This window comes from Argentina anserina, chromosome 5 (genome assembly GCF_933775445.1).
Source record: "Argentina anserina chromosome 5, drPotAnse1.1, whole genome shotgun sequence".
NCBI lineage: Eukaryota > Viridiplantae > Streptophyta > Magnoliopsida > Rosales > Rosaceae > Argentina > Argentina anserina.
Window position 1 is genome coordinate 6,300,885 of NC_065876.1, and position 106,205 is coordinate 6,407,089.

Consider the following 106,205-nt stretch of genomic DNA (forward strand, 5'->3'; position numbering starts at 1 on the left):
GTAAAGTGTAATCCAAGGAAGATCTAAGGCAATGGGTTAAAAAACATAGGGAATATTTGTGAAGGTTCGGCTATTGACACTGCACTAACTCTTTTGTTCACCCTACAAATATTTCAATTACTGAAAGACTATATTACCTAAGTTCAAAATGACTATTAAGTATACTAATTTTTTTTAAATATATAATCAATTAATTATATGTATACACAAAAATATTTAATTTGTCATGAAATATTATTCTTTTCCACCCGATTTAAAAACATTTATCTCTTATTCATTGAAAATTCTCATCTTTTATATTCGATATTCATATGATATTTGTTATTCAAATCATAAATCATTATTGTTAACTTAATAACATATTTATAATACTTGGTGAACATCACAAATAAAAATTCTAACACCAAAATCAATCTTTTTTTTGATTGCTCAAAAGTTGATAATCTATGATTTGTTTTTCACAACTCAAAGTTGTTAATCTATGAATTTTTTGGCATTTATATTAGATAAACACTTATTTTTTTTAGAATAAATTAAAAATAAATATATAATTAAGAAAAAATATATGAATCAGATTATGATTCTATTTGGAAATTGTATCATTCATTTTATATTGTTTTCAATTAATTGAAATATTGTCTCTAAAAATTATCTTTTTCAATTCGATATGTCATCTAAGGAAAATTTTGGAAAAATAAGTGGGTGAAATAAATAAATTTAATGTTAAATTAAAAATATGGAGTAAAATGAGAGTAGATGGGGTGAACAAAGTAGATAATTGGATGACAATAGCCACACCCATTTGTGAAGTTGCTTGGAGACTCGGACATTCTATTTACAGCAAATAGTTGGTAAACTACTGTGCGAGTAAAACTTAATATAAGGAGGTTAGTGGTGGGTTTGTTGACTAAATATGAGATTAAGCCAATATTTATGAACTAACATCAATTAGTAACCTTGTACTCTTCTACACCTAATTAGCCAAACCAAGTAATGAGAAATTAACCACCCATATATAGGACCGCCTCATGTTAGCATATTTTCCGCATGTTCTACTATCACATATTAATGATTAATCAAAGAGTAAGAAAAGATTAAAGTTGTCAATTATGACGTAAAAATTGAGTAGCATCATAATCTTGTAATGACATAAAGGACATGCACACTTAAAAAGGGTGACATTGATTCATCGTTTTTTCAACCAAATTATTTAGCGAAATTAGTTGTAAATATTTTTTTCTCTTACAATGTACAAGTACACAAATAAGTTTATATCACTACACCAAATAGTACTAATCTTGTCCATTCAAATCAAAAGATTGGTATTTATTGATTTTAGTGACACAATATATTCTCCAGTGTATGTGGAGAGATCGTGAGTTTAATGGAAAATAGACTAATTATTATATCTAAGTTATTTTGTTTGAATAAAAAGAAGAAAAATAGCTTAGTGTCTCAGTTTAACTACTGGCATAAGTCTCAGGTTGTAATTGTGGTATTGATTTCAACTTATAACAGACTCGTCGTTATGACGTTAATTTAATTTGTAAAAAGAATATTAAAAAAAATCAAAATTAGGGGATTTACGTAAATACAACCGAAAATGAGGTCCACATATGGATAGAGAAAGAGCACAGGACTATAACGTAAGACTAGACCAGAGGGGTTGCAATCCAACTGGAGTATTCAGAGTTTCAGACTCTTGTTTCACATCTCGATCGATATCTTCTTCTCCTTTGACTTTGTACGCCCTTTTATAAACAAAATCTCACAGACACTCCACGAGCTTTCCTTCCTTTGTTGAACGAGCAATGAAACCACCAAGCAAATCCAAAAGAGATAAACAATACGATTTAACAGCAACAAACAAACTCTGATCCAAAGCCAAACGAATCCCCCCATATCCCAAAATTCTTTCCTTCCTTTCTCACCTTCTTTCCTTCTCTTTTTTTATTTTTTTTATGGTCAGTCTCGATACCATTAAAAACTCCACAAATCTCACCGGTTTCCAACCTAACTGGCTAACTCTCTTTCTCTGTTTCCTCCATATAAAAACAAATATCAAACGCAGTCCAAATTTACATGCGTTTCTTCTTGTTATCCGTTTTATCTCTCTAACCTGTTCATCCCCCTTCATCTTCTTCATCCAACTTTTAAAGGGTATGTTGGTTTTGCTTAGAATCTAAGGGAAATATTTACTCTTGGTTGTTCTAGGTTGTTGGCGTTCGTGTTTATGACACAGCTTTGGTTTTCTGTGTTTCTTCAATGTCTGAAAGTTTATGGTGTGCAGGAAATTTGCTCTTTGCTCATATCAATAACCAAGTTTGAAGCTTTGTTGATAGACCGATCAGAGTTCGTTTCAGGTTGAAAGTCTTTTTTTTTTCCTCTAATCACTTATTCATCAATACTTCTAGCTGTGTTCATATGAAAGGTAGTGTATTTGCCTCAAATGGTATGTTTATCATCTGTGTGGTGGTCAATAAAAACTGAGTCTTTTGAAAAAGATTACTGTCAACAAAACGTTTGAAATGACTCTGTTATTATAAAACAAGACTCTTGGAATTTTAGGAATAGTTGTTTTGACTAGTTATGGCTTTCTATTTTCAGTTAAATCTCTGTGTTTCTTGCGTGAGGATAATATTAACGATCAAAGATAAGGACGATTGCCTTGAGTAGCCAAATCAGGAGCTGTTTTGCATTAATTGGAAAATGACTTCTTGCAGCGATTAAGTTAAGATAGTGATGATTCATTTGCTTTTGATTTCTGGAGCCTCCCTGAAAATGTTTGCTTGGAAGTTAAATCTCCTTTTCTGCTTTAATTTGGATGAGGATATATTCTAAATGTAATGAAGATAAGTAGTTGCCAAAATAATGAGATAAGGAGGAATAAGGAATTAGCCAAATATAGTCAGATGATATTATATTCTTGTTGTGCAGATTTAGAGGACAGGTAAGGTAATTTAAATGGTTTTCAGTACACTTGTTCATCAGTATACCCTAATCCTGAAGTTCTCTTTAGATCTCGGCTTGAAAATTATATTAATTAGATTGGAGCTTTTGAAATGGATTACAACACAATAAATTAAAGAAACAGAACCTGTTTGTAGCTGAAACAAGGTGTGTGTGTATATATCTATGAACACTAATGTGTTGAACTAGTTTTATAATAGCAGTCGTAAATCAATTACTCTCCATGGGTCTATATCATTATATTTTCTATTGTTTATGTTTTGCTACCTTTGATCATGATAATCATGTCATATTCTTTTCAAGATGCCAGTTTACCTTTGTATAAGGTGAACCAGAAAGCCAGTTGATATCTTCTACCCAAATAAAACAAATAGAAATGGCAAGAAGCTTATATTTGTTCTTTTGATGATCAGTTGAAATTATTTAGGACTCAAAAACAAGTTCACTACTATACATTTGGTGGTAATCTGATAGATATACTGATTTTCACAATTACTTATAGATGTTTCTTTCCATTTCCGTAGGTTTTCTCACCTACAGTTTTCAAACGCCTCTGATAGCTAATTAAGCTGGCATAAGAACCTCTGGCTGGGATCATGTTCTCAAGATCTTGCATCAGTTTGTTAGAGTTGGCATCAGGGGACATGTTGAATTTCCCTCAGACCCCTAGAAATCTTCCAAAAGTTATGACTATTGAGGGAGTAGTTTCTGATGTCAAAAATAGTGATGGGAGTAATAATGAAGATATGAACGTTGTCCCGTCTGAATGCCGTGAGAGAAAAATCATAGTGGCAAATTTTCTTCCTTTACATGCTCAGAAGGATGCGAAATCTGGGAGATGGTGCTTCAGTTTTGATGAGGATTCAATTTTGTTGCAGCTGAAAGATGGTTTTTCATCTAATGATGTGGTTATGTACGTAGGGTCTCTGAAGGTTGACATAGATGCAAGTGAACAAGAAGAGGTTTCCCAGAAACTTATGGAGGACTTCAATTGTGTGGCAACGTTCCTTCCTCCAGAGCTTCATAAGAAGTATTATCATGGTTTTTGTAAGCAATATTTGTGGCCGCTTTTCCACTACATGCTTCCCATGTGCCTGGATCATAGTAATCGCTTTGACAGGCTACTGTGGCAGGCCTATGTTTCTGCTAACAAAATATATGCCGATAAAGTCATGGAGGTGATCAATCCTGAAAATGATTATATTTGGGTTCATGACTACCACCTTATGATTCTTCCCACTTTTTTGAGAAGGCGTTTCACGCGAGTTAAGCTTGGTTTTTTTCTGCATAGTCCCTTCCCCTCATCTGAAATCTACAGGACTTTGCCTGTCAGAGATGAAATACTGAGAGCCCTACTAAATGTAGATTTAATTGGTTTCCATACATTTGATTATGCTCGCCACTTCCTATCTTGCTGCAGTAGAATGCTCGGCCTTGATTATCAATCAAAGAGAGGTTACATTGGACTCGAATATTTTGGCCGCACAGTGTACATTAAGATTCTGCCAGTAGGTACACACATGGGTCAGCTTCAATCATCTATTAATCATCCCTCCTCTTCCATGAAGGCCAAAGAGATTCAAGAACAGTTCAAGGGGAAGAAGCTTATTCTTGGCGTGGATGACATGGACATATTCAAAGGGATCAGCCTTAAGTTATTGGCCATGGAACAACTTCTGCAGCAGCACCCAGAGTTGCGGGGCAAGGTAGTCCTGGTCCAAATTATAAATCCTGCAAGGAGCACTGGGAAAGATGTTCAAGAAGCAAAAAAGGAAACATACTCAACGACCAGAAGGATAAATGAAGTCTTCGGCTTTCCAGGCTATGAACCGGTTGTTTTGATTGATCGCAACATTCCCTTCCATGAGAAGACCGCCTATTATTTATTGGCAGAATGCTGCATTGTCAATGCTGTAAGGGATGGCATGAACCTAATCCCGTACCAGTATATTGTTTGCAGGCAGGGGACTCCAAATATGGATAAAGCTATTGGGAGTCCCTTGGATTCACCTCGTACAAGTACACTTGTTATTTCAGAGTTCATAGGTTGCTCACCATCTTTGAGCGGAGCAATCAGGGTGAACCCCTGGAACATTGAAGCTGTAGCTGATGCACTAAATGTGGCCATCACAATGCCTGAGTTAGAAAAGCAGTTGCGGCATGAGAAACATTACAGGTATGTGAGCTCTCATGATGTGGCTTATTGGTCGCGCAGTTTTCTACAGGATTTGGAGCGAGCTTGCAAGGATCACTACAGAAAACGGTGTTGGGGAATTGGTTTTGGTCTGCATTTTAGAATCTTGTCTCTTTCTCCAAGTTTCAGGAAGCTTTCCATTGATCATATACTCTCTACATATAAGAGGACAAGTCGAAGAGCAATCTTCTTGGATTATGATGGAACAATAATGCCTGAATCTTCCATTGTTAAAACTCCAAGTCCAGAAGTCATATCTGTTCTGAACAACCTTTGCAGTGATCCCAAGAACACTGTATTTATAGTTAGTGGTAGGGGTCAAGACTCTCTTACTGAATGGTTTGCTCAGTGTGATAATCTTGGCATAGCAGCGGAGCATGGATACTTCATAAGGTTAGTTTTCACACAACATGATAAGTTTACGTGACTCTCTGTGTTTGTCTGTAGCTGATTCCATGTTTACATTGGTTTTCCTTGTAGATGGAATAAGAAGTCCAAGTGGGAAACAAGTTCGTTAGCAGTAGATTTGGACTGGAAACGAATTGCAGAACCTGTAATGAGTTTATATACGGAGGCAACTGATGGCTCCTTCATAGAGAGCAAGGAGAGTGCCTTGGTATGGCACCATCTAGATGCTGATCCTGATTTCGGGTCCTGCCAGGCCAAGGAGATGTTGGATCATCTTGAAAATGTCCTTGCAAATGAGCCTGTTGTTGTTAAAAGGGGGCAACATATTGTTGAAGTGAAGCCACAGGTACAAATCTTGTGCTCCAATTTCATGATTTTACCTGCTGTCTTGTGTTTGTGTTCATCTTGTGACCTAAAGCATGTCATGCGGTTTAATGATATTGCAGGGAGTTACTAAAGGCTTGGTTGCAGAGAAAGTTCTCACCAAGATGATTCGTACAGGGAAAGTGCCGGATTTTGTTTTGTGCATTGGGGATGATAGATCAGATGAGGACATGTTTGAAAGCATATCAAGCACAGCCTATAGTTCATCTCAACATGTACCTCCTGAGATCTTTGCATGCACTGTTGGCCAAAAACCTAGTAAAGCTAGGTACTACCTCGACGATACAGTTGATGTCATGTCATTGCTTCATGGCCTCACCACAGATTCAAGTCTCAAGTCAAGAAGTAACGTGGAAATTGATCAAGTCTCGTTCGAGCATATCTACTGAGGCGAAATCTTGGACATGTGAAACATGATACGAAGTTTAAATCGGGACTGACTCTTGGCTTTTTGATACTAACTTATTCTTTGCATGGTGGAAAGCGGATATGATGCTGCTCTGGACTTTTTTCCGAGGAGAAAGATGATGAACACAAGGGATGAAGGTGGATTTGGAGGATATCAACAGCGACTTTTGTTTTTCTTATAGTTGGAAGGTCTAGCAGTTTATGTATATTTGAACTGGCTTTGCCCTTAAAAATGGTAGTCCATTCTTTCATGAAATGATAGACTTACAAATTATCAACGATTGAAACTTGTTTCATTTGTACATAAAAGGTTGCAGAATGTCACAAATCTTTTCATTCCTTATCCGCTAAATCAATCATAGAGTAGGAATAGGGGTGGCACTCTGGAGTAAAAACCGAGAACTGATCCGAAAAAACTGAGCCGAAACTGAAAAGAATTGAACCGAAGACACAATCGAACTTAAAAAAAAACCGAAAAATTAAAAACAATTCAGTTCACAGTTCGACCCTTAGGCCGAACCGAACCGAACCGAAATAACCAAACCCTAAAGTATCAAACGATGTCGTTTAGTTTTCCCCTAGTACCCAAAACGAAAACCCTCGAGACAACGTTGTTCTCAGTCCTCACTCCTCAGTTCCTATTCCGTCGTCTTGAATTTCTTGATTCACCAGAGATCTCCTCTTCACGACCTCACGTTGTTCTTCTTCCGACCCGACAATAAGGAGCTTGCTGGAGTTGTCGCTGTCAATCCCGCCACCTCGTCGGCATCAGAGTCTCTCTACTCTAGCTGCATCACATCCTCGCAGTCTCTTTACCTGACGTCAACATCGTACGGTTTGCACTTGCTTGCCGAAGCCATTTCGTTTCCCAGCGGCAAATCTGAAGGTTTCACTCACTCCCAGAGGCAGGTTTCTCCTCCAGGTAAAACCCTAATCCCATTTCGTATGCCTTGTCACTCTAATCTCTCTATGTTTCTCATGCTGGTCGGCTAGTCCTCAATGAATTTTGAAGTGAATTTGAAGTAGAGAAAGGGTATGAAATGAACCTCAATTTGGATGTAATTATAAGTTGACCATTCGGTCCATTCAAGAAGTGTGTTTGTTATACTATTATAGGTCTGGTTCTGTAACTTGTGTTGAAGTTTGAGATTGTTTGTACTTTGGACATGGTTGTAGACTTGTAGTTTCATACTACATGGTTAAAGTTTTGATCTTACTAGGAATTAATCGTATTGTTCTAAATAAGCTTGAACTGTGATTTGTGGCTTTTGTAGATTTGTAGTCTTATTTTGTTATGTGGCTTCTGAGGCTCTGAGCTTCTGATGCATAATTTGTTGTGGTTTTGTAGTGACTAAATGTAGTCTTATTTTGATATGTGGCTGCTGAGGCTCTGAGCTTAGTGTGTTGAGTCTTATCTATTGTACTCAAGTTGTTTAGCTATAAGTCTTATCTTTTTCGCTTACAAGATTTTAGGGTATAGATATATAACGTCTGAGTTTCAAATTGTCAGTTTCCTGTTCAAAGGTGCAAATTGGTTGTACCTGCATAATTTGTGATAGATAAATGTGACCAGAATGGTAGTACATTAGATTAGTAAGTGCATGATTTAACAGGTAATTGACCATTCTAAAAGCAGGATGATATTCGAATTTAGCCATTCTTAGAGGTGTGGATCATTGTTGTTTGTTGTAACTTAGCTAAATCTTCTGTCAAATTTGCATAATGCTATTATTATAACAATAGTATCTGCATGAATGGTTTCAGTCCCTTATGTATATTTGTTTCTTATGAATGATAGTTCTAGTAGTCTTTAGTTTCTTTATCCCTAAGTGTTGGAATTGATAAACCAATATCATGTTTGACAAGAAGAGTGGCGACTGTCGAGTTGCACTTAAAGCATTAAGGGCGGATAGTTTAAGTAAATTAAAAAAGGAGAACTTGAAGTTCTAGATAAAGAGGTATAATATTTTAGTTTTGCTTCCTTTTGTAACATTGTGATAATTTAATAGATTCCCACATATAAGATGGAGGTTATAGACAATCTGATTTTCCCTCTGTTTAATTGTATCATTTAAAGGTCATGAGGCCTTCAAACTTTGTGTAAAATCTTGTCTCTTGTGTAGGGATTTAAGCAATGATGCAATTTTGAAGTTTCTACCTACACCATATTATACGAGTATATTTAAACTTGATGATTACTATATACATCTATGAGCTGGGACAATTGCCTTTTTTTTTGATACTCTGTCTTTTGAATCTGCAATTTAATATGGTCCGTGACCATTTTTCTCAACACCCTGTCACATATAACATATATTATATTAAAAAAAGGAGAACTTGAAGTTCTAGAAAAGTATAGCATATGAGTTTTAACTTTTAAGCAATGACTAACATCACCAAAGCACACAGATAAAAATCACAAAATCACAATTGTTTTGTTAGGCAACACGCCAAGTCGCCAACATTGTTGTAAGATAAGCTTAATTTCTTATAATGAAGAGGAAAGCAACAACGCCCCTAACACCAAGAGTACCATTACAAAAAAGGTATATCGATCATAGTTATTTTTTTATTACTTGTTTATATGGTATGTTACAACATTTTTAACACTATTTTTCTTATTTATCTATCTTAGAATGTGGCAAATATGGGTGAATCAATAGCAGCAACTCCTACTCCCACTCATGACCCCGCTCCTTCTCCTACTCCTACTCCTACTCAAACTAGTAGTGTTGGCAACCCAGTGGTTGATTTACAAGAGGAAGAAGAAAGTGACGAAACATACTTGGCACGGTTGAAGGAAAAAGAAAGGGCTCCGGTGTGGGATCATTTTAAGAGGAAAAAAGTTAGCAATGACACTACGAAAAGAGTGAAGGGAGTTTGTAATTATTGTGGAAAAGAATATTTAGCCGATCCTAGTGGCAATGACACTACGAACTTGAACAATCACATAGACAAATGCCGCAAGTACCCTCCTAATATGGAGAAGATGAAGGCTTCAGGGCAAAATATTTTGTGTTGGAAACCAAAGAGTAATGAGTTGGCTATTGGGAAGTTTAGTCAAAAGGAGATGACCAATGCATGTGTCTATTATGTTGTGGTGGATGAGTTATCATTTAGGCATGTGGAAGGAGATGAGTTCAAGTATTTTGTGTCTAGGCTCAACCCCGATTGGGTGGCTCATTCTGTAAGACAATAGCAAAGTTGGTGTTCAAGAGGTACTTGGCGGAAAATGAGAACTTAAAGAAGATGTTGAGTAGATATCGAGTGTGTTTGAGGACGGATACATGGACTTCGGTTCAAAATATTTGCTATATGGTGATCATGGCACATTTCATTAGTGACAATTGGGTGTTGCACAAGAAGATCATCAACTTTAGTGCAACTCACAATCACAAGGGATATATTATTGTGGTGGTGTTGGAGAGTTGTTTGCAAGAGTAGGGTGTAGACAAACTCCTCACTATCATTGTGGATAATGCTAATGCAAATGATGTGGCAATTAGAGATCTTATTAGAAGAGTGAATTCTTGGAGAAATCCAAATGTCATTATGCATGGAGGCCGGAGTTTGCAAATGAGGTGTGTGCCTCATATTCTCAACTTGATTGTTAATGATGGGTTGGGTGTGATGAATGATTGTATCAAGCTTATTCGTTCGGCGGTGAGGTATGTTAGGTCTTCCCTACAAAGACTTGACAATTTCAATATGTGGAAAGAGATGATGAAAATTGATGGGAAATGGGGTGTGATTATGGATGTGCCGACTATGTGGAATTCGACTTACTTGATGTTGAGATCCTCCTATAAGTTCCACAAAGTCCTTGATATGATGTTTTATGATGATCCTAATGCTATATCATTTTTCGACGGCACCACTCCATCAATTCCAAGTAGTTTTGATTAGGAAGAAGCACAAGGCTATATGGAATTTTTGAAGCCGTTTTATGATGTCACCTTGAAGGTATGTTGTTCTCATTATCCTTAAATCCATGATACATTTGGTGATTTACTTCGAATTTAGTGTCTTTTAGAAGCACAAGTTAATCTAAATTTGATTGGGATTAGAGAACCTATGATAGAAAAGTATAATAAGTATTGGGGTGATTTAGATAAGTTCAATCAATATATCCTTATTGCTATTGTACTTGATCCTCGCTATAAGCTTTATGAGGAAGATGGATGAAAGGGTGGAGGTGAACTCAAAGATGGTGAAAGACCTCTGGTATGATATTTACAAGGTTTATGAGGAAGATGGATGATTTAGTGTTAGTGGTTCTCAAGTGTCTAATGAGGAGAATATAGGGAGTTAAACTTCAATTGAGAGTTTAACGGAGTTTGATAAGATGTTGAAGGAGAAAGAAGAAAGGAGAAGAGCAAGGAGAACTGAAGTCATTAACAATGATATTGATAGGTATCTTGGAGATGCTATGGAAATTGATCATGAGAAATTCCATTTGTTGGATCGGTGGAAGATAAATGGAATTCTCAAGTACCCTATATTGACACGTATTGTTAGGGATGTATTAGTTATTCTCGTGTCCACTATAGCTTCAGAGTCTTGCTTTAACACTAGTGAGAGAGTGATTGATCCATACCGTGCTTCATTAAGTCCTAAAATGGTGGAGGCGCTGATATGTGTTTAAAATTGGATTACGAATGATAATGTTGCCATAATTTATGAGCTCAATACGAAAAAGGTTGAAATATGTCATGAAGTTGTTGAAGGTAACATTTGATGTTTCTAATATTTGATGTTTTAAAGCTTATATACATCAGACTTTTCTAATATGTGATGTTTCTCTTGTTAATATTGGATGTAGAATTACGAAAGGAGTCATGTTCAAATGTGGTGGTGGGAAATGTTTGGAATGATATGTTGACACCAAACACCACTTCATGGACTTGAGAATTGATGAATGAGGGATTATGGTATTGATAAAGAGACTCATTTGTTATGAAAAATTTCATGTTTATTTGGACTTTGATGAACTCAATTTACCTTAAAGTTTAGATTTTGAATTTGTGTTTTATGGTGTATGAAATTATAAATTGTGTAATTTAATTAAAATTTTACTTTAAAACTTTAAAATTATGATGTTTTGATTGTTAAAAATAATTGTTTAATGGTAAAAAAAAACTCAACTTTTAATAGTTGTTGGTCTTTTAATAGTCGGTTTGGTTTCTCACAACCAAGAAGAATAAACCAAGAACAGTAAATATGGTTCCTCGTACTTTCACAGTGTTCACCATCTTCATCTTCGCAATCGTTCCTCAAATTCAGGTATTGCTTCTAATCCTTAAAGCCCCAGTTGTAACTTTAAGGAAAGCAGATGCTTCATCTCTCTAACCCCAAAACACTTCAACCCTAAATTGAGCGAACAATTCTCATCTCTATTTCTCTCTGTGATTTCCATGGTTCTTGGGCTTTGAATTGTGCATTGTTGATTCCACATGTGTTTTCCAGAAATTATTAGGCAAAAAGATAGAGAAACTTAGATTATGGAGTTCTCGATCATCAAATGCTTAAAGGCTTAGTTAGTGAACTGTGTTTAGCTGAATAATCATTGCATTCGCAACTGTGCATTATTGTAAGGAAATGAGAAACAGGGTAGATTGAAGACAATTTTCTCTGTTATTTATGTAATGGTGAAAGCCAGCTTCTTTCTAAGCTCAACACTTGAATGCTGGAGCTTTAACGGACTAATTGAGCTACTCATATAACTGATTTAACTACACTGACTCACAATTCTTGGATGATCTTGGATAGTATGCATATCCATTGCAAGTCGGCAGGGATAATAAGCCTGGTGGATTTATTTGTCTGCATCCGTTTATGTGTGGTATTGAATTAAATGTACTTGTGTGATATTGTGATTGTGTAACATTTATAAACTTACTCTATAATTTCCAAAAGATTGGATTGCTTCGGCGTGCAATGACCCACGCCTCATTCTCTGAAGAGAACAACAAGGCACTGAGCATTCTGGGTGCCAGTATCATAGACACATCTGCCTCTTTACGACTACTTGGGAAAAATATTGAGATTTCTGCAAAAGAAGTGAACCGTCGTATATCAGAGATCTCCAAGGTTGAATCTTCCTGTGCTGCTGATGGGCTGCGATTGGAGCTGCATAAGGTGGTTAGAGTCTCTTCCAAGACTAATAGTTCAGCTCCTGTGGTAGTTTGTGGGGCTTTCAGAGCAATCTTTGGTGCCATTGCATTAGATTTTGGGAAGTCGGATGATGCTGGAAGCATATTCTGGGTTGTTCATGGCGGTGATGTTGGAGGAGTCATGGCAGTTTGAATGTAGCCCTTTCTCTTTCTATCAGTTACTAGTTGGTGTTAATACCTGACCTCTAGTTTCCGCCTGTGTGATTTCGTCTAGTAGAAGAAATGGTATTTGATCGTGCTGTTTGTTTATATATGTATAGCAGTATCGTGTTTCAACTCTATGACAATGATGCTGTTTATGCTATGTTAGTTTCGTTTGTGTGGAGAAACTTCATTATTGTTCATATGTTTGCTTGATTCTCAGTCAGTTGGTCTGCCATTGATCTAATTGGAGCTGTTGAGTAGTCTTTTTTTTTCCTTCAAACATTGTCAGGAATTATACGACAGCCTCACAGTCGGAGAGGTTGGTGAAGCTTAGCTCTGGCCTCAACCAAGGCAAGTGAGACAACCACCACACCAACTATATGATTATGAACATTAATCTCGTAAATTATATTACTGTTGAATGTTAGTTTCTTCTTCAACAAGGGTTCCAACCGAACATAACGCAGGATATTAATTCACCCATTACAGAATGTGATTGATAAACTTTTGGTTGCTAAAGAGCCTTTTGTTTCGGTTATATATTGATCTTATGAATCAAACTTTCTATACATAAAGTTGTGTAAACAAGTAGAAGTGTAGAACTTATGTGCACAAAATACTTGACATTTACAGACATTTACATTCCCAGTGCGGTGTGAGATAAAAAAAATTTCATCCATTAGTTTTTTCTTTTGTTATTATCACCATGAGTCACCGGTCACTACTCTAAGAACATAATTACGCTTAACCTTTAAAAATAAACTCGTCGTTCCTAACTTCGAAGTTTATTCATCCCTACTCTAATGTGTGATAAAAAAAAGGAACCCTCATTTTATGTTCTGGAGTCTTGGGTATTCGACGTGTGAATACACGACATACTACAAAAAGTTCAGATTTCCGTGATTTCAAGTTTTCAACACAGAAGCATAATCGTTTCAATGCATAAATAGTAAAAATTATATCGTGAACTTAAACTAAACAAACGAAAAAAAAATAATAATTGTGTGCTGGTGTGGTTAATGGAATACCAGCGGCGTAATCGTTGATAATGATTTGGTGGGAAGGATATTCCCCTAATCGAAAGTTATTTTTTTAAGGAAAATATAAAAACCCCCTTCCTAATTGAATGATCCACCTAAGCACCAATATTCATTTGCCAAACGTCACGTCCAACGGACCCCAAATGCTGCCGTTAAGTACTACCGTGGGGTCCCCGCCTCTTCAGATAATCATCAATTCATCACCACACCCCAACCGGTAACCACCGCAAGCGACATGTCGTTCCAAAACACAAAAACAATAATCGTAGTCCGAGTATAACACTGTTATATAACGCCCAACGTCACCGGAATTCCCGGTCACTCCAAGTTTCCGTTACGCCCTTAATTTCCTAAAACCCGTTTATATAAACGCCTCTTCGCACTTCCACAGACAGATTCCTCTTTCTGTTTTCTCCGCCTCTCCTCTCTCTCTCTCTCTCTCTCTCTCTCTCGTTTCTTCTTCTTCAGAATTTTTCTCAGTCTAATCCACCATGGACGACTTGGAGTCAGTAGGCCATGGAAGAACCAGCTCCCGCTGCTGCTTCTGCATCCCTTCCTCGTCGCAGTGGTGGGACCGGGCTCGTAACGACGACGGATGGTGGTCCCGAGGCATGAGGGCCATTTACAAGGTCCGCGAGTGGTCCGAGATCGTCGCCGGACCCAAGTGGAAGACTTTCATCCGCCGTTTTAATCGGAGCAGGAGCGGCGGCGTCGGCGGCAGGCACGGCAAGTTCCAGTACGATCCTTTGAGTTACGCTTTGAACTTCGACGAGGGACCGGTGGCGGAGGAGGAGGATGAGTCCGGCGGGTTTAGAGATTTCTCTGCCCGGTTCGCTCCGGTGAAGAGCTCCGACGCGGCGTGAAAATCGCGCCGGATTTTTGGTATGATTGGATTTGCCCGGCTGGATTGGACACTCGTTGAGCTGGAAATGGCTGGTCGGTTTGACCGGGATTGTCTGACGTGGCGCCGTCACTTGGATTTTTTTAATATGTTTTAGCTTTCTCTCGGAAGCAAATTTGTACAAATCCAAATGTGAAATAGAAGATAATTATTATAATGAAGATGCGTGTGGGGGTTTATAGGGTAATCAATCAATTAATAAATATCTTTATTTTTGCCAAGATATATTGTTCTTGATACAGTTCTTTTCTACTGATTTACTTCCTTATATTTGGTTCTGGAAATCCGTAGATACTTTACTGTTAAATCTTATTATAGATAGATACCACTCAGGCACTCGTGTTCTTCAGACGCTAACATTGTCCATGAATCCATGATCAACACAGCCTACAAGAGAATGCTGGTTGCCAGAAGCCTTGCACTAATGGTTAATACAAGTGAACCTAATCTTATACAACACAAATCCTTATGATGCCCCTATGTCCTTGTAACGGGGCGGTTTCTTCGGCTGTTCAGAGACTTGATGTTGAGCAGGATGTCGCCCGCAATCCATGGAAAGCTCAGGCAGTTCATGTCTTCCTGGTAATAAGCTGAGTTGTAGGTTACATGGTACCAGGCTGAGGCCAATCGCTGCTGCTCGCTCACCTTGCAGCAGCTCTCGAACCATCCTTTTGCTTCCTTCTGCAGGGTCTTCAGTGACAGCAGTATGCGATCCTTTAAGTCGAAGTATCTTCTGTTATCCCGCTGTAGATAGGCTGCACGGTTTCGGAGGTTACCAGTAAGTATTTCATCCTCGGTTGCTGCTTCATAATAGTTCATGAGACTTCTCATCTTCTCAATGTACATGTCCCTGTGACTTTCTGCAAGGTCAAGGAAAGATTCGAAACCTTCCACTTCAAGCTCCCTGTCATAAGCTGCTTCAGCCATCTGCTGTGACCAGACAACAGGCTTTTGTTCTTGAAAAACCGAGCTACGAATTGCACGATATAACTTTCCCAATGCACCACTGGAGATGTACATCGGTTTCTCCACCCTTTCCATGAAATCGGGAAATTCTTTTGGTTTTAATATCCATGACATTTCAGCTGGTGCACCAGTTTTGGCAAAGTCAACAGCCATGGAGTGCAGGTCTGCCAACTCCAGGCATTTCTTACTCATGGCCTTTTCTGGTTCGTGGTCAGAATGAACTAGATGTGCAGTAGAGATGGCACCTAAATTATCATTTATCATGTAATCCACAAAGAACTTTTGAATTTCCTGCATATAATAGACATTTAGCATATAGGATAATTGTCTACACACAGTAGAAGTTCGTTTCAGTACCATAAGGCAATTCTTGACTCAAGTTTGTATATTACCTCTAAAGTCACGTCATGATCCATATTGCGAGGTCTACGTGCAGAATAGTCCATAGGAGGTACAGTAGAAGGAGGTACAAGACTTTTATCCCAACTTATGAAAAACAAGTCTCCATCCAGATCACCACCAGAGCATTCATTTGGATGAGGCCTGCGAAATTACCAGCCACAATCAATATACATTTACATGCAAATGCCTAGTATAATTTTTCTTTATCAGTACAGTGCATTGTTTTACTAAAAGTTGGGTTGAAATTAAGCTGATAACAAGGGAGTAAGACTACTCTTTCAGAAGGAACCAGATGCCTAGTGAGCAGCTTATACAGGAACTCCACTTCCACACTACTACTACATCTACATGTCTACATCCCCAAGAAATAAAGGGGAGGATAAAGCAATAATAAAAAGTAAACAGATTTGAGATATCCCATCAATTTTACCTTTCTCCTTTCTGGGGAAACACAAGACAGTCCACCATATTCTTCTCTTCTAGTCCCACATCGTACACAGCCTCAAGTACCCTGACGTCTCCTGGATGAAGACAAGGATTTTTGGTGACAACCACCTTCCCTGTTACCACACATGTTGCCTCATCCACCCTCTGGAAGAAATTCTGATTCCCCATTTCTTGCTCCGCTTTTGTCATGGTTATTCTTACATAAACTTGACCATAATTTAAACTACCAGTTTCATCCAAACACCCTACCAAGATTCTTCCTTTTGGGACATATATGCGGCACCTACTCTTTAAATCAGTCAGGTGGTGCTCGTAGTGTGCTTGAAGCATCATTGAGAGATACGGTTCCAGATTGGGCTCATAACCTTGGAGCAACATCTTTACAAGGATGTTATTGGAATCAGCACCACTTAGTTTCTCTAGGGCATTCAGTGCGACATTTCTTTCTGTCCTCATGCTTCCCAACAGATTCAATTGCTCCTGTTGCAATGCTTCAAATGCTTCATCCTCTACCCCTAAAGTAGACATGAGAGTTATTATTTCTCGATTCAGAAAGCAGGGCATGGAGGAACTCCATTTAGTGACATTAAGCATTCTGTTGTTTGAGTCAAATTTGAGCATACTACTACGTAGAGACAGTTTCTTGTAACTATTACGGTCAACAGCTATCACCCCTTTATATCCACCATATCGAATTTGGAATGCTGATGGCGTGTGATTCAATCCACATTTTCGAGCCACTTGTCTGGCAAAAGATGAAGAAATCTTTCCAATACCATCAGAGAAGCAGTAACTTACACCATCATAATTAGTCTCAATGTCAGGAATGAGCTCCACTTCTTGTTGAGGGACAACAAGAGTTTGCGTGGAAGAACTGAATAGTTGACCCATCCTAGCTGCACATTTAGATACACTGCGGATTTTGTTGAAGCAACCCATCCAGTCCCTGATATCTTCAGCTTTTACCTTGTCATTTGAAGCAAACATCCAGACAGAATTTGATCGAAGTTGACTTGCTGAGAAAGCCAGAAACTCAAATCTTTTATCTCCAATCACAATTCCATCTCGAAGAATAGACAATATCCGCTGATATATACTAGTCCTAAAAGGTTTTGCAAAGAAACCTTGTTCAACACTTGTGGAGAGAGCATTTACAGGAAGCTTGCCCCAATCCTCTTCAACAAATGTAACTCTCATAAAATCCGAAGCATACTGTGCAAAATTCTTCACAACATAGTTTGATTTTTCAAGCTCAGGACCCAAGCAGTATATCTTTGATGGGGTGATCAAGGCCCTGTGACAACTCATAACGTTATGCTCCATTAATCTCTCATGAGGAGAGAGACGTTTCTTAGAGCGTTTCTCCAGGAGTTGCAGTTGCAAAGTCACAAATTTCAGAGGGTCATAACAAGTCGTCTTGAGCTTCTGCAGCTTCTCAAGAAGCACATTAGCAGTGTCCATACTCAAACCACCAAAAAACTCAATCAAATCAGACTCTGCTGCAGCAAGGCTAATCTTCTGAGCATGAACAAGCGCATTGAGCTGGAAAAGAATCTCATAAGGCAACTTCCAATCCGGTTCACATTTCACAAGCGGAATCGTCTCAGACACGGAAACATATCCCTCACCATCCTCAAACATGAGATCCACCACCATATCTTTCCTAAAGCTCGGAAAATTCATGAATATCCCCACAGCTGCAACATCTTGCTGAATCTCCCAGCAAAACGAAGTCGAATGCCCAATCGACTTCATCTCTGAAAAATCCGTACTTCTCACCCACAGATAATCAAAGTCTTCCTTGCAAATGTGATACCGATCAGCACTGAACTTGGAAGCTACATTAGGCCCTGATACTTGCCGATAAATCTTCGGCCCAAACTTGAGCTGAGAACATCATAAGCCCTCAACATTTCAGCAAATGTATTCTCTAAAACAAGTAAGGTGACAATAAGCACGAAACTGAAATAGTAAATAATTGTACCTTGAAGAGTATAGCATTAACTTTATCACCACCCAAAGAGCACCCAACAGACTCCACAATATTCTCAAACGCAATCTCCATTTTGTAACAGACACCGTCCTTCCAGACCCAAAACTCGACCCGCTTCCGCTCGGGCATGACCCAGGCCCGGACGCCCTCCCAAGACTCCAGCACGCTCATGGTCTCCTCGTTGACGGAAAACCCGGCGTGCAAAACGGTGTCGTCGAGGCGGTGCGTGGGGTCGAGCGGGCGGGCGATGATGTCGTCGTGGTTGTCGAAGAGGCGGAGGTTGTGGGACTTGAAGACGAGGTCGGCGGAGGAGGAGAGGGACTTGGCTCGGGCTTTGTGGGCCAGGGAGGTGAACTGGATGCGGCCGTAGCCGCGGGATTTCCAGTTCTTGTGGTCGCTGGCGATTTCGACGGCGAAGATGGAGTCGGGGCCGACAGTGGACTCGAGGAAGGCGAGCAGCTCCTTGGCGGTGATGGTGCAGGGGATGTTGGTCACTCGGACGGTGGGCCTCTCCGGCACCGCCGCCGCGCCCATTTTTTTTTGTCGGGTTTAGGGTTTTTTTAACAGAGTTGAGATCAGAGTGAGAGAGAATGTCAGAGTGAGTAGGACTGAGGGAGTGAGGGGAGTAAAGCTCGAGGGGAAAAAGGGAGGAGGAATGGTTCCATATATCGGGTCCAACTACAAAACGACGCCGTCTTTACTTGGTTTAAACTTTAAAAAATCAGAAAAAACAATTTTCTATGGAATGTTCGCTCCGAACTCTCTTCAGATTATTTTTTTCTGAAGACTGAACTTTCTTAAGAAAATAATTTTATGCTGAAACTTTAAATTTTACAAGATATTTTTTTGAAGCTATAGTTTTGAAGTTTCAATAATCAGTCGGGGAGATACCTGATTTTTGTGTTAGATGTGTAGTAAATTCTTTACTAGGTTTGAATTTTCGGATAGATAGTTCATTGTCCATGCATAGACAAATATTAATGTGAATTATGGATCGTAATTAGAATATTACGAGAAAATTGGCATATATAACATCTTTTATTAATGGTGCAAACATAGATTATGAATGTGGAGGTTTATGTAAATGTTAAAGAATCAATTATGTTAAATGTGGGTTTATATATGATTTGTCCGTTGTCCGAGGAAGTATTTGGCACTTTAGATAGATATCGTGCTACTCTATGTGTAGATGATACAAGATAAAATTCAAACTATATCACAGTATTTATAAATGACATTGGTGTTGTATGGAACAATAAAATTCACATGTTCTATGTCATGCGATACTATATGGTTACTATGTATCAAAATTTAACCTAGAATAATATTATCATTAAGTTTCTTCCAATATTCCAAGTAGCCGATAAAAAAGTATAATAACTATAGAAGTTTGCTTGGGAATGTTCTACGTGTTTACATGTTGTCAACTAATGCAGCTTTTGAAATTGCAGATGCAGTGTCATATTCTGCGCCTTAACCTTTAACCTTTAACATCACTTATCATCAGATTCCCATTGCTAAACTTAAATCAACACAAAGAAAATACTTGTTTTTAAAACTCATGAGCATATTATGAGATGCTACTCATTTATATTAGCATAGAAACTCATGAGCATAATACTATGGAAGTTTTTCAGCTCACCGATGAGTAGCACTCTTGTTGAAAGAAGGGTTAAATTTGAAGTCATCGATTATGAAAATTTATTGTTGAAAGAAGGAAGCACTTGCCTTTTTTTTTTTTTATGGAGAATGAATTTACTTTATTTATCAAAGATCATTACACTCAGATGTTATAATTGCATTCACAGCCAGATGGAGTACATTAGAAAAAACTAAACTGGATTTTGAAAGCAAAGCTAATTTAGCTAAGGAATGAGCTACATGCCTAAATTCTGAGTGATCTAACGTATCTTTTCTGAATTGCATCCACCAAAACCTAACAGTCAAACTCAATCGTCAAAGGAGTAAAAGCATATTGTCTGGCTACCTTCAAACCTTCCATGACAGCAAGCAACTCAGCATGCAACGGTGACTGAGTACGATCCCAATAGGAAGTAAAAACTCCCAAACTATGTCTCGTATAATCATGGAAAACCCCTCCCAATCCAAAAGTACCATTGGCAAGTTGAAACGCTGCATCAACGTTCAACTTTATCATCCCAACCCGAGGGGGAGATCAAGGAGGGCAAACCCGAGCCCCATTATTCCTTGGTACGGCATGCATCTGTCCAAATTCATTCCACCAACCAATAATCGAAGGCATCAACACATAAGCAGCTTTAGCATCATCATCCCAAACTTGTGAGTACCTGTTACTCCATATAGCCCATAAACTCATCAACAAGAGAGGAAATCCATATGGGTTAGTAGCCTGACAATTCACTAACCAAACATACACACGTGCCTCTTGACATGGAGCCACAATACGCGCCTCTTGTGGAAAAGAAACAACATGACTACAATCTCTAAATGCATGAACCGGGGATTCAACCTTCTCCTCACATAAAGGGCAGTGGGTATCAATATCAATACTTCTTTCACTGAGCCTACTGGTGATGGGGAGAATATTAGAAGCCGCCTTCCACACACATATCTTCACCTTCTCTGGAAAAGGCCGTTGCAACACTCTTTCGAAAGGTTCATCGGTGATGATTTCCACTCATTCATCATACTCAAAGTCGGCATGGGGGGCTCGGAAAAAGAAAAAGAATAGGTGTCGTGGTGGTGCTACGAGATGGCGATTTATCGTATATAAAGATCGCAAAACAAACTTGGAACTAAAAGTAAAGACAATAGGGATAGAGAACAAGAGCCTTTCATATTTTGTTCCACAACACAGAAGTCGGATTGGGAGAGGAAAGTTCCTCCAGGACTTTACGCCGAGCCAAATGATAAGCAAATTTAACTATAAATTGACATTTCCTATCAGCACCCCAAGTCCAACGATCTGTATGAGACCGAACACTAATAGAAAGAGCAAGGATCTTGCTAACAATATCTGCCAAAAACAACTCTACCAATAAAGAAAATTCCACATACCAAGTTGGGAGAAAAATCAGAAACCCTCTGAACCCTAGGATTCCTATACGGCGCCAAATCCACTCCCTCAAACCAAGGATCATCCCATATACTAGTAGTTAAACCATCACCAATCTATCTATGTATTCATTGCCTAAAATATCTCTTCTAGTAATAATACTGCACCAAGCATAAGAATGAGCATTACCTAACTTAGCCTCCCAAAAGCTATAATCAAGAAAGTAGATAGCCTTTGGAAGACGACTCGGCAAAGCATCCAGTTTCGGGACAATCTTCCAACCCTGTTTAGCAAGCATAGCAAGGTTGAAAGCAAAAAGATATCGAAAACCCATACCACATTCAGCCTCAGGTTTACAAAGAGAGTCCCAAGCTCTCCAATGTATACCTATTTTCTCATCTGTACCTCCCCACCATAATTTAGCACATAACTGATAAAGCTCCTGGATTAAATGCTGAGGCAAAAGATAGTTATTCATGGTATATAAAGGCATAGATTGAGCAACTACTTTGATCAGTACCTCCCGACCTGTTGTACTAAGTAGCTTCGATCTCCACCATGTAAGCTTCTTAGCCAACTTGTCTTTGATATAAGCAAAAGCATCATTCTTTGAACGACCTACATGAGTAGGCACCCCCAAATACTTGTTATGTTTTTCAATAACCTACACCCCCAAACAAGCAGCATAGAACTCCCGGTCTACAGGAGACGCACTCCCAAAAAAAAAAACAACATTACTCTTCTGAAGATTAACCTGCTACCCTAAAGCTTCCTCATATAGTTTCAGAATATCTTTAATCAACGCACAATCAGGTAAAGTAGCTCTAGCATATAACATACTATCATCCGCAAATAATAAATAGCTCACTGTAGATGCTCCATCACATATGCTTAGACCATGACAATTCTGTGTCCTCATAGAGTCCGAAATTAGAGCTGAAAAGCCTTCTGCATGTAATAGAAATAGATATGGGGATAACGAATCCCCTTATCTCAAACCCCACTGTAGCGTCACAAAACCCTTAGTTTGACCATTATTAAAAAAAAAAAAAGAATACTTCAATGTAGACAAATAATGCATAATCAACTCAACCCAGGCTGGATCAAAACCAAGTTTCAACATAATTCTCTGTAAGAAATCTCATTCCAACATGTCATAAGCTTTGCTAATATCTAATCTCATGTCCACGACGCAAATTATGAATATAGTGAGCTAGTTCATAAGCAATTTATGGTGATTCTGATATAAATTTGTGCTCTATATGTAGGAGAAACAAGATCTTAAGTTTCCCTCGTAGCCCTTGAATCAAAAGCAAATCAATGGCTGAGATAATTCCGCCGAGCTCACTGGACCTCAGAGTAATGATTCGGTTATATCTCCATGTAGGAATAAGATATTGATTTGATTCCAAATCCTACATAAACTAGACTCACACATATTTCTATCCATATAAGGTACGCCTTCTAACTCGATCGGAGCTATCCAGGAGAGCACGTCGAAGTTGGACTACGAATCTTAACAGCATTTTGATTCTTGCATGGATTGAGCTTTTAAGTGTATCTTCTTCTCTTTCCTTGTGGAACTAGGATTTTTTCCTTTTCCAACATGAATTTGTATTCCCTAATAAGAATAAGTACGTTAGAAACAAAGAAATAGGAAATGAATCATACTCGAACAATGTAATAACCCTAATTTTCAAAACAATATTTGGTTTGATTTGAATTCTATAAAGTTGTGAAATTCAATTAAAACAAATGTGATTGTTTGCGATGTTACGAAACGAAAAACGGAAACGTTCTCGGAATGTTTAATTAGAAAAACGTTACGTTTCCGCGACGTATATATCGATTTTTATTCCGTCGCTCGGTTGCGAAAACTTTCTTCACGAAAGTTGTAGGGCTCGTCGATACGAGTTCGTGGATATGTGACGCGTTCTAATCGGACGATGTATATAAAAGTTATTAACGATAGAAGTTAGTTTCCGATTTAGAAATGGGTATAAAAGGGAAACTTATCAGTTTAGGGTTTCCATTTCAGGAAACCCCTTCTCTCTCCTCTTTCCGCCTCCCTCTCCATTCTCTCTCCCCGAAAACCCTCTCCCTCTCCTCAGAAAATCGCCTCCGTGCGATCTGCCACCCTGGGCCGCCGTGTCGTGCACCGCCGCTCTCTACGGCATCGCGAGGCCCTCCGCACCAAACCCCGAGCTCGCGCCGCTATGTCTCGCTGCCGAGAGTCTTCTCTCTCTCTCTCTCTCTCCCCGAGCCTTCCTCTGCATCACGTCGCAATCTCCGCCTCCAAGTCGTCGCGTTCCTCGTAGCCGGTCCCTGGAGCACCGTGTGACCTCCGCAGAAACCCTCAAGCTCGCCGCTGCTTGAATCGACGTCGTCGGTTTCTCACGCATCATCGACGAAAAATCGAGCTTCCGTCGTTCGAATTAGGTAAAAATTGATGTAATTGAATTGTTGTTTGTGTTTGTTGGATGTTTGGGATTGATTGGGAGATTTCTGGATCGATTGGAGAACGTTGGGGGAGAATCGGAGGTGTAGGTGTTGAGGGTTGAGCACCGCTGCCTTAGGCGGCGCGTGTGAGAGAGTGAGGTAGTGTAGGGGTGGTCTTGGCCGTGGGAAGGGCGGAGGAAGAAAGGAGGATGATTTTGGGGTGGCGGTGGCGTCATACGCTCCTTGGTGGGTGTCGGCGTGTGGGCCCCACGCGCTGCCACAGTGAGTGACGCGTGAGCGCCACGCGCGGCTTGCCGGAGGTGGCGCGTGTACCCCACGTGCCGCCACGTGAACAGTGTTTCCGGAAGGGTAATTTTATAATTTATTTACGTATGGTAAATGTAAATTTTATTTACATACGGTAATTGTAAATATAAATTACTTTTAGTAAAGGTAAAAAGTAAATTTAGAAGGGTAGATCAGTAATTATTATTTATTGAGACAGTACGTACATTTAAATAGTATTTATACGTACAGAAATACGTAAACAGTATGTACTCGTACATAGATACGTATTAGATGTGTATTTGTACATTAATACTTAAATAGTAACCGTGAATAGTAATAGTGAACAGTGAAATTGACAGTGAACAGTAAATTCGTAAAACCGATTATTACTGTTTCGACATTTAAAGGTTTACGAAACGTTTATAAATTCTTTTCTTATCTTTTCAAGGTCATCGATAAATCAAGGAAATGAATTATCTTCGAAAATTGTGGAATTACGCTCGAGTCGATAAGGTGAGTAAAATCTCACATATTTACGAATCTACCCTTGCGGTGATTCCAAGATTTTTGCAAGAGTTTTAATTATTGAGATACGACATGTATACAATATAGTGGATTATATATATATATTGTATAAATGGTAATAAGTACATATATATATAGTTTGCTATAATATATACTGTTATGAATTCATTTGAAATAGGTCATTTCGATGACGAGAATGTGATTTTAATATGGAGTTTGTTAAACGTTTTGTCTTCGGACTTGTTTATAAATTATGACATGTATATGATATAGTGGATTATATATATGTAATGTATAAATGGTAAATAAATACATATATATATATATAGTTTGCTATATAATATACTGTTATGATATTATTGTGATGATGTCATTTTGATGACAAGATTTTATCGAGCATGTGATTTTTGGTACAATATGATGTGTGATTATTGTACGTGATTTTAACATGGAGATTGTTAAATTGTGATTTGTCTTCGGACTTGATTCTTGGTACAATATGATGTGAGATTATTGTACGTGTTTGGCAAGTTGGAACCTAGCCTTTGGCCGGGCAAAAGTTACGATACAGTTAGAGCTCTAGTTTGTCTGCCGTAGTACTGCATGTGAGGTAACGGGTGGTTATCTGCTCATGGGTACTCAGATTGTTTTGAATGTTGGGTAGCGGGTGGCTATCCAATATCAGCTTTGTATTACGAGAGGGGTAACAGATGTGTACCAGCATTCTTGGTACCCGTATTATAAATGCATTTGGGTAATCAGAAGGGTTACTTAATTTCTCATGAGCGTTTCATTTCATATTTCTTTGGGACAACCAGATGGGCCGTCCATTGACTCATGAGTGCATTTATATTTGTTTGATTTCTGGATTTTCGTATATATTGATATGCGAGTTATATTTTCATTTTACTCATACGAGCTGTAAAGCTTACCGGGTTTGTGTTTACAATCCCGGTGCACCAATTCAATGGTGTAGGGTATACTTCCGCAGGTGTTGATTAGGGGTGATTGAGAGACGACTCCGGAGACTCGAAGTTGTTCGTTACCCTGCTTGTGGTGAGAATTCTAGAGTGGATTTGTGAGTGAGAATTTTGTGAGCATTTATTTTGTGAGTTTTGTGAGAGATTGTGAGGATTATTACATTTCCATTTTATGTATGGATTATAAATTTGGTTTGTAATAATTGGGTTGTCTGAGTTGTATTGAGAACTCAGTAATGATCCGCTGTGACATTTTAAATGATTTCAATTTCATTGAGATTGTTTGGTGTTTAACGACTTTAAATTTTTGAGTTTTTAAGCTCGAAATTTTGGGGTCGTTACAAACAAGGAATCATATCTCAACAAGGATTCTTGACACTTAGCACGATTTCATCATCAATTCACTCATCATCGATATAAACTCTACCTAGACACTTATTCATACAAAATAAATTAAAATATACTAAATAAGAGGTAACAAAGAGTAAGAATAAAACATAAACACATTAAGAACGTCACATTTTGTGCTCCTATCAGTCCATAAAGCAATATATCTTTAGGTGGTTTTCACTCCAATGGACTTGAATAGTTGCGGGTGTCTAAGAGGTAACTCTACTAACTCACGTATCTGAGCAATTTGCTTCCTAACACCGCCAACATCATCATAGCCCACCTCATTCAATCTTTCCTCATCCTCATAGGTTCTCCATCACAGAAAATCTCTGTATCAAGAGCAACAACACAATATTCACCAGGGACTGTCTCAATGACCTTGAACTCAACACTACGCATCCCACCCCTGACTAGGAAAAGGTCACCCATCCTCATAGGCCGGTAAGACTCCAAGAAGTATGCTGTGAAAACAATAGGAATTATATGTAAAAATTAGGGCTGGGTTTGGTACAATACCGGCCCCATTTTACCCATACCATCTACCGACCGACTATATGTTGGTAACAGATTTTTGATACCACAACCGAGCCAAAATATCCCTTTACCGACTTTGTCGGTTGCTGAAAGTCTCGGTTGGTTTGGTTCGGTAACCGTCGGCCGGAAGTTGCAAACTTTTAGTGAGTTTGGCATGCCTCTGATGAGAGATTGGTGATGGAATGGGAAGAACCGAAGACATAGGAGGAGGTGAAACAAAGCTCCCCTTGGAGAAAAAAGAGACCTTTGTGCAGATTTTGGTTGGATTTGAAAAACTTGTGTTGTCTGTGTCCTCCCTGTTCAGATCTATATTTGTTGCAGAGGTGAAGATATGGAGGAGAAGGAAGAAGCTAGATCAAAGAACAAGGAAATTAAAAGAGAAAATGAAGGAGGAAAGAAGAACTGAAAAATTAAAGAATGGGTTCAAAATATTCAATTGTCTTAGATAGAGTCAACTCAGTCAAGGGGAGGAATGAGATCTGGGATTCATGTTCTGGGTTTACGAAAGATGAGAATGAAGAAAGAAAGTTTATGAGGCAACGTTTATTGTACCTTCTTTTATTTTCAGCCTCAAAGATTGAATAAATTTAGTGTTTGCATAATAATAATTAAGTGAAGCATGTGGTGCACTTTGGAGATGGTTCGAATCTTGTCTCATGGAAAGCCTTGACATATTTTGCAATATTTATGCTAAAAATATGTATAATGACAAGAATTCGTTACGGTACGGTATTCATGTACCATACACTATCCTATACCACTATCGTACCGTATTTCTCTCTTGGTTCGGTAGTGCCGAACCGACAAGTTCGGTTACTGAACCTCCGGTTACCGACACATGTTGGTTCGGTTAGTGCACATGTTGGTTCGGTTAGTGCATGGTTGATTTGGTTCGGTCCATTTTTGCCACCCCTAGTGAAAATTCTAAGAAGCACACAAGTCAACTGTAATAAAAGGACTAGGGTACACCAAAAATAAACTTCCATAAGGAAACTCACGCTTCAAATACGCATCAAACAAGCTTCCAGTTACGCTTTCAATTGTATCATTGATTAGAAGGATGTGAACTCGCTTCCCATACTAGACATCAGGACAAGTATGAACAAATACAACAGCTCCAAGATGTACCCTGAGAATCTGAGATTAGCCCTTACAACAGTTGTTCATTCTGATTTTCGGTTCTTCACGTAGTTCATCAGCAAGAACAATGCAAACTATATCTTTCGTTTCTTCCCCTGTAGACCGTAAGAAAATATTACTAAATTCAAAGTATATTTGAGAAATGTGCTCTATCAGAATATAGTAGGGCAATATACCTTTATTAGCAGTGTCACATCGGAAAAACTGCAGTTTTTCCATTGTAGCAGGGTGCAAGGACATCACAGAATTATCATCATTGATAGCTTCATCAACCACAAGTCGATTAGGAGACTTATTCCGCTCCAAAATCGCAGTCGAATAATCCTTCTTAGCTTTCCTGTTTCAACCACATAATTTAATTACTCTCACCAAGCGGTGAAATAGTAATGCATTATCATCAGAGACCACGATCAAACACTATACCAAATATTCCTTCTACAATTCAATCGGTAGTACTCAAAAAAACTAGGTCCTCTTACCAGAGACTCCAAATTTCTCATGATAAACAATAATTGAATCCAATAAGAGAGTAGTGTCAAAAGATATAACAATACAATAAACACAAAATCCAAACTCACAGCGGTCGATCAATATGTACATATTTGAATTCGGTTACAGTGAATACAGACAAAAAAAATGTGAAACCTAGAAGCTCTACACAATCCCAACAGAACAATCAACACTATCATACAAACAAACCTAAAAACAAAGCAGGTTCTGGATTCTACTTTAGTTCAATAACATTCATAGCACAAAAACCACAATTACCATAAAATAAAAATCACATCTTTAACAAAAGTTCAAAGCTTTTCTACTTCCAAAACACCAAGAGGTTCTAAAGATAAACACATACGGGTCGGAAGAAGCCTGGGCCGGATTGGATGCGCTCGGATCCGCCATTGCTGTCTACCTCTGAGCTTTTCCGGCAGTCAATAGTTGTCCTACTCTCTGAACAAGACATTGTGCGAGAGAAGAGAGCAAATTCTGTCTATTTATAAAACACCAACGCTGCTTCTGATTTTCTAAGAACAAACCCAAAAGTGGAGAGTTCATGTTGGATAACGTGCAGTGGATGATCGGAGGGCTTGCAGAGATTGGGTCACACTTGATGGCGAGCTTGATCTTCAGTTCTTCGCTGCCCATTTGGTAAATCCAAAGTCCAGGTACTTCAATAGTTAAGTTTATTGTATTGAGCTGACTGGAAGTATGATTCTTCAGAAATTATTTAAAACTTTGAACTTTATGGTGATAAAGTATTGGGTTTCTAACTTTCAGTGTGATCTTTTACTTACTTATTTACTGAGTTCTGCTCATTGCCTTTTGAAGTGAGAAGTATACTGAGTTTTACGTAAGTAATTAATGAATGGATAAATGTGAAATTTAGTTTGCATTTTTCTTATGATGATGTGCTTATATGTTGGTTATAGGTTGCGGATTGCGGTACGAGAGAGTTTACAGATCAGAAGAGATTAGAGATGACTGTTGGAGAATTCGTTGAGCAATAGCATTGGGGATTCTGAGCAGGAGCATGGTATTGCTCCGAGTCAGGCAGCTCGGAGCAAGATGTTGATGTATTTGAAAGACTGGCATTTTGTAAGGGGGTATTTCACATTACTCTTAATTTTTAAAAGTTCTTTTAAAAAAAATTATCTAGTTTTTTCTTCATTATACACGAAATTATTATCATTCTCTTTAATTTAAATTACAATATGTCACTATTAAAAACGAATTAGTCAATTAACAAATTATGCTCTCATTTATTACCTTAATTATAGATTTTCATAGTCTCTTAATAATTGTAATTTTTTTTACTCATCATAAATTTAGAAACAATGGAACATTTCTTAATTACATATCTAGATTTCAGAAGCTTTTCAAATTTAATTCAATATCAAAATCACTTATGTGACACAAACTTTCCATTTCTTTGAATAATTTAAACAATCTATTTCATAGGTAGATTTCATATGAACAACAATGCAACTTACGTTTGAGGTATATATATAAGTTTTTTCCTCTATCTAGTAGGTTTTTTATTTTTAATTACAACCTAATGATTATGTATGTATCTATATGGATGTTTACATATTTTCTAGGAATCTTTATATCAACATGTTTGTTAGTTATCTATCATTCCAAAGATCTATTTCATAGGTTGAATCTGCAATTTATATTGATATGCATGCTTCTATCTATTAGGTATCAGTAGAGAGTGAAAAAAAAGTTGAAACATAGAAAAAAAGTTTATTGCCATACAAAGTTCATGTACAATGATACGAAAATTTTTTTTTTGAGAAAATATATATACATACATACTGCATGGATAACGACATACGTACTTTATTGACAGATTCAAAAAATTAAAATGAACAAATGATACAAATACACAACAAGCTAGCTTGTAATTCTCTCATAGGATCTATAAAAGTTGGACTAGTGTTTGTGTTCTGAAACTTTGATCTTAGTTATATAAAGAAGTTTTTCTCAAGGAAAATTTGAAATCAAATCTTTCAACAATTTAATGTAATGAAAAATTATTTGAGTGTTTAAATTAGACATGTAAAATGAAAATTTATAAATAAATGCTAAGATTAAGCAAACTAAAATGATCAAAAGGGCAAAATAGACTTGTACAAAAAAAATTTGGGTTTAGATTGAAAAAACATTTGGATGTGAGTTTAATTTCAAAAAGGGGCTCCAATATTGGGTTTATCTCTAATTTTCTCTCTTATAAAGATACCAGTTAGAATCCAGCTTTTGTTAATTGGGTTTTGGTAGTTCAGGAGCTAGTTATGTATTATGTCATATATAGTTGGGGAATAGATTACTTTCTTCATTGTTGCTACTGATTGCGTCAGGTGTTACTCTTTAAGGGTCTGTTACTAGTGGCGGATCATGGATGCTTGCTTAGGGGATGCTTGAAGTTTTAAATCGAAGAAGAATAAAATATTGATAATCTCAACAGTGCGAAATTTTTTTATTAATCGAAGCCAAAATAGATACACCTAGTCAGGGGGAGCGTAATGAGTCTAATCCCTCAAATGCATACAATAGAAAAACTTAAACTAACTAAATTCAACTCTACGAGTCGATAGCTCTTCAAACTCTTTTATAACCTTTTTATTCCCTATAGATTCAGCATACTCTTTCTCAATATAAAGAACCATACAATCGCCAAGAAACTCATCTCATATCTTATTTCTAAGTTTAGTTTTGATGATGTTCATAGCTGAAAATGTCATTTCAGTTGTTGATGTAGAAACAAAAATAACCAAAACTAAACAAATCAATCTATGAAGAATAGGATAAAACTCACTTTTACTTGTTTGAACCAAAGTGTGGCACAAATCAGCAATGGATTTCAATTTATGGAATTTTGGATCAGGTCGTGTGTGTGTGTGAAATTGAAGATGTTGGTGTGAGAGAAGATTGAGTGTGGGTGGGTGTATGTGTAGATGTGAATGATGAGATTGAGTGCGGGAGAAATTAAGGAGAGAATAGGGGATGCTCCAATTAAAAAACAAAAAAAATAATGCTAATGCTTGAGCATCCCCTCCATAGAGGATCCGCACTTACTTGCCCATAGTTGGGTTGATCTAGCTCAAATAAGTCACTTATTTTATATTCCTTCCGAACCTGATCTCCAGGAGTACCCAGAATATACAGCATACACAACTCCGATGTTCTTCTGTGATGATTGGCTCAATGCATATCTTGATAATTATCGTATGCATAACGACCCCAAAGGAAGCACTTGCCTTCTTCTATCATCTCAGCGTTTTACTTCTTGTGAAATTACAAGAAAGTGCTCTCTTAATGCTGCCGAGTGAAGCAAAGTTCCAATATTCTCATACATCATTTGTCCCTTTCTTTCTTTGTTTGACACTCTTGATCATTTTCTTCCGTGCATGATTCTTCACTCCGAGCATGAAGAACCAAACTCTAAAGAGTCCCAAGTTTCATAAAGAAATTCTCTATCTTAATTATGCTCGAGCCTTGGTTTAAGAACAAAAAATATACAAAATACATGCTTGCTCTCCAAACTAGGGGGCAGTAGTACATTGCATCGTTGATACACAACATCAAAAACTAAGCATCAGAACAAAATTTAAGCTCAGTGACAGTTCATGTAATTATGTTCTACCATTGACTGGAGAAGTTACAATAAAAGAAGGCATACCAGTATGAGTAGTCAAAGAGTCTGGGAATTTGTTCTCCTTAGACCAAAGCCAGATCTTGGACACAGAGAAGCTCTCACCTTTCCGGCACCCACTGATTTTCTTCCCCTCTAAATTCCCACTAACTTTAAGGTGTTTGTCATCAATGTGTAGCTTTGTATCAATGCCTGCACCAAAATCATGGGACAAGGCCACTTGAAGATTAGAATCACCAAGTACATACTGATATGTCCCCATTGAGTAGCATCTCCTAGCATCCAAATTACACCTACTTGTTTCTTCCATTCCTTCATTTGTTGAGCTCCTGAACTTGCCAAGTCTCACTGAAAACACCCTCTTTTCGCCACCAGCTTCCTCCGAAGCTGAACATCTCCGACCACTTAAACCCCCATTGTCTCCATCACCACTGAACCTAGTTGACATTGCTCCACAGTCATCAAAATTCAACACCGGGTTTTCCAATACCAGACCTGAGCCCAAAAGGGGGCCTCTACAAAGAGGACATGTTGAATTTGAGAGAAGCCAAGTGTCAATACAATCCATATGAAATGCATGACCACAATGAGGAAGCAACCTCAACTTGTCAGGCTCAGAAAACTCACAAAGACAGATAGCACAATCAAATTGCTCATCTGAACCAACAATGTCTTTGCAGCAGAACACAGGCAAAGAGTCTATGACAGCTTGGTCTAGGCCTGAATCGTGTAAGCGGAAGAGGTGTTGAAGCTGTCTTCGAAGATTTCTAGAGCTAGAGCTTTCTGCAGGGTGTCTACTAATGGATTGAAATATTGGTGAAGATGAGCTCATAATGAACAATCTCAAAACCAAATGAACAAGACCACCAATGAAGAAGATAACAGCTAGAACTACTACAACCACAAAAATTACTGGACTCATACTGGTGGTACTGTTCATATGATAGTGAAGCTGAGAATGAAGTTGGGGTTGGAGAGTTTCTCAATTAGATGGAATCGTGGAGATCATTATAAGGGATCACTAAATTCTTGAACAAGATGCGCAGCTAGAGAAGACTCTTGCTGTGAGAGTAGAACATAGAGTAAAGAAAGAAAGAGAAAACTAAGAGGTGGAATCAAGAATGTGAAGGAATTAAGTACTGAAAGAGACAAAGAGTAAAGATGGGTTCTTGAAGAGTCACATATAGCTAAGGGATAAACTTTGCAAAGACATATCTTTTGTTGAAACTGGACCCTTTGTGTTTTTGAACTCCTTTTGCGCAACAGAAGCAAAGGATAATTATTTCAGTTTGTATTGCCTAATGAGATGCATATAAACAATGTCGGTTAGGGGGTTAGGCAATGGCGCCTAAAAATGACTAGGAGAGAATGTGAACCAGGAAGAATGGAAAGGCCAAAATGCAGGTCTCCTTGTTTTGACTGTCCAAATTGGTCACTATAAGTCTGTAGCTTCTTCAACTTCAGGATTGATCAGAATGATTCTCCTTCAGTGATGGTCTCCTATATATGTAATTGCCTGCTTATATGGCAACTTTCATCAATGCAGCCATGCAGGTGTATCGGCCACTTTGATATTACTACAGTACGTACTCTTGAACTATAATCACATAGTAACACTATTTACAACATAAGTACATAATATGCGAGGACAGAGCCTTAAAGAAAGATATTTAAGAAGAATGATAGTAGATATTTACGGTGTTTCTAATACAAAACAACTTACTCAACAATGGAAGTGAGTAGTAATTTCTTCCCCTCCAAAAGTGAGTGAAAATCTCTGGCCTTTCTGTGTCAGGTTTTTTTTTTTTGGTTAAGGAATAAGCTTCATTAAAATGGGGAAAATCCCAAGCCAAAAAAGGCCAAATACAATACAACATAATCTAAGAAAAATTACAACTTGACACAATCCGTATAAAAAGTGTAATTAAGTGAAACCCTAAAAATAAATTTAACATTACAACATCATCAACATCACAAAATCAGCCGCCGCCATGACTTGAGCGATGATGCCCGAACTGCCAAACTAATCCCAAAACACAGAAGATATGGAAATCCACTACCAAGAGGAAGAGCTCCCTCAAAACAATACCACACAATCCACCATCGTAACCTAAGCAATGGTTGTGGCTAACAAGAGAGAACCGAAAACTGTAACCAATGACAGGAACCAGTACCGAAGAAAATGGGGGGGGGGGTGATGAACCCACTCGTGAGAACCCATAATCTAATTGTGAAAATATTAGAAGGAACAATATGGTTAGAAATAAACACACAAGGAATCACACAAAGACAATAGAACACAAGATTTGTTAACTACAGTGGAAACCTTCCTCAAGGTAAAAACCATTGTGAGACTTTTCACATAGTCCACACGAAACTAAATCCACTATAATAGTAATAAGGTTACAAATCCTATAAGTAGTGATATTCGACGGAATCACTTTACTAGTATTACAAGCCAACTTGTATCGAATATGACTAACTTATATTACACACTTGAACTCAATCTTCTCACTGAATGAAGGATCTGAACACGCCTTCTTGCTTTAAAATTTCACTAATCTCAACACTTATGCAAATGCAAGATGCAATAAATAATAAGTCAATGAATAGAGTTTTGTTAAAACAATTATGCAGACTATGCAACACTTAACAAATTCTCATGCAAAAACTCTATTGAAGCTTTTTGTTTTTTCATAAAAAACCATAAAGAGAGAAACACAAATCTCTTTTTCCTATCGTCCAATAGCCTAATTAAAGATCTTTTGTTATCAAACATATATAGGAGTGAAGACTCCTCTTTGTTCTGAGAATCCAAACCTTAATTGACATCGAATAAGGAAATATCTTTAACAAAAAGATTATCAATAAAGAAAAGATAATTCATGACACAATACCATTAAAAGCATAACCAAATGAGATAAATATCATTTTTTAAATCAATCAAGATAAATTTGTATTAATCAAGATCCACCATGATTAATACAAATCTTTCCTAAACATATGATTTCCTATTTTAGCTCAATCATGATAAAAGCAAATCAATCACCATCAATAGTATAAATCGCTTTCTAACATGTGACTTCATCTAATCTGATATTGACAACTCATTTAAATCAATCATCATAAAAATAATTTTTTTTCAAAAGAATGAGTTTCAAAAGAATATGAGTTATGGATGCAAATGATATGCAATTACCTGATATCTTTGGGATCACATAAAAGAAACTTGCATTCCAAACTTATCACTAGCACCCAAAAAAACTATCATTGTATAGGATGACAAAAAAGTACGTACAAGAAACTTGTACTTACAAATTGGTAAGTGCACAACTGCACTTTATGCGTGCAGACACAGGCTCACATGAAGGTTCACAATGATAGTTGTTGGGTTGTTTTGGTAATAGATGACCAAAACTCTGAAAATAATTGGGATAGATGGACATATTGATAAGGAAACGAGTCTTTTCGAATTAAACAAAGCTAGTACAATAATCCACAGAGGGAAAATACACCACATGGGTGAGATTGGCTCATGAACATGAGGCCAAGAATAACAAGAAATAAATAAAAGCATGAATAATAGCCTAACTACCTCCAAGAAGCCAATTGCCCTGGCCCAGGCCATCACCACATGAGGCATAGAAGGAACCCAGGCCCGTTGAGCCAATGAATTCACGTGCGATGTCGTCTCCGATTTACTATGTTGTCGCACTGGAATCAGTGTGCCACCGCCAATCAAGCAGCACACAAAACAACAATTTACGAGACATAGTGTATAGCCTGACGTCGGGATTGCCGCATCACCACCTTAGACCACGTTGTGTCGTCGGTGGAACCACCCACACCTGCAATCATTCCCAGACCCTTTCTCACGATCCAGATAGCAGGTCCGCCAGTACACAAAGCTGAACCACCGACATTGGTCCGGCAACCCAAACCATGAAGATCCAGAAACCACCGCCACCAGCCCAGTTAGCAAAACCCTCGCAAGCTTCTCCATCAATGCAACAATCCAACAAATAAGAGAGAGAGAACCATATGATTGATTGGATTCCTTCTCACGAGCAAGAGTAATAACCTCCCGTCCGACCGCACACCACGTACACCGGCTAGGCCATAGGCCGGCACCGATGTCGCTGGAGTGCAGTCGGACAAGATCTAGTGAAGAAATGGTTTTTTTTGTTGGGCGCGTGAGGCGCGTTCTAACCTATCGCTCTTTTCAACGGCGACCTTATAATTATTGAGCTCCTTTCTGTGTGAGATTAGCTATGAGGCTACACTGACCACACAACCCTACCAAGCTTTGGATCTTTACAGATTGAACACAGAACTTGGCCTCTTCAAATCAAATCATTTACACGCGTAGATATGATGACAAAATGTAATTTCCAAAGGGTAGACAAAATGAGATGGTGGGGTAACATTTGCTTTGCCTTTTCATGAATTACATGATTGTAGTGAAGAAGAGTAGCACTTTTGTTTTGTTTGCAGATCAGAGACCTGAAAGTGAATACTAATTTCTGACGCACTATGATATTGATTTCAAGTTTTCAACAAATGCAGAAGGGCAGATACAGCGTTAATTGAAACACACATCTGTCGAACGTACACTAAAGGCCTAAAGGGGTCTCTCAATTTTGGTTTGATGTGAAATGATGTCCAACAAGGGCACCAGAGATCGAGGTCTTTTGTGATGTTGATGTTTAACCCTAAATGTCCAAACCATCCATGACAAAATAATTCAACTTTGAAATTTCACTCCTCTGATTACCCATGCGGCCATGCCTAGAGAAGCCGATAAAGCTAAATAAGTGCACATTATGTGACAATAGAAACATTGTTGGCCACCCTGTAGAAATGGAAATCAGTCCATTTTGTTTTCTTTGAAAGCAAAGTGTTGCACATCATGTGGCACAATGTCTTTTTTTTGTTTCCAATATGACAAATGAGTGCTTCTGCTTGTTTTACCTTTTAAGAGAGTAGTCACCAGAACCAATAATGCTTGCTTGAACCTGAGAATTTGGTGAAAATGTGCAACAAATAATTTTCATGTATGAACTTAATACTCATGTGAATCAGAGAACAAGTTACAGGGCAAGTGATGAGTTCATCCTAGAACTGAAAGTACAAACCACATATATGGTGTATGCAGAAGGAAATTCTGTACAACCCGAATGATTTGAAATCAAATTAAATACAACAAGAGGCACAACTTCTGAGCTTTTCTTCATGGATCAAATGTTACAGAGCTCTCCTCATCCTCTTTTATCGACTTGATCATCAAGGAAACTTGATCCATAGCTGGCCTATCAGTTGGAGAAGAGTTTATGCATTTCAATGCTACCTGCAACAAGCTCACCATCCTTTCCTCGCTTGAACCTTCCAATATCAAAGCCCTGTCGAAAACCTCAACAGTCCATTCCTCTTTGATCATGGAGTTCACCCAGCTAGGCAAATCAAAACCGTTCTTCTGGACCATCTTCCCTGTTAGAAGCTCAAGAAGAATCACCCCAAAAGCATAAACATCACCATTGAATGTGCCATATGGATGGCCTTTTGTAGCATTGTCATTTCGGATTTCATTATTGGAAGAAAAGACCGACTGTTCTTGAGTTTCAGCCATCATTATTCCATATTCACTGATGCAAGGTTCCATGGCCATGTTGAACAAAATGTTCATGGACTTTAGGTTACCATGAGCAATACCATCTTCATTTAGCTCTCCGTGCATGAAGGCGAGTGCCTCAGCAATGCTATCTGCAACATTCAATCTGCTTCCCCAGTCAAAGATTTGGCCTTTTGGAGATCCTATGACAGAGAAAAAATGCACATAAAATATTTGTACTTGTTACTTGCATAATATGTGTATGTAGCAAAAGATAATTGAAATGAGCTTCTTACTATGAAGAAGATTAAACAGATTTCCATTTGGTTGATATTCATAGACCAAGAGCTTCTCTTGCCTTGAACAATAAAATGCAATTGTAGGTAACACATTGTGACACTTCACTCGGTCAATTTTCATCATCCTAGTCTTGAAGTCATCGCTCGACATCCCACAATTTCTGATTCTCTTCACAACCAAGTTAACCCCTCCATCAAGCAAGACTTTGTAGAGGCTCCCATTTTTTCCTTTCCCAAGCAGGTCAGCTGGAGCTCGGAGCAACTGCTCAAAAGTCAATCCCATCAACAATGGACTGGTGAAAACCACAAGCGGCGCAGCAATTCCAGATTCAACAGATGTCAAGGAAAACTCTGATGTCTGATTTCCCCCACCGGCCTTGTAGTTACTAGTAGTAGTAGTACTAGGTATACTGCTAGGAGTCTCAAGTGACTCGGCCTCCTTATTAGGGTTTTGTTTTTTTTCTTCACATGATTTTCCTCTATTGAAAAACTTATATACCAAAAACAACACCACAACTAGGCCAAGTATTACATAGCCTGAGAAGATAAGAACCTTTTGGGATGAAGACTTCTTTGACTTCATTGGAACTGGTGGGCAGGAAGTAGTGAGTGGTTCCCCACACAGGTTAGGATCACCTGCAAAGCTGCTTGCATTGAAATGGCCTTTGACATCAGGGATCGGACCACTGAACAAGTTGTTGGAGACATTGAACTCCTTAAGATTAGAGAAATCAAACTCCGGAATTGAACCCTCGAGTTGATTGTTTTGAACAAGAAAAGATAACAAGCCCGAAATCTTTTGCATATCAGGAAGCTCACCATTGAAGTTATTGTTGGATATATCAAATCTTTTCAGATTGCTCAACTGAGAGAGAGATTCAGGAAGGACCCCAGAGAAATGATTCCCACTCAAATACAAGTGAGTTAAATCTTTGCAAAGTGCAATGTCTTCTGAGAGCAGACCAGTAATATTGTTGTCTTTAAGACTCAAAACAACAAGAGTCTTTGTAACACGAAGAGAACTCGCATCAAGAACTCCGGTGAGGTTGGCCTTTTCGAGTTTTATCTTCCTCACAAGACCCTTTTTGTTGCATTCCACGCCAGTCCAGTTGCTTGTGCAAGGATCTGTGCTCATGTTCCAACCCCATTGGCCATCTCTTGTTGCATTTTCTGGTGACAGTTTCTGCATGAACTGCACTAGGGCTTGCTTCACCTCATTTTCTTCTGAATTTGCAACACGAAAGATGAGAAAAATCACAATAAAAAGTTCCCAAAATGGGATACGACTCATTTTTCGATGCACAAGTTGAGTATTGTGAACAATGGCTCTCTGGTTTGCATTCCTTTTCATGAGGGGGTTTGAAGAACTGTAACTTGGAACAGCAAAACAAAAGGAAAGCAACTATAGAATTACTCGTGCCAATCGGCTGACACGCACAAAGAGTTTGAATCATTCTCTGTGTATATACTTTATACTCGTAATGGACTAGCACAAATGATCAAATGAGCCTCCTATACACTGTAGCAGCTTTTAAAATTATGAGCCGGCAGTCTGAAACAGTCCAATTTCTTAGGCTATATGTCCTTCTCCATAGCCGTTTCTGCAACAATTTTAGCAATCCCAATATTAAAATATCATAGATCATCATTCATGATTGATAGCAACTCTGCCAACTCATACAGAAGTTCCAAAACCACAGTAAGTGTAATTTCTGTATTCATGGCTTCTACTATCCATCATATTGCAACATTTGCAATACAGGAAAAGCTTTTTGCCTCAGTATAAACTATTAAGTAACCACCATGAAGCTTTCTCTCTTTTTTTTTGGACAAATACCATGAAGCTTTCTCATAGTGCCAATTGCCAACGCTCGTTAATAAAGGTAACTTTGGTTAAACAACATAGCTTCTTTGTCTGTTTACCGTGGAGAGAGGTTACTTGATCGAAAAATAACATACCTTCATATAATCATATAGGTCTCCAGAGTATTGAATTAGATATTGCCTAAGCGCCAACGATTGCCAGTTGGTGAATCCAAGTGACTGACTAGGTAGCTTTGAAGGCAATGGTTGACGCCTAACACAGAATCGAGGTATCATTCTCTACCTAATTATCGTGCACATTCGACAAAGCACACAAGTACTAATCAATAATCAGAGGCTTGGTTAATAATAATAACAATCACTGTCTTGGTTGGTGTGAGTTGAACTCTCAGTCTTGAAGGTTGTCCAAATGTAATTGTCCAGAATCCATTATACTTTGATCAAAACGTAACTCCTTACGCCCTAACCTTTCCCAGATTAGAATGGAAGAATGAAAGCTCGGGCTTCAGATGCCCAGAACGATGCTCATAACAAAGAGATGAAAATTGCATGTCACAAATGTTCATGAAACACCATAGTATAGATGCGTATAATCGATCAATTCTTGTTTCTTCTAACATTGTACCATTATGTAACCAATAGCTGCATCCAAATTGAATTATTTGACATTTTTATGATACTTTTACAAGCAAAAGTAATCTAGTCATACAATACTGGTAGTTACTTGATAAGATGGTAAACATGTATTGGGGGTTTTCAATCATAAATAAAGTTCCCCCAGCAATTGACTGACTACGGGTCTGCATGTCCAGCGATGTCGTCGTCACTCGAATCACTTCCTTCATCATCACTAATATTCTCATCACCACTATCCTCTTCTGGTGTAGTATTAGTAATATGCTCCTTCTTTGCATACTTTTCACAATACTCTGACAGTGGAAATATACACAAACTGAAATCTTTGATAACAACAAATGTAGCTCTTCAAAAACAAAAACAAAAAAGAAACAAATAAAAGAAACAGCGAAGTATGACAATACCAAAATTTCAAACAAATAAAAAAGTAGAAAAGTATAATAATTCCAACATACACTTTTACTAATTATAGTGTGTGAGCAAGTTCATGAAACAAATTTATCTTTTGAGTTGAAGGGAACCTACTTACTATAGACATATATCCAAGTGTTGCAAATGTCTGATAATATCCAATAGAATGTCTAGGCCAGAACCTTGTATGCGGGCACTGGGCAGAAATCATTAAACTTGGCCGGCTTTAGCCAAGTTATGAGGTGATACTTCAATACCAACTCGAGAGACAGTCAAAGGGGCATGGAATGTTGGTAGTCCCTAATTGCCTGATTACAATTTTCTTATCAAGAGTTCTCTCTCACAAATTGCACTGTTTTAAAGGTCCACGCCCCGACTTATCAAAGAAGTTGATTTGAAGCAAAGTTGTTTATTTAGGCATGGCTTTCTGTAGTTTGAGGATATTTATTCAAAAAAAGTGTACAACATACAGAATCATTTTACCTTTCACTTTCTGATCATAGAGTTTTCGGTCCTTCATCATCAATGACGCTGCATCACCATTGAGTGGGTCTGATGGATTCGGATACAGCAACAATTGTGGAAGGAATACTTCGAAAACATTTAGAAGGTCTGCAAGAAGAACCATGGCTATATATGATAATCACACTAGCCAATCCGAATGGTAGAATAGAAAAAGAAATGTCATAACAAACAGCACAGAAAAGTTGTTAAATCCCACTGACTCGTCGAGAGAGTAAGACAATTCCAGCCTAATGTATTTCAGCAGTAATAATGAGAGTGATAAATTTTACTAAAAATGAAAAGATAAGTACCAAACATTGGACTCCATGATTGGTTAATAACATCTAAGCAGACAGAACCAGAACTGCAATCACTCAGGAAAACAGATCAAAACAGTCAGTTCATAGAAGATTTACAACATCAGTAAACCAGTATTTATATTTTAGCTGCTCATGAAAGACATAAGAAAGAAACTATGTTGGCAGTGGCACATATTTGAGAATTTCAATAAGCACTAATACCACCTTTTAAAGTATTAAGAAAACATGCTGCTATTGGATGTAATTAGTGGGCTGCAGAATGCTTACAGCTCATCAACGTTTGGATGAAATATCTTGTTCATGAAGGCAATAGAAGGAGACTTGTATGGATATGCATCTGGAAGCTCCACACGAATTTTCCATACTCCTCCTTCATAAATGCCTGAAACAACAATAATCGTATATTATTGACACTAGAAATTTTGAAGGATGTACATAAAGTATTTAGTCTCTGCAAATAGCAGATGAAATTGAAAATCTTAGTTCTATTCCAAATTTAGGGAATTCTAATTATGTCTACTGAGACAAAAAAAAGAAGAAGATGGAAACTTTCAAAAGGCCAAGTAATATTGGCAACACACAATGTTCTTTATAATGAGACACGCCCATGAAATGTAAAATTCATATAGAGAATGTTATGTAAGAAAAGTGTAAAGACAGTACTTTCTTTCGGACCATGGAATTCCACATTAAACTCATTAAGCCCATCATTTATTGTCTCCACATTATAGTCACTCATCATCCTGAAAAACAGTGAAAAGCCTTTAGAGAGATGCGGATCAAAATGACTAACCTTATATTTAGTTATTTACTATGGTAAATCAGTGGCACTAGAACAACAAAACAATTGTTCTCCAGCCTATGTCATGCACAAGAGGAAGACAACAAGATGATATAGATACTTGAACCAACATGACTACGTACAGATGTCCACTAGGTAAACAAAGAGAGAAATGAACTCTTAAAAAACAAGTCCATTGACTATTGTGATGTTAAAGATATTGTGGTGCTATAACTTACAACTTCATGACATCCATCTCTCTTCTCTTGCTTGGAGAAGACATTTTGAAGTTATCAATATCAGATTTCCTAGCCTGCAATCAATGAAGTTAACTTTTCAAAGATATGAATACTAAACCGAATAAAATCAAGTAAACTGTTAAATGGTTGAAATATAGTAATCTAACTGCACAAACCTCTGTAGAGATTTTTAAAAAAGGAAGTGTTGGAGCAGATGATAGAGTAAGGTTTAAAACAAGAATGAATTGGAACACATGTGTACATTCAAAAAAAAAAAAAAAGATCCCCGAAACAAGTTCAACAATCAAATTAAACATGGAATTGTATACGCAAACACATATCAAAGAACAGGTCATCTTGACAATCATTAGCCTAAGTATGCAACACTATATTTTTCAGGACATTTATACTACATGGATGATGGAAGACGAAAACAATTCTAAGTACTTCCTTTAGGTAATTCAGAATCAGTACCCAACAGGGGCATCAATATCGGCAGACCCCTTATTGCAATTTGAGGTCGCCAAACCATGTTTTAATTCAGGTAAAGCTTGAATTCATAGAAATTCATGCTTTTAAGCAAACAAACTTGAACGCATCCACACAGGTGTCGTCTCATCAATCTCTCCCTGTAGAGCCTAATAGCATTATAGAAACCAAAATGCATTTTAGATTGCCAACTGGAAACTCAAATGCCTCCCCCATTGTATACAAACTAAGACGTTCTCCTTCAAATCTGATGCACGTCACTTAAAATTGAACTATAGCCACATTTAAATCCTTAAAATGACAAATAAACTCCAATGGTTTGACAACAAATAATCTCCTAAGCCTCTAACAGACTTCTTATCCTTCATTACTCACCACAATCGCACAGCCACCTCACCATAACCCAAGATTACACAATGTCCAGCCTATAAATACTATCTGCAACCATACTTGCTAAGATTACCAGATCGCACTTATAACAACCTTAAGCTCCAGAACAGATACAAATGGCCTAATGGGTTCGTAGTCAAATAAAAAAAACCACAATGCCGCTAATCCAAAAACAAACTACTAACCACTATGTCCAATGCATTCAAAGTTCCAAAGTTTCTTCTTTCTTTCTTACCCCAATTATCTTCCATCCCCAGCTTCACGCCTTCACATTTGACCCCATAAAAAGAAAAAAGAAAAAAGAATTGCCAACGAAACCGAAACCGAAACCGAAACTATGAGTTGTTCAATCAATTCTAAAAGTTCAGACAAGTCTAACATTATGCAGATAAGTTCTTAAGCAATGATATTAAGATCTATGGCATCCCCAGAAAAAAAAAAAAGAAGAAAGAAAACCAAACAAAGATTGTGGTTTAGTTTTTCTGTTTTGTTGGATTGGTAAGAAGAACGAAGAAAGAGAAAAACTTGAAACTTACAAAAGTGGGTATTTGACGCTTGTCTTGGTTGATAAGAGAATCGCAAGAACCAAACAGAAAGAAAGATGGGAAATTTAATTGGAGAGAAAGAAGAAAAAGAAAGATGGAAACTGCGCGTAGAGGGAGAGTTGGGGGGTGAATGTCGACAAAAACAAGTGCACGTGTTCAGATGGTAGTCTTATTACGTGGAAAGCAAGCTTAAGAGTTGAGAGGTGCTCTAATTTAGGTCTGTGATTGATTATTACCAAATAATATCTTTTTCAATTAGAGATATTTTCGTAAATCATAACTGGTATTTATATCCCTATTTACTGTAACGTTTTCTATTCGCATTCGACTTCATCTATGTACATTGTGGATGATATGCCAGCTTCATCACAGTATGATGTATTTTCTTCGAATTGGATTTCATGTTGACTCTTGTCTCTCAATTATACTCTAAATGCCGGCCATTATGAGACGTGCACTGTCCTCCTATCACATTTTGATGAGAATCGTATCAAATGCCCTATTCGAGGACAATGCACATTATGTCGTTTTAACCATATTGACAAGTCCGAACCTGAGAAGCAAAAATTTTGAACCACAAAAACCCAAATTTGAGGATCATGAGGGTTGAGTTGCCTTAAACAATGGTCCTGAGCCAGGTTTTATTTAAAACGCAAAGACGTTATTTATATATTTAGCACCCGCTATGAGGATCCACTTTTCAGAATGTTACACAATTGATTCTAGACTTCTAGTACTACCAAATTTTGCTTCATAAAGAATGAAACAACATTGTATTTGGCAACTTGTAAGAGCCTGAAAGGAATTGAACTATAACAAAATTAAGAAATTGTCAGCTTAATTTTTCTTCCATGGATTCTCCCCATAGTAGTATGCAGTGCCAACCATAAGCGCTACTGTGGCACCTTGCACAACCACACGAGCTCTCATCAGCTTCTGGCCTAACTGCGAATTACCTTGCCTGAAACTGATTAAGCCAGCGGTGAGCACACCAGCAGTCAAAAAGGCCCCTGAAAAGTGCAAAGCCAAAACGTTACTGGAATGATCGCAATTTGCAATGAAGAGTAGTAAGTAAAATAGGGAAGCACAAGCATGTAGCACCAGATATATATTGATTAGCCAGGAAGTGGAGTTCTATCAGAAAAGTTCCTTTGCAGAAACTAGGGGGATGGATAAGCATGAACAACTTGCAGCTAATCGAAACAAAGGCAACAAATTCTGAGAAGTTATTCTTCTACAATGTTTGAGATGCCCAACAATAACGAACCAAATTCCAGATACTTCACCCAACTGTCTGGAGGTTTTAAGCTACTCCTAAACACAATACACCGCAACACCACAATGAAAAAGAGCATCTTTTACACGCCTCTCCTCGCAGATGGGCGAGAGAGAGCAAGGGAGTGAAGCAGGGGGCTCATTCATCCACAGTCCAGAAACCAAACCAATTGTAGAACATTGAATTCCTAATTTTCAAACTCTCATATTTAGACGTTCAGGGTTCATCTAACCATACACAAAGGAGAGCATTTTTGTCTTTAATAACTGCACTTGCCTTCCAAACTATAGTTATCCTTCTCCCCATCAGGAAGTTATAACACGCGAACGAAGCTTAATCCTATCACAAACCACAACATCCACTTCTACATCCATCTCTGATTATTGTAAACTAGTGTAAACTCTATCACAGTATCACCACATTTTCCAAAGAGACTTCAATCCAACAATGTAAAATACTAAGATCGCATCCATCTTTAACAACACAGACAGACCCTCTTTAATTTTTTCCTTAATTCTCACTTTGCAACACAACATAAGCCTAAACCTCATCAAACATATACATTCTCGTCAAATGAAGTCCTACTTCTCCCAATTCATCTACATAATATGATCACGAATGATCAGTCTTCCTGCTTTGAAACACAAGAAAATCAAAACGCAAGACTATTAATCCCAAACCCGCCAAGATCAAAACTTTGCTGTCAAACATAACAAGAAGAGCCGAACTGAACCACATCAAAGTTACCCAAATAAAATGTGCAGCAAATGAATTGAAACAGAAACTTACCAAACGGTACCAAAGGGTTCTTCTTCCTCTGCTTCTCCTCAAAGAACACCTCTAAACTGGGCTCAACCTCCTTCATCTTCTCCATACAAAACAATGTCACGAGCACACAAATTGAATCGTCAAATTTGGGGTCGACTGCCCTAAATTGAAATAGCAAGAATCAAATAAATGACGCGGCTTTGGTACCTAGAAGTTATAGCTCATTTTCGGGTCGGGTCGTGTATCTTGTTTCTAAAATTAGAAACACTGGCCCAACTGGCCCAGTTATATTTCTATATATACCACCGATGATTACAGCTTTGATTGCAAGGAGAAGCAGATGGAGAGGTACTTGCCATTTGCTGGGATGGTAATGGTGGAGTGTTTGGATGTGGGAATGACCACACTAAGCAAAGCAGCCATGTCCAGAGGAATGAGTCACTTTGTTTTTGTTGTCTACTCCAATGCTCTTGCCACTCTCATCCTCCTCCCTCCTTCTTTCATTATCCACAGGTCCTAGTACACTCCACTTGACTTGTAACTACTCTTCTCCTCATCTTTATGTTCTTCATTTGAATCTGTTTTCTTGTTCTGATCCGCAGAAATAAGAGACCACCATTGACCTTCTCCATTTTATGTAAATTCTTCCTTCTTAGCCTTGCTGGGTATGTGTATTTAATTGCTGTTCATTTGTAATTGTATCATCTGAAAAGCTTTTACTTTGGACCATTAGACATGTAGGATTTTAACATCTTGCTTTGTCGGCTGAACCCAATTGTTCAGGATCACTATTATGCAGAACTGTGTGTTTACTGGGGTAAGCTACAGCTCTCCCACTCTTGCTTCTGCAATGAGCAATTTGATCCCAGCTTTCACTTTCTTTCTTGCTGTCATCTTCAGGTGCGTCTCTTTTGGAATATTCAAGGGTTCTAGATTCATAATTGATGAGTACCTTTGAAATTTTGGGAGTTGAGATTTTGTGTTTTGCTTACAGAATGGAGAAGTTAGATTTGAGAAACTCAAGAAGCCGGATCAAAATCATTGGCACCCTGGTGTCTATCTCAGGAGCACTGGTTGTAACTCTCTACAAGGGTGCTCCTCTTTTATCCAAACCAGTTCCTGACACTTCACCCTCGAACACCTCTTCGTCGACATCCATGAATAATTGGATCATCGGAGGCCTTTTCCTTGCAGCAGCTTCTTCATGTGTTGCAATATGGAATACTGCTCAGGTAATTTCATATCATGTGCAGTTACTACTGCTTTTCGTTCGAAGATCGATTGTTGTGGGAATGGAGCTGATCTTTGTTCACATTATATCTGAAGGCTGCCATTCTAAAAGGTTACCCATCAGAGATGACCATAGTCTCCTTTTATTCATTATTTGGAACCATTCAATGTACAATACTTTCTTTGTTCTTTGAGAGGAATCCAAATGCCTGGACGCTGAGGCCTGACATTGAGCTTGCCTCTATCTTCTATTCAGTAAGCACGTCGAAATAGATTTCATTTATTTTCCTAATTTAGCTTTGAATCGAAGTAGCTTCTGATTCATATTATTGATGCCTTCATGCAGGCTATTTGTGGAGGTGTTGTAACATTCTCTGTGCAAACATGGTGCATTAAGAAGAAAGGACCAGTGTTTGTGGCTATGTTTAAGCCTTTAGGAATTGCCATTGCTGCTACGCTAGGTGCTATCTTTCTAGGGGAAGAACTCCATGTTGGAAGGTAACGTGCCAATTTCTTACTCTCAATTTCTCGATCTATTGCCATTTTCAGATCATGGCACCTACTTTACAGATTAGTGGGTGACTTGATCACCATTAGCGAGTTAGATAGACACGCCCCTAATACTATGTCTCATTAGTCAAGAACATATATGGCTTTATTTATCATCGTTCAAGATAACTCTATTAAGTCTTATGCAATGCTTAAAATGGTGTATTGCTAGTAAGATACATACTGTGATGGAACAAGAAATGCATAACTCGTGTTTCTGGTGTGGAAATGTTGAAGCGTATCCAGTCAAGTTTGTAGGATTGAATTCTTTTATTGGATTTCTTGCTCAAAAAGCTACAGATGACATGGGTTATGAAACTTCTTGACAATGAAACATAACTAGGAGTAGTTTTTTTATATGGGGAGGGTGGAAAACATGAAAATGACTACCACCTGCCAGTCAGACTCATTTCCAAAGTTGTTTTAAAACGTGCTATTCAGTCCTACACAGCTATTTATAATGAATTGCATGTTTCATCTACCATAAAGGACAGATAGGATCAAGATTATGTACCTTATTTTAGTAATGGTTAAACTATTAGAAGTCTAGAAAGCATGTGGCAAGTGTTATTACAAACTCTGATATCAGAGACAATAGACTTCATAGTGCTTATGTTCATGGCAATTGAATTATAACCCCATTTTAGTTTATGTTAATTGTTAACTATGTTCTTCAAATTCTCCGAGAACACCAAGTTCAGAAGCACAAGATTAGCTTTCCTCTGGGTAATAAAATAAACAGTTATTTTTCATCTGTATTTTCTGGCAGTCTTATTGGAGCAGTGGTCATTGTTGTGGGTTTTTATGGAGTAATCTGGGCACAATCCAAAGAGGAAAAAGGTTTGGATATAAGAACAAAGGAAGATGATGAATTCCAAGAAGATGATGAGGTTGATAGGCTGCAGCCATTATCTCAGAAGAAGCCTCTATTGGAGAGCGAAGCACACGTCTGAAACATGTTGTATGACTAGATGCAATAACATAAGCTACAGTATCACTATAGGAACCTCTATATTCCTAGCAACAAGAAAAACAAAATTCATGTACATAATGGGAGTCTATGGCATAACCAAATACATAAATGTAGTAATTTCATTTTGTTTCCTTATACTTTGAAATTGACATTTTCTGAGTTGAATGACTCAACTCTTACATCTCTAGACTAGTATCTGCTGCTAAAACATCAATACAGTGTTCATGTTTACATCAATCACTTAAAAAAATAAGCTAAATTTAACAATCATCAATGCAATATCACTATGATAGCATAGGACGTTGAGCAATATCACTTCCATGTATTGATGTATATGGTTGGTCGATAACTTCAGTGACATTGAGTTGAGCCAATAAGGCTCCTAATTTCAGATATAAGAACTTCCACAAAAGACTCCTCTTCATTTTACAGATTGATACTGAGTAGACGTATTGTACTCAAGAAGGTTCTGTTACAGTGTGACATCTTAAGAATTTGCAATGACTCAATTTGGCAAACAATTGGAAGAAAATCATATCTTCCTCGCGATCGGGAAATTTGGGTTATAGATGAATTGTTTTGGGGAGATCACTCCCTCTCATAGAAATGGTTTGGTTCGTAGGCGATATCACATAAAGTAGCGTTTAGACTCCTGGAGAGGTTGATGATAATGGTTAGTTAGTAGGAGGATAGTTTAGACAGCACCATATGAATGGGATGACAACCCCAAAAGAATAGAGAGAAAATAGAGCTGGTGTGCCAAACCTGACTACCTGTGGTCATTTCAGCTTGCACTTTCTACTTTCTAGTTTCTACTTTCTACTAATATATTCGTGTTTATGATGATCTAGATTACTGTCGAATGACTTTAGGACGTTCAAGAATGAAGTAGGTGTGCCAAACCTGTGGTACATATTCAACACGTTGTACTAGTGTGCAACACTGCAGCAACCAGTATTGATCATTCATTACTAAGAACTAAGAATCTGCAATTGTGTAAATCTCCAATAGAACAGAGTGAGAGCTATTCATTTTGTCCCACACTGAGGTATACCTGACCAACACGAGACCACCCACAACTCCACAAGTCCCTTGTCCTTGGCTCCTTGCTGTTCAAGCGAAACACATCATCGGATGGAAGCCATAACCAAACTACCAGAAACCGTCGTCGTCCTGTCCAAACCCATCAAACCATCCTCAAGTTTTGTGCAATTGAGAACCGAGAACCATCTACATTAGGACTCCTAGTTACGTTTTTAATAATCAGGTGGCTGATCCGGTTCAACACGCGTTGAAACCTAGCACCAATCTAGTCGCCGTCAACAAAACCACCATAAAAGCCTCGAGGCAAGAGGCTTAAGGCCAGAAGACCACCGCACCACCTTCATGTTCAAGTCCACGGCAGCACGTAGCATGAAAGAGAAACAGTGGAATCTAAAAAGTAGCAAAGATGTTCAGGCAATGTCACTCCAAAAAAACACAGAATTTTTTTTTTCTTTCTCTTTAACTCAGACCAGCAACAAACTTCCGGGATTTGATTTTACATACAAATGCCCTACATCCATGCCTGCAACTTGATCGATCACCGTCACAAGCCCTCCTATTCTGAAACATGTTCAATGACTAGACGCAATAACATAAGCTGCAATAACACTAGCAGAACCAAATACATGTATACGAACATAAAGCAGAACCAAATACATGCAATGTAGACGTTGCCTTTTGTTTTCTCATATTTTGAAGTTGACATTTTCTGATTTGAATGACTCAACTCTTAAAAATCTGGTCCCTGATGCTGAAACAGCAATATATGGTGTTTATGTTTACAACAGTGACATGAATCAGTAAATAATAACAACCCTCCATGCTCAACCTCACCGATAAGTTCACCGAATAACAAAAAAAACGTATATCCCCTATGGCTAGCCAGATAATGATATCACTGTGGAAGCATAGGAAGCATGCCCATTTTAAATAGTCCTACAATCTCTACTCTAGATGTAGCATAAAACAGAACCTCATTAGTAGGCACTACAAAAGAATAAGAAAATTAGAAAAGTGATGAGCCTGCGTACAGTGAAACCTCAAGTCTTCAGATCATCAGACATCGCTGATGGTATGCAATGTGTAGCCAGAATATCTAGAGTAGCTGCTTTTGCAGTATCTGTTCTGAGGACGGCCACCTGCACATACACCAGTTCCAGTTCTTAACATATGATGCAGACATAATGCAAGGCATACACCACATGCATCATAGATAGAGATAAACATTATAAAAAATGTTGAAAAGAACAGGAGAAAGAAAGAACCTGTTTGTATTCTAAATCAAATGTCAAAAACTCATCCTCACAGTTCTCTACCATGCTGGCCAAGCTTTTCAGATTCTTCACAGGCTTACCATTAAAAGCAAGAACCTGTTACATACATTGAGAGTATGTCATATAGGGATATTTCAAGTAGTTCCACTATTAATTTGCAAAAATTGATATATAAAAGTAAAAGGCCACTCTGTGGCAATGTGGCATCGCCTACCTGCGTGTTAACTATGTCTTCATACCCAATGTTGATATCAGCCACGAGCACCTGTAAATTTGTTGGGATTGAGGGGGAGGAAAGTCCACATATAAGTAATAAAATGACTGACTGTCCGGTGACTACTGCAATGAAAGTTGAGAGAAAGATAGGATACCTGAGAAACCACTACAAGCTGCTCATCCGGTGACTGCCGCAATGAATGCAGCATTTTGTCCAAAAGTTTGACAGGAGCTTCAAACTCATAATCTTTTCCGTACTGTAAATATAAGCAAAAACAGTTGGATGACAACCTAGTATAAATTTTTTTGATCTTAGTACAAATGAAACCTAAACACTAGCTGTAGAATTGTCAAAAAATTAAAGTTAAGCCGCTAAATTCCGAAATGCAAATTACACAATCCATGTTATGTTTTGTTTATATCATGTCGTAGGCTTGTGTTAAGTTTTAATACCCTAACTCTTGACCGTTTGAGGTTTATGTCAAGTTTTGCTTCACCCTAGCCCGACTCTAATTACTTCAGTGATGATTACACACACATACACACAATGATACTGTAGATAAAATACACATAGTAAGACACAATATGTATTAATAAATATTTCACCCCTAAACTTTCATTCAGCAACATGCTTTTAGTAAAATATACCAGAAAACAAGTCAAGCTGAGCAGATCAGAGAAACAGGTTTAAAATCACTATTCAAGCAAACAAGTAGAAATATCGAGTAGAGTGATATCAAATTAACTACCAACCTCAGATCGAAGATAGGGAACTGATACAGCTGTAAAAACAAATCCTGCAACAATATAATATGAAGGAGGTCTGCCCTTGATGTGTGATGGAATTAGCTTTTTGTGGGATCCAAGTTTTATATCAAAATTGAGAATCTCAGAACTGCGCAAAACTTTAACCTTTGAGTTATCTCCAGTATATTTTTGGGATATGAGGTAACTAAAACCTATGCGCTCTCCATGCCGAAAAGGAACTGCAAATCATCATGGGAAATGCCAAATCACATAGAGTACAAGCGAAAATTTATAAAGGGAAAAAGAGATATATGTAACAAATTCAAGAGCAATATATAAGTGACAAATACAATACTTATCAACATATTTATGACATTTTAGCAGAAAATTATAGAAGAAACATATAAATGCAAGAATAACCACAAACCATACAATGTATTGATAAAAACGAATTACAGATGTAATAAGTCTACACATCATACATATAAATGTGTAAATGGATCATGAAAATAACACATGCCTGTTCCATCGTTGGCAATATTAACTCCATCAAAGCAGAGAAGAATATCAGATGGTTTCAAGACCTGAAATTCCAAAGCAGTGGGGTCAATTCTTCTGATACGAACACCCTTTTGATCAGGTTCCATGCCCATTGATGCACGTAAATCAGGATTTTCCATTTTCTGCCACTCAATCCCAAGAATTGGAAAACCTGGCACATTATAGACAGTCATAAGATGCAAAGTACCACAATAACTGCTATGCGTAAACACAGAATATTCCAAACGCAGGTAAGAAAAGTTAATTCCTTTAAGCAGATCAACATGCATCAAACTTACCTGTATATGCTCCATTCTTCTCATAATCTTTGATGAAGTGCATTATTACTGGTGTGGGTATGACATAACCAATGTTCTCTGCGTCTTCATGTTTAAGGGACTGAAATGCAATACCCACACAAGTTCCTTTATCATTAAAAGCAGGCCCACCCGAGTTCCCAGAGTTGATGGCAGCATCTATCTGGAACATGCAAAGGAGAAGCTATTAGACAAAAGGTCCAACAGAGTAAAAACTAAAAAGGTATCTACCATAATGCTAAAATCACATTTTTCTTGTTTTGCTCAGATAATGGCATCTTAACAAACCTGCAAACCTAGCAGTTCAGTCGACCCATGAACATAAGACAGAATCTCTATCCGCGAAACAACACCACTCGTCACTGAAATCGTGTCTCCCCCAATCGGATACCCCACGACAGTAACAGCGTCTTGCAGCGCAGGCAGCTCCCCGAACTCCACTGGCGACACACCCTCCCAAAACTCGTCATCATCAACCGTAAGCATTGCTGCAAAACACCACACACAAAAACAATTCCACTTAAAACACAAACACAAATCCACAATTAACTCAAACAAGTAACAGCTTTCACACAATCCCCTAAACCAATCAACGAAACTCAATGCACACAACTAATGAGGCTTTTTCGACACAAGGACAATAATGAGAAGTAAAATGCGTCGAGTACCAATGTCACATTCAGTGCCAATAGCCAGAACAGTGGCCAAGTACTTGGTGTCGGAGCCGCGCTTCTTGAGCTTGACCTGAGTATAATGCTCCACAGAATGAGCATTGGTGAGAACTCTCCGGCCACCAATCACAAACCCACTACTGCTCGAGCTGTACTGCCTCTTCCTCTGCCACGGCAGCGAGAAATTCGGCTCCGTGTGCGTGCAGAACACCTTCACCACCGCGTCCATCGACGGCACCCCCCCTCACCCCGCCGCCCTCCCCGAGATCCGACTCCGTTGCGTCGGCCGCGCCGTTCTCGGATAGCTTCTGAAGCTTCTTGGGGCGACCGCGGCCGCGCCTCGGCGACTTCGGGTCGATTATCTCGACGTTGCTGACGGAGAAAACGCCGTCGTCATCGGCGGTTGCTGGCGGCGGCGAGGCGGCTGGTAGGGTTTCGGGGGAGGCGGTTTTGGGCTTACGGCCGCGTTTACGCTTGTTATCGCCCATTAATGTGATTCGGGCCTTCGATTCGGTTTCGGTGATTTCTGAGAGAATGTGGAGCGGGTCGGATTTCGATTCAGAGAAGAAGAAGAAGAAAATGCGGGAAAAAGGAGGCGCAGGGTAATATAATAGAACTGGAGGGAGGATGGTCAAACATAAACATTGACCGACCCGACCCGGCCCATATCCGGATGCTAAACCCCTTTACTCTAGGGTTTAGCAACAGCCACTGGAACAAAACAGTGGTCCAGAAAATCAGGCGGAGAATGAGCTCCAGTATCCTCGACCCGAACTCCCTCCGATTCATGGACCTCGCCGTCGCTTCTTCCCGGCTTCTCGGCTTCACTCCCCACCCGCTCAGATTGAGACACGTGGACCCATCAAGCTTCAGTCTTCAGCACCATTTTTGGAGTGGTTCTTGTTCCCAGCTTTGTCGCGGGCTCAGAGCCCCAGCCGCCGCGAAAAGCGCCGAGCTCCCCGGGGAAATGGAGCATTCCGAATTGACGGCGCTGTCTCCGTTGGACGGGCGTTACTGGGGTAAAGTGAAGGAGTTGGGCCCTTATTTGAGTGAGTATGGCCTCATGTACTACCGTGTTCTTGTTGAGGTAATGATGCTCTGCTCTGGTTAACTGTGAAAAAGATTGAAACTTTTAATGTTGTGTCTCATATTTCGGTTTCTTTCAAATTGGTACATTACTGTAAACATGCAAAGTAAAAACTTCAGTGCTGCAAGTAGATTCAGACACATTTTGCGAGTGGGATTGATGTGTGGACATGTTGTGTCAGATTAAATGGTTGCTGAAACTTTCTCAAATCCCTCAAGTTATAGAGGTGCCGAGTTTTAGTGAAGAAGCTCAGTCTTACTTGCAAGGGATCATTGATGGGTTTAACATCAAGGATGCGAGAGAGATAAAGAAGATTGAGATGACTACTAACCATGATGTGAAAGCAGTGGAGTATTTTCTGAAGCAGAGAAGCTGTTCAAATCCGGAAATAGCTAAGGTAGAATGAGCTTGTTTTGTTTCGATATGGTTCCTGATAATTTATGTTTTTTATTTTTTTTAGATTTGAGTGTGGATTCGTTTTCTGTAGGTGCTTGAGTTTTATCATTTTGCTTGCACCTCTGAAGACATCAACAATATTGCACACGCATTAATGTTGACAGAATCTGTTAGCAAAGTCATGCTTCCTGTTATGGATGATTTGATTCGAGCAATATGTGACATGGCTAAAGAGTATGCTTCCATTCCCATGCTTTCACGTACTCATGGACAGACGGCCTCACCCACGACTTTGGGGAAGGAAATGGCTGTTTTCGCTGTTAGGTTAAGCACACAGAGGCAGGAAGTTTCTCAAGTGGCAATAATGGGGAAGCTTGCTGGTGCTGTAGGAAATTACAATGCTCATATGGTTGCATATCCTAATATTGATTGGCCCTTAGTTGCTGAAGAGTTTGTCACATCTCTGGGGGTAACTTTTAATCCATATATTACGCAGATTGAGAGTCATGACTATATGGCACAACTCTTTCACGCTTTTACCAGATTCAATAATATCTTGGTCGACTTTGACTGTGATATATGGCGGTACATATCATTGGGCTACTTTAAGCAGACAACTAAAGCTGGTGAAATTGGGTCGTCAACAATGCCTCACAAAGTAAACCCCATTGATTTTGAGAATAGTGAAGGTAACCTTGGAATGGCTTCTGGAGTGTTTTCCTTTCTGAGTGAAAAGTTGTCTAAATCACGTTTGCAGCGTGACTTAACTGATTCCACTATCCTGAGGAACATGGGTGTTGGATTAGGCCATTCTCTTCTTGCCTACAAAGGCACGCTGCGGGGCATATCAAAGCTTCAGGTTAATGAAGCTCGCTTGAGTGAAGATTTGAATCGCTCGTGGGAGGTGCTGGCGGAACCAATACAAACTGTTATGCGAAGATATGATGTTCCAGAGCCATATGAGAAGCTGAAGGCACTTACAAGAGGGAGAACAGTTACTGCAGAAAGTATAAAAGAGTTTATAAGAGACTTGGAATTACCTGAAGAACCAAAAAGCATTCTCTCAAACCTGACACCACATAGCTATGTTGGGTCTGCTATTATATTGGCCAAGATGGTAGATATGGCCGTTGGAGCCACTATAAAAGACACCAATATTCCTGCTGAAAAGATGAAGATGATGTTCAATAGTTTTCCTTGTGAACTTGAGTTTTCAAATTTGCTGGCTTTGTCGCCATTGGATGGCCGGTATTGGGGTAAAGTGAGAGACTTGGCTCCTTATATGAGTGAATATGGTTTAATCTACTTCCGTGTTGTAGTTGAGATCAAATGGTTGCTATGGCTTTCACAAATTCCTGAAGTGATAGAGGTAACCAGCTTTGCTGAAAGTGCTCAGTCATTTTTGCAAGAAATAATCAATGGGTTTAGCATCAGTGACGCACTAAAGATAAAGGACATTGAGAAAGTGACAAACCATGATGTAAAAGCAGTGGAGTATTTTTTGAAGCAGAGATGCAAATCACACCCAGAGATAGCAAAGGTTAAAACTCACTTTAGTGGTTTCAGACGCCAAATTTGTTGTTTTGAATGTTGAATTAGCTTCTTAACCTGTTTCTTCTTATTGAAGGTGCTTGAGTTTTTTCATTTTGCATGCACATCCGAGGACATCAACAATCTCGCTCATGCATTGATGCTGAAAGGAGCTATGAACAATGTCATATTTCCTACCATTGGTAAATTGATTCAGGCACTATGTACCATGGCTAAGGAGTACTCTCATATCCCTATGCTGTCTCGCACCCATGGACAGGTAACAAGTGGTATTTTACATGCTCTGAGTTGTGTTGGTAGGTACTAGTTTGACAAATCTCTCACGCATATCTTCTAGCTTTTCAAAGATAATGAACAAATTCAGTTTTTGCAAACTCTGATACTGTTAGCTTCATGGGCTCGATCATGCTTCTTGTCATAAGTTGCTGACTTTCGTTTACTTGTACCTTGTACTTGAGGCTTATTATATGTTCCTTTCATATTGTAGCCTGCCTCACCTACAACCTTGGGGAAAGAAATGGCTATATTTGCCGTCAGATTGAGCAGAGAATGGAAGGAGATGTCTCGTGTGGATATAATGGGGAAACTGGCTGGTGCTGTTGGAAATTACAATGCTCATGAAGTTGCATATCCTGATGTTAATTGGCCCCAAGTTAATAAAGAGTTTGTGAGATCTCTTGGGTTGAGTTACAATTCATATGTCACTCAGATTGAACCTCATGACTATATGGCGGAGCTTTTTCACGCAATGTTCCGGTTTAACAACATATTGACCGACTTTGATAGAGATATATGGGACTACATATCCTTGGGTTATTTTAAGCAGACAACCAGGGCTGGTGAGATTGGGTCATCAACAATGCCTCACAAGGTCAACCCTATTGATTTTGAAAACAGTGAAGGCAATCTTGGTGTGGCTAATGGCAGTCTTCTTCAGCAGAGCATGAAGTTGCCAGTTTCACGTTGGCAGCGGGACTTGACCGACTCAACTGTTTTGAGAAACATGGGTTTGGGATTAGGGCATTCTCTTCTAGCTTACAAAAGTACACTTCAGGGGATATCAAAACTTCATGTCAATGAAGCTTGTATTTTCGAGGACTTGGATCAGTGTTGGGAAGTTCTTGCTGAACCTATTCAAACAGTAATGAGGAGATATGGTGTTCCTGAGCCCTACGAAAAGTTGAAGGAACTAACTAGAGGAAAAGCAGTTACCAAGGAGAGTATAAGAGAATTTACCAAAGGGTTGGAGTTACCTGATGAAGGAAAGAGCATTCTACTCAGGTTGACACCACATAGTTATGTTGGCGCAGCAATAGAATTGGCAAGGACGGTAGACGCAGCTGTCAATTCAGAGATTGGGAATCTGTTGTGAACAAACAGTTTAAATCGTTGCGCCAGACTTATATATTTCGACTGCAAATCAGGCAAAGGTATAAAGGACTTGTTCAAATTCTAGTTGAAAACAACCCAATATCACAGTTTTGTCATTGATTTCATTCATATTGTTGATGAAGTTGAAACCTGTATCTCTCTATATGCGGAATTGTAACATAATTCATTCATTCATGAGTATCAACTTTTTGTTTTCTTGAAGTTCTGGTCTTCATCAGTCATTTGTGTACTCTGTAGCAATTAGCAGGCTTAGATGTTTGCCAAGCTCTTTCTTAGTTTTCTCTTTTTTTTGGCAAGAAGCTCTTTCTTAGTTTAAAGTTCATCAAATAACCTTCTGTGGTATGGTACAAGATTCATGGGTGGGTCATCTATATTAATTGGTTCTTGCTTTTTTTTTTTCTTCTTTATTTAAACCAAAAGTCCCGGTCCTTTTGGTGTGAACATACTGCCTACCTGTGACAATCATGACAAGCTCATGAGTTTGGGAAATGCCAAAAATTTGTTGACTTTGAAATGCCAATTCATTAATGACGAAATTGTATATAGAGGTGAGAGGATGAGGCTAGTTTCTGAAGATTCACTTTGTTGTATAATGCAGACATTTCACAACAAAAATGTTTAAAACGTATGCCAAGAATCAAATCTTCTGTGTAAGCAGGACCATAGTTTTATACACATTCCCCCATTTACCTCATCGGTTTTTTTTTGTTAGAATTTACCTCACCCGTTGCGATATTTTGGAAACAACTAAGAAATTACGTGGGTCATGAGGTATAACATTGTAATCGACTCAAATTACGTCAGAAATGTACAAAATGCAAGCTATTTTTTAGTGTTTTATTTATTACTAGTTGGGCGGAAATAGTAAATACAATGACACGTGTTGGGTGAGTGTAGATTATATTCAAATTTATCATGTATAAACTTGAGTGCACGCACCTTGAAAGTGTATTGTTAATTCCTCATATTAAACTTAATTTTATGCCAAATTTTTTTTCCTTTTAACTCTGTGGTAAACAAGATAACAAAATGATGGTAAATTGTAACGGTAAAAATGGTACACGCGTCCAAATCCAGTGCGCAGCCATCTTCCACATGTAGAGACTTCACTGGCTGGTAACCATCATATAGCCAAGTCATCCCTCTAACGCGTCCAGTCCTCTCTCCCTCTTTTGTTCAAGTCTTAGCTCCTAAGCAAAATCCAAACACGCACACATTCAGGGAGTTACACAGAGTCCTACCTCCGGTGTGAACTCAACTCAACTCTTTCACCGAACCTCCTAGACCTTCTAGAACTCCATCACTCCCTTCCCCTCTCTGCCACCTCACAACCCTAAAACACGCGTCTTTGCCCTCGTCACTGTATTAACTTCATCGCCGACTCTTCATTCCCTCCCAAAAAAAAAAAAACACAGAGCACCGGGCCGGGACGTAGCTTTCTCTCTTGGACGAGTCGACACGCTATTCCCTCTTCTCCTTTGTCACTTTCCCAGCAATTTCCTCCATACCTAAAGCTCACTTATATACCCACCCTTTCCCCTTCTTTTTTATTTCATTCATCTACTCCCTCTCTTCATCTCTCTCTCTCTCTCTTTCTCCTATTCATAACTTCACTCCTCCCTGTTCAGATTTTCTGATCATCTGGTTCAGGATTCAGCACGCTTCCAATGGAGAACAACAACCAATCCTTCTGGCAGTTCAGCGACCAGCTGAGGGTGCAGACGTCCAATCTGGCCAATCTCTCGGTCAACGATTCCATCTGGAGCAACTCATACGGCAGCAAGAGGCCTGATGCGAGGAGGAACTTCGACATCAAGGTCGGCGGTGAGGTGAACTCTCTGATGAATTTGACCCCGAAAGGGTCTGATTTCAACGGGTTCAACGATGGCTTGGATTACAAGCAGAAAGGGTCCGATCCGAATGAGGGCTGGAACAGCTTCAAGCCTAAAGCTTCTGAACTCAACGTGGTCAGCGACAGGTGGAACTCTTTCAAGCCGAAAGTTTCCGAGTTTAACTCTTTCAATCCTAAAGTTTCAGACTTCAATTCTTTCAACTCCAAAGTTTCGGACTTCAACGGGTTTAACCAGAAGGCCCCGGACTTTAATGGGTTTAATCAGAAAGTCCCGGATTTCAATGGGTTCAATCAGAAGGTTCCGGACTTTAATGGGTGCAATGAAGGGTGGAAGCTTGGGTCTTCTGCTAATGGAGGCATCAATGGAGGGTTTAACAAGGGGATTTACTCCAAGCCTGTTGTTCACAACAATAATATTAACCTGAAGGCCTACAAGAACCAGGGTGAGGAATTTGATCTTGGAGTTAAAGCTGGGAAGAAGAACAACAATAGCAACAAGAAGAAAAATGGTGATGACAACAACAAGGATGTCAAGGGTGACAAGAAGTTTAAGACGCTTCCACCGTCTGAGTCTCTCCCCAGAAATGAAACCATTGGTGGTTACATCTTCGTCTGCAACAATGACACCATGCAAGAGAATCTCAAGAGGGAGCTCTTTGGTATGTCCTCTAATTCTGTTCTTTGAGTTTGCTTTTCTATTTAATTTTATTATTCAATTGTTCATAATTTGGGAAACAATCAATTTTGTGAATCTCTGTCTTTGATACTAAGATAAGTATCCTTTTATTATCATAAATATTGATTTTGTGGATCCGGATCAATGTTTACAGGTTTGCCTCCACGTTACCGTGACTCAGTTCGTGCCATCACTCCAGGGTTGCCCCTTTTCCTTTACAACTACTCGACTCACCAACTCCATGGAATTTTTGAGGTTTGTGGCTTTTCTTTAGCATAATCTCATCTATATTGTGAAGAAATTGGACTTACTCTTTTGGTATTTGGTCAAATGTGTAGGTTAAATGTTATATTATTTTGATGATTGGAGAGACCAATAGTTAACAATGTTGTAATTTTGTATGTTTAGGCTGCAAGCTTTGGAGGAACCAACTTTGATCCATCTGCTTGGGAAGACAAGAAATGCCCTGGTGAATCGCGCTTCCCTGCTCAGGTTTGTCCTCAAATCCTAAATGAAATACAAGATAAGGCTTCTGGTTTGTTTAGTGTTTCTTTGCTAATTTACACTCTTTTTCATGTACAGGTGAAAGTTTTAACAAGGAAGGTCTGTGAACCACTGGAGGAGGATTCCTTCAGGCCAATTCTTCATCACTACGATGGCCCTAAATTTCGTCTTGAGCTCAGCGTGCCAGAGGTAATGAATGTTCCATAGCCAAAAACAGTATTAGTCTTTATTCAGGCTCACTAAAGATACGTTCTATATATTAGGTAGTTCTAAATTTCTAACTGGTATCTTCAATTGTGCAGGCTCTCTCTCTGTTGGACAAATTTGCAGACCAAGATGATATATTTGTAACCGAAACCCCTTGAACAAGAACAGAATATGGGGGGCGGGGGCGGGGGCCGGGGGCGTACAGAGGACACATACAAAATATTCAAGAAAGAGTGAAAACAGAGTAGTGAGTAGTAGTAATAACTAGTATGTTTGCCATGATCAATATGTTGAGCCAAGACTCATGAGGATGGTGATGAAAGTACACAATGTAATATAGTATTGTATGTTTAAGCAACTTTAAGTTTTAAGTGATCAGAAGCAAATATATGTTTATGGGATGTAATAACAATATCTATCCACCCAACATGTTTCCCTCTCCTGTAGTAGTTTCTGCAATGTGTATGAAGATACAGAGCTGAGAATCTTAAGATATTTTGTTTTGAAGAGGTTCTTGTTATTCAAATTTGCACCAACTAAATAGTTAAAGCATTTCATGAAGCGATTTGGACAGCCTCTGTGCATTACTAGTCTCTTCCATTTAGATAGCCAGTAGTTTGGTGCTCCCCAGAAGAGGCCCTGTGCTTCACATCACAGATTCAACCTCTTAGTGCTTCCTTGAGTTAGTAGATGGAATTCGATTCACTAGAGACTTTGGAACTCTATGCTGTTGACAAAAGCACTTCCAACTTTTGCTAGGCCGGAATCGATGAAACCCAGGTCCAATAGTTGGTGGTTTTGTTTATCAAACAGAGTGCAGTGAACCAAGAAAAAGGGAAGAAAACGAAGTTGGTGGACGTGTCTTGTCTAGTATGGTTGAGGACAATCTTTAGCTTAACGGGTAGTCACTGTTAGGCCATCTACTGCAGATTTTGCAGGGCATAAGGGTACGTCGGTGAAGCCAGCTGCACCATCTTTTTGCAGTGATTGTCTTCTCTTCCATTATTTTTAGTTTTCTTCGATCAACAACAGTGATAGATAACAACTGCATAACCGAGAAGAATATGCTTCAAGCATTTTCTCTGACCCTGTAAAAGGAATTTTTCTTTTCTTCTTTGATTTTGGCAGTGACCTTTTCAAGCATCTAGCAAGCTATAGATTTGTGCATGTTTTAGAACATTGACTTGCTTTGCTTCTCTAGTTGAGACTTTAGAGAGGAAATCAACTTCACGTCATGCATGACATGAATGTAGAGTCCACAATGGAGGGCTTGAAGCTTTAGATGTCCCTTGATTGTTTCACACGAATCATTCACAAAATCACAGCTTTGAATCAAAGGACTTTTATCCCATGTTCACTATCTTGACTGCTAGGTTTTCTTTCACCCATTGATTAAGCCACACAAAAAGGAAAGTGTAAATGGGTGGATGGATTCACTGGATTTCAATTGGATGCTAAACTCTCATCTAGAAATGTTGTGGTAGGATGTGAATCCTGTGTTCATTTACCCTATATTCATAATAGTGATGTGGTCTATCACCGTCTAGGTACGTTATTTGTGATTTGTAAAGCTTTTTGACTATTTCACATATATTGGGAGAAGCTAGAACATGTTCTTGCAAAGAGAAGCATTGACCAAGAGTTCGGCAAGTGGAGACTTGCCTCAATGCCTCGCTTGAGTCGCTTCATTGCACAAGGTGTGGTGTCATACACTACTGCTACGGGAAATAGTGCTTAGTTTTCGTTTTTCTTTTTTAGTCTTGTAGAATGGTCATTGTATCAAAACAATACTGTAAATAGAAATGGTCTTTCATAAGGAAAAATTGGATTTGTCTATAGTGCATTGATGTATGCTATGCATACAATATCGTGTGGCTGAAAATAGATATTATTTATCTTATCTACTCATAAAGCAATGACAGCTATATACATACAATAGAATTTTTCGGAAGAATGAACTTCTCACTAAATATATTAAACACAATAAAAATAATCAAAATGGGTCCATAGCTCAGTGGTAGAGCATTTGACTGCAGATCAAGAGGTCACCGGTTCGAACCCGGTTGGGCCCTTTTTGTATGTATGTTAAGTAGCTCACCCGTCTATTACACTCGAATGTTAACAAAATACCACACACCGTAAACAGTCCAATCTTTTCTAAAAACCCATCTTTCTTTTTCTTTTTGTCATAAACAACCAATCTAAAACACATGACGCCATTTAACCAAAACATAAGCAAGATTTACAAATCACCTTTCAACCAAAATATAAGCAACATTTACAAATCAGCTTTCTATATCTTTATGTTCTAAACACCCAATCAAAAACTCATGACACCACTAAACCAACACATATTCAAAGAGAAGAAAACCCATAAAAATCCCACAAAATGTATGTAATATACAGAGTTGCTTACATCCAAATCATGTCAAGGACCAGCAAGCCACACAGTAAACTAACCCATTCTCATTACACTTGGAACACCTCTCCTTCTTATCCCCAATCACCACCTTACAACTCCCCCCGCACTCCATACACGGCACAAACCTCGCCCCACCGCAACCGCCGCACGCTTGCGGCCCCGCCCCGGTCTCCACACGTGCCCACTTCACTATCCTCCCAAGCCTTCCACTCTCGTTAAGCTCCACCACCTCGTCCACTCCCCCCACATATCTCCCCTTCACGAAAACCCTAGGCACTCCCAGCCCCTCCCCCAGCAAACCCTTCAGCTCCGTCAGAAACTCGCCGTGCAGCGACACGTCACGCTCGTCGTACACCAGCCTGTTCACCTCGAACACTGACTTCACTCTCTGGCAGTCCTCGTATGTCCGCCGCACCCCACGCAACGACGTCGTGTAGATCACCACGGATTCTGCTCCCCCCGAAGGACATTTCTCCGGGTAGTCGCTCAGCGGGTCTCTTAGGCTCATCAGCTTGTCTATCACCGCCACCTGCCCTTCTTTCTGTCTCTCCATTCTGTCCCTCTTTATGAATATGTTCTCCTTCACTGACTTGTACTCGGTTTGGGTTTGTATGTCCGGTGATGGCATATCGACTTGGGAGTCGGACCGTTTCTTCCACTGCAAGGAACGCATAGACTCGCTCTTCTTCAACCCGGCCGTCTTCGGAGCCGTCAGCTTGTTGTCGAGCTCTTCTAGAGTGTGGAAAGAATCGAACGACAAGCTCTTACGCGGCTTCCTCTGCTCCTCTTGCGGCTCCTTCTTGGCCACTGGCGGTGGTGCTGGGCTTGGCTTTGGGCTGAGCTTAGGCTTTAGGTTCTCTAACTCCTTACTCACCTCGTCCCAAGTCTGTGGCGGGGCGGTGGCGTCAGACTCGTCGAGCTTGTCGAGGATTTGCGCTGGCACATGTACTGGTTTGTCATCCTTCTCGACCGTTGTGTTCTCGAGACCGAGCCAAGGCTCTTGGACGCCGTTGATGTTGAAGACGGCGAAGCTCGCCGGCGCTGGCTTGTAATCTAAGGCCACATCTACCGGTTTCGATGAGGTGCATCCCATTTTGTGAAATGTGGAGAGTGTGGAACCGAGGCTAGAGTATGGTGTTTTACGTGTGGTTTCTTATGGAGGGATTGGGAGGGATTTTTGTGTGGCTTTGAATTTAAATGGGGGATTATTGTGACCGGTGTTTAGATAAATAGGGTGGACCTGAAAGTTTCTGCCACGTATGAATTCTTTTGGTCCTTTGGTGCCATGGTATGGACTCTAAAAATATTAGTGGCCGGAATGTGATTTGTGATGAGGATGCATGTTATATAGTTTGCATATATACCACAAGTTTAGTTTCGTGTAATATGAAGAAATGGACACTTATCTGTCGTGTGTGAAGAATCATGTTCTTCCTCTTTGAGCTAGACTGGCTAGGCCATGTACGGTGGCCAAAATTTGTGTCCCTAATCACCTAATTAAATCTGGTTTCATAAGATAATCTTTTGACCTCTTTTAGTTGTTTGTAAAAACACAAGTGAGATTGGTGTTCATAACTGAATTTGCTATCATTCGGGTTAATTAATATATATCGATGTATGTTATACATCTGACATCCGATGATTGACAATAAATATTATTTTTTAACCTCACTCACAAAATAATATCAACCGTCGGATGTGAAATGTATAACATACATTAATGTATACTAGAATTTTCCCTATCATTCACACTCGAAATTAATCTTATCATTGATCATGATCTGATAAGCTTGTTAAAAACTTTTTTCCTCTACTTGTCATCAAACTCGATCGCGTTTTCTTCTTAGTGCAAGTATCTTTAAAGACATTAACGATGGGAAACCTAAAACCTTGTTAATTGCTCGAATCATCGAACTTTTGGCATGATATGTTCTACACTTCTATATTCCAAGTCATTTTGGAAACTAGTCAAAAATCACCAATATAATTATCAATCTTTGCGTGATATATCACGTCATATAACTAGGGGTGACAAAAATGAGCCAAACAAAACCGAACCAAGCCTTACCAAGTGAACCAAGTAAGCTGGTTACCAAGTATTTCAGTTACCGAAACTTTGGTACGGTAATACCGAACCGACTTCTCTAAGTTGGGATGGTAATGGTTTTGGCGAAAGTTGATATTACCGTACCAACCGAGTTTTTTATTTTAATTATTTATTTTTTAATTTATTATTACATATATTGATCTTAGCCGTTGATATATCTCAAATTAGGGCTCGTCAACGGGCATGCATTGCAGGCTTGTATTAAAAAAACATAATACTCTTATTTAAGAGTTTGAAACAATAAAAGAATTATTATAAAACATTATTAAAAAAAAGTCACAAATAAATTCTAGTTTCGAAATATTGTCGATCGACACCGATAGATGTGATCGAAATATGTATTTAGGGACCCTGAAAATTTTGTCTGTTTTGAACATAGTTTGACCGTCTTTACTTACGGTTAACAAAAAAATGTGTTTTGACCTAATAAAACCTTATTGACCGGGGCTTTACCAAATATGTTTCCTTGTTGCGACCACGCACAATTGGTGACAAAAATTAGAAATTAGTTGATTTCAAATATGTAAAATGCTTTCGATATTCGCATATTAATAATCGGTCATCCCTTTGGGCATATTAGTGGTGTTTTTGGTTTACTGAAAATTTCGACGATCAAATGAGGTCCGAATTGGATGAAATTATAAAATGGTCACTAAATATACATACCGATCACATCAGATGATGTTGATCGATTCAGAGAAGTTTCCTTCACATAGTCGCTTCATCATGCGATGGTTTTATTATAAACCTAATATAAAGGTTATGATACATTAGTGGATACTTCGGCTATTGACAACTCCAGTTCGAAATATGGTCGATCGACACCAGCCGATGTGATCTGTATATATATTTAGGGAACCAATGTCTAAAGCTCGACCTCAGTCCAAACCAATGTCTAGCATAAGAGGAGATTGAAGTCATCGATGTTGCTATTCTGTATCAGTCCTTCAATTTGTTAATTTGTTCGTGTTATGATGTTGGAGTGTTGGACAATACTATGTAATCGCATTTGCATTTGAGGGGTATTGTTGTATTAAGGAGTTCAGTCCAAATTCAACTATTAACTATGAAGTTTGTTTAAATTTCTTTTGTCAGCAAAGAAATTGGTATGGGCCTTAAACTTAATTGGGCCGATATCATATCTTGGTAGAGACCCATTACCAATTGAACCAACCGAAAATATCGGTATATCGAAAACTTGGTACAAAGGCGTAAGTAGTCGGTAATGATACAAATTTTCTCATTACCAATTACAATTGGTTGGTAGATGGTAATGACAAAAATGAATTGGTAATGTACTGAACCTACATATAACAGTAGATATCTAGAAATACATGTTTGTGAGTGGTATGAATAGTACTTATAGTTATTCTTCATAGATCTACAACATTTAATATTCTTCAAAACATGTTAATTTTCTCCGTGATACTGAATTACTGATACATTGAACATATTGGAATTTCCAAACAGCGGAGAGCTACAAGATGCCCTAATTTCTCTTAGCTATGAAGGAATATCACACCTACTGCAGGAATGTACAAACCCCCTGTCGCTCAAATTTGAATTAGCCTTCTTCTTCTACCTGTCATTTCCCACCATTATTTTAACACATCAATCTACCCCCATATTCTATTCCTTTGCCTTGGATCAACTCAGAATCGTCCTAAAATAATTGTCCTCAACGGTCTGATTTCACATGCAGCCATTTATAATTTTTGAAATTAGCTCATCATCTTACTGCTGTCTCTTCTGACACACCTCCATTTTGCTTCCACAGTTCCACTTACTATTTCCCAAGATTCCTCAGCTTAAATATGATAGACCGCTATTATTGTGATCAAGGTTCACAATGGGAAATTGCTCTTCTCTCAAAGGAACCTCTAGGGAGTGTCCCAACTCTATTAGGGTCCTCACAGATTCTGGGGGTATCCTACAGTTTAATGGTCCTAAGTTAGCTTCTGAGATCCTCGAGGCTTTTCCAGGCTATGGTATATTTCAGCAGAGCAATGCCTCGGTGCCATTGTCTGAAGAGGAGGTCCTTACCAGTGGCCAGTTCTACCTTCTTCCACTGAGGCCGAAAGAGGAATTGCCTGCTGATGATGGGGTCTCTAAACAAGTTCAAGACGGGGGTGTTGAGGAAGATGTGGAGGGTGTGGAAGAAGCTGAGCCGGTGAAGAAGTCATTCAGGGGTGCTTCAGACGATGTGGAGAATTCGGGGAATGGATCAGGAGGAGGTCTCGAAGTGTTGCCGTGCGGGGGTGATGGGGTTTGGAGAGTGAAGCTTGTGATTGACACTAAGCAGTTGGAGGAGATTTTGTCTGAAGGCGACACTCTGGCTCTGATAGAGATGATGAGGATGGCTGCAACTGCGAGTTCAACACCAAAGCTGCAGAGCAAGAGCCTTTGGAGTTCCAGAGGAGGGGGTTGGAATTGGAAGCCTATCTTCTCCAACATGTTTAGGACCCCTTTGCCCATAACCGCTGACAGTGGGATGTGAAGGCAACGTAGCTAGATTACTATTACTTGCTGGGTTGTGTGTGGTTCTATGAAACTTCCTGTTTCTCTGTACCATTAGATCTAAGAGAGTGAATCAATCTGTAGAAGATCAATGATCCCCTCAATTGAGTTCTTTGTCGTGATAGATTATATATAAAGGTGAATTATGTTCGGATTTGTCTATTATACAATTATACATCTCATACGTGTTATATATCTCAAATCTGATAGTTAAAAACATATATTATTTTTTTCACTTACAAAATAATGTGTCGGCATGTGAATTGTATAATTTGCATCAATGTATACTAAAATTTTCCACTATGTTCTACTATTTTGTACATACGATGATATTGAAGTTCGTTATAACATTTTAATGAGTATGCATACAGCTGACTCTTATTATCTTATTTGGAAACTAATTTTAGGGTATCGAAATACCAATCAAAATCATCTCAAGTGAGATTGGAATCAGTAGAGATAAAAATGTTCAAATGAAGTACGTAAAGAGAAATCCAAGTAACCGTTGTTTACTTTAAATATATTATGAGATCATTAAGAGGCTTTACATACAAATCTGAAAAGAAAACAATGAAACCGTCGTGATCAGGTTTCTGCTTCATAGTGGCAAATGATGGGTTGTAAAGGTCTTGGACTGCTTCAATATTTAAACATGACAGGAAAGGATGATGATGCTCACACAAGTCACTAATTCACCAAGAAAGCGTTCCACTAGTACTTCTAAACTAAATACTCACCGAAAGCAGAGTGATCGCGTACAATACAACTGACAAGGAAGAATGTAAAAAGGGTGAACATTTGGAAAATTGAGCAGATAATTTCAATTGATCCGTGACTCCATCTTCTGGACTGACTTCTCTATAGCAGGTACATTCTTCTTAAATACTGACCATTGCTCCTCTGTCGAGCTTATTCCTAACACAAATGATGGCAAAATTGACCATCAGCCACAGATAGTCGATACCACAATATATTTATGCAAAAGCTACGAAAAAAGCAGTCTCTCCCTCAACCATTGTAATAACCTGATTTTTCAGAACGATGTTTGGTTTGATTTAATTTCTATAAAGTTTGTGAAATTAATTTAAAACGACAATTGGTGGTTCGCGACATTTCGAAACGAAAACGGAAACGTTCTCGGAACGTTTATTTAGAACAACGTTACGTTTCCGCAACGTGTGTATCGACTTTTATTCCGTCGCTCGTTTGCGAAAGCTTCCTTCACGAAAGTTGTAGAGCTCGTCGATACGAGTTCGTGAACGCATCATGCGTTTGAATCGGACATCGGAAGTGAAAGTTATTAACGTCGAAAGTTAGTTTCCGATTTTAAAAACTAGTATAAAAAAGGAATTTTTCAGTTAGGGTTCCCATAATTGGAAACCTCTTCTCTCTCCTCTCTCTCCCCGCCTCCCTCTCTTCTCTCTCCCCGAAACCTCTCTCTCACCCTCTCGGCTCACCGTCGATCTCCCTCCTCTGAGGGACGTGCTCCTCACCGCTGGCACCAACGGCCTCGCAAGCACGACGCGACTCACCTCTGTGCAAGACGCAAGCCAGCTCGCCGCCGTGAAGCCTCGTCGCGCCTCACCGAACCCCGCACGCCTGGTCCGAGCTCTCCGGCGACTCCTCGGTGCTCCCACGACACGAACTAGGTAAGGGTTGATTGATTTGGTGTGGTTGTGATGTTGTTGGTGTGTTTTTAGATTAAATTGTGGAGGATCTGAGGAGATCGGAGATTAGAGGAGGAGGGGAGGTTACCACCGCCTTAGGCAGCGCGTGTGAGTGCGTGGAGGGGGTAGGAGGCGGCGTGAGGCCGTGAGGAGGAAGAGGGGGAAGAAATGAGGGATTTTGGGGCGGCGGTGGCGTGCTACACGCCGACTTTAGGCTCGACGCGTGGGCCCCACGCGCTACCACAGTGAGTGGTACGTGTACCCCACGCGCCGCCACGTGCGGCGGTGCGTGAACAGTGATTTCAAACATTAATTGTAAAAATTTATTTTTACGACGGTGAATGTAAAAAGGTGATTTACGTACGGTAAATGTAAATTTATTTTACGTACGGTAAATATAAATATAAATGTGAATTATTTTTAGTAAATGAAAAAGTAAATTCATAAGGGTAATTCAGTAATTATTATTTACTGAGACAATATTTACATTTGAATAGTATTCATGCGTACATAAATACGTAAACAATAGTACACGTACAAGAATACGTAATTGACATGTATTTGTACATAAATACGTGAATAGTAAATAAATGAATAGTAAATTCGTAAAACCAGAAATTGCTGAACAGTAACATATTATTACTGTTTCGGCATTTAAAGGTTTACGTAACGATTCTAAATTATTTTCTTATCTTTTCAAGGTGATCGATAAATCAAGAAAATGTATTACTTTCAGAAATTGTGGAATTACGCACAAGATTATAAGGTGAGTAAAATCTCACACATTTACGAAGATACCCTTGCGGAGATTCAAGATTATGCAGAATTTTAAAGAATGAAATATGACATGTATATGATATAGTGGAGTATATATATATTTGTATAAATGGTAAATAGGTACATATATATATAGTTTGCTATATTATATACTGTTATGATTTCGTTGTGAATATGTCATTTTGATGACGAGATTATATATCGAGCATGTGATTTGATTTGTACAATATGACATGATGATTATTGTATGTGGTTTTAACATGGAGATTGTTAAAACGTTTTTGTCTTCGGACGTGATTTTGTCTACAGACGTGTGATGTCTTCGGACGAGTTTTTGTCTTCGGATGTGATTGATGTCTTCGGACGAGTTTTATCTTCGGACGTGTTTATGTCTTCGGAAGTGTTTGGCATGTCGGAACCTAGCCTTTGGCCGGGCGAAAGTTACGATACAGTTAGAGCTCTAGTCTGTCTGCCGGAGTACTGCATATGAGGTAACATATGGGTTATCGGCTTATGAGTACCCATATATTTTGATATTGGATGACAGATGGTTGTCCAATATCGGCGGTGTACTACTTGAGGGGTAACAGAGGTGTACCAGCGCTAATGAGTACCTGTATTATAAATGCATTTGGGTAAATATAAGGGTTGCCCAATTCTCATGAGTTCATATATTTTTCACACTATTAGACAACCAGATGGGCAGTCTAATTTGTCATGAGTGCATTTATATTTGTTGATTTGTGGATTTTTGTATATATTGATATGCGAGTGGTATTTGTCATTTTACTCATACGAGCTGTAAAGCTTACCGGGTTTGTGTTTACAATCCCGATGCACCTATTCGATGGTGTAGGGGATAATTCTGCATGTGTCGATTATTGGAAATCGAATGACAACTCTGAAGATTCAAAGTCGTTCATTTTCCATCTTGTGGTGAGGATTTATTTGTGGATTTTTGTGAAATTTTGTGAGGATTATTACATTTTCATTTGATGTAATGTTGAATTATAAATTTGGTTTGAAATAATTGGTTTGTCTGAGTTGTATTGTGAACTCAGTAATGATCCACTGAGACATTGAAGCGATTTCGATTTATTGAAATTTGTTTTAGCGTTTTTCATGACTTCTAAATTAGAGTTTCATACTCGAAATTTCGGGATCGTGACAACCATGTGCAAAAACTGCAAGATATAAAATAAAAATGGAGAAAGAAGTAAGCATAGGGTAACAGGATAAGTGAGATCATCACTGCACAACCATTGCACACTGTAAATCACTAAATAGCTATATATGCAGAAAACAAAGATGTACACTAGTAGTAGACTATGACTAGCTTACAACTCAGCTTCCATATTTGATAATTATATCAAGACATCATCAAAAAAGATAATTATATCAAGTAGCCCATCAGAGTATTAACATTCACACTTTAATTTCAACAACATTTATCAAAGAATCGAATAGAGCACACAGGACATGTATCTTCAAACACATTTAGATTTTAACTTGACAAAAGCACCGCTCCATCAGTAGCATTTATCAAACAATTGTTAAAGAGTCAAACTCAGCAAAGTACACCTAGCTAGCAAATGCAAATGCAAATGCTCTGCAGCAACAAATGTAAAATGTGAAAATATCTAAACCCCATGCCGAACAACATCAGTACACATTGAGATCACTCTTACACAGCAAGTAATTAAGCTGCTAACTAGGAAACTGAAAGTAGGGTATACCTTTGGAGGTAGGAAGCTCCTTGCCTTCTTTAGTAAAAAACTCCCTCAACGACACCAATGGCTTCCCCTTAAACTCCTGAACAGTCACCTTCCTCTTATGCGAAAGCTGTATATCACCACAACCCAAATCCCCAAATATCAAAACAAAACCATCATAATTAATAATCAGAGTGTACTCATTCTTCTCTTAATTAACCCTACCCTGCAAATAACCAGATCGCCGTTGTCGTCGTACTCCCGCTCCTGCTTGCCTTCCTCCTCCTCCTCCTCCTCGGCGGCTTGTTGTTGTTGTTGTTGCTGTTCGTGTTTGTCTTGCTGTTCTTGGATGAAGGACTGGACGACTTGCTTGACGAAGGCTTTGAAGGGCGGCTTGTCGAGGTCGAGTGCGAGCTCCAGCGAGGCCAGCTTGCGAATCTTGGACTCGGTGACTTGGTCCATGTCGGACTCGGCCAGAAGACGACGCACGGTTTCGTCGATTTGCCGTTGGGTTTCAGTTTCCATGTTTATGTTTCTTTTGGGGTCAGACTGTCAGAGAATGTAACGATTAACGGCATATAGTATTTCCTAGATAATTTTGATTTTTGTCATGAAAGGTCTAGAACACCATCTCATTTCCTGTCATTTTAGCAAACGCGAAATAAATGATGAGTTTCATTAGATAATAATTTCACTTCGTTCTTGAAGTATGGAGTTTGATATTTTTTCCTTGAGTGAAATATTGAAAGAAATTAAACATCAAAATTGATCCAAAACATAGTTCGTGCAGACATTTTTTTAGTAAATTATCTGGTAGATTTTTTTTCTTTTTAAAAAAATGTCTCCTTAGAATGTAGTGAGCTCCTTAACTGGAGGCATCATTCACTTGTGCCCTAGCAGTGGCTCAGGATTACGACTAAAGCCAACATTCAAAACAACTTATTGTGACAATAAGTCACCTCGTAGGGGTTTGAAATCTCTTAATAAGTTGATCAAAGAGTGTAAATTACCATTTTAGATTGCAAATTAAAACTATCGTATTTTTTTTCTTTAATTAATTTTTATATGGAATCAATATAAGCTTGAGTGCATTAACTTGTATACAAATTAGAACAATCAAATTTTCATCTAGGATATCAATTAAGTACGAAGGAGAAGCATTTTAGTTTCGAAAGTTTACTGCGACTAAGAGTTAGGTGTGAGACTTGTACGATAGCGTATATAAGATCAATCTTTCTTTCAAATGCGTTTGCCTCTCCAATATCCTTGTACTTTTGCTTCTTCTTGATGCGCATATGACAATGCATAAAATTAAGAAGAAGACAACTCACCAAAGCCAATCAGTCCAACAGTCAAACCGTAATCACTGAAAATGAAATGGATATTTACTTGCTATAATGACTACATTCCGGACACCACGGGACCTGACTTGCATTTGGTCGTTCTTAATCCAAATATTTCACACGCATCTTTTCCTAGTGTTTCTATCTTGAAGTATGTACTGAAGTTGAGGTTTAACTGAGAAACCAGAGTTCCCATTGCGGAATGACTTGGTAAAACATTCAAGTTCTGTACGTATGCTCCACTTATGAGTTGTATTCAAGTAGAAACACTCAAGAATTCAAGCTTTTAAGTGTACGTAGACTAGGAAAGTGAATCTCAAGAGGAATTGAGGCAAACAAGCTATGTATCTGTCATGGAGATTTACAATTTACCTATAAATGGACCTTAATGCTACTTATCTCCTCTCCCCCCCCCCCCCTCTTCCAAAGGCAACCTCATCTAGGCTTTGTCCTTGTCGCCTATAGCGGCCGCCTGATTCTAAAAATCCAGGACATGGCCTGTAAGCCTTTATTGGCCACCAACCAAATCCTGGAAATGTTGCAATTCCACCTTGAATCCTTCCTTCACCATTGCATCCCTTCTCCACTTCTTCTCTTCCACATGACTTGCAAGCACTGTAACCAAAGTTATTTCCCAAAAACAACATACGTCACACTATTTTACTTATCCTATTATTATTATCAAATATCAATCATCAAACTTCAAAGAGTGCAGACCAAATCACAAACAGCAGCTACCCAGAAAATGTAGATATCACACTTTGTTTTGGTAATGCTGGCAAGAATCATTGCAGTCTCAATCCTTACTACTGAGACATGTATACCACAGTGCATTTATAACTTAACTACTGAATATTTAAGAGATCATTGCTATTCAAAAGTTAATTTAACCTACAAGACATCAGACTTGAATGTATGAAATGATGAAAATGAATTTCCAGATATAAATGGCAATGATTCCAAGTTCAAACTTTTTTGTTTTATGATGTGGGTCTGTTAAATATTCAAGTTCATGAGGAGAAAACCTGAGGGGAAGCTCTTTGGTGGAGGATTCTGATTTGGCAGGAAGTGAATCATCGGGTGGGGGAGTAGTGTCTTCTACAACTGAGGATGAGGAGATTGAGCAGAGAAGTATGGTAGACTTGGATGCTGTTGGGTAGGTCTGAGAGAAGGTCCTCCATGACTTGGTGGTGTTGGTGTAATGGAATTGAGAGAGTGGGATGGGATGAGGTGCTTGGGCTGAGAGAAGGGCTATTCCCATTCTCTCCAGTATGTATCAGTAGAATGAGTAGATGAGCAGAGGAATGGATAACATGACTTGGAGCTTTTGCCTTCGTTTGTTTCAATTGTGAGGCTCAGACTGAAGCATTTTGGAGCTAGAAACTAAAAAGGAGAAATAAAAATTAGGTTCTACCGAGATTTGAACTCGGGTTACTGGATTCAGAGTCCAATGTCCTGACCACTAGACCATAGAACCATTTGTGATAAGAGGAGTATATTATTGTTTATCTATTAAAGAAAGGTATGCAGCATGCCCGCTCGTATTTCAGAATGACTGCAAATGAGATTTTACTTTTTACTGCAGAATACATCGAGAAAAAACGGACCGATCTTGCATGCCGAACATAATTCATTCCTATACAAGTTTCTTGTTGCCATTCGATTGACAATTTCAATAGCTTTGAAGCTGGCTTCCCATACACTTGGCGACTGCCCTCAATCTAGAAGTTTCCAAGATCACTAAGTTTTCCAGAAAGCTCAAGTGCCTTTTCAATCTCAGTTTACATCTCATTTTTAAGTAAAGTAACTAATTCGCAATAAGGTCAGAAAGCTGACAGGAGACGGAACTGTGAAAAACAGAGAAAACCCCTTAACCAGAAAATACCAAAATTGAGGTTGGAATAATAAAAAGATCTTTGCCAGGAAATGATAGCGAAAGTCTAAGCACTTGCTTCAGTTGCTTGTGCAATAAAAACCACTAGTTCTGTCACTAGTATTAAGTATATGATAGGATATTCCTTCTTTCCTATTGATTACGCATTCTGGTGTTCTACCTCATCCAACACAGAGCTGTGATGATGCACCATGTACCACCGCCCATTATGGAACTCAAAGATGTTAGTTACACTAAATGGACCGGTATCCAGGTGATCACCAACATAGGTTTTCATGGTGACCCAAGCTATGTCAGTGAGTACACGAGCACACAGATCCCGAACCTGAAAGTTAACTCCTTGCTCCCAATTAAAAGCGAGTTGCCAACTCCGTACTACAGCAGTATACCTAAAATGAGAAGACAATGACTTAGCTACTAAATCAAATAAATGGCCACAAATTTGCAAATGTTCAATTTTATAATAAGGAGAGAAAAATCGGCAGTAACTGGGCTTTTCGAACAACCATGTGAACAATAACAGCCAATTTACATGACAGCCGTTCCTTCCCATGTCAACAAGCCCTACTGAAAGGCATTATACAAACTGCTATGTGACCATTTAATTGATGAAATTCATTCTAATATCATTAAAGATAACAATATTTTACAGCCATTATATAAAATACAAAAGAGTACGATCAGAAAGAAGAAATAAATTTTGGAAGTTGGTAAGAAAGTTCTTATGACTAGACTATCAATCATCAAAGAAATTCCAAAATACCAAATGCACACATAACTAGGCAAACTACGCAGAAGAAAACATTTGTCCGCAAATGCACATAAGAGAATCATACCCTGAAAAGAATTCCCCTGAGGGATGAACACACTTCACATAATCTGCATTCAGCCATAAATGACGCATTTCGGGAAGTGACCTATCTCTGATGAAGTTGAAGAATTGATCATTGACATTTACGATCGCTCTTGTAGCAGCATAGTAAGCTTTCCAACCATTAACTGGATTTACACTATCCTGTTCCGACGTAAAGTCCTAAGAGAATATTTAGAAAAGAAATCAATAAATAGAAAGCCTTACGAAATAAATAACAGAAGCCAGAAAGGAAGGCATTAATGCATAAAGAGAAATACATTTCAAGTATCCCCAACATGCAAACTCAGTAACCAAACACTCGATAACTTTTATAGAATTGATAGCAAGACCTACAGCCAACAAAACCAAACTGATATGGCAGTGCTAAAAATATAAAGCAACTCCGAGTGTCTCGCACATCAACCAAGAAAACAGTTTTTGGATATTTCATCAATTCAGGTAACAAAACTTCGATGCAACTTTAGTATCAAATCGAAACACAACTCTTATCCATAATGCAAATCCAACACTAAGGGAACTAAACAAAACACTCTTTTTCCTCCATCACACATGTCAACCACATTCCAACCAAATTCAGCAGGAGATTGTCACAATAGCCTAATCTCAACGCACATGTCCAACCACATTCCATGTTTCGACTTTCAACACATGAGTTAGATACAGCAGCCTAATCTTGCTTCACATGTCCAACGACATTCCAAGTTTCGACACTATAAACCACACAATTACAACCAATTTCGACTTATATAGTCTCTAAATTTTCACACATTGCTCTGTAAGACTATTATTAAGCACACTATCGCTCAAACTAGTAATCAGAATTCTTCAAAAACTTCAAATAGAACTCATAAAAGATCGAAAACCTAGCAAATACACTACCTTATGGTACAGAGCTTTCCAAGCATTATCGTCATTAGCGGCCTTCCGCATCAGCGAATTAGTCATCGAAAGATTACAGAGACTCTGAAAGTCCAGGTAGCTAAGAGCGTGGGTGGTAATCTCCGGAACCAACTGCTCCATCATCGACGCGCCCGTCGTCTCCGCCACCGTGACGGCCACCATTTGCTTCTCCGTCCCGCCGTTCAAGTGCGTTGCGTCGACGCCGTTAGAGTGACAGCAGCAATTGCAGAGTTTCTCGTTTCCCGAGGACGAGGGGCCGCCGCCGTCCGATTGGGAGCGCCGGGGTTTGGAGGAGCGTGATCGGACGGCGAGGAATAGAGAGAGGAAAGTGAAGGCGAGGGCTACAAGGAAGGTCTGGGAAGATGAGGAGAAGAGGGTGAAGGAAGTAGTCTCCATTGATAAGACATCAAAGCTTTGCCGTAAATCAAACCCTAAAAAATCTGGTGCCGCGGGGCACACGGTAGGGCAAAAGCGTCGCGGCCTTTTTCAGTTGAGGTCTTTGGGATTTTGGAAACCCTAATTTTTGCAGAGTTGAATTTTAACAGAGAGAGAGAGAGAGAGATTTTCGAGCTTTTCTGAGGAGTTAGAGTGGAAAAGAGAGAGATGGTGGGGTTGGGAAGCTGGTGAGTTGGGACAGTTACATTTGCACAAGGCCATTTTCGTAATTGTCTAATTATTATTTCATTTTCATTCCAAAGCTCAAAATCGCTTATAAATTTTTCGCTTATTTTTCGGATACATGGCTGCTAACTTATCATCAACTGCTCATCAGTCCGGTGTTCTACGCCACGGCAAAGTGATCAAGGCCTTCCCAACAAATAGCGCATGGCATCTGTCTAATACTAGTTTCCAGAAACCATCAATGAATGATTTAGTTGCGGGGATAAGCTTGGGCTCATATGTTTCCACGGATCCCATCGCATCCCTGAATCATTGCTCCAGGTGCTATCAAGAAGCGCATCAGACTCCCTGGTTCAAGATTACTTGCGCTATCCAAGAAACGGAGAGTAACATCCTCTACACACACAATAATAGCATGCTCGGGGGTGGCCACTTCCACAACCCGGAATATCTTTATAATAATAGCTGCTTGCTCAACTTCTGGGACAACTATACCGGAGAGCCTCTCAGCCATGAACTTGGCCTTTTTGAGTGATGTTTGACATCAGAGAGAAGGACAAACTTTTTGCCAGGCCTATGCGGTGTGTGCGACCATGAACAATGTGTTCTGGAGCTTCAAGCCAGCGATTTGCAGTAACCTTCTCATGCATGAACAGAATCGTCGTGTCCATGTCGCTTGGCATTTCAGTCTCTGGAATTATATTGGCATTGTTGTACAGTGTTCCGAAAAAAATGGGTCTCATCTGTAGACATTCTTCAAGAACTGAAATAACTAGACAACTTGAGAGTATCAGTTCCTCATGGAATATAAAAGGGTGCTTTATATATTGTTTCTTAACTTTTTGATCATGGGGTCAGAAAACTCAAAAACAAGTGCTTAGGAAAAGGGATTTAAATTGTTATTAATTGGCAATAATTTGTTTCCTTGCTTGAGGTTATCAAGCATGATATGACATGAAAATTGGTTTTGGGGACAACTAATCAACAAGGAATCAGCTCTAGTTTCTTACACAAAGATCATGTAAGATATGCAGGGGTTCGAAAATCAAACTATATATCTTTCAGGCTTCATCAAATCAGATAGCCAAAAACTGAAGCAAACCAATCGACAAGTTAAGTTCATATACACTTACTGTGGTTCTGTTCTCAGACGAGCCTCGAGATCGAGAGAGAGAGGGAGAGAGTTGTTTCTATCGGAGAAGACGGGCTCTTTAGGTTTTGTACAACTGTGTAAGATATAAATACCCCATAAACGGTGCGTTTCAGTTCTGACGTCAGAATAATCAAACTTGGAACACAGTTGTTCACTTTTCCTAGTCTAAAACAAAGTTGGATGACAAATGGAAACTATTTCTAATTCAAAGAAGAAGAAGAAATTAGATGAAGATGTGACTAAATGTAAAGTTTTCAATAAGAAATTGTGCATTTAATCACGTTTTTAATAACAATTAACTAGAGAGATCGTTTAATTTGACTATCACAATTTAAATATAAATTATAATCACTTACTATCTTATAAAATATTAATACTATTTGGGAGACCTTTTAAAACTCATTGGGCATTGTAGATTGCTTCTCACTAACATTCTTTTGATGAACCATCCATATATAAATCAGGATGATGACTATGCTGATAAAGTGATTTTCGGTTAGATTTAACAAGTCCCCTTATTAGGTTATTTACAGAATGTTTATAGGAGCAGTTCCACAGTTGCTGGTGTAGTCAAAAGTCTGGAAAATCATAAATAAAGATTTTATGGAACATGTTTATAATTAAGACCATTCTTCTTCTATACAAAATCTATAATCATACAGCTTCCACAGCACCTATGCTACTCCTCCAAAATGCACTAAAGGAAGAGGATCTAGTCATCTAGCTATATATCAAAGTTATGAATATTGTCATACTGCTGCTAACAATGACTAAAACCCACCCTCTACTTCTCCTGCATCCCTTGTCAGGCTGAGAGGTTCTGAAAAATGTCAAAATCTGAAACGAAACTAGTTGGAGAATCGCGAAGCACAAAAAGAAAAGACTAACTGCTAAAATAGCCAGCTCTTTGGTTTCCAGACTGGCTTGATCATTTACAACCTTTTCAAAATCCAATCTGCGGTAACAATAATATGATATCAGTCGGTCAAAATATGAAGCAACAAGCAATGTGCAGAGAAATAACTGAACAGTTGGACATGTCTCTAACCTCAACATGTTATTTTCCCTGGCCAATGCATTCAGTTGAGACGAGACAGCAGCTTTCCATGATTCAAGGTCAGTCATTTCTTTTTCCTGAAGAATCAGAAGTGGATGATAAGCAATCAAGCATATGACTAAAGAGTAAAGGTTGAGTTCCCAAAAATTATTGTATGTAATATAGGAAAGAAAAATGAAGTACCTTAGTTTCCTTCCATTGCACGAGATCTCTAATCTCCATTTTGCTTTGCTCCAACAGCAACGATACTCTCAAAAGCTCTTTACCAAGCTCTGGCATAACATCACCTTGTCTTCGGTTCAATTCTTTGGCAAACTCCTCCAGCACAGATAAGTTCAGCTCAAGTGACCGCACCTTCTGCATCAAAATCTTCAGAACAGAATCACCGGGCATTCTTCCATTTGGCTGCTGCCTAACTGTCATGACCGGATCAGGAATCTTGCTAGTAGTAACTGAAGTCTTGGTAGCATCTGAATTGGCTCGTTGTGCATCTTCAGTGCTTTGTATCCCTACAGCTGCACTGTTCCCATTTTGACTTTCGCTGCTTGTTCTCCTGTCAGTTGGACCAACCTCTACCTTTGTAGTTGATATTACAGTTGCGTTAGGCTCTGACAACTTATTAGGTGCAGAATCTGAAGACTCCACAATGAGATCTTCAAGCATTCGTTCAATTGCATTGATACCATACACCTCAAGAACACTCAGTGTGCAGTAGAACTCTGTTCCATAGTGGCTTAGTAAATCCAACTTTAGGTATCTCACCCATCTGGGTTCAGGAAGCTTAAAAGTATGGGCATTCTTACTATTAGCAGCAACAAAGCTTCCCAGTAATGACCATGCATCTGTTGGATAGCTTAGGCTGCCAGACAATTCAAATTCCTTGAAATTAGAAGAGTAGTGCTCAAAGTTTGCTATTTTGACAGAATCTACCAGAGTCTCCTCCGCCAGCTCAATTATAACAAACTTTCCTTCTACAGAACAAGGGTTTCTCAGGTACTTATCATGATCCTTGCCTAATATGTTACTCGCTCCTTTCGCTTCCTTGTTGTGAGACACCACCTTTGCCCCCTTGGATTCTGAGGCATAGTTATACTCCATTCCATCAGGTTCGAGTCCATGGGTAATGTTAACAAGCTGACTACGCATTACACGGTCTTTCTCTTGCTTTGATGTATTTCGAAATTCATCAAGATTGAGATAGGTAGAGTGAGAAGTTCTGTTCAGACATTGTCCTGGATAATTGTTGTTCTCTTCTTGTTGTTGGTTGAGTTCACAGACCAAACTGCGATAACCCAAGATTCTCCAAACTATCTTTTCAAGTCCATTTGTCTCCGGCAGCGAGTACTTTGAAACTGGCAGGTTGTGATCAACAGCAGTATCATTGCAGCTTTTAGACAAATTATAATCTAATAGCATCCCATTTGTCTTATTTTCGCTTCCATCTGCCACAAATGAATAGGCATGCTCACCATGCTTACCATTGTGAACACCAGGACAATGTGTAGGTCTGTTACTTGGACCTGAAATATTCCCTGAAACAGGATCAGGTCACTACATTTCTGCCAGAATAAATAGACCAGGGCAAAGCCTGAAGTGCTATTCAATAGCTTATTCCCAGAATCAGGAATCCAAAAAACTAAATGGTGATTCCTAAATAAATTTATCACTCATCCCAGCTACAATATAAGATTTGATAAAATCACCATCATTACTACAAATAAAGGCACCAGGAGAACCAGACACCAGTAAATGAAGAGATCAATGGACCATAGCATAAAAGTTGCATACCAGAAAACCAAGACAAATCAGAGATATAAATGAAGAAAAATAAGAAAACCTACATCAGATTTTAAACACTTCCTCTGGATTTTATTCTTAGCCAATAAAGGGAAAACATCAAAACCAAACTGTGATTTGGAACACTCAATTACACAAATGTTGCAATAAGAAAATCAATGTCAGCCATCAACTAAGCTAATCACAGCGATGCAACACAGGCATTTATGATAAATAGAATTTCCTTAAGCCATTGATTTGCTACTTAGAATCACATCATGGCAATATTGCAAGAATAAAGGCTACGGCTTTCTCTATTGATCTTATGCATAACATAGATAGGGGAAATGGGTTTCCTAGGAAACTCAAAACTGCAAATTGGGTATTCATAGAAGAACTAGAATCTACAGAGTGAAAAAATAAAGAGGCAAAACCCAGTAAGTGAATGTTAGAAAGTACCATTGCCATGCCCAAGCCCAAGCTTAGAGTAGAACAAGACAACAAGACACCAAAGAGAGAAGATCAAAGACAGAGAAAGCTCGTACAAGCTCTTCCCTTTATTGCCGTTGTAGTTGATACTCTCGTTGTTTTTATCTCCTTTGTCCTTGGTGTCAGAGTTGCTGTTCCTCTGGATTTTGATATGCAAAGAACCCTGACGAGGCTTCTTCATCTCTCTCTCATGTTCTGAGCACCAAGGTCCGTTTCTCTTTCACCACACAAAAAACCAACGAGAGAATGAGATTGACAATGTGAATGGGGGCTTCCTATTTTTCTCTTAGGAATTGGATTCCCTCAAAAAAGCAAATCAGACATGTTGTGGCTCAAACACTCCCTAGTGTTGCGGGAACTGATTTTTCCCGTTTTAAGGCGCATGAATTTCGCTCTTTGAATTTAGGTCTCACTCTTTTTTCCTTTTATTAAGGCTTCAAAAGATTTATGATCCAACGGCCACCACAACAGTTTATGTGGTTTGGATGAGTCACCAAACCCAAATTTACCTTATTATGAGAACAAAAATGTTCTTAATAGTTAACTAGTCTTTCTACACGTTTTATGCGCGTGTGAGAAAACCACTCCCGCACGTGCGTCGTTTATCAGCAATCATATGATATCAACTCTTCAACCCTATATTAAAAATAAATATAGTCAATTAGAGATAGTAAATAACCCTCCACCGGACTACCTTATATTTCTGGCGTTTCGGCTACGGATGTCTGCACGGTGCGGACGATGCGGATTATGCAATTCCAACGATCGGCGATGCGCAATGACGACGCGGATGGTGTCGGTCACACTCCCCCCTCTCAGCGCTCTTTTGTTTGTCGATCAGAGCTGCAGCGCCGGTCGAAAATATCAAAATTTCAAGTTTCTGGGCATCGTGCGGAAATTTCGAGATTTCGGCCGGTGCTGCAACTCCGGCGGGCACAAACAGGAGTGCCGGGAGGGGGGAGCACAGTCGGCACCATCCACACCGGCACGTATCGCCGGTCACTGGAATCGCCGAATCTGCACTGTTCGGACGTCCACAACTGAGATTTTATATATATATATATATATATATATATATATATATATACATAGTTTTCCCTCTTCTTTTATGATATGTTTTAGTTGTTGCGCGCTCAGAGTGTAAATCAATCAAATTTACACAACAATCAAACTAAACAACATACCTGAAAGAATTTAAAGTAGCATGTAAATGAACTCGAATTTAATGTAAGAACTGAAAAAAATGTATTGCTCCCCACTGTCAATGGAAGAAATATGATAATAGAAAGTACATAGCTTGATTAAATGAAACCATATGGGCATCAGTGAATCAAACTCATTGCCCGGCTCTCTCATTGTCAAGTTTCAGTGATTGTTCTCAAACTCTTGTTGTGGCAATTTGTGATAGAGAAGAAACCTGAAATGTGAGAAGATGGGAGGATATGTAATAACTGCATATGACTAAGAGATTGAGTTTTCAACAAACATGAGGTTTTAACTGTTTTAATCCTCTTAAATACCATTTTGACGTACTTTTATTTAATTATTTTCTGTAAGATTAACATCAGGGAGGGGCAATTTAGTAATCAAGGTAGAAGGCAGTTCCATAAGGACTATTGCCTTAATTAATACGATATTAAAAAGAGCCCAAAAAAAAAATTGAAGGGGCTTTGGATTGAATTACAAGTACATGGCGGGCACCAAAAATTACAGGGATGTGAATCTCTTTGGTTGTGTTCCATGGACATGGGTTTATAAGGTATCACCTTTCTGTTGGTTTAAAAGAGCATATTGTAGCTCACGTTTCTCTTCCTGTTTCATGAACTGGAGGCTACCAGGGTTTTCGCCCTCTAATAGAAGCTTCACTGGTGTTTGGGGAGGGTACTTGTTCAGTATAAAGTCAATTTCTTCACCGCTGATTTCCTTTTGTTCGAGAAGAACCTGAAAAAAAAAAAACATAAAGCCGGTAAAGCCTGTTAATCAATGTCTTCAATGGTGTTCTGTGTTCAAGTGACATCCTACTGTTCAAAATATCAGAAATGCAGCTGAAAAATCTTGCATGCATACCTTCACGGTTTTAAGCAAAGCTGCATGATGCCGCTTAAGCAAAGAAAGTGTTTTCTCATACATGATATGTACCAGCTCTTCAGTCCTTTGTGCGACCTGATCATCTAAATTGAAGTTCACTGGTGGTTCAATTAAGTCATAGTCATCGTACAACGATCCCTCAAAGTCCAGTCGAGGGCCTACAAACTTAGGTCTCTTCCTCCAAGGTGGTGGCTCTCCATGTACGACCATTGGATTCTCCAAATTCCAACTGCACAAGACAATTAGATTATTACAGAATGTAAGCAGCTACGAAAAAGAAAATAGGAGTGGATAAGGGACTAACACAGTTAAGATTTTACGCGCAAGCCAAGATGCATCAGCAAGGTAGTCAACTGACGCCCTTGATGTGTCCCGTCCATAAATGACCTCTTCAGCAGCCCTCCCTCCAAGTAAAACCTGCATTGGAGAAATTATTAGAAAAAAAAACCATATGAAAGAAAGGATGCAGTATAAAAAGGGATAAAAAAATTACAAAAGTAGCTAACCTGAAGGCGATGCAACAATTGTGGCCGCCGCTCAAACATGTATGCTTCATCATCAAGACGATCAAATACAACTTGTGACAGTGTCTGGACAATTAATTTGACAAATTTAGACCAAAAGTGGAATAGAAATACCAGTCAAGTACTTCTATTCACATTATGTCAAACAATCCACTACATCCAACTAAATATCAAAGTTAATCTAAAAAAGACCACTTGCAAGTTTGAAGCAATTTTTATCAGTGGTGTTTGAAAATTCAATAGGTCGATGAGCTCAACCACATAAGAATGGCTACTCCACCAGAAAGCGGTGAAACATAAATGAGTAACAAAACTTAGAAAACAGAAAAAACAGAAGGATGAAAAATCAGAAAGAGCACCTGGCCACGAGGAATGATTGAAATGCGATCACATGACTCAACTTTTGCATGCTCATATTGCCTAAGCAGGTGAGAAGTCACTGCAACTCCAACTTCAGTAGTAGCTCGGCGGCATTGTCCCTGATGACCCAAATCAATTCCAACCCTTTTTGGTCCAACTGTAAGTCTATCAACTGCATCATCCAAGTCTGACCGGAAAATTGAAGCATGCCCCTTCCTTACTGCAACCAGTGCAGCCTCTTGAACCAGCTGTGCCAACTTTGCTCCCGTCCATCCTGGTAAATAAGCACATTGGATTCATGCATTCAAATAGCATAGTCTGTAAACCTCAATTACATCTGCATACCAGGTAAGTTCAGTGCATAGCTAGACAAATCAACGGATTCTGACATTTTAACTTTGCTTGCATGAATTTTTAGAATCTCCAATCTTCCCTTTGGACCAGGAGGACGAATCTTTATCTGTAGAATATAACCAAAGAACAATTAGTTGATAAATATTGTTCAACAGTGCTAGCACAAAAATTATGGTTAAAGAGCAGGACATGCCCATTCTGACATGCTTTACAATCTATTCATTAGTTGTAACAAGTCAGTTAACTCTCCAACGGACATGTAAGGAAAAGAACTAAATTCCGTTAACAGTGCCCAGTCTAACAGGAAAGGTAAGTATCCTCTCTCCCCCTCCTTTTGTAAGTCAATGATCTAACAGTACTTTACTATTCCTTGCGGTTGAGTTTATATAGCTACTGCTCAGAAAGAAACAAACCTTGCGATCAAAACGACCTGGTCGTAGAAGTGCAGGGTCTAACAAATCACGGCGATTTGTAGCAGCTAAGAAGATAACACCTTTACCAGTATCAAACCCATCAAGTTCTATTAAGAGCTGGTTTAGTGTAGTTTCCCTCTCTTGAGTGGCTGCATTATACAGTTGATCGCCAGATTCCTTGAAAATTCCTTGACGCCTGACATACAGCAAAAAATGCATATCATTCAGTTTACAGGCATCCAGATTACATTATGTTTCTCAAGAAGCAAACTATGCAATACCTGGTAGCCAATGCATCAATTTCATCAATGAAAATAACTGATGGTTTGTTCACCTGCATCAAGGACAATAGTCACAATACAGCAAAAAAAATATACCATTAAAGTCTAAACAATGTTCCTGACAAAGAAGTATGACTCGTTTTTCAGTGACACACTAAGATCATCCGTGAGCATATGTTATTAACACCACAGTGCTCCCACACATTAATTGCCACATTAAACTTACACTAAAGTAATGCAATCATAAGTGACCAGTATTCAACTACAAATGGGAACTAAGATCACCTTGGCTCTTTTGAATAGATCTCGAATACGAGCAGATCCAACACCAACTAAAACTTCAACAAACTCAGATCCTGCCATTTGGTAAAATGGGACACCAGCCTCCCCGGCTATGGCTTTGGCAACCAAGGTCTGAAAACAGGATTGACAACTGAATAATTACTATAGTGTAATATTATACGCATGGATTAAATAACTAAACATATGGACAAATACAAACCTTGCCACATCCAGGTGGGCCCTCTAAAAGAACCCCATGGGGAGGCTTTATTCCCATCTTATCAAACAGTTCTGGGTTTTTCAAGTACTTCACCAACTTACACAGCAAAAAATCATATATGTTAACAAGTCGTCATTTTGTATCATGGATTATTAGATACTAACTGAAGACTGAGAACAAATCACAATATACACGCAATTCATTCTCGAAGATTAGTGATTAAGAATACCTCCTGGAGTTCCTCCACTGCTTCATCGATCCCTGCCACATCACCAAACTTGACTCCTGTTGATCCCTACAACATGTCAATAAAATACACAATTATAAGAGTCTTGTGATGAACCTTTACGAGAGAAGAAAGTTGCACAAATCAGTAGCTATTAGAAACTAACATCAACACGAGCTTCTGCTTTAGACCGTGAAAAATCAATCCCTTGCCACAGATCCTGCAAATTTAAGTGCAACTCTTGGTCATTAAATGCAAGGCATAAAATAAAGCAAAATATTAATGCATATGAGATGAACAAAAAATGTAGAGATAATGCAACATTACCCACTTCCTGAAGTTCTTAGGTCTTCTTGAGAGTGTGAAACGGACAAGAAGGACCATAGTCAAAAGGACAATTGTAATTGGCTTTAACATCTCAAGGCTGGAAGAGACACCGCCAAAAGTATAAAATTCATATAATTTAGAGAAAATGCCTCCATCACTGAAAAAATCGACTACATTTTCCCATACTCTCTCCAAAATACTAAAGATAATACCAAGAAAAAGCCTGATAAATGGCTTGACTATAGGCCACACAACATATACAGTTGATACAAACACGAAACTGGTAACAGCAAATACTGCAGAAGCCAGGAATCCTCCAACAACAACTGCAGCAGCAGCCATTAAAGCTGTTACCACTCCAAGCTCTACCATCATTCTGCTTGATATGGAAGATGCTACCGGATGAGGGTACTGTGGTAAGCTTCCAACCGAAGACTGCAACAAAACCATAAGGAAAGCTTAGCAATTAACTGACATGGTTCCAAATGTATCAGTACATTGTTCGACAATACAAACTCAAGTCCAGAAAAATACAAGAATAGGAATGGTCCCCCAATTTGAAGTCTAAGAAACTCTTGAATCAGATGATTTGATTTAACTACTTCAACTTTAACAATCGGAAAATCAATGATCACCATTCTGAACACTAAACCTAATACCCTCAACTGACATTAGACTACATATGAGACACTCTGATTGCACACAATCAAAACTAGCACCAGCACACAATTCACCACAAGCTATAATTAACTAAGCTCATAAGAGTTCAAAGAGTTGATCACCGTTGTATGTCTTTCTATCACATATCTTGGACCCATATACTGCTCCAAAAGAGCCTGAGCTTCACCCTCATCCAGCCTCATTGCCCTAAATTGTCATAACCATATCACTAAACAGTAAAAAAATAAAATTCATAACTCTTCAAGTAACATAATGAATTCAACTTTTACCATTTGGTTCTATGCAAGCTCTTCTCTCCTGGGATCTCCTTCAAATCAACAATGAAATCACTCAACCCATAAGCACCAACCTTTACTTCCTTAGAAGTCAACAACTCAATCTTGTCATTCTTCATAGCTTTCTGAAAATCCTCAAAGGTCATCTTGGGCAATTCAACCAAGCTCTTCTCAAACTCATCTTCCTCCGGCAACTCGGTTCCGAAAATCTGCTCAGGCACATAGAGCTTCCCCTTATACTCCCTCAATATATCACTCAAAAACACAGCTTCCTCATTCTTGACTCCACCACCACTCTGACCCTCACTGCTCTGTTTCTTCAGCTCTCCTTCCTTCTTGAAATTCAACCTCTTTGCTAAGAACTCAGCAAAACCCACGTTGGGTTTCTTGCTCAAACTCTCTTTTTCCTTCAAAGTATAAAACTTTTCACCAATCAAGTACCTGGGTTCGACCTGGCTTGGGTTCTCCTTCAGAACCCTGGTCACAAAATCATCCCCGGAAGCTTTGCTGGCGTCACCGGACCGTGAGCAGAGGACGGTGAGTGACCGGCGAGGGAAAGGTGGCTGCTTTTGAATTCTTCTGATCAAATTGAGGTGCTTTGAGTGAGCTAGAGATTTGAAGTGGCTGTGGGGATTGGGAATGTGAAGCCTGGGAGAGTTTAGAATGTCAAGGGATGTCATTGCTGGGAAGATAGAGAAGAAAACATGAGCAATTGGGGGGGGTAAGGTTTAGACGGAAATGTGGGAATTTGAGCTCATGTTTTGTTGGGGTTTATCAGTCAAGGGTTGATGATGATGATAGTATTGTGTTCCTGCATTTGTGTAGTGGGGAATTTGAGCTGAAACTGAGAGACCATGGAACTTCGAGAGCTCCGGTTGTGTTTCCGTGTTATCCGAAGCGGGTTTGGTTTTTATCAACATTTGAACCAGTGTTACACTCTGAGAAGAGCAGAGAGGCCCAAAAAGAAGGGAAGGAAGGAAAGTGCAAGTCCATGTTTATTTTTGCCAACAAATTTTCATACCTAATGCATTTATTATTGGCACAATCTAAAAATCATGGTCGACTTATTTGGCGACGTCCGTGACGATAGAAATGAGACTTGCATGGTGGGGACTGGGGAGGTATGGTAACCTTGTCGCCTGGTTGGCTACCGAAGTGTACAAGCCTTGTAATCGCCTTATGTACTTGAATAGTTGGAATTCGTTGATCGTGATTTTTCGATCATCCTAAGAATATATTGATGCAAGCTAAAACCTTGAATAATACTAACAACTATACATGATCTCATATACCATAGAATTTCCATTGGAATTGCCAATCCAGATTTACATGTATGTTACATACTCCATTTTGTTTTCGGAGGACTATTTATCCTCAATCAATCATTACACCTGACCTAGTATTCAAATATGGAGAACATTAACACAATGGAAAGTTTCAAATTTCACATTGAACCATCAAGGACAAGCAATACTTTTTTCTTCTTATATTGTTCAGTTTGTTCTTCAAATTCTGGTAGGGTTTAGAAGGTTGGTAATAATTTTCAAATAGGTGCAGTTGGTCCTTTGTTTTGAGCATTAACTGCATTACACCTTGGTAGAGGAGAGACATTTATATTTTAGGCAAGTTAGATGGCGACTGGTCTGTCACCATGAGCAAATACTACCAAGAAAGCCAGCTCTGCTCCCCTGAGTCCCCTCTTCCTTTCCTTTACTCTTCTCTGGGTACTATCAAACCTCATTCAATTCACTTACCAAGAACCTTGACTATCAAATAAAGCAAGAGACAAGAATAGGTCACACTAGCTTATCTTATATATACTACTGACTACTCTTCATTTTTGTATGGTTCATTATTCATACCTGCAGCAGTGCATGAGTTATTAAGGCAATGGAGGATGATGGTGTGGAATGTTTGTCAAGCTGTGATGAGATCTATGAGAAACACATTTATCACCGCCGCCGACGTCTCCGCCGTCTTCCATTGGCCTCTACGGATAAGTGTCGAGCCACTAACCTCCATGAACTTCTCAAATGCCCTGTCTGCACAAAATCTATGTACCCACCAATCAACCAGGTGTGTTCATGTTCATTATCTTGCTTATCTTAAGGGATCACACAGTTTTTTTTTTGGGGGTATGATCATTATTGCGTCTAGATGAATTTGATCTTGAGTCTGTTTCAGGTCGAAATGTAAATTTTTGATGTAATATATCCTTTGCTGCAAGGTTTGAACTTTCTAGGAGATTTTAGTAGAGAACATGTAGCTTAGATTCATAGCCATTTTCTTCTTAAAGGATGTGGTTTTCGATTTGGAGAGTTTTGTGGATAAAAGGTGAAATAATTTTGTGAATTTTTGGGTAAAACAAGTTGTTAGGGAAAGGAACAACAGTGTATATCAACTCATCTAGGTAAGTACTTTCGAGATGATGCTCATGTCACTCTACTAGTTTTCATTTTGATCCACTTCTAATTGAACTCGCTGGAACTCGGAAGTAGTTGCTTGTGTTCTAAGTTGTGTTAATTTGATGATTTCTGCAGTGCCTGAACGGTCACACTCTGTGCTCCATTTGCAAATTGAAAGTGAAGAACTGCTGCCCAACTTGTAGAGAAGAACTTGGAGACATCAGATGTCTGGCATTAGAGAAAGTCGCTGAGTCACTGGAGCTTCCTTGCAAGTATAGCTCTTTTGGATGCTTAGAGATCTTTCCTTACTACAGAAAAGTTAAGCATGAGGCTAGGTGTGACTTCAGACCATACAGTTGCCCCCACCCTGGACCTGAGTGCTCGGCAGTTGGGGATATTGCTTTTCTGCTTGATCATCTGAGAGTTGATCACAAGGTTGATATGCATAATGGATGCAGTTTTGATCATCTTTATGTCAATTCCACTCCCCGGGAGACGGAAAATGCAGCCAAGATGCTTATGGTAAGTGGAGTTTCACTTGTGTTAGTTTGTAACTTGATTTCATGTTTAACTTTGGTTACTCTGAATACCGATGTGTCCTAATCCGATCTCATTATCCGCACTCCCTACATTTAGGATTACTACCATCTTTCTATGTTGATTTGCGGATTCTGCTATAAAAATTGAAACTAGGCACTTTGAATATGATATATTTTTGTTAATTGTTACTTTGTTAGTACTTTGTTACCTCTGAATAGATTGAGTACTACTGTCTATTGTTGTTGTCTACTGTCGAGTACTATAGAGAGAGAATACGTGATACTGATACCCTTTACTCTGATCACCTTCATTGTCTGCATTGCAAGGTATTCAGCTGTTACAGCCACTACTTCTGCCTGCATTTTGAAGCCTTCCAACTGGGCATTGCACCAGTTTACATTGCATTTCTTCGTTTCATGGGTGACGCAGTTGAAGCACGAACCTTCAGCTACAGACTGGAAGTTGGAGCACACGGAAGGAAACTAATATGGGAGGGAACCCCTAGGAGCATACGTGAGAGCCATCAGAAGGTGAGGGATAGCCATGATGGTCTCATAATCCAGAGGAACATGGCACTTTTTTTCTCCACTGGAGAAAGGAAGAAGCTCAGGCTTCGGGTCACCGGACGGATATGGAAGGCTGCGAGCACCTAGTTTAGAGCATCTGTAACCCTTTGCTGTCACATGTTCATTCCTTCTTATTATGTCAAGTTTTTGGTTTTGTTCATGGAACGCATATGCATTTCTGGATACGTATGTCCACCGCTGAGCTAAAGCTCATGGGCAAGGGCAGTATTATTGTTGTTCGTATTCAAATTATGCAGAGAAGAGGTGTGGTAAAGTTCGCAGAAAATAATTTCGTAGCACTTCCAAGACTAGGAGGCCAAATCGAACTTGCCAAGATGAGGTTCATGACTGACACTGGGTGACACGATATCCGGCATAGATTGAGTTTGCAGAGTCCCCAAGACATTGCACCACCTTAAGCAACTGCTCAATACTTCAATAATAAAGCTATTATCTATACCATAGTTTCTGGTCAGCTCCAGTTTCTTATCTGAGACTAGTCCCGATTTCTTATCCACCGCACACTTCATTGTAGCATTCGGGTTCCATGAGGTTTGGCCTGGCGCTGGTCACCTAATTTCATGCACACTAATCTTTGTATTGATGTTGAGGGCCTGTACTCTTTCATGAGTCAATAACTATTACTGTCCACGTATTACAACAACTAGGGAGTGGAAGATGTGAATAATTGGAAGCTGAAAAATGGCTACTGTCACAAAGCTTCACCTTTCTCCTTCTTTTGGGATGTCTCAACATACTGCTCTGCGAGTTTCTTCACCTTTTCACCTTCTTTGATTAGGAAACTTGCGCTTTTGGCTTTTGAATGGTATTTCATGACTTTCTCAGTTGTTTTTGCCACAGCCCACTTATATTGTTCAGTTGTAATTACACCACTCTTGCACAATGGTCTGATGTGCTCTTTGATGTACGCTTCGACCTGTAGATTGGACTGACAGGTTAGTCGAAATCATAGATTGAAATGCATCTGAAGAATGTCAAAAGAACAACATAAAAGATATGATTCTAAGAAAGGTGGATGGGATAAACCTTCTTAGATATAGAGTTGATGTTGTTGGACTGGTCTTTACATTCTCCATTGGGTTTCTTGTTCCTTTCACCACTTCCATCTGGTTGGGAATGATTCATTGAATCTTCTCCACCAGAGGAATTGCAACCAAGACTAGAAACTGTCATATTTGTCGCCTGGTTCTCAATACCAGATGGAGATGTTATTTCTTCGGTAGGCTTTGGCCCACAACTTTCTGTCTCTTTCAGATAGTTGTCTTTAACCAATCCTGCATCGATCGATCCATATAGAATTTCTGATGCTCCTGGAAATCTCTGGATCAGTGGTTCTTTATCTGGTCCATATAATTCTTCACATTCTGCAGCAGAAAGCTCTTCACCTTCTTTACCGAATATGGATTCCAAAGGAACACAAGAATTGTCAGTCTCACACTCCTTGGTTGAATTTTCCAGACCAGAAAAAGTATCATTCTCAAGCATGCAGGAAGAATCTTTTTGTACTTCAACCACCTTCTCAGTACTTCCAAGATCTATAGTATGATTAGATATTTCTGGCTGAAGAGTAGAGAAAACAACTTTAATTTTTGATGCCCCTCCTTCTGGTTCCATGTTAGAGACTTTTGTAGCAGTGGCACCAATGTAGTCTTCATCTTCCAGATTATACTCAAAATCACCATAGATGTCCAAATCTGGATTTACATCCATTTCAAATACATTATCAGGCCCTTCCTCTCTGGTATCTAATGAGGGATCATCTTCTTTAGCAGGAACTTCCATATTGGAATGTGGACTATTTGGAGGAGAATCAGAAAGGAGACCAGCATTTCTCAGTGCTTCTTCAGTTAGAGGATCACTGGAAGGTTCAACCAAAGCTTCACCAGATCTATCAGCACAGGCTGAAGATTGGGAAGAACTAAAAACTGTGTTTCCACTAGCTTTGTTACCTTTTGAAAGATGCAATATCTCCTGGGAACATAGATTCAGATACACTAGCTTGCTGTTTGACCTGTCTGCAATCTCCTTCTCTATATTGGTTGCATCTGCAACAGCTAATTCAGTGTCCGCAGTTCTACGAATCACTGGCAGATTAGCTTTCCTCAGCAAGTGCTCTGTCATACGGTATAACTGCGTCTGCACAAATTAGAAAGATCCCAAACCATGAAAAATATGATGGTGCCGGAAAAGAAACTATTTCAAGTTTACCAATGTCTATCATAGGAAAGTAAATTTCACTAGTGCTGAGAACAAACAGCCATGATCCAGAGGAACTTCAAATCTTCACAGGTGATTTTGATCACATAGATGTTGGATTTGAGTTCAAATAAGGTATATTCAGGTAATGATGAGAATGGCACACAAGTTTCAGAAACTCAATTACCTGGAGTTCATTAACCTTAGGTTTACAGTTAAATGAGTTAATGGATCTATTCTAAGCATTAGATTCAAATCTATTATGAAAAATAAACCATATCACAGACTATAATTGTAGCAATCAATACCAGTTTTAAGGCTCAAATTCACGAAACCATACAGCCTAAGTTTAATAAGAATATTGTTTTATAATTTTTATGTGTTGAGTTGGTCTATATGGAGGTAGCATAATCTACAGTAAAAGTTTAACTGATGACAAGCACACATCCATCTCAGTTACTAGACAGGAACTTCATACCTGCCTCACTGACATTGGAATTTTATTGTGACGACAAGGAGACAAAACCGGTTTCATGTCTGTTGGCAACTGAGCCTGCAAGCAGAAACCATCAAATAGGATTATATCACCAGGAGAAGCAAACAGCATAAATGAAAGGTTTTAAAAGTAGTTTTATTACATACTAGCAAAGGGTAGTTTCCTTTGAGCCCGGAGTTGTCTTGCTGTTTTTCATTTGTTGTATTCTTGCCTGTACCACTCATTTTCCTGGCAAGAACCTCCAAAGCCCATTTCCTTTTATCTACTTTTATATCACCAGTTTTATGAACTACATCCTTGGTTTTCAATTTAGAACCACCAGATGAAGCAGCCAAGGACCCTCTTGAGTGTCTATCTTGATGTACTTTCTTAGAAGCAGCACCATTGTCTGAGCCTGGAGGATTGTTTTTGTTCCCATTAGTTTCTAATAAAGGTAGACCAACTTTTGATGAAACCTTATTCATATCTGTGGAAGTCGAAGTGAGATTATCAAGAAGAGGCTTCGAACACGGATCCGTTGCACAGAGTTTATCATTCGGCTCAGAATTACCAACAGCTACAAGAGGCTTTATATTATCTTTCCTTGGAAATACAGACGTATCTGCTAAATACAACCTGGAAAGAATTGGACTTGTGGACTCATGTGTATTAGACTCAGGCTTTGTATCTAACTTCTTTGAACTTCCATTGAGAAGGCCAAGAACTGACTTTAAAGTCTCAATCTTTTCAGGTTCTCCAATGCAACGATGCTTCCAAAATTCAATTTGACAGTCCCGGTCCCATGCACGTTTTCGTCTTCCATTAGATGTCCCATAGATTTTCTTTGTCAAGTTCTCACGTACTTTTCCCTTTTCCAACATTGACTTCCTTGCCTTCAGTGCTAAATCTGATAACTTCTTTACAGGTTCAGTTTTTGATCCAGCCAGAGCTGCCCTAAAGGCGTCGAGAAGCTTTGGATCAAACTGGTTTTCACCAATATCTTTTGAAGATTTGTTGCGGACAGCCTCTCTTATTTCCTTTCTTAATCTCTGAACAACCACTGATGATTCCTTGTCCTCAGCATCTCTCCTCATTATCTTTTTAACTCTCAAACTAGCCATAGAATCTTGTTCTTCTGAGGATTGTAAATCAGAATTGGAGCCTGCAAGCCCCTTGGAAGACTTATGGTTTGTAGTTCGAACAATGCTCAATATTTCAGAAGTAGGGTCCAGTATAGGATGACACTTCAACTTGCTATCTTTGGGAACTACAGTCAGGCTGGAGCCATTCCCAGAGTCTGAAAGTTGTGCTTTGGCTTTGTCCTTGAAAGCAATCTGTTGAATCTTCTCCCCATCTCTGATTTTCTTCACAGGAACTTTGTTTTTGATCTTAGGGTTTGTACCCCTATCATCAGCACAAACGCCATCACTATAATTTCAAAAGAACAAGTAACTCAAAGTCAGAAGTTTTCCTCAACATGGCGTGAACCCATAATATATTTCAAATACAATCTTTCAGGAAATTGATAACAAGAACATCAAAAACAGCTTTGAGAATTCATATTTTATTCAACCAGTTGACTTCAAGTATGCAGACATTTCCTCTCATGTTTCAGCAAAAGTTTTTGATATTTTACTAATGATGATATTGAGGAAAATCCCACGGGAAATTGGCTAGAATATTCTTCAGGGGGGGGAAAGTCTAGTAGGGTTCGATTTCTGGCGCCCCAGAAAAGAAGAGTTGGTATGCAGAAACTCAAACTTCGATGCTTGTGGCATAGCATATTAGGTTTATGTATGCATCTTTAATAAATATAGTTCATGCATTTAATGGTTCATGAACATTGTCTAGTCCTATCAGTATATTCAAACAACAAATAAGACATTTCAGTGAGTTCTTAAGTCTATCTTCTGTTTACCTATCTTTCCCTTGAAGTTTAAGGTCTTTCTAGATAAGACATCTCAAAAACTTGGGAGTTTTCTGAGGAACCTACATTAGCTCGTCTATAGCAAGCTGATCATTTGACAACCCTAAATCCCAGGTTCAATATTATCAACACCCACCATGAATCATTTGGTATTAGCAAGCTTAGTCACCACCACAATAGAACCACACAAGATATGAAGAGGAGATAATGGCCCCAAAATCCAAAATATGCTACAAACCCCCAAAATAAACCAAGGATTTCTATGCAGAAAAAGAAAATAAAATCTAACAAATATAGAAAAATTAGGGTGGAACAGTGGTAGTTACACAATTGATGCTGGAAGATTATGACATGAGGATAGCAGTAACAAAACCTGAAGCAACATAGTTATGAGCATTAAGTGCAGAAAACCATATTAGAATCAATTAATATATTTGGATGACATGAGACCTGCAATCTGTGCGTTTTCTCTTTCCACCAGTCATATCAGGAGCATCTGAATTAGCATCTTGTACAATCCTGTCAGCTGGAAACACAACAATGAGGTAATGCTCATGAGTGGCAGTTGAACTGATTCATTGAAAACTACTTACACCACCCACACCCAACAAAAAAACAAATGAAGCCCTAAACAATTCCATACCTTTTGGCAAATATTCTTCTGTAGGATAATGCTGCTTCACATCTTTAGCGTCATCGTGTTCAGTTCCAGTGCTATTCGTGTCAACTAGAGGCACATCAAAATCAATATGAGTCCAACATGTGCAGCATATGAAATCTTCAAAGTCAGGCAATTTCAATGGTCAACTAGTTATTGTTTATTGAAATCAATATAAGTACAATTACCTGACATAATCAAACCCGCAGATAACCCAAGATTTAGATCCATACTACACTGGCTGTCAGATAGCCTTTCACTGATATGTGATTCATTAAGCTTCCCAGAAGAACTTTTGACGTCATCAAAGCTTCTGAGATCATAAATTGATTCACCAGCACTGGACCTAAGCTGCTTGTGTGCTAGAGCATTTGAAGGTAAACTGAAGGAGGTATCACAGGATAGGGACAGTTCTAATTCCTGTGCTTCCAGTTTAACAGTTATCATCCCTGCAGGTTTTTCCAACTTGTGGCAATCTTCAGAAGCTGATACCAGCAATTCACTTTGAAAGTCCTTGCCAACTTTGAGGGTTGGTAAAATGCTCTGACCTGAATCTGTAACCATTGAGACTACAACAGCTGTGTCTCCAGTATCGACAGAAGATACAGAGACCTTTCTTGAGAAAGTATCCTCAGTCAAAGATTCACGATTTTCAAGATCACATTGGCTGTTAGACCTCTGTACTGAACCGGCATCTGAGTTTTGTGGCATATCACCAGCTACACATCTACAGAAAAAAAAAATTAGAATATGTAAGTAAATAATCAGCATAATTACAGAGGAACCTTAAGGAACATATATAAGGATCATCAAAGCAGCACTACTCAGTGAAAGACTACTGTCCACATGTATATATGTTTGGCAGTAGTTGTAAAAGATAAAGATTTTTGTTCCCACACAAGATACAAGATAGCTAGTTATCATCTTGTTTTATTATAAACTTAGTTGACAACTGAAGTCAGGAATGTCGTTAACTTTTTAAAAAAACATAAAAGATCCACAACCCATTTGTTACCACTTAACATGCTATTCTACCTTGATTTTAGATTTAAGGTTCTGCACATACAAGTCAACTGCTTATTGATTATTAGGTAATATAAAATATTAAAATGTAGTTTTAACAAAAATTCATGAACCAGACTTAACAAGGGAACATTAGACCCAAAATAAAATAAGCAAAGAAACTAAAAGTGCACAATGAATAAACAAAATAAGTATCTCTTATGTAACTAACCTGGGGCATAACCACATATTCTCAGATGTGTTTTCAGGATCAAACCCCACACAGAAAGCATGGTACCTGAGAAAGGTTTCTTAGATCATGCATTTATGTGAAAGTTTTTTGCAAAAAAACCACTGATTGCTCATTTACCATAAGTCGCATGAATCACATGCAATTGATGTATCGAGATTGGAATTCTCCTCCATCTTTGCCAATCCACTTCGAACCTTGCAATGATCTCCATCCAAGCAGATAACTGACTGCAACATGATTAAATGCAAAATATACAATATCAGATTATCAAAGTTGAGAGATAGCCAAATAGGTTTGAAGACAAATGAAAATGTGATAAATACAAAACTCTTAAGTTTTCTGATATTACTTTATAATTAATATTAAATCATCTTTGTTTCCTTGATATCCTTGTATTCTTCTATAAAAAAAATTAAAAAAAAAAACAAAGGTTCCTCATTTGAAAGGGTCACATCCTATATATACCACTGATAAACTCCTTTCCCCAATATTCTGCATCTTGGTGTGGTGGGAAGGGATCATGCAAAGCTGATCCTTTGAACCACGGGTTTCAACGTAAAGACCAAATCTAAATAAACAAGGCTACAGAAATTCCTAATGTTGACTAAAGGTTTCCCTGATGATGCTTATAAGCACAATATTGCTTATTAGAGCAAAGCAGTAGCTCCGGGGTGATTAATGCATGCACGTGGAAGTTGGAATGAATAAAGCACCAATGGAAGCAACAAACAGAGAAGCATGACTCTTAGCATCTTACGTCATGAGTTGTCAGGTAACATTAACACGTGAAATCATCTTGGTAACAATGGTAGGAGAGGACAGCAATCTAAAAAACTAAGGTAGAAAATTACCAAATGAAAGATCATATATATAATAAAGTTAAAGATAATTACGTTTTCATCAATATAGTATGATGGAAATGAGACGGTGTTATTTGTCCCTTCAATACTCCAATCATCATCTCTGCAGACAATAAAAATATGGAAATTAGTCTCTGACAGACGAAGCAACTCTAAAAAAGTACAGATTTTTAAAATTCATAATCACAAGGACACCAAAATAACAGCATGTGCAGGAACCACTCGATAAGTATTTCTGAGTCGTATACAAGAGGAATCAATTCACTCTCACCAATATGCTAAAACACGTTGTTCATGACTGCAAAAGTACCTGGCAGATGAATCATCATCCAATTTGTTGCTCCCAACAGTATCGTATACCTTCATATTAAAATCAATCTTACAAGCTTCAGCACTAATTGTGTTTCATAATATATATATATATACATATATATATATATATATTTGAAGATTTATAAAATAATTGCCAATCTCCAAACAAGGTACATATAGAAGATATCATGTACTTTACAACTCACCGGAACACATGTAATCACTTGGAATTCATTCTGGCAAAGCGGGCAAAGATTTGTAATGGTAGCCCAATTGTCAATGCAAGCAAAACAAAACCTGAAAAAGCATGGTGAACCCCATTCAGAACCTAAAATGACTAATCACTAACTATACTTTTACTCATACGTCGATTAAATTCCCTTGCCTAGCCCAAAATATTGACAATATAATCTCAAAAGACACAGTCTTAACCGCATACCAGTGCTGGCAGCAATCCAGAACACCCCTGTCGATAATGGTATCCATGCATATCCCACACGTTTCATTCTCGCCCTCCACAACAGGATTGTCCTGCACATTATGCCAATCCCAACAGCTTAATCTCAAACTCGTATCAAATCAAGCCACTGAAATCCTGAACCTCAAACTTGCACATCCATAATTACATCATTTCCAAGCTTCAAAAATTCAACTTTATCACAACCACAATTCATCAAAAGATTAAACACATTTCACACAGAGAATCACTCCGTCAGTAAAATCAAGCTCAAAAATCGAACTAGTTGCTAGAGCTCAAATTCAGATTAAAAAAAAAAAGGAACTTGAAGCTTACATTGGTATAATTCTCATCAACTCCAAAAGCTTCTTCTTCTTCTTGAATTCCACTTGCTACTAAATTCACTTCCATTTCGTCAAACATTGAGCTCACTGCTTCCAATCAAAAGCTGAAAGAACAAGAAATTGGGTTAGCAAATTCACAGAAAAATCTGATCTTGGGGGAATTCGGAGATGAGCCGTAAGCAGGCAGAACCGTGGAGGGCAAAAAGGGAAATTGGAAATATAGCGACGGCGGAGGAGAGGAGATTGTACCTGCGAGGGAGAGGGAGCACCATTTTGTCTGGGTTGAGGGAAGCGAATGATCGACGCCACCGAAACGCTGCGTTTGGATTACAGTGATCACAATAATAAGCCTTTTCATGGTTTTGGGCTTTTGGCTTTCCCTTTTCCATCTCTTTCAAATAAGAAATAAAGAAACAAATCAAAATACGTGTAAAATGACACGGAGGTCTAATCAATGAAATCGCTAAGAATTAGAGACGAGAGAGAGAATTGTAAAAGTACAATGAAAATTAGTTTGTTTATATGAAATGGTTTCAAAGTGCAAATGGTAGGAGAAACGTCACCGGCACTACACAGTGTTTTGGAGATGAATTTAATGTGATCGTAGTAGTTATAATATTGGTTGATACTTGATACAGTTAACATAGCGAATCACAAGGGTGTCTGATCCCGCTTGGTTTACTTGACGGTGGGCGGTGAGTGAGATGTGTTCGAAAACAAATTTGTCGTCTATTTTTATTGTGTTCATTTTATATTTACCTCATAAATAAATTATAAGTGTTTTTATAATAATTATAATTATAAATTTGTTGAGAAAAATAGTACTTCACATTTTTTTTGTGAAGTGAGCATGGTAAGGATGGGCAACAAATTTGTTTCTGATGTGTTCAGGTGACTATCGCTTAGTCTCCACAATCTGTCAAATGAAATACAAAGTGGCGTTAAGAGAAGAGATCATGCCTTGGTGATTTTAACGCTCAAATGCCTACGTCAGTCAATTTAAGTAATAATTGTGTAGTTATTGAGGAGAGAATGATAAACCTTTTATAGGGGTTGGAGGAGAGATTTGTTGAGCATTTACTCCTCTCGATGTAGTATTGGTATCTCTACATCTTCTCATGGTGCCTTCTTGGTGCAGAGCGTGTCCTGACACATATGGCATTGGTTCTTGCGGTATTCTGGAGCTAGCGCTTCTGTCTTTGCAACGGTGAGTTGAATTCCTGTTGTGGTTGTGATATAGGAGATATGTGTTGTTGATTATGGTCAGGCATAAGCATATGCCAACAAATAAAAAGAGTACTTATCCACATAAAACTAAAAAGAGAAGTTAATACACCTAAGATAGATGTATAATTAACCAGATAGAAAACCACATAACTTTGTTTAGTTTGTGTTTTAGAGCTATGAAACATATTTGTGCGAATTAATCTTATGCATACAAGATTAATTTTCAAACGCTCTAATTTTCTTATTTTCTGAATTAGTTTTGTCCATCCAAATTGCATGACTAACCCTATATAGTTAAGGAGTTCATTAACAAGCTAGCATGTGTTGCGACCAGCTATCCTAATCAAGCCCAATTATGCAGTAGCCTTGGTTACACCCAGCAATTTGCTCTCTACACCCATCTAGTCAACAGTTAGATCGTTTTGCAGTCTGAGGACCACCTCCGAGTAGGCAGATTGTACTTTCCATTTCAAACGGCTCTCTCTTTATATTGTAGAATGAAACCCATTTATGGGCATGAATGAATTATCGGCTTCCCCATAAATGATAACCACAAACAATTTTACCAAGAATAGACACAATTAGATAGAGACAGAAAGATCTCACAGTGTTCGAGTTTTGCACAGTTTCTAAGTTGACTAGGAAAGGCATACTTCAGATGGGTCACAACTACCTGATTTAGTATCGCCCAGGCTCACTTAACGTCACTGCCGATACTCTGTCTCATCAGCAAGAGTTGTGTTCTGTTCTCAGCGTCTCCGCACCCTTGTTTGACAGTCTGGTTGCGATAGATAGAGCCTGCTCTTTGGATCCCCTGTCAATGGAAATTATACAAGCTATTCAACTTCAACAGCCGACCAAGAAACACTTTGAACTGCGAGAGGGCAGACTCTATTATAAGGGCAAGATTTTTATACCACCAACCTCGGATTGGCGTTGCAAGGTTTTATCTTTTAAATCCAATTTTTCTCTGTCTAATCCAATCAAGATAGAAAAGAATTGCTCCTAGCCAGTAGCCTCAAGGAAGCAATCGCCTGTTCTCTTCTATATTTGATGGATCACAACTAATCTTGAATTGTCAATTGATCGATCAAGTCCTATATTTGAAGTTGTTTCCTCACAAGAGCCTCCCCTTACAACTTGATTATATATATATATATATATATATATATATATAGTTCCTATCTAGAGTGAACCTTTACTCTAAAATTACAGAGTGAAGTTTTAATTTTGGCACACTTTTAAGTCATATTTTTTCACCATAAGTCATTCAATATTTAGGTATGCTATTCAAGATCATCTCTACAAAATTTCATCAAATTTAACAATGGTTTGAGTTTTTAAAATCGAGATATACACGAACGGTTCACGTTGAATAATTTTAATTCGTTAATTGATTTAATCTAATTTCAATACCTTAATAATGTCCGAATTGGATGAAATTTTGTAGAGATGATCTTGAATAATATACCTAAATATTGAATGACTTATGGTGAAAAAATATGACTGAAAAGTGTGCCAAAATTAGAATTTCACTCTGTAATTTCAGAATAAAGATTCACTCTAAATAATGACTATATTGTTCTGGGAGAATTACTATTCTACCCTTAGGTGTGTCTTAGCCTAATAGGTTTCCTGTTATGAAATAGATTAGCATCTCCGTAATAGATTAGGACTCCGAATCCTACAGGATTGTGGTTTTGTAATGCCTATATATAGGCCCCCATATCATTCAATAATACACAATTATTTCATCCTAGAACACGGTATCAGCACGTTGCCCTAAAACCCTGAACTTTTAGAGCCCTAGAAATTTTTTCTCTTCTCCACCGCCGGCCGCCATCGTCCCCGGCCTCCGGCATCTCTTCGTCATCGCTCCTCTGCTCGCCGTTGTTGCAGCCCACCCCCCCCCGCTGCTACCCCCGCAGCCCCGCATCCCTGCACGCAGCCAGCCTTGTTGCCCCTGCAACTTCTGCCTTGCTGCCCTGCACGCAGCCCCTGCAGGCCCTGCTCGCTGCCCCTGCACGCACGCACGCAGCCCCGCACGCAGCCCTGCACGCTGCCCCTGCATCACCCTTGCAGCCCCCGCATCGCAGCCGCATGCAGCCCCGCATCGCAGCCCCTACAGGCCCTGCTCGCTACCCCTGCACGCACGCACGCTGCCCTGCACGCTGCCCCTGCATCACCCCTGCAGCCCCTGCATCGCAGCCGCACGCAGCCCCGCACGCAGCCCTGCACGCACGCTCGCGACACCTGCAGCCCCGCTCGCAACCCCTGCAGCCCCTGCATCCTGCCATGCTGTCTCTGCACGCAGCTCCGCAGGGTCTCTTCCGCATTCGCTCCGCAAAAATATCTTTTTGCCCCGCAAGGCCCCGCATCAGAGGATTCAAAATTTCTCCTCCCGCATATCTACGCAAGAAACGTGAACTGCACAAGCAAACTCTTCGCTCAAGAGAAGCTACTCCCGTCTTCTCTACCCTTTTAGACCTATGGCCTGACGAGCCCGATAGCCTTTTGGGCCTTTAAACTATTTCTCTTTTTTCTTTTCCTATTGCTTATTAAATCGTTTATTTGCACGCTTTCGTTTTCTAACTATGTTTCACGTGCTTGCATAGGAAATGTGATCACTCGTCGTACTATGGTGATGACATTCATGTCGAGATGGACGATACTTTTGTCATCTACATACGATTTCGATCGTATTCTCCCAAGATTTTTATGTCATCGGACGAACATCGAAAAGGAATTCATCAAGCAACTTCATGCATGATGATCGATTTGCAGAGCAATTTACTTATATGCGGTCTATTTGGCAGACCAACAAGTATGTTTTTCTTAAAGTTGCTGCTTTTGAACATATATATATAAATTATCGGGCGCTATTAGCCTTTTTCATGTCTTCTTTTCCGGCCTTTCTTATAACGCCGATGAGACCAAAGAGGGATATGATTCCCCTATTGGTCGACGTTTTTCATGTAACGGTCCTGGGGGAGTCACGTTATTATTTAAAAAAGAAGATATCGATTTCGTGTGGTCGCCTGAGTGCACCGCTGTTTTGGGTGCGATCATGAGAATCGCCGATATGCATCGATTATTTTGTGACCATATACATCACAACCCTTCTAATTCCGGTTACATACTTGAATAGTTTCGATTATTCAAAACAAATACAACCCTCGTTTCTCATGGATGCGTCGTCATCGCGACTGTTATTTAAATGTTTGAGTTTTCTTAAACTCATGTCTATAAACGATAATCCCAAGGTCTACGTACTCATTTATTTGAGTTGAAATTCATTACTCTGAAGCAACACTATTTGCTGACAAAAGATCCCAAAAATAACGAATTTTATGGGACACACTTCAAGTGATTTAATGAACGTCTATGACGTTGTATTATCAGAGTTGACCTTGATGCATACTCCACATCCAAGAGACGCATGCCATTTTTGGCACCTATATCTATTTCTTGAGGGAATTTTGGAGATGGAAAAGTAAGCAAACATTTTTTAGCCTCACGCTACGGCTCCGCCCGATCCGATATGTAAGATTTTGTTGCTACGGACTTTTTGATTAGTCAATCTATTTTAACTACGTTTTCTGCTTACTATTTTTCAAGTATGACGTTGGCATTGCCATGTTTCTTGTTCGACTTTAGCTTAAGTCGTCTATTGGAATTGGAAGTTTGGTTGTGTTGTATTAAATATTGGCATATTCTATAAAATTTCTCATATTTCTTGTTTACAAGATGGACTCGTGAGAATTTTATTTGCCTTGGCTTAGCATGCATGGTCAACGTTTGCAACTCACGTGGTTTTTAAATTGGCCGCTTTTGGATTACATGGGACCCCAATAACACTAAATTGTGATTTTGGACTTTGAAATTTGGAAAACGAACCTCGGAACGTCAAAATTGACGTCGTTTTTCCCGGTTACTGTTCCGGCGTTTCCGGAACGTTTTTTGACGTGTTACCGGCGTATTCGCCGCCTTCCGGCCATATTCCGAAGTTTCCGGCACCGCCATCCGGTTCCGGACGGCGTTTCCTGTCGGACCTGAAGTTATGGCCTCCATACCGGCCAGGTCCGGCCACTGCCGGCCGGATTTCCGGCAATCGGTGCCGCCGGCTTCCGACGTTTTTTTTTTTCGTCGTTTCTCGTCATTTTTCCGGCATATCTTAGCAGTTCTTTCTGCCATGTTTTCCTAGTCCAAAATTCACCCGGTTTTGAGTTAATTTGACATGGTTTTTCTAGTTAATTTTCTAGTTTTCTCCAAGTCGTTTCATAGCTCAAATGATTTTATTATTATTGGTGACCACCCGCACCAATTGGATGGTTTTTACCACCCAAATTGTTTGGTATTCAACTGCTCCAATACCATATCTTTCCAA

The 106,205-nt window shown here is 38.9% G+C and overlaps 20 protein-coding genes, 2 non-coding genes and 1 pseudogene across 24 annotated transcripts; 9 read left to right on the forward strand and 14 right to left on the reverse strand.

The window, feature by feature from the left end:
• Positions 1-1,832: 1,832 nt before the first annotated feature.
• LOC126793844 (probable alpha,alpha-trehalose-phosphate synthase [UDP-forming] 9) lies at positions 1,833-6,643 on the forward strand. Its single transcript, XM_050520476.1, has 5 exons — positions 1,833-2,160; positions 2,291-2,363; positions 3,495-5,557; positions 5,645-5,918; positions 6,019-6,643. The coding sequence occupies exons 3-5, from the start codon at positions 3,567-3,569 to the stop codon at positions 6,343-6,345; spliced, it is 2,592 nt and encodes an 863-aa protein (XP_050376433.1). The 5' UTR covers positions 1,833-2,160; positions 2,291-2,363; positions 3,495-3,566; the 3' UTR covers positions 6,346-6,643.
• Positions 6,644-11,555: 4,912 nt separating this feature from the next.
• LOC126795387 (protein NUCLEAR FUSION DEFECTIVE 2) lies at positions 11,556-12,670 on the forward strand. Its single transcript, XM_050522230.1, has 2 exons — positions 11,556-11,647; positions 12,272-12,670. Exons 1-2 carry the CDS (start codon positions 11,585-11,587, stop codon positions 12,668-12,670), a joined length of 462 nt encoding a protein of 153 aa, XP_050378187.1. The 5' UTR covers positions 11,556-11,584.
• Positions 12,671-14,144: 1,474 nt separating this feature from the next.
• LOC126795145 (uncharacterized) lies at positions 14,145-14,841 on the forward strand. The gene has a single exon (XM_050521971.1). It carries the CDS (start codon positions 14,213-14,215, stop codon positions 14,582-14,584), a length of 372 nt encoding a protein of 123 aa, XP_050377928.1. The 5' UTR covers positions 14,145-14,212; the 3' UTR covers positions 14,585-14,841.
• A 79-nt stretch (positions 14,842-14,920) lies between these two features.
• On the reverse strand, positions 14,921-19,037 carry LOC126793349 (RNA-dependent RNA polymerase 2). Its single transcript, XM_050519841.1, has 4 exons — positions 18,422-19,037; positions 16,421-18,324; positions 15,981-16,131; positions 14,921-15,879 (listed from the first exon to the last, which is right to left on the reverse strand). The coding sequence occupies exons 1-4, from the start codon at positions 18,962-18,964 to the stop codon at positions 15,100-15,102; spliced, it is 3,378 nt and encodes a 1,125-aa protein (XP_050375798.1). The 5' UTR covers positions 18,965-19,037; the 3' UTR covers positions 14,921-15,099.
• A 12,819-nt stretch (positions 19,038-31,856) lies between these two features.
• On the reverse strand, positions 31,857-32,847 carry LOC126796271 (RING-H2 finger protein ATL47-like). Its single transcript, XM_050523053.1, has 2 exons — positions 32,217-32,847; positions 31,857-32,111 (listed from the first exon to the last, which is right to left on the reverse strand). The coding sequence occupies exons 1-2, from the start codon at positions 32,839-32,841 to the stop codon at positions 31,900-31,902; spliced, it is 837 nt and encodes a 278-aa protein (XP_050379010.1). The 5' UTR covers positions 32,842-32,847; the 3' UTR covers positions 31,857-31,899.
• Positions 32,848-37,041: 4,194 nt separating this feature from the next.
• LOC126796268 (probable inactive receptor kinase At2g26730) lies at positions 37,042-39,223 on the reverse strand. The gene is made up of 2 exons (XM_050523051.1): positions 37,824-39,223; positions 37,042-37,730 (listed from the first exon to the last, which is right to left on the reverse strand). Exons 1-2 carry the CDS (start codon positions 39,175-39,177, stop codon positions 37,150-37,152), a joined length of 1,935 nt encoding a protein of 644 aa, XP_050379008.1. The 5' UTR covers positions 39,178-39,223; the 3' UTR covers positions 37,042-37,149.
• A 979-nt stretch (positions 39,224-40,202) lies between these two features.
• LOC126796274 (ubiquitin-conjugating enzyme E2-23 kDa-like) lies at positions 40,203-44,021 on the reverse strand. Its single transcript, XM_050523055.1, has 7 exons — positions 43,957-44,021; positions 42,542-42,615; positions 42,185-42,264; positions 41,789-41,903; positions 41,513-41,565; positions 41,181-41,309; positions 40,203-40,579 (listed from the first exon to the last, which is right to left on the reverse strand). The coding sequence occupies exons 2-7, from the start codon at positions 42,583-42,585 to the stop codon at positions 40,443-40,445; spliced, it is 558 nt and encodes a 185-aa protein (XP_050379012.1). The 5' UTR covers positions 42,586-42,615; positions 43,957-44,021; the 3' UTR covers positions 40,203-40,442.
• Positions 44,022-44,532: 511 nt separating this feature from the next.
• Positions 44,533-46,179, reverse strand: LOC126796272 (RING-H2 finger protein ATL48-like). Its single transcript, XM_050523054.1, has 2 exons — positions 46,031-46,179; positions 44,533-44,975 (listed from the first exon to the last, which is right to left on the reverse strand). Exons 1-2 carry the CDS (start codon positions 46,113-46,115, stop codon positions 44,803-44,805), a joined length of 258 nt encoding a protein of 85 aa, XP_050379011.1. The 5' UTR covers positions 46,116-46,179; the 3' UTR covers positions 44,533-44,802.
• Positions 46,180-46,349: 170 nt separating this feature from the next.
• LOC126796270 (WAT1-related protein At3g28050-like) lies at positions 46,350-48,896 on the forward strand. Its single transcript, XM_050523052.1, has 7 exons — positions 46,350-46,522; positions 46,612-46,674; positions 46,793-46,909; positions 47,004-47,241; positions 47,336-47,494; positions 47,586-47,737; positions 48,558-48,896. The coding sequence occupies exons 1-7, from the start codon at positions 46,350-46,352 to the stop codon at positions 48,739-48,741; spliced, it is 1,086 nt and encodes a 361-aa protein (XP_050379009.1). The 3' UTR covers positions 48,742-48,896.
• Positions 48,897-50,522: 1,626 nt separating this feature from the next.
• LOC126796269 (protease Do-like 9) lies at positions 50,523-54,122 on the reverse strand (annotated as a pseudogene).
• Positions 54,123-54,307: 185 nt separating this feature from the next.
• Positions 54,308-58,187, forward strand: LOC126793756 (uncharacterized). The gene is made up of 5 exons (XM_050520374.1): positions 54,308-54,657; positions 54,839-55,054; positions 55,145-56,593; positions 56,681-56,863; positions 57,092-58,187. Exons 1-5 carry the CDS (start codon positions 54,319-54,321, stop codon positions 57,974-57,976), a joined length of 3,072 nt encoding a protein of 1,023 aa, XP_050376331.1. The 5' UTR covers positions 54,308-54,318; the 3' UTR covers positions 57,977-58,187.
• Positions 58,188-59,536: 1,349 nt separating this feature from the next.
• LOC126793743 (DCD domain-containing protein NRP-B) lies at positions 59,537-61,671 on the forward strand. The gene is made up of 5 exons (XM_050520357.1): positions 59,537-60,507; positions 60,679-60,779; positions 60,933-61,016; positions 61,107-61,217; positions 61,331-61,671. Exons 1-5 carry the CDS (start codon positions 59,664-59,666, stop codon positions 61,391-61,393), a joined length of 1,203 nt encoding a protein of 400 aa, XP_050376314.1. The 5' UTR covers positions 59,537-59,663; the 3' UTR covers positions 61,394-61,671.
• Positions 61,672-61,898: 227 nt separating this feature from the next.
• LOC126793744 (uncharacterized) lies at positions 61,899-65,033 on the reverse strand. The gene has a single exon (XM_050520358.1). It carries the CDS (start codon positions 64,748-64,750, stop codon positions 63,659-63,661), a length of 1,092 nt encoding a protein of 363 aa, XP_050376315.1. The 5' UTR covers positions 64,751-65,033; the 3' UTR covers positions 61,899-63,658.
• On the forward strand, positions 63,236-63,307 carry TRNAC-GCA (transfer RNA cysteine (anticodon GCA)). The gene has a single exon. It is a non-coding gene; the product is annotated as a tRNA-Cys (tRNA).
• Positions 65,034-67,333: 2,300 nt separating the features above from the next.
• On the forward strand, positions 67,334-68,437 carry LOC126795285 (uncharacterized). Its single transcript, XM_050522126.1, has one exon. The coding sequence runs from the start codon at positions 67,614-67,616 to the stop codon at positions 68,259-68,261; it is 648 nt and encodes a 215-aa protein (XP_050378083.1). The 5' UTR covers positions 67,334-67,613; the 3' UTR covers positions 68,262-68,437.
• Positions 68,438-68,897: 460 nt separating this feature from the next.
• LOC126795180 (RNA polymerase II transcriptional coactivator KELP) lies at positions 68,898-72,970 on the reverse strand. Its single transcript, XM_050522019.1, has 3 exons — positions 72,663-72,970; positions 72,462-72,567; positions 68,898-69,196 (listed from the first exon to the last, which is right to left on the reverse strand). The coding sequence occupies exons 1-3, from the start codon at positions 72,960-72,962 to the stop codon at positions 69,102-69,104; spliced, it is 501 nt and encodes a 166-aa protein (XP_050377976.1). The 5' UTR covers positions 72,963-72,970; the 3' UTR covers positions 68,898-69,101.
• A 1,034-nt stretch (positions 72,971-74,004) lies between these two features.
• LOC126795284 (uncharacterized) lies at positions 74,005-75,112 on the reverse strand. The gene is made up of 2 exons (XM_050522125.1): positions 74,806-75,112; positions 74,005-74,395 (listed from the first exon to the last, which is right to left on the reverse strand). Exons 1-2 carry the CDS (start codon positions 75,039-75,041, stop codon positions 74,176-74,178), a joined length of 456 nt encoding a protein of 151 aa, XP_050378082.1. The 5' UTR covers positions 75,042-75,112; the 3' UTR covers positions 74,005-74,175.
• A 73-nt stretch (positions 75,113-75,185) lies between these two features.
• TRNAQ-CUG (transfer RNA glutamine (anticodon CUG)) lies at positions 75,186-75,257 on the reverse strand. The gene has a single exon. It is a non-coding gene; the product is annotated as a tRNA-Gln (tRNA).
• Positions 75,258-75,372: 115 nt separating this feature from the next.
• LOC126794547 (F-box protein SKIP8) lies at positions 75,373-78,010 on the reverse strand. Its single transcript, XM_050521295.1, has 3 exons — positions 77,428-78,010; positions 76,511-76,707; positions 75,373-76,063 (listed from the first exon to the last, which is right to left on the reverse strand). Exons 1-3 carry the CDS (start codon positions 77,842-77,844, stop codon positions 75,814-75,816), a joined length of 864 nt encoding a protein of 287 aa, XP_050377252.1. The 5' UTR covers positions 77,845-78,010; the 3' UTR covers positions 75,373-75,813.
• A 1,812-nt stretch (positions 78,011-79,822) lies between these two features.
• LOC126794722 (SUN domain-containing protein 5) lies at positions 79,823-82,905 on the reverse strand. The gene is made up of 4 exons (XM_050521492.1): positions 82,515-82,905; positions 80,463-81,811; positions 80,271-80,356; positions 79,823-80,177 (listed from the first exon to the last, which is right to left on the reverse strand). Exons 1-4 carry the CDS (start codon positions 82,723-82,725, stop codon positions 79,943-79,945), a joined length of 1,881 nt encoding a protein of 626 aa, XP_050377449.1. The 5' UTR covers positions 82,726-82,905; the 3' UTR covers positions 79,823-79,942.
• An 892-nt stretch (positions 82,906-83,797) lies between these two features.
• Positions 83,798-89,535, reverse strand: LOC126796282 (probable inactive ATP-dependent zinc metalloprotease FTSHI 1, chloroplastic). Its single transcript, XM_050523071.1, has 16 exons — positions 88,570-89,535; positions 88,402-88,486; positions 87,620-88,054; positions 87,459-87,512; positions 87,296-87,361; positions 87,067-87,162; positions 86,850-86,978; positions 86,565-86,617; positions 86,284-86,479; positions 85,862-85,976; positions 85,516-85,790; positions 85,139-85,222; positions 84,937-85,049; positions 84,612-84,861; positions 84,311-84,485; positions 83,798-83,961 (listed from the first exon to the last, which is right to left on the reverse strand). Exons 1-16 carry the CDS (start codon positions 89,253-89,255, stop codon positions 83,903-83,905), a joined length of 2,871 nt encoding a protein of 956 aa, XP_050379028.1. The 5' UTR covers positions 89,256-89,535; the 3' UTR covers positions 83,798-83,902.
• Positions 89,536-90,465: 930 nt separating this feature from the next.
• On the forward strand, positions 90,466-92,238 carry LOC126796283 (E3 ubiquitin-protein ligase SINAT5-like). The gene is made up of 3 exons (XM_050523072.1): positions 90,466-90,651; positions 91,116-91,502; positions 91,847-92,238. The coding sequence occupies exons 1-3, from the start codon at positions 90,466-90,468 to the stop codon at positions 92,171-92,173; spliced, it is 900 nt and encodes a 299-aa protein (XP_050379029.1). The 3' UTR covers positions 92,174-92,238.
• Positions 92,239-92,361: 123 nt separating this feature from the next.
• On the reverse strand, positions 92,362-100,932 carry LOC126796281 (uncharacterized protein At4g10930). Of its 3 annotated transcripts, none has more exons than XM_050523068.1 (15): positions 100,841-100,932; positions 100,584-100,695; positions 100,230-100,321; positions 99,997-100,087; positions 99,789-99,838; positions 99,512-99,581; positions 98,736-98,845; positions 98,598-98,663; positions 97,552-98,090; positions 97,349-97,432; positions 97,156-97,231; positions 94,946-96,206; positions 94,782-94,856; positions 93,134-94,243; positions 92,362-93,023 (listed from the first exon to the last, which is right to left on the reverse strand). In XM_050523068.1, the coding sequence occupies exons 2-15, from the start codon at positions 100,668-100,670 to the stop codon at positions 92,799-92,801; spliced, it is 3,936 nt and encodes a 1,311-aa protein (XP_050379025.1). In that variant the 5' UTR covers positions 100,671-100,695; positions 100,841-100,932; the 3' UTR covers positions 92,362-92,798. The 3 variants fall into 3 exon arrangements, with proteins under 3 accessions (XP_050379025.1, XP_050379026.1, XP_050379027.1); XM_050523069.1 differs by lacking the exon at positions 100,841-100,932 and adding an exon at positions 100,782-100,805; XM_050523070.1 differs by lacking the exon at positions 100,841-100,932 and having other exon boundaries at positions 97,552-97,812; positions 97,912-98,090; positions 100,584-100,768.
• Between the last annotated feature and the right edge of the window lie 5,273 nt (positions 100,933-106,205).

Excerpts from the sequence above, each read along its gene's own strand:
- LOC126793844 (XM_050520476.1), top strand. The coding sequence starts at position 3,567 with ATGTTCTCAAGATCTTGCATCAGTTTGTTAGAGTTGGCATCAGGGGAC. Across the intron at positions 5,558-5,644 it reads GAGCATGGATACTTCATAAG|ATGGAATAAGAAGTCCAAGT; the intron begins GTTAGTTTTCAC and ends TTTTCCTTGTAG. Across the intron at positions 5,919-6,018 it reads TTGTTGAAGTGAAGCCACAG|GGAGTTACTAAAGGCTTGGT; the intron begins GTACAAATCTTG and ends ATGATATTGCAG.
- LOC126795387 (XM_050522230.1), top strand. The coding sequence starts at position 11,585 with ATGGTTCCTCGTACTTTCACAGTGTTCACCATCTTCATCTTCGCAATC. Across the intron at positions 11,648-12,271 it reads CAATCGTTCCTCAAATTCAG|TTCCAAAAGATTGGATTGCT; the intron begins GTATTGCTTCTA and ends TTACTCTATAAT.
- LOC126795145 (XM_050521971.1), top strand. The coding sequence starts at position 14,213 with ATGGACGACTTGGAGTCAGTAGGCCATGGAAGAACCAGCTCCCGCTGC.
- LOC126793349 (XM_050519841.1), bottom strand. The coding sequence starts at position 18,964 with ATGGGCGCGGCGGCGGTGCCGGAGAGGCCCACCGTCCGAGTGACCAAC. Across the intron at positions 16,132-16,420 it reads TTTCCCCAGAAAGGAGAAAG|GCCTCATCCAAATGAATGCT; the intron begins GTAAAATTGATG and ends GTAATTTCGCAG. Across the intron at positions 15,880-15,980 it reads ATCATGACGTGACTTTAGAG|GAAATTCAAAAGTTCTTTGT; the intron begins GTAATATACAAA and ends TATTATATGCAG.
- LOC126796271 (XM_050523053.1), bottom strand. The coding sequence starts at position 32,841 with ATGAGTCCAGTAATTTTTGTGGTTGTAGTAGTTCTAGCTGTTATCTTC. Across the intron at positions 32,112-32,216 it reads TGAAGGAATGGAAGAAACAA|GCATTGATACAAAGCTACAC; the intron begins GTAGGTGTAATT and ends ATTTTGGTGCAG.
- LOC126796268 (XM_050523051.1), bottom strand. The coding sequence starts at position 39,177 with ATGAAAAGGAATGCAAACCAGAGAGCCATTGTTCACAATACTCAACTT. Across the intron at positions 37,731-37,823 it reads TCTGTTTAATCTTCTTCATA|GATCTCCAAAAGGCCAAATC; the intron begins GTAAGAAGCTCA and ends TCTCTGTCATAG.
- LOC126796274 (XM_050523055.1), bottom strand. The coding sequence starts at position 42,585 with ATGTCTTCTCCAAGCAAGAGAAGAGAGATGGATGTCATGAAGTT. Across the intron at positions 41,904-42,184 it reads ATTCCATGGTCCGAAAGAAA|GCATTTATGAAGGAGGAGTA; the intron begins GTACTGTCTTTA and ends TTGTTGTTTCAG. Across the intron at positions 41,566-41,788 it reads CATCCAAACGTTGATGAGCT|TTCTGGTTCTGTCTGCTTAG; the intron begins GTAAGCATTCTG and ends GAGTGATTGCAG.
- LOC126796272 (XM_050523054.1), bottom strand. The coding sequence starts at position 46,115 with ATGGAGAAGATGAAGGAGGTTGAGCCCAGTTTAGAGGTGTTCTTTGAG. Across the intron at positions 44,976-46,030 it reads GAACCCTTTGGTACCGTTTG|GGGCCTTTTTGACTGCTGGT; the intron begins GTAAGTTTCTGT and ends TGCACTTTTCAG.
- LOC126796270 (XM_050523052.1), top strand. The coding sequence starts at position 46,350 with ATGGAGAGGTACTTGCCATTTGCTGGGATGGTAATGGTGGAGTGTTTG. Across the intron at positions 46,523-46,611 it reads CCTTCTTTCATTATCCACAG|AAATAAGAGACCACCATTGA; the intron begins GTCCTAGTACAC and ends TCTGATCCGCAG. Across the intron at positions 46,675-46,792 it reads TTCCTTCTTAGCCTTGCTGG|GATCACTATTATGCAGAACT; the intron begins GTATGTGTATTT and ends CCAATTGTTCAG.
- LOC126793756 (XM_050520374.1), top strand. The coding sequence starts at position 54,319 with ATGAGCTCCAGTATCCTCGACCCGAACTCCCTCCGATTCATGGACCTC. Across the intron at positions 54,658-54,838 it reads ACTACCGTGTTCTTGTTGAG|ATTAAATGGTTGCTGAAACT; the intron begins GTAATGATGCTC and ends ATGTTGTGTCAG. Across the intron at positions 56,594-56,680 it reads CACACCCAGAGATAGCAAAG|GTGCTTGAGTTTTTTCATTT; the intron begins GTTAAAACTCAC and ends TTCTTATTGAAG.
- LOC126793743 (XM_050520357.1), top strand. The coding sequence starts at position 59,664 with ATGGAGAACAACAACCAATCCTTCTGGCAGTTCAGCGACCAGCTGAGG. Across the intron at positions 60,508-60,678 it reads TCTCAAGAGGGAGCTCTTTG|GTTTGCCTCCACGTTACCGT; the intron begins GTATGTCCTCTA and ends CAATGTTTACAG. Across the intron at positions 61,017-61,106 it reads AATCGCGCTTCCCTGCTCAG|GTGAAAGTTTTAACAAGGAA; the intron begins GTTTGTCCTCAA and ends TTTCATGTACAG.
- LOC126793744 (XM_050520358.1), bottom strand. The coding sequence starts at position 64,750 with ATGGGATGCACCTCATCGAAACCGGTAGATGTGGCCTTAGATTACAAG.
- LOC126795285 (XM_050522126.1), top strand. The coding sequence starts at position 67,614 with ATGGGAAATTGCTCTTCTCTCAAAGGAACCTCTAGGGAGTGTCCCAAC.
- LOC126795180 (XM_050522019.1), bottom strand. The coding sequence starts at position 72,962 with ATGGAAACTGAAACCCAACGGCAAATCGACGAAACCGTGCGTCGTCTT. Across the intron at positions 72,568-72,662 it reads GCGATCTGGTTATTTGCAGG|CTTTCGCATAAGAGGAAGGT; the intron begins GTAGGGTTAATT and ends GGTGATATACAG. Across the intron at positions 69,197-72,461 it reads GGAGCTTCCTACCTCCAAAG|GAATAAGCTCGACAGAGGAG; the intron begins GTATACCCTACT and ends CATTTGTGTTAG.
- LOC126795284 (XM_050522125.1), bottom strand. The coding sequence starts at position 75,041 with ATGGGAATAGCCCTTCTCTCAGCCCAAGCACCTCATCCCATCCCACTC. Across the intron at positions 74,396-74,805 it reads ACCAAAGAGCTTCCCCTCAG|TGCTTGCAAGTCATGTGGAA; the intron begins GTTTTCTCCTCA and ends CTTTGGTTACAG.
- LOC126794547 (XM_050521295.1), bottom strand. The coding sequence starts at position 77,844 with ATGGAGACTACTTCCTTCACCCTCTTCTCCTCATCTTCCCAGACCTTC. Across the intron at positions 76,708-77,427 it reads GGAAAGCTCTGTACCATAAG|GACTTTACGTCGGAACAGGA; the intron begins GTAGTGTATTTG and ends ATATTCTCTTAG. Across the intron at positions 76,064-76,510 it reads TCAGGGGAATTCTTTTCAGG|GTATACTGCTGTAGTACGGA; the intron begins GTATGATTCTCT and ends TTCTCATTTTAG.
- LOC126794722 (XM_050521492.1), bottom strand. The coding sequence starts at position 82,725 with ATGAAGAAGCCTCGTCAGGGTTCTTTGCATATCAAAATCCAGAGGAAC. Across the intron at positions 80,357-80,462 it reads TGCAATGGAAGGAAACTAAG|GAAAAAGAAATGACTGACCT; the intron begins GTACTTCATTTT and ends CTGATTCTTCAG. Across the intron at positions 80,178-80,270 it reads AGGGAAAATAACATGTTGAG|ATTGGATTTTGAAAAGGTTG; the intron begins GTTAGAGACATG and ends TTGTTACCGCAG.
- LOC126796282 (XM_050523071.1), bottom strand. The coding sequence starts at position 89,255 with ATGACATCCCTTGACATTCTAAACTCTCCCAGGCTTCACATTCCCAAT. Across the intron at positions 84,862-84,936 it reads GCGCGTAAAATCTTAACTGT|TTGGAATTTGGAGAATCCAA; the intron begins GTTAGTCCCTTA and ends TGTCTTGTGCAG. Across the intron at positions 83,962-84,310 it reads TCTTTTAAACCAACAGAAAG|GTTTCTTCTCTATCACAAAT; the intron begins GTGATACCTTAT and ends CTCACATTTCAG.
- LOC126796283 (XM_050523072.1), top strand. The coding sequence starts at position 90,466 with ATGGAGGATGATGGTGTGGAATGTTTGTCAAGCTGTGATGAGATCTAT. Across the intron at positions 90,652-91,115 it reads TGTACCCACCAATCAACCAG|TGCCTGAACGGTCACACTCT; the intron begins GTGTGTTCATGT and ends TGATTTCTGCAG. Across the intron at positions 91,503-91,846 it reads ATGCAGCCAAGATGCTTATG|GTATTCAGCTGTTACAGCCA; the intron begins GTAAGTGGAGTT and ends CTGCATTGCAAG.
- LOC126796281 (XM_050523068.1), bottom strand. The coding sequence starts at position 100,670 with ATGTTTGACGAAATGGAAGTGAATTTAGTAGCAAGTGGAATTCAAGAA. Across the intron at positions 97,433-97,551 it reads TGCGGGTTTGATTATGTCAG|TTGACACGAATAGCACTGGA; the intron begins GTAATTGTACTT and ends ATGTGCCTCTAG. Across the intron at positions 97,232-97,348 it reads AGAAGAATATTTGCCAAAAG|CTGACAGGATTGTACAAGAT; the intron begins GTATGGAATTGT and ends TTGTGTTTCCAG.